The sequence below is a fragment of the Copadichromis virginalis genome, linkage group LG14 (genome assembly GCF_057382275.1).
Source record: "Copadichromis virginalis isolate Kocher_CV1m ecotype Utaka linkage group LG14, C_Virginalis_male_GT1.1, whole genome shotgun sequence".
NCBI classification, from domain to species: Eukaryota; Metazoa; Chordata; class Actinopteri; order Cichliformes; family Cichlidae; genus Copadichromis; species Copadichromis virginalis.
Genome location: NC_140631.1, coordinates 38967922 through 39089817, shown reverse-complemented (window position 1 = coordinate 39089817; position 121896 = coordinate 38967922). Strand labels below are relative to the sequence as shown.

The following is a 121896-nucleotide window of genomic DNA, read 5'->3' as shown; positions in this document are numbered from 1 at the left end:
AAAACCAAACACAAACACCTCATACCAGCTGTCAGCACGGCGGTGGAGGCGTGAGGATTTAGACGTGTTTTGAAGCTACACGACCTGGAAAGCTTCTGGTCGTTGAGTTGACCCTGAACTCCTCTGTATATCAAAGTATTCCAGAATCAAACGTGAGGCCATCTGTCCAACACCTGAAGCTTAGCCAGCACTGGGCCACGTAACATGACAGCGCTCCAAGACAGCAGCAAGGTTGTCCAGTCAAAGTCCAGATCTCAGCCTGATTGAAATGCTGAGGTGGGAGCTGAAATCAGCTGTGCATAAACAAATGCCTGCAAATGTCAATGAACTGAAGCAACGCTGTCAAGAAGAGCGGGCCACAATCACACGAGAGACTGATAAAGTCGCACAGAAACAGATGAATCATGGGGTGTTCTTCACTTTAAATATGAATGCAGAGTCCTGTGAACTGTCTTATTAAAATATATTACTTACAAAATCATGCTAACATGAAAAACACGTGACACTTCATGATCCCAAACAAATCTAATTCTCTTTTGTGGTCGTTTTAAGACCAACAACAGATCGGCCTGCACGTGTCAGCTCACGGAGCGTGTCTGTTCAGATGCTGTTTGTTGGTTTTCTGCATGTTTGCCAGTCTTTACATCTGAGCACAGCCAGCAGGCCCGAGTTCACTCAGCTGAAACATTAATGAAAGTTTACAATTATGCAACAGCCAGGACTGAATCCAAAGTGGGGCCACTGGGAGCTTCAAACTGATTCTCACGCAGCTACACGGGCTGTTTCGCACTGAAAACTCTCCTCTATTAACATGAAGATGAAAGGGGGGCTTGGGAAGCTGGCAAACACTAATTACCACTTTTAATTAAAGGAGAAAGAAAAATAGGTGGGATCTAATTTCACAATCGGGAACAGCGGGGGAGGAAAGCTGCAGGCGGCCGTCACAGCGAGACAGATTTAAGCTCATTTCTGCTCCAGGCTCCGCCAAAGAACCGCATTTTGCATAATTGAGACACGGAGCGGCTTTAGAGGTATTGGAGGTATTAGGAAATAATGTTATAAATAAAAAATCCTTATTATTTAACAGTGAGACTCAAGCCTCACACTGTGCGCTGCTGCATGGTGGCGTTGTGTTTTTGGAGGTTTTCCAAATAGTTTTTCTTGTAAACAGGAATTATGATGTTACATGATATGGCTTCAGCAAGGTGGTGCAAACTGGCACTCATGAAAGTGTGCAGAGCGATCAGCAGCTCCTGCCTGCAGTGCACCAGTTATAACTGCCACTAAATTGTTTTAATAATAAAGAAAAGTTGATGCAATTAAAATAGATTTAATTAAAGTTTAGTCAGAGATGAAAAATGTCGACTCTCGGGGCGGACAGACAGAAACTATAGAAAATGAAAATAAAAGGAAGGATTTGCTGATCTCCAAAACCCAAGAGCATCTTAGAGAGGCAGTTTTTCAGAAGTATAGGCAGGCAGAGGTTATTACTCTGTCCCTACATCACTAAATCTTCTCCTCCTGCCTGGCAGCTCCATATTCAACATCCTTTGCCCAGTATATGCTCTATCCCTCCTCTGCACATGTTCAAACTCTCTCAGCCTCGCCTCTAACTTGGTCTCCAAACTGCTGAGCTGTCCCTCTGATGGACTCATTTCTAATCTTGTCCCACCTCCTCCAGCTTCACTTCCTCTGTTTTTGACAGTGCCACCACCTGAACCACAGCAGGTCTCACTACTATCATGCAAGCCTTCTCTTTCACGCTTGCTCCTGTCCTTTATCCCAAAACACCCCTGATGCTCATCTCCACCCACTCCACCCCGCCTGCGCTCTCTAGATGAGTACAGCTTCACCAATCTGCATAAAACTGGATTTAAAAATTGTGGACCAGTTTCAGAATGTATCTGTGAACATCATCATCTACAGGACATAATACGAGGTCAGCATTAAATGTTAAAATTACCTTTTACAAATAATTCCCACATTTGAGTTTTCTATACAGCACTGGTGATGTGAAATCAAACACTCGTGCTGTGGTTTTTCCTTACAGTAAAGCCAGTTTTTCCAGTTAAAGCACCACCAATCTGCCAGTGAAACATTTAGGACAGACTCACTGGATATCAGAAGTATAGTTTAACCCTGTGTTTCCCAACCTTTTGGAGCCACGGCACATATTTCACATTAGAAAAATCACACGGCACACCAACAAAAATGTCACAAAAATCATATTGAGAAGTTTTCCCTGTACACCAGGTATAGCAGAAATGGCTCAGTTTGTCCCCTGTATACCTTATTTGCTTTCTTCTGACCATGTCATGGTCCTGAGTCCGTGACTCAGTGATTTTGTGTTTGGTGTATTTATTGTTGTTGTTGTTATTATTATTTGTGGGCTGTTTTGGGATGGTTTGTGTTTTGGGGTTTTGGATGCTGGGTTTCTGCTCCCTCTGTTGGTCCCTGGTGTTAGTGTTGCCCTGTCTCATCAGGTTAATCAGGTCCAGCTGTGTCTCCCACCTGTGTGTGATTTCCCAGTGTCCCACTGTGTATATTAGTGTGTGTCTGCCACTGTTCCTCGTCGTGTCGTCTGTATTCATCCTCTGTGATCTCCTGGAAACTCTTTGTGAATCTACTGTGTGCTCTCTCTGTCGTCCTCCCCCCGTGTTCAGGTTTGTCGTTCTATAGTTTAGTTTTCCCACTTTAGTTTATCCTTAGTTCTGTTTTTCTATCCCCACTTTGTGTTCTGCATTTACAATAAACCACATCTTAGTAAGTGCTGCCTTTGAGTCCTCTTTTGCCCCAGTCGTGACAGACCACTACTCATGCCAGGGCCTTCATCTGGGTCGGAACTTTCTCCAGGCCCCAGGTCGGATTGACTACTTTCTTTTCAAATATTTATCTATTGCTATTATGCAATGCGTCGTCTCACACCATGACTATTAATTAACCATTAATTAATGTAATTTCTTCTTCGTCTTCTTCTGTTTTACTGGCAGTTGGCAACCCCTTTAATTAGAGCAGGTAGTTGTAAAAGGATATAATTGTTCTGCCCGTTACTCTGCCAATCGCTCAGAGTACCAATCGGGTGGAACCAGATAATCTCCCAAGGAACACCTGACCATTTCTCATGACACACCTATGTACCACGGCACGGTGGTTGGGAAATACTGGTTTAACCTCTCTACATCCACCAGGTCACCAGCATCACATCTCCGACGAGGGCTGAGTTTTGTTTTAGCATGGAATCTGTTTTCCTGATAATCAGCAGTCTGTCAGTGACCTTGTGACCTCACATTATAGCTGAGATCAAAATGCAGTGGTGTGGAGTCTCACCTTACAATGCTACAATTGAAACCTTTAAATACTTAAAAATAGAGCTGTTATTATTGTTCTGCCAATAAATACAGCTCTACAAATACAAAATATACGTTTCTGTTCTAGCGCCCCCTACAGTCTCTGGTTGTGCCTCAACATTGTGTAAACAATAGGTCAGTACATGCAGCAGCTTAAAAAAAAAACGACCAGGTTTTCAGTTTTTGTAGTTTTTATTTTTTTTTTTAAGAGTTGTTTCAAAAAAATCCAAAATGACTGAGAAACAGATAAATTATGGCTCTGATACAGCGGGGAGCAAAGACTTCATTTGACCTTCATTTGGACTGTACCAAGTCTGAACCCGCCCCTCTGAACTGCTGCGAAGAGAGTCACCTCCTACAGTAAAATGAAGAATTTTACCAAAGTACGTCAAAGTAATGACGTCACAGATGAGGACCACCAACCAGAAAAACATTAAAAAAGGTAATGAAACATTTTACTGAGATTTAAAGGATCACTTCAAGCACATATTCTGTGTTTGTACACCCGCAGACAGCACAGGTAGAGACGTTTAACATTTTCTGTTTTACTGGAGTTAAAGTGGACCTATTATGCATATCCTCATTTTACTTACTCTGTACACACAGTTTTTAGCTCTAACTAAATCTCTCCTCCGATTCATTTAGGTAGCAGCTTCAAAATAAGCTTTTGTTCCTTTTATTTATTGATTTTCATTCTGTTATTTCCTGTACTGTTTTATTTCAGTTTAAAGCTCAGGACTGTTTTAAACGCTCAGTTTCAGACAGTATTTCTTTTTTTACTCTTGGCTCTGGATGACATCATAGAGAGTGGATGTTCCTAATATGGTTGTCTCAGACACAAAAGACGTTTTTTCCTTCTGTGAGAGGCAGAGGAAAGTTAGCTCAAAGGGAGGGTGACCTTTAAAGGTACTTTTGTAAAAACCCTAAAAAAAATTAACAAAAACTTTCACCACAAGGTGGCAGCATTTTCCAAACTCGTTTTAGTATGGGTGTGAATCCCCAACAGCTGACTTTTAACTAATCTAATGTTTCTACACCTATATTCTCTTTTAGTTGGTACACATAAATATGACAATAACATGAATTTTGAACAAATGCTGAGCTAAAAGCAGCTTGAATTAGATTTAAATGTTTCATGCTGCACCATCTTGTGGTTCAAAGTGGTATTGCATAAGCCTGCAGCACGGCCCTATTTAACCTTAAATTGATATCACTGCAGCACAACACACACCTGTCCTTGACATCACACCCTAAATGTTATTGACAGTTTGTTCATTTTGACAGGTTTTCAACTTGCCAGTCACAAAGTTTTACAAAACGAACCTTTAAAGCGAGGGGTGAGGGGCTGCACCGAGGCCCAGTATGACATAAAAAAAAGGATTATTCTGAACTGTGAATCAAGCTGCAGCAGTTGAAGTGAGCATATATATATATATATAGGTCCACTTTAAAACACACTTTTGCTTCAGAGTAACCACAGAACAGCTCAGCTCAGCGGTGGGGTTCAGACCAGGACACAAAGATACACGGTGGTGGTTAACACACTTCACACAGGCTTTGGATGTTTACTTCGGTGCCTTGCTTAATGACACTTCAGCAGCCACTGTCCAAATCTGTGCCCTCAAAAAGATCATTAACATGAGTTTATCATCCACGTTAAAGGGTTGGTCTTCCACTAGGACTGTGATTCTTTGTGAAAGGGTTTCATGTTTTCAAGCTTAAAAAACACTTTTGTTTATCACATGGCCAAAAAGAACAGGAGACGGGATTCTTTGCCGTCACGATTTACAGATCAGTCATGTTTACGTGCTTAATCGTCCCACAAAGGCTCACTTTAAGCCAGGAAAACCCCTGAATGCTATGTTAATACATCTGCCAATGCTGCAACTATCAGAAAATAACCTGCAACTATTTTGGTAATCGATTAACCGTGTGAGAGATTCAACCCATCACAGGTTCAGCGTTACATATTTTGGAGACAGGAAATGTCAGTATTTTTTGATATGTGCTAGTTAGTAAGGATGTTTTCTTGTCCTCTGATCACTAAAGTTTAGATAAAAAAAGATTGAAGTCAAAAATCACAACTTCTGAGCGTACAGGTTAGGAAACATATCCTCCGTGACGACTGTATCGTCACCTTTTTTAGAGAAAATCAATCGCTGCTGCTTTTGGACTTTTTTTGTTACATAGCAAACTTCTACAGATGTCAAACTGGGTAAGCGTGAAAAACATGCTTTCACTTTTTTCAATATTTGAGAAATTTACGGATTAACTGAAAAACAAAGAGAAGAATCAGCAGATTACAGCAAGCTGCATCCCTCAAATGTTGCCGTGGATCGTTGCCGTCACTCTGATAGAAAAGCAGTCCTGCATCTTTGAAACAGTTTAAGGCCAGAGGTACATTAACAGTACATAAAAACAATGAAATCATAGAGACGGTTTTGAATAAATGTTTTGGAAACGTCTGCTGCGTATTTACATTGCAAGTGTTCATTGTGTGAGCAAACAGTCGTGGCTGCTGATGGATGCTTTGGCTCTTGCAGGATCTGAACCTGAAACAGGAGTTTCTCCTTTGTTTTTAATTTTTTTTGCTAACAAGAAAAAATTTTGTTCCAAAACACTTACTCAAATATTCACATCTGAATCAAAAACAACTAATTTTCTATGGTCGATCAGCTAAAAACAATCAAATAAAAACAGTGAGTTTGTAAACAAAGGCAAAAACAGATTGTTGCTGTCATTTTTTTGTCATCTTGTAAAATATACACCTCGTATCGCGCAGTTGTCCAGGCAGGACGAAAACGACATCGTACCATCTCGCTTCTAAAAAATAGGATTAAGATATGATCTCCCGTATCGTACACAGGCGTCCTTCGTGACTGCACGTTTCAGCATCGCCACAACTCATTATTTTGTTTCTCTCTATCTTTAACGTACCGTATAAAAAAAGTTTGTTCACATGCACATTCTCTCCCTCAGCCTGAGCGTCGAGCCCGCAGACCGAAGCCCCAGAGCCGCAGATGGAGCCACTTCTCATGTTTGGTGATGGATAAACACAGAGTTTGATTTTCCTCTCGTACAGGATGTCAACAGCACAGAGGTCAAAGCAGGATTAGAGCTGACAAGATAACTTCAGGTTTAACTCTGAGTGATCAGTTAGGAAGCTCACAGAAACTTACGCAGAGCTCAGAGATCAGCATGTGCAAAACGGTCATCTACCGACCAATCCTCACCCCTGATCTCAGCCAGCATCTGCAGCTCGTTGTTTCCTGAGCAGTGTCAATAAGAAATGTGGATTCTTATGAGCAGCTGTTGCAGGAGCTTCCTTTTCTCTTTTTTGCTGTCGATTCATGTGACTTCTAAATCCGTCTTATTGCTCTATAAACCATAAAGGAGTTTTATTTTCTGCAGGTCTGCTAGGGCCCTGAGTGACGCAAAACCATCGTTCTTCACAGCTTCACTACCCCTAATGCTACCTGCACACTGGAAGCGATTTGCAGCGACATGACGTAAGCGGTGGATAACATTTCAGGACTTCAACCAATGGGAAGAGGGCGGGACCCAAATATAAACTTGAGACCAAAGAATACCTGCGATCGGCATTTGGCCTGGTAGTAAATATGTTAGAGGGTTACTGAGACACCCGGAGACTCGTAGGTTCGCTTCCAGCGAGTATGCAGTTTTAGCGAGACAGCGAGTGTTTGCTGGTAAGTCTGCAGCTTCCACACGAATCATGGACCAGTGCAGTCGCATGAAGGCTTTCAGTGCAGCTCGTGTAGCTGCTTGTGATGAATTTTATCTAATGATCACTGCAAGCACTCGTCGGTTGCTCAATGCTAATGTTTCCCTAGCGACTGTTGGTCGCCACTCAGTCTCTAGGCCTGTGTGACCGAGGCCTCACTTACATGTGGGACCCTCAAGTTTGGGTTCAGACACTGAGAGGTCGACTGACCTTTACAGTCGTGCAATCATATCTATATGAATATTTAAAGCCAGGGTTCACATCTTGAGATGATAAAACCTTCATGTGAGGCTAACAGGACTGCAGATGTTGGTGTACTGGAGGAGATCCAGCACCTGTAATGCCTCACAGCTGTAAGGGGACATAACGGGATAGCAGCAGTGCTAACAGCTGTCCAGATGTGCACCAGATGACATTGAGAAGAAGGTTTTTGATTTCTACATTTCTTTCTCCTTGAAGTTTTTGATTGTACTTCATATTCTGCACTCTGCTCCTGATTTTGAACCCTACAGCTGTGAATGATTTCCTCTCAGCGTAAAATGAAAGCTTCCAGAGAAAAACGTGTCCAAACCGGGTCCATCGACGGCTCAGGGTCCACCAGTGTTTCCTCCTGATAATTAATAATCTCCTCTAAGTCACAGCTCACACTGCAGACACGACAACGTACCACAAATCGTCTGCTCCGTGTCAGAAACTACAGAATTTAACGCTACAATCAACAGAAGTAATAACCCAACATCCCCCGCTGTGACACTCACAATCACGCGCTAAAAAAACAAACAATAAAATGAAAATCAACAAATGCACTTTTAGAAGATGATGAAACGGGTACGGCCGTATCCGCCGATGCATCACAGGAAGTTAAAACACACAGACACACACACACACTCAGTGGGCGCTGGTTGGCTGTTTGTGGTCCGGGGTGTTTACAGTTAGAAACAAACATCATTAAAAAAACAAAAACAGTCTTTGGGCTCTCGCTCCCATGCTGTGGTTGTTCATGCCGGCTGAGAGGGTGATGATGCCAGAAGTGACATCACTTCATTACAGTTAGGCCCCACCTTCCTGTCTGAGTCCAGTGGAGTGTCGAAGAAGGAGATGTTACCTTTTGCCATCCCTGTGAGTGTGGAGTTGGGGGTGGGGGATAAGGGAGGTCAAGCTTGGGGTCAAAGGTGACGGGGTGAAGGAGGAGGTAAAAACAGAAAAACAAGGAAGGAGAGAAAGAGTGAAGGCGTTCAAACGGTTGGACAAACCCAGCCAGCAGCCATCGCTGCCTTCACAGGAGGGATGACAGACACACAGAGACAGAAGGGAGGAGCCAAAGGAGAGCTAGCGGTTGTTCTTGGCCGCCTCCTTCGCCGCCAGAATGAGAGGAGTCAGACTGGAGAGTGGCTTCGCCATCTTCAGAAACTGATGCTGAGGGAGGAAGTGAGGGGCGGGGAGGAGGAGGGGACAGAGGGAGGGGAAGAGAGAAACAGAGAAAGACTTCAGTTCACTGCACAGAACATTCACCACAGGCCTGCAGCGCTGAGCAGGATCTGCAGGCTTAGCGAGACAAGTTCAGGTGTGACCCTGGGCGTGCAGCAGGACAGGTGGATCACATCACCACGCAGAGTTATGCTGCAGCTGTAACTGCTCTGGAGCAGGTGGTGTTTGAGATCAACGGGTGCAAAATCACTGCCTAAAGACCAATCAGATACCTGGAGGAGCCCTCAGGAGTTTTTGTCTTTCATTTAGCATCAATGAGAGAAAACAGATTCTTTGGTTCAACTTTATCCCTTTATTCCATTTGATTGTTCTGTAAGTATTAACATATGTACTTAACCCTAAAACAGGGATTACATATGTTGAGTAACCTGCTCGAAATCTGTTTTTAGTTGTTCTTTACTTCATTCACTGCTATCAGAAACCTGCAGGACACTTTGAAAGTCATTCTCCTCACAGTGCCGACTGTCACTGATGTCACTGCTGTCAAACTGCATCACAGATCCAGGCAGAGGAAATTCATTAATACTGACGTACATTTTAAACATGGTGCATTTTCTTAAACTGTTAAATAGAAATACTAAAATTATACAGGCTGTTTGGCTATTGAGCATCTTGAGACATTATGGGAAAGTTTGACACCATCAAAAATGGCAAACTTACCATATAGACCAGTACTAGTAGATTACTGGCACATGAAGTCCAGTATAGATACAGACACGGGTGCTTTGGACATAAAGTCACAGCAGCTGTTTCTTTTGCATGCTAACTATTTTCATCTACAGTGAGTCCCTTTAAACCAGTTTAATGCCTTTAACGCAAATACAGCACCGTCCCTGTCATCATCCGTCTTTACTTTACAGTCTAAAGCACCTCGAGGCAACTGTTGTTGTGACTTGATGGTATATAAATAAAACTGAACTGAACCTTTTTATTATGAGCAAACCTGAGTAACTGTGGAAGTCCTCTTATTTAATTGTCTCTCTCTCACTCAAATGTCTTCAAACTTGTGAGGACCAGGCTTTTAGTCCCCAAAGGTTTGGTGAATTTCCAATTTCTGGTCCCCACAAACATATGAATGCCCGCTCACACACACCTGAAACAACCTTTTAACTTTTATTTCAGACAACGAGACCTGTAACTGCACACACACACTCAGAGGATCCATTAAATTGAATTACATCTTCAACAGAGCTCCTCCTGAAACACTACAAAGACCTGCGAGATCTGACTCATCGCAGTTACACAACTCACGTTGCTCCTCACTCACACCTCCACCTCGTCTCCACACCCACTCAAACTGTCTGTCTGTGAGGCTCGGGCCTCCTCTGAAGGAGGTGAAGTGCTCAGCGTCAAGTCTAAATGGATGTTTTATGCCAAATTACAGATGAATCTGTCAGATATCTAACTTCGAGATAAGCGACGCCTGAAGGCGGAAAGCAATGCCAGTCAAATACAAAACTGCAGATCTGAATATTACTCTGATATTCAAAAGGAAACCCTCAACTTTCTATTAACTTTACATACACAAACTGGGAAAATAATAATAATAAATGTTACTTTATAGATTAAAGAGTCAAATTTCTGTTCATTCTCTGGAGGCTGCTCGTTCTTCTTATCTGATTATCTGATTTTGTTTCTTTGTTCTTTTCCGTTAGAGCTGCTGTAAAATAAGTATGAATTTAAATAGTGGAACCTGTACTTTACTGAGATATTTCTATTTTCTGCTGCTCTGTTTAAAGTGGCGGCCGTGGCTCGTCGACCAATGGGAAGGTCGGTGGTTTGAGTCTGGATCCTCCTGTGTGAGTCCTTGGGTGAGATACTGAACCCCGGAGTGAGTGTGTGTGCATGTTAGTCAAAGTGCTTAGGTAGGTGTGTGAATGATGCTCGCAGTAAAAACTCCTCAGGGCTCATTTAGAGTGTGATATAAGTCCCTGACCCTTTATTGACTGTCTGTAGTCTCACTCAGACCAGAGCAGCTCCTCTGCTGAGGTCTGATACGATGTTTTAAAGGTGGCCAATCACGGCACATTCGTTGCTACTAATTTCCAACAAAGCTGATTTGTTTTTGTGCGTCATTTCTGTTGCATCAAATCTCAGCAGTGCAGTTCGATGTCCTCCGTGTGACTGACTCACTGTTTAATGGATGTCGTTTCATTTCCTGTTTAACGTGTTCTTTCTGTCTTTCAGGTAGTTTTGGTTCTAGTTTCTCGCGTGTCTCATCGTTACAGTTATTGTGTTTTCCAATGTTTCTCATTCCTCAGTCGGTGTGTTTTAATGCTTCGCCCTTCACGGTGTTGCATATTAAATGTTTATGACTGTTTGGTGTTAAAGTTACAGGTTATATGTCCTCTGTCTAATCTCCATGAAACAAACTGTATTCAGTCACTGAGGGCTGGGATGGTTAATCAAAGGATCGATCCTGTCTGCTCCTGCCCGCCTGGCCCTGAATCCCCCCGTTTCCAGCTTTCTTTGTGCTTTTCTGCGACTCCTTCTCTAACCTATCCGGTCAGCTTTGTGCAGCTCTTTCTGTTTTCAGGAAGTTTTAATAATGAAATATTGTGTTAGTCTAACCTGGCAGAGTCCAGGATCCACACAAGGCTCATGTTGACCTTTCAGCTTTGTCGCTGTTATTCGATAAATCTGTGGATGTTTTATCAGGTAAATGTTTGAAACAATCTTGGAGGTTTAGGGGTTAAAGGATGTCGAGATCGAGTGAGCGTCGCTGCTGTCTGTTCACTGAACAGTGACACAAACCAGACATCAGAGTGTTTCCTTCCTCGGCCTGTCAGATTAATGATGCACAGATCCACACTTTAACATCACAAAACCAACTCAATAAATCATTTATGAACTTTTTTTTTTTATTTAATAGCAAATTATGTTAAATCTTACATTTTACATTTACTATCAATTTTTTTTTATTTGTATTTAAGCTCTAACTGTACATTTTTCTCCCAGAGAAACTGAAACCAAAGAGTTTCATTAAAAGCTTTTTTCTGTCAATAAACACAAACGATCGAGGAACTAAAAAGAAAACGTTCCAACACAAATTCAGAGCGATAATGAATCTGGATTTATGTTTGACATTTAACATCCAGGATTTTGTTGTTTGTTATGTTTACATAAACAAATACACTCGTTTTCATATCTTAGTGAGGACATCTCATTGACATAATGCTCTCCCAGCTGCTTACTCTAACCATCAAAAATGAATGCCTAATCCTAACCCTGACCGGTGAGTGTGTCCTCACAAGTGACTGTTGGTTCTCACAAGTATGGTAGCATGCCAATTTTCTGGCCTCAGAAAGACATATAAACATGTACACACACACACACACACACACACGCACCTGCAGCAGCTCTTTAGCCGAGCCTCTCTTCTCCACGTCCATTTCCAGACATCGGTTCAGGAAGTCTCTGAATATCGTCGACAGCTTCTCCGGGTTCTGCAGCTCCGGCGTCCCGTTGGTTGCTATGAGATACAGCGCCTAACACGTGAAACACACACAAGCAACATGTCTGTCTTCATCCCCACGAGGCAAACTCAGAGTCACAGAATGAAGGATTGGTGCCATCCAGTGGTGTCTTAAGAAATACAGAAGAAATACAGGACTGTGCAAAAGTTTCAGGCAGGTGTGGAAAAATGCTGTAAACAAAGAATGCTCTCAAAAATATAAATGATTGTTTATTGGCCACAAATATATTCTGCAGCAGGACAACGACCCCAAACACACAGCCAAAGTCATTAAGAACCATCTTCAGGGTAAAGAAGAACAAGAAGTAGTGGAAGTGATGGTACGGCCCCCACAGAGCCCACAGCACATCATCGAGTGTGTCTGTGATTACGTGAAGAGACAGAAGGATGTGAGGAAGCCTGCGTCCACAGATGATCTGTGGTTAGTTGTCCAAGATGTTTGGAACAACCTACCAGCCGAGTTCCTTCAAAAACTGACTGTCAACATTTTGTTGAATGATGAAAATAAATGATTTTTTTGAAAGCATTCTTTGTTTACACAAGTTTTCCTCACCCGCCTAAACATTTTGCAGAGTACTGTATGATCACGTGCACTGTGCTGACCTGAATACACAGAAAGATAAATCTGCCTCATTTTCCAACACCTGTATGTGTAAGGAGGCTTTTTAAAGATAAATCATAGACTTTGATACAATCTGTCTGAAAAACAGAGTCGTGATCCCAAAAGTCTTTTCTCTCATAAATCTGAGGATGTGTGTCTTCTTCTCTCTTCTCCAGGATCTGATAAGATACTGGAGAGAGCCTGGGGTGGTTACAGCTGGGCAAACTGGGCATCTAAAGTTTTGTCTACCAAAAAAAAACAAACTATTAAATTAAAATCATCTCAGCGTTCTCAAGAAAATATCACAAACTAACCTGGATCCATATCTGCGTCTGGACTTAAGTCATGCATGGAGTGGAGGGATTTCCCTCCAGTTGTGAAGTAGGGAAAGCGGCTGCTCTGACTAAGCAGTGCGCCGTAACACACAGCTGCAGCTGTTGTGCTAATTTTGAGTTGCTGAAGTGATCTTGGCCTTTGTTCCCCTTTTCAAACCTTTTTCAAAGAGCCTCCCCCTCAGAACTCACCCTGAGCGGATTCTCGTTCAGGTACGGCGGCTCTCCCTCCACCATCTCTATCGCCATGATGCCCAGAGACCAGATGTCCACTTTGGGACCGTAAGCTTTACGGGTCACGACCTCCGGAGCCATCCAGTACGGCGTGCCGACCATGGTGCTGCGCTTACTCTGCTCAGGAGTGATCTGAGCGCAGAATCCGAAGTCAGCTGAGAGCAGGAGAGCAGACAGAGTCAGTCGATGGAAAAACTGAAAAAACATTAATGGAAAGCAGTGCTCGGTAGATGATGATGATGATGATGATGATGATGATGGGAAAAGAAAACGCCTCTAGAGGAAATGTAGGTTTTAAGGTCGGGCTAAAAGCAGCACACATCCAGTAACATCCCACCACACCTGCCCCCTGGTGGTGAAACGTTCATTTAAAATTGGCAGTGGGTAATTTAAAAACAGTATCGGTAACAACTGCAAAGTAAAAACAGCGAGTTAAGAGTTGAATGTAAGTTTTTGTGGACTGACTGAGCTTGACGGAGCCGTCCATGCCCAGCAGGATGTTGTCGCTCTTGATGTCTCGATGGATGACCTGGTTTGAGTGCAGGAACTCCAACGCCTGGAGACACTGAAAAAACAGAAAACTATAAATTTAGCTTGTAAAATATATATATTAAAAGAAACACGTCAGAATAAAATGGAGAAACTGACACTGTAACTGAAGATAATCTGAGATTCACAGGAAAGAGCAAATATCCAGCTTCATATTTTTATTGCATGACCTCGAACCTTGTCGTCAACCTTAAACTGAAACAAACTGTTTAAGCTCCTCCCCCTCTTCTGACTGGCTGCTCCTGACAAACTGAAAAACCAGGGGGCGGGGCTTCACAGGCAGTTAAGTCTGAGAATATCATATTGAGATATCCACTTTCATGACATCATACAGAGCCAACAATAAAAAAAACTGTCTAAAATTGAGTGTTTATCTGGAGCCTGAACATAGACTTTGTTTTTGAACTACGCCGTGTTTAACACCATCACAGGAACAGGAAACATGGATCTCAGGGCAGTTTGTGAAACAGTCACATGATCATTTGTCTGCCCCCTCTCACAACGATTCATGCACATGTAAACAAAGTTGTTATTTTTTACTTTTAAAGGTTGAAAAGGTCCACATTTGAGGTTAGGAGGGAGGTTGGAGGGTTTGAAATCATTTTGTTGTCCAATTTAGATTTTTTACACTTGATTTGTATTATTTTCATTGGGATGCTCATTTTCATAAGTAATAACTTGGTTAGGTTTCAAAGTTAAACGCAGCTGGGTTGGGTATAGAAAAAGATGGGTTAAACTGGAAAAGTTAATAATTTGATTATTTTGTTGAAAGATAACTCCAGTGCAAATTCATTAGTGATGAACACAAACAAATTACAATTTGATGAGTAGATAATATTTATCTTTGAGACCGGGCTGATATAAAATGAGGAAAAGCAGAACAGAGTCACTTCAGGAATTTTGCTCGAGGTTAAATTTGAGCTCGTTACGTTAAATATTGTGGGAAAAACAAACAAAACAAACAAAAGAAAACATTTTTTTTCCCCCAGAAGTAGAGATGTGTTGCTTTTCTGTCACTAGGAGCTCGCGAGAGACAGCACGGAGATCTCAGAGTGAGAGCTGTTTTTACCTCTCTGCACACAGCAGCAATCTGGGCTTCATCCATGCACGTTTCTGTTACGACATCAGTCAGCGAGCCTCCGGCCAGGTACTCCATCACCACCCAGAGCTCATCACCCACCAGGTAACTATTGAAATTAAGACATTTTATTGGAAACTGAGCTTCAGAACTTGTGAAGTCTTTTTCTGCAACCATGAAAAAAGTTAAACACAAGAAACATTTTTTGTTTTTTTGCTGTTCTGCTAAGAAAAAGATGCAAATGTCAGAAAATCTGTAAACTGTTTTGGCTTGAGTAATTTGGAACTTTGGCCTTAAACCTTTTCACTGTTGAAGTTTTGTTGGCATAGATGCAAATTAATCATTTTAATAACCGCCTTTCTTGATTGTTTTCTTTTCAATCGATTAATCTATAAAACGTTGAGGTCGAGTCCTCAGCTTTCATTTTTAATAGCACAAAGTCAAAGACATTTAGATCTGGGAAGGCGGTAACCACAAACACAGCAGTTTCTTTGATACATTAAACTTAAAGTTTTAGGAATAATTATTAATATTTAATTCATTTGGTAACACGATAACTTTAAAACAAGTTTTAGCATCAGATTTACCAAATTACGGCAAACAATGTATCGATGAGAGTGAAAAGTTCTCTGCATGGTTCAGTAACAATGCTCTAACTGTTGTATCAATGACAGCAGGCCAAAAACAAGCAGGACTGATAAGCAGCACCAAACAGTGTCAGCAGGTTTAAACTGTGTTTGTTTTTGAGGAAACGCGTCACACATCTGATCACTGAGACGCAGCTAAAGGTAAATCAGTTGATTTATGTTGCTCTGTGTGTGCACTGCTGAGAAACGACTCACAAATACTTTTGTGCTCTCTGCAGTTTCCCTTATGGTCTGTGTGGAAGCGTGACTAAAATCCTCAAACAGCGCAAACCGCTCGGCTCCCTGTAAAATGTAACTGTCCTGCCTTTAATACCCAACCTGGGGCTCTCCTCCTCCCTCGTCACTGAAAACAACAGTGCTCTATGATAGCTGTCTAAAAAAGTTACGAGAAATGAACCCAAACAATGCAGCAATCAGTGGGTTTATGGATGTTTTTTTAAGTTGGCACAGATCCTCCCACACACACACACACACACACACACACACACACACACACACACAGTAAATCAGTGTCACAGAGAATGTTGTTTCCATGGGGATGGCAGCATTATCACCAGTCTCGCACATTTTTTTACTGTCTCTTGAGGCAGACAGGTAACTACGGTAACCAGACACCACGCTCACAGACACATGTCCAGTGGGTTACCATGGCAACAGCAGCCCCGAACCGGGTAACCTCTCAAGTCGTTTCAGTCTGAACATTTGTCAGCTGAGCTGGAGTTTCCGTGGTGACGCCTGCTGTGTATCATTTGTCCAGAAACATCTGGAGCCTCTGATTTGTTCTCCGCGTTTAAAGGGAACGTTTAGGAAACTCGCATGTTAATATTTGTTTGCACACAGTATGTAGGTAAGGAATCAACATGTGAGGAACAATCAGGTTTTTGGGTGGCACTCAACGGTGGGAACCTCCCCTGCCCACTACGGAGTAAATCATTCAAAATGGCTCTGAAACGACTTCTTTTATCAAGAGAAGAAAAAATGATTAAAAAGCAACTTTTTAATCCAGGAGAAGAACAGCAGTAAAAATGAAAGAGAGACGAAAACTCAAAGTGTTAGTGATGAATCTGTGTAGTTCATGCGAGGATGAAATCTACACAGATTTTGCATTGGTGAGACAGAGAGATAATGTGCTGCAGTGATTCATGCAGCAGTTACCCAGCAGACATCGACAACAGAGGTCCAGTCACACCGGCTCTTTTTACAAAACAAGAAAAGCTAAACACATCATTCCATTAAAAAAACAGAAATTAAAGCATGCATGTTTTTTGTTTTTAGTAAAAAAGCACTTGATTGGTCGCTGGACTCCATTAAGAGAAGACAGGAAATAAAAACCCAACAAAATAATCACCAGCTCAGCTGCAGCTTCTAGAAAGTCTCATCTGTCAGCTTTAATCTTTCTGAACAGGAAACAGGAAGTGCCTGAAACGCTCCATGCTTACCAGCCTGTGAGGCTCCGCTCGTACAGGGCAACACCCACCCAATAACATTTAAACATGTTAAATATGTGGTGACATGCAAACATCTCATCCTTTAGCTGCTCTGTCCCTGAGGAAACACCTCCTGGAGGTGTCCAGGAAGTTCCCTTGACAGGTGCATTTTATTGTGGAGTAGTTGCACGTCTATTATAATAGTTTTGTGTTTTCTTTTTTTCTATTTTAATTTTTTTAAATTACTTAAGTGCAATGATGAGGTTAACACTGACACCACAAACTGTTGCAAAGCTCTAAATCAGGTGTTGTGAAAATGTGAAACAATGTAAAAGATTAAAACTGGAATTTTAAACCGTGACGTTTTCCCTCAGCGTGGTGACGCGTGATGGCGTGCCTCACCTGTCCAGGTAGTTGACTATGTTTGGGTTCTTGTTTTCCCTCATCACCAGAATCTCGTTGATGATCAACTCCTTTTTCGGCTGCTGCTGCAGGTTCATCTGTTTGATGGCAACCTTTAGGGAGAAAAATAATAGAGAGAAGGAAGAATTATTATAAGGAGAAGTCTGTGTATGAGGTATAATGCAAGAGGATGACAGACAGACAGAGAAAAGGCCGCGAGGCGGGGAAGTATTTAAATCTGAAGGTAGTGAAAGGCTCGTGGCAGACATTTAAACGCGAGCACACAGACTGATCCTCAGAGAGCGAAGCTGAGGAGGATTATTCCGACAGACGAGCGAGCTGAGGGTTAAAATCAACCTGGAAGTCTCGGTAAATGAAGCCAGACTAAATCCACTAACGGGTGTTTATATCATCCCAGTGCAAACTCCATATGATCACTTCTCCCTTCCTCTTCTTCACTTCATCTCATCTGATTAAAGTCTGCACCAATCGACACGTTCTTCAAACTTCCTGCTGAGTTTTTAACGTCACGCTGTTAGTTTAGTTTAGTCTGAGACTCCGTCTGGGGAACGAATCAAGGTTTTCCTTTAAACTGGCCTTTCAGACTTCAGGGCGTTTAAGCCTCAGCAAAAGGACTACTTGTATTCTGGGACAACAGGACATCACACAGACTTGAGAGCTGGCAGGTTAAAGACCAGCTGGTGTCCAGTCTGACTGAGACGTCCTCGCTTCTCTCTTTGAGGAGTCCAGTCCTCAGATACAAGCACCAGTGCTGTCAGATCTACTGTGGAAGGCTGTTTTTAAGAGAGATGAAACAATAGAAAGAGCAGTTTTGTTGCTTGTTCACCATAAAGAAGCCAAAGTGTGTCGATCAGGGAGGTCAAACTCATTCTACACTGTGAGCCACGTACAGCTCGCTTTGATCTTAGTGGGCCGGACCAGAGAAAGTCGTCTTTCGGTCAGTGTACAGAAGTTTAACTACACATTTAATCCCTGAGATATTCTCAAATGAAAAAATGAGTATAATTTCAACACTGCATCTCGGTTTTTCTACATGATGATTTACACATTAAACATCTGCATGTATGTCTGTGTATCCTGTAAGTCCCTATATCGTTATGACTGAGCGAGAAAACACTCCATATAAAATGTTGGTAAAGCCACGAATAGTTGGAGGTGAAATCTTTTATCTCAATTCTTGTCCAAACGTGGACGTTTCGGTGGGACGTCTGAGTCGTGTTTTCCACCTTTACTGTGCACATCAAATGTCTCAGCAGCTACTTGCAAGATTTTAATAATGGTCAGTATTTCCTTTGTATCTGAAAGAACGGAGAAATGTGAAGAGGAGAAGAAAATCATGCTGAGGACAAATAAGTACCTCCTGTCCTGTGGCGACGTCGATAGCTGTGTACACCGTCCCAGACGCCCTGAAACAGACAGCAGAGATCCTCAGTTAAACATCACACAGCAGGACTGGATCAGCTCATAAAGGTCATAAATCCTTTTTTTTTAATCTTCTTTATGACGGCAGGAAAGTTTTTTCTTTGTTAAAACCGCAGCTTTCAAACATTACAGCTGAGCCTCTGCTGCCTTTTATGACCTTTAAATGTAGTCTTTAAATCACAAATGTCCATCGGCAGTTAATATTACTTTACATTTATACCTTCTGAATCTGCTTTAGTGACATTTTAAAATAATGAAGACACAGATGTTTCACCAAAGGAAGCTGAAGTGCAACAAGAGAAACAACGATGGAAAAATAGCAAATAATCGTTTTACGTTTTAAAGTGAAACATTTGGTTGTTTTGCTTTTTGTTTTGGAGCCGGCCTGGTTTCCACATCATCAGCGACTCACTGTGATGAAGTTTGGTGACTTAAAGCACAGAAGCAGCGTTTATTCAGCTGTGTGTATCTAAGTGACTTATATATCATGTTTCACCTGAGTATCGAAGGACCGTGGGGGTCTGAAAACGATGAAGCCGGGAGTCCGGTGTTCTCGCCGGCTCTAGTGAGCCTTGAATCCCGGTCAGCTATCGAGCTGATGGGTAACAGACGTCTCCGAAAATGTCGGAGCACTTTTGCAATTATATGATATTTGAAGTTTACACAGCTACATTCTCGCCTGAAAATATCTTAAGAGTTTATTTTGTGACCCAGATAGAGTCATATTAAAACTAAATAGCTGCCGCCATTGTTGGGAACTGGAATTGGCTGGGCTGCGCTATGAATTCTGGGTTGGTTGGACCACGAAGGATACGCCCGACCTGTCCTTCAAATCTGGGGAAATGAAGGATGCATTTGTCGGTGTCTTCAAATTGGGACAGCCTTCATCGCTTGGCTGTAACGTAATCGGCCTTCAAATTCGGCCTCCGAAGGATGCGGCCTCGGAATTGGGACACAGCAATGGTCACCTCCTGCTCCAGAAATCCAACATGGCGGCCGACAAAGCGTTAATATTAAGACCAATGGAGTCCAAAACCACAGGGGAACATCCATCATTTAGGTTCAGTTTGTAGTCATTCAACACCATCACGTACAGATTGTACTGTATGAATATTTATTGTGTACATGCTAAGATTCATGTTTCGAACACAGATGGCAGATTTTGGACTCACCCCTGTCCGATCTTCTCAAATCGTGTATATTTCTTCTTGGGGTCGCCCACACTGACGATCGTCCCTGAGTTAGAGGAAGGACAAAGAAAAGAGAAAAATCTTTTATCACAGCAGCTTTAAGGATCTGCAGGAAAACAAATGATAATAAATAAAAATAAAAATCAGGCCCTCACTGAGAGCTGAAATATTTTTATACGCGGATTTACAGAATCGCTGAATTTGGATGGATAGAAGAGTCGTGTGTCTTTCTATCCATCCTAGTTCTACTCTACGTTCATCACACTGAGGTCGATGCAGCATGCTGACTGGGAGGAAGAGCAGAGAGAAGAGAGGTGGAGAGCAGTAACGAGCGATGGGCGGGTCAGAGATAAAACAGGACGTGAGAAAGGTCAGAACTGTAAAGTCAGGATGGAAGAGACAGAAACAAAGAGAAGCTCTGCCTGCAGTTCAGAATTACAGGACAAAACTTTAAGTCACTCTTTTAGGAAACGATGGAAAGATAGGACAGCCAATCAGACGTGAGGATTGGACAACTGGGGGCGGGACAGAGGATATCAGGTCTGTCGATCAGAAGAGGCAGACAGACGAGCAGTATCCTGGTCTTACCAGCAGAGGGAGACCTGAGCACATCTGGACAGGCGCGTGGCATGGTTCAAGAAATATATACAGGCTCTTACTCAAACATTCAAACATTCAAACATTTCACTGCAGCGAAGAAAGCTTTAAAACTGTGCTCACTTTAAATAATAATTATTACATAATTACTTTAAAGTACTACACTTCTGAGCAGAGATGAGATGCTTTAATGTGCTGGTTTATTTAGGTAGAGCTTTTTATTTTCTCCATTAATTCTCCTTTTGTACTGGTGCACTGAATCATTTTAGTCTTTCAGATTTTAATCTGACAGATGCAGCCTATGATCAGGGTCACAGGTCAAAAAAAATCAATCAGTGCCTCCCACCTGACTCAGAATCACCTGATTTCTTTCAGATTAATGCTATTATTATGTTCAGAGTTACAGGCGTTACAGGGGGGGGGGCGATGAAATGTGTTTTAATGAATATTTATTTGGGATATTTGAGTCCTCGTAGCTTCAGGAGATAAAAACCAGTGAGTTATTATTAACCTTCCTTTTTAATAGAAAAACCTCACAGACCCTAAAAACCTTTAAATCAAGTAAAAAATAGAATAAAATCTCCTGTGTTTGACTCTTACTCTCATCTGGCTCATGTCAGCTGCCAGAGTCAGTGGAGAATATCTGCGAGTCTGCAGGAAAGTTCAAATATCCGTTCATATCTGTGGATCACTTCCTAGAAAAAACAGACCGGGATCTTTTATTGTTAGTATCCGCACAGCTCTGTGGGGTCACGCAGGGGGCGGTGGAACCAGAATATGAAGATTTGTACTTCCCATAATAACGTTTTTCACAGGAACAGCGAGCGAGCGCAGGCGGATATTTTAGTTAGCAGACTGCAGCCCTTCAAGCACAGCAAAAAGCAAAATCTTTCATGGCGATGGAAAGTCTGAGCAAATGAAGCAGAAAACAAGCTGCCCACAGACACACGTGGAAGAAAGGAGGTTTTTATGCTGCTACGCTGATGTCGTACTCATAAATGATGTTAAACGTGAAAATAAGAATCAGTTTGCTGAAATCAGCAGAGAGACGAGCCCAAAATAAACTCGAAGCCTGCTCTCTGAGGGAAGCTGCGCGTGCAGATAAAGCGATGAAATGTCCTGTCACGACTAAGAGAAGCTAAAATTAGCTCACGGACACTCTGCGCTCTGCAGCAGGTACATCAGAATATGGATGGATTATCAGGACCACAGGCCTCAGACTCAAACCTGCACACTGAGCCTGCACTTCCTAACTGCAGAGTTCACCCTGAGATTCACACCGCTCCTCTGTTAGCTTCCATATCTGACACATACAGTAAAGTATGCACAAACATTTATGTCTTAATAAAACTGCCGTCTGATCTACAGCACCGACTTTCATTGATCAACTTGTTAAAGTCCACCTCAGGCTGTTCAGGCGAGCTCACTCTGAACATGTTTAAAAAGGACCCCTCCCCTCGGCTGGAAGCATCAGACACTCTGAGCCGTATTTGTTTGGAAAATGCTGAATGTGAATCCGTAACCAGGAACCTTTTTCCTCCACAGCAGATGTCAGAGGGTGCAGTGACCTTCCCTCGCACTGCTGCTCCGTCACCATCGCTCATCGCCCTGTGACCTCTGGCTAGCAGCATTAGCATCCAGGACTGTGGCAGCTTTTCTCTCTTTATGCTTCCTCCCTGTCGACCTGCAGCCTACGTCATTATGATTTCATTCAATCAGCTTATTTCTAAAGCATTCAAACCATTTAAAAAATGTTTCTACATTTTCATAATGTAGAAACATTTTTTAATGTACACATTAAAGAACACTAAAAGGCTCTCTGCCTGACTCCAGCTCTCTGGGGATCTGCCCCTTTGTCCGAGTGGTAATCTGTCTCTGTCAGAGGTCAGCGACCTGCACACACATTAAACATATTTGAGGCTTTTAATGAAGGTGACAAAGCCTGTTAATGGCAGCTGAGCCGGTCAACATTCCTGAAAGTTACGATCCAGATATTTTACCACGTGTGATTATTCTGCAGTGCCTTAATGCCTTTAAGCATGATCAGACAAAGCTCTGCAGCCACTTTGAGTCTGAGCTTCTGTTCTTCATCTGTACGACGGCGGGATGAAGAAAATGACCTTTTTTATATTAATTTCTACAAATTGCTGAACCTCAGTTTGTGCTGGAGATAAATGTCTGAGCAAACTTTTTAGGGAACGACAGTTATGTCTAACTCACAGCACGAAGGGACAACAAACTGAGTCCAGAAACAACAATCCAGCGCTGCCGGCACAACTTTAAAGCGCTACAGAAACAGCATGCTGCTCTTTTATACAAAATCTTTGACGCCACCTCAAAGCTAGGCGGGTGACACCGACACGGAGCTTATGCCGAGTCCAAACAACAGGAAGCAGCTGAAGAGGCTCGCAGGCTCACTCGCTGTCACCACGTTTATCTGTGGGCTGTGTTTTTAAAGCTTTTCTGTTCTCAAACTCATCAAAACTAAAGAGTTTTCAACTAAACTGAAATGAAATCTCACTCTGGAAACTAACTGAAACCAGACTGAACAGAAAATTCAAATCTAAAAATAATCAATAAAAATAACTTTGCTAGCAGGTGTGAGCCATGAGCCCTCACAGCCATTACTGTGTGGAGTTACAGCTGTTGCCCAAATCTCAGCACAGCTCCGTCAGTCAGGGCTGAATCTCCACCTCAGCACAGTAACCGTTACCGGGGTCAGATTTGTCGTGTTAGCGTGCTCCGAGTGTCTGAATGAGCCTTACGTAGCTTCTCCAGGATCTCCTCGTCAGACATCTTCTTCTTCCTGGCTTTGTCCTGTGGGTGGGGCAAGGAAGGACCAGGGGCGGGGCTAGCACTGGGAGGGCTGCTGGGAGCTGCTTCTGCAGGTTGGGCGGGGGTGACGGCGGCGGCCGCGGCGGTCGGTGGAGAGATGGGTGAGGTCGCAGCATCTTTCGTGGGAGGAGGAGGGAGGGGCTCGATCACTGAGCGAGTGTAAATCTGAAAGATGAAAAAAGTCACTCCTGTTTTTATCTGTGGTGCCAAATAGACGTTTAAAGACGAAGCTGAAAGACATTAAAAGAGCTCTTTTTGTCCACAGGCCTCTGGAACAGAGACGTGGACATCAGTGAGACACAGTTTAAATAAAGGCTGATTGTCTGTAAGCCATAAAAACACTGGAGAGTGAATCTAAAGTAAAAGTAATGATTTTAACTGAGGCAAACACACAACACAGCAGTGTGTGTGTGTGTGTGTGTGTGTGTGTGTGTGAGTGTGAGTGTGTGTGAGAGAGAGAGAGAGAGAGAGAGAGATGGTGAGAGTCAGGTGCATGAGACTCATCACCGAGGAAACTGCAGTGGCGCCGTGGAAACAGCCTCTCAACCGCAAACTGTCTGAGTGAGAAGCAACAATGTGTGTGTGTGTGTGTGTGTGTGTGTGTGTGTGTGTGTAGGATGAGATGAAACAATGTTGCCTGACAACAACAGTGACAGTAAAAATCTGTCATTGTCTTTGATGCCAAAAATTGGAAGTTTACTATAGTTGTGTGGACCAACAAAATCCAGGTCCCCATGGGTTTGAAGGCATTTTTGAGACTCAAAATGTGGTTTTAGTGTCAGGGTTACAATTGGGTTATGGTTAGGTTTAGGGTAAGGGTTAGGGTTTAACATTCGTTTTTGATGATTAGGGTTGTGGTAAGCAGCTAGAGAAAACATTATGTCAATGAGATGTCCCCATAAGATATGAATACCTGACGTGTGTGTGTGTTAAGCTCGTATGTGCAGTGGCAGAAAGGCGACAGCGTTTGTGTTCTTACTGATTTGGTGTGCTCCGGTCGGGGGGCGATCACCGGCGGGGGCTCGGCCTCGTCTTCGTCCTCATCCTCAGATACGGTTGCTATGGCGGGTGTCTCGGACACGGCCTTGGAGCTCTGCGTGATGTCACAGGGAGAGAGAGGGCGGAGCCTCAGTGACATCATGGTCACATGAGCCACAAACGATACCAGACCCATCATCGCTTCCTGAATTTCCTGCCACTTCCTCTACTGCTTCACTGTCTCATCATACAGAGGAGTCCTCCGGCCCGTCTTTAGCTCTCCTCCTTCTTCTCTGATTTCAGCCTCCCGCTCTGTCTTTCCACCCTGTTTTCCCTCCTCTCATCATCACTGCTGTCTGAAAGCTCAGGTCACATCTGGCTTCTGATGCCACTACATGCCACACATCCTACCTTTCTATCCCTCTCTTCCTCTCTGTCTCTCGCTGATAGTCTGACGCTCGGCTGGTGGCCAAGCTGCAGAGACAGGGAAACGGTGAAAGGAGGAAAAGATGCTGATTCACAATGCAGAGAGAGGGAGAGAGAGAGAGCGGGAGGAAGAGGAGTGCCATCATCCTCCTCCCTCTGTCTCTTATTCTCACCTTTACATTTGGGTTTAAATGTGTCTTTCAGAAAACACACACACACTGCGACAAAAACAAAACATCCTCATTCATTCAACAAGAATTTCTCAGCTTAAAGCTCGAGTCTGTCGTCCAGCAATAACGCTGGCTCTGTATTTGAAACCAGGAAGGACACCTGTGCCATAAGATGCTCAGAAAAAAGCATTTATTCGTTTATACTATTATCTAACAAGAAAAAAGTAAAGTAGACTAGCTCAGTAAAATATATTACAATCAAAAACTGCTCAAAAGAAAAGCACTTAGTTAAATAAGATGAAATCAATAACTTTCTAAACAAAAATCTAAATAAAATATGTAAAAACCGGAATATATACAAGAAAAATAACTGAAAAATACATTTGCCTGCTTCCTGTAGGGGGCGCCACAGCGGCTCATCTGCCTGGTCCTGCATCCTCCTCTATCACACCAACCTCCTTCACTACATCCACAAACCTCTTCCTCGTTTCCTCCTGCCTGGCAGCTCCATCCTCGTCATCCTTTGTCCAGTTTATCCCAGTTTAACCCTCTGTACACACCCAAACCAGCTCAGCCTCGCTAATTTTGTCCTAATTTTAATCATGAACCTCCCAGTTAACATCTTCAACTCTCCCACAGCCGGCTCAAACACAGCTAAATAAAATATGAATAAAATCCAACATGAAACTGTGTAAAGTGTAAAAATGAGTGAAGTAGAATCAATTTTTGAATTCATTTTAAATAGCAGGGTGTAAAAGGCAGTTTCAGAAAATGACCTGTTGGCTTAGGTAACAGCTAAACTGATGGAAAACATGCAGACGCAGCTAATAATGAGAGGAAGCCTTCCTCACAGTGCTGCCTGTATGTGGCTGTGTGAGAGAATAACGCTGTGACTGAAGAGGTCTCACCGTTGTGGTGGAGGAGCTGAAGGCGTCAGCAGTTTTATCTGAAGGAAACACAACACAAACACAAAGTTGAGTGTTCAGAGCAGATTGAGCTTTTAGGCTCTGAGGCTCATTGTTTGAACTTTGTTTAATGTGAACTGAACGTTATTGTGAATGCACGTAGGCGATGGGAGCACAGCGGGGGGGTGGGTCTTACCAGTGAAGCTCATGTACTTCTGGCTGTTGGTCGTTTCTTTCGAGTCGTAGAACTTTAAAACATCGAGGACGGCCTGAGGGTTCTTCTTCTGCTCCAGCTTGGTGATGTTGGATGTCTGCAGAAGCCGAGCCCACTGCTCCGGCATCCCCTGCACACACACAGATAAAAAATATCAATATTTTATTCATTTATTTCTATGTGAACTGTATTATTGTAGTTTACCTTTGTTAATGGCAACATTAACAACACAAATAACACAGCAAAGAGCAAACTCTGTGTATGAAAAATGACGCTAACAGTGAAATACTGAAACCCTTGTTATTCTCAGAGTTTTAGCATTAAACTGGATTTGCTGCTCACAGAACATCTGCTGCCATTATAAGTTTGTATCTCTGTGAAACACCAACTAATGTGAAAAACACGGCCCACTGCACGAGAGTGTTCCCTAAACAGGCTGAAAGATTCAAGGTCATTCAGCAATTTTACAGCAGCGTTGTGGATATGAATGCAGCTTAAGCTAAACTTAGCATTAGCTGATAACGTATCGCAGCCAGTATACCAAAGCTGAGGCTTCAAAATGTGAAGTAGAAACCATCGAGTGACGTCCTGCTTTTACATACAGTCGCACACACACACACACACACACACACACACACACACACACACACACACACACACTTCTTCGAATCCTAGCAAGGAAGTCTTATCATATTTTTACTTCAGCCACAGATCTGGGTCTCATCTCCGTGTTTTCTGTCTCTTTCTCTACTCATTTGTCAGAATCAATCCATTGCACACACTCTTCCACTTCCTGTTCCATCATGTCTCATATCCACCCACCCATCCATTCATTCGTGTATTTACTGTCTAAATTATATTTAGATTACATCAATTTGAGCAGGAATGTTCATCTGCATGTAGATGTGTGGAAACCTGGAAACCACACACACACAGACACACACAGTTAACTCCCAGCTAAAAGAAGTTGGTCAGGCGGACCGAGTGAGTCAGTGAAACAAGGCGTCTTTGTCTAAAGTGATTATTTAAAAAGGTTCATTTGCCAAGCATTTGTGTCTGTTAGGAGCTGTTTCACACACACACACACACACACACACACACAATGAGCATGGGTTCAATTAAAGTCTGTAAACAGAAATAAATACCAAATACCACAAAACACACTGTGGTTGAATCTGATAATTTTCTTTGTATACACAGGAGAGGAGACACAGACACACACACAAACACACACACACTTACAGTGAACTCCCCGGTAACAGCATCAAAGCCGACATGGATGGTGTGTTCGAAGTCTGACGGCAGAGAGATCTCTGGGCGCTCCTTCCTCTTATAGGCTGAATGACAAAGGAACAAAAAACAAACACACTGATTGATTTTTTTTAAAGTGTTGTAATAAAACACAGAACAGTTTTCCACCTTAAGGACTCTGGATTATCCCAGGATTTATTTCCGTTTAGAATAAATAGACACTAAAGAGCAGCAGACCCAAAAACAAGTTCTAACTTGGCGTTGAAAGGTTGCAGAGGAGTATCTGAGATGCTGGTTGCACCATTTCGATAATGATCCCGGCTCTAACAGAAAATCCTAAATGCAGCCCTTCATGATGGGAACAAAGAGATTCAGGTTCATTAAAATTCCTGAAAAGATCTTAAATCCAGAGAGGATCACTGAAAAGAAAGAAACAGTGGGACAAAAGTTCATGCAAAACACGGGAGAGAAAATCAGGAGGAGACGGAGAGAAAAGTACAGAAACAGAGTGTTTCAGAAAACGAGCCAACACATGAGACGCCGCATGTTGGAAAGAGCGTGAAGATCTTCTGGGGAATCATAACTCCAGTGAGAATCACACGCAGCAGATTCCTGTGGATGGACTCACACTGACGCAGGACCACCAGCTTCCTGCAAAGCATCATGGGTAATCTGTGTCCAAGTGTGTGCACGTGAAACACATCAACAAAAACAGTTTTCCTCCAAAGATGAACCAGCAGCAGAAGAGTAACAATCAACCAACTCCGTCTGATAATCTTTAAAAAAATAAATGTTTTGATCCAGTTTTTACCGCCTGTTGTAGATTTGCTGCTGTCGTTGGGATCAATGTTCTGTTGCACGATTGAACATTTGCCAAACTTTAACTCATGGCCTCATATTTGACTCTGGAATATTTTGTTATACAGGGGAGCTCACGGTCGACTCGGTGACCGCCCAAATCATCATCCCCCATCACTGCAGTGGTTTTCTCAGAAATGTGTAGCTGTGCATTCAAATCTCCACTTTAGTCCCTGTTCCAAGTCTTTTAGTTTGAGTAGATGTAACTTTGCATGCCATGCCGCCGTGTTCTTATTAGAGAGAAGAGGCTTTCTCTTCCAAACATTACTCTACCCGTTTTTCTAATTGTACTGTCATGAATTTTAACCTTTAACATGCTAACTGAGACCTGTAGAGTCTGAGGTGGAGCTCTTGGAGTTTCTGCAGTTTCTCTGAGGGCTGAGGCTTCACCCACTAGTTATTTTCACAGTATTCGCTCACTCCATCTTTAAGGATTCACTAGCTTAGCTTAGCTTAGCTCGTAGCTGACTTGCTAGCAGCATGGCTCCTTCACCTCTCCCTCCTGCACTTTCCTGCTTTGTGAGTGAGATGTTTGGTTTCCTTTAGTAGTAACGATAAGTGTAATAACTGTAGCCTGTTTGCAGCTTTGGAGGCCACGATCACTGAAAAGGAGACCCGGCTTTGTCTTGAAAAACCCGTCGCTAGCCAGGCCCGGTTGCGGCAGATGACCGCCCCTTTTCTGAGCCTGGTTCTGCTGGAGCAGGGGTAGGGAACGTTAGTCCTCGAGAGCAGGTGTCCTGCAGATTTTAGATCTCACCCTGGGTCACCACACCTAAATCAAATGATTAGTTCATTACCAGGCCTCTGGAGAACTTCATACATGTTGAGGAGCTAATTTAGCATTTGAATCAGCTGTGATGGATCAAGGACACATCTAAAACCTGCAGGACACTGGCACTCGAGGCCTGGAGTTCCCTGCACGATCTGATATCGTCGTGTTGGTGTTGTTCCCAGATCATCATACTAAATGTTGTTCCAGGATCAACATTGCAAGTGACCAATCAGAATGTTGTGACGTCATACTTTTGCGACTTCGGGAAAAACCGCCGTAAAACAAAAAACTGTACTTAAGCTGCGAGAAACCGCCTCTGTCCGCCGATCAACGGACCCTGATCCTAACCCTAACCGTAACCCTTTAATAAACGGTAAGCAGAACTGATATTGTCCTTGCAACATTGGAATTTCATAAATGCACGAATGGCTTGGCACGCAAAAGAATAACGCCACAACAATGTGATTGGTCACTTGCAATGTTGAACCTGGAACAACATTTTCATGATGATCTGGGAACAACACCAACGCGACGATATCAGATCATCCGAGTTCCCTACCCCTGTGCTGGAGGTTTCTTCCTGTTAAATGGAAGTTTTTTCTTCCCACTGTCGCCAAAGCGCTTACTCGTAGGCGGTCATATGTTTATTAGGGTTTTCTTTGCATCATTGTAGGGTCTTTACCTTACATCATAAAGCACCTTGAGGCAACTGTTGGCGCTACATAAATAAAACTGAACCTTCTGTCAGTAGGGTCTGATTTTGGGGGGACTTGGGTGGGGTGTCCACTCCTGAGAACACTGTGTTGTTGTGTTTACACAGCTGAATGCTTTTATAGAGGTCCTCAAACGTGCTGATGATCAGTTATTCAGGTGCATTTTATTAGTAGCACCTGGCTGCTATTTACCCTCTAATGGAAGCAGGATGTGCTTAGTTTTTCACCTGACTGCATAGAGTCATGTGACAATGTTCTTCTTCACATTACTGCAACACGTTATCTGTAATTTTAAGAAAGCAACAAGCTGATGCTGCTCAGCTCTGTGGTGTCTGTTCATTGGACTTCTATTTTGTTTCAAACTTGTTTTATTTGCTTCGTCTACATTTGACAAATTACACATTATGGAGTTAGCTGATCCTTTACATTTTAACTCCAGCACCTGTTGGGGGTCAAAGGTCAACTTCTTTAAGGATTTTACAGGATTAAAGCTGATGAGCTGTTACTCAGTATCAGCTGTGGATCAAGAGAAAGGTCTCAGTGTCTGATGGATTCTCACAGATATTTATGACCCCTAGCTTCTATTTCAGGGATGAATATGTTAGCTTATGGGTTTAATTTGTTGTTAATATCAGTACATGTTTATTTAGTTTGCACACATGCACCCTGCGGCATCACGACTCACTTTTATCGCCTCCTCCTGTCAGGATGAATCGAATGGAGCGGTCTTTCTTCTTCTTGTCCTCCGGGTTTGGAGGGAGGGGCTTGGAGCCATGGTTGAGGGGGACGGGGTCCTTGTTGCAGGAGCCAATCATGGTGCTGGTGTTCCTCATGGGCGGAGCTGGGGGCTTGTCCTCGACCTCCCCATTATCAGACATCTTCAGATAGGCTGCAGCCGACGTTCCTGTGCACCAGAGAGGCCAAAGTCAGAAACACAAACTCTTCTTACAGACGGACTTGTTTTAAATCTGTCAGCTCTTCAATATTGATCTGACACAAACAAAAACAATATCAGCTGCTTACTAATTATGCTGTTTTTATTTTCTGTCAAAATAACAAAATCTCATATCACTGCATCTCCCGTCTCTACAGCTCAGCGCACGCTGTCGCGTTTCCCAGTAAATTGAAACTCTTTACAAGACGTTTTGTGGTTTCTCATAAAGAGAAAACAAAGAACCACGAACACTGAGATTAAATGTTTCCACCACATTGTTAGCTTCATCAGCTTTAAGCATAGCAGATCATTGATCATAAAAAACAACAAAAATGGGTGAAAAATCAGTACGAATAAAAAAGAAAACTTTAGGTCTATTTGCTCACTGAGCGAGGTTGGTCGGAAGATGACTAAAACACCGCGTGTGCTGACTCAGACTTAAATGCAGTCTTGGTAAAAAGATAACACACACACACACTCGCACGTACACACACACACACACACACACGCTCGCACGTACACACACATTTCGTTCTGTACGTACAACCTGGAGGAGGCGCCCACACAGCTGAGCGGAGAAGACGGACATTTTAATGACAAGTTTTACCACAACGCCCTCATACAAAAATACACAAAATCACACGCACAGACTACAACACAACCTGCTCGGCTAAATGCTCCACTGGGCACAGGAACCCACGAGGCCAGTCTATTTAGGTCAGAAAAACTCAGAATGAACCACGATTCATACTATAAATAGAAATAACCCACAGTAACAAGAACAAACAAACTGCTGTGTGTCTGTATCTCCCTCAGTTTTGGTGTAGCTAAGGTGAAATCAAAGCGTGTTTAAAAGGCTGTTTCAGTAGTTTAGCAGCACTGCCGCAAACACAGAGAGAAAATTGAATGTTTCAAATCTGTAGATCTTTTCTTCTCCCCCTTTGTACACTTTCTTCGGGCAATCGATCCCAGGTGTGGATTATCACAGCCACAGCGAGAGGAAGCAGTCCCAGTCCAAGTCAAACAAACTCTCCAGCGGTTTGTTTGTGGTGGGAAATTGATCCGACCCTAATCTCACCCGGTGCTGCAGGTTTGGGTGCAGCAACTTCTCTGACCAGATGCTGCACTTTAAACACTACTTCCCTGATATTCGTGCAGGCGGTAGATTTTTTACTGGCATGTACAGTGGCGTGTCTAGAAAATTTTTGTTGGGGGGGCCAGGTAGGGGCACAGATTTGGAGAAGGGTGGCAGATGTAATTGGCAGATAATGTTTAAAAATAATCCTATAAACCTAATAACCGAATGAGCTTTTAACTCTTATTAGAATGAGATTTTAACCACTACAGTGCAAAGTTTTTAGATACTGCGTTGATAAAGTACAAGAGATACAATCAGTGTTTTGTCAGTGTTTACTCAGCATTCAAGGACATCAATATTTGCATAGTATTTTTACTCACATATAGTACACATATGTTTTGGGCAAAAACATTTTTGAATATTAAAATACGAACATTTGTAACAAACAATTGACAAATTAGCCAATTCCAATGTAAAACTTTATCTGCCTGTTAAAAAAGAAGATAATCTTCTCACAAACTGGTGTTTGATTTTGAAACAGGAAAAAAGTGGGGAAACAACTGAAAAGACTAACATTTGAATAAAACCTGAAAGCAAGTAAATACTTTCTATGCTGCCTTATGGTAAACTTTGGTAATATTGATAAAGAACAACACTGGCTGACGATGAAATCCAGTCAGCTGGCATGGTGACACTGCCAGTATTAACCTGCAGGGCTGGACTGGGACAGAAAATCGGGCATTTTGACTACAGACCGGCCCACCAGGTAGTAAAACCATAAAGCCTTTGAATGAAAACAAATGCTGTTGTGACAGTGATGTACACAGTCTTGTTGGTATATGTATGATTTCTATACATTTTACATCAGATAAAAACTTTGGTTGTAAGATTTAGATAATTATTTAATAAAAGCTAGATATTTTAAATGAGAATAAGAAAGAAAAGTATTTTTTTGTGCCCCACCTTTCCCTGTTAATTCCCTACCTGGCCCCCTGGCATAACTTTGCTAGACCCGCCCCTGCACAGTTACCAGCTGTCTGTCAAGGGTAGTGTCGTGGATGAGAGGAGGAGGACCCAAACGCTGGACTCACAGGCAGGTAGGTGAAGGTGGATGTTTATTGCCGAAGGAGTGAGCAAACAGTACAGAGGGAGGAAATGGCTGGCTGACTGAATGAATGAACTAAGGACTGACTGACTGACTGACTGGACATACAGACGACATCAGACATACATCATTAACATCAATGACACGACAGAGAACTGGTGAAACCGAGGAACTTAAATACACAGGTGGATGATGACAACGATTGGAAACAGGTGAGTACAGGGCTGAACATAATCTGACTAATGACACGGGAGACAAGCTGACACGGGAAAAAACAGGAAGTGAGAACATTAATGTGGCGAACCAAACTGAACATGAACAAACTGAAATCACTGGGTCAACGACCCAGGAACCCTGACAGTACCCCCCCCCTCCAAAGGCCGGCACCCGACGGCCAAAAGAGAAAGAAAAAAAAACCAGAACAGGGTGGGCGGAGGGGGCCCAGGACGGAGGGACGGAGTCCACACCAAGACAGTTCAGGTGGGCGCCCCCGTGGCCGAGACGAGACAGTGCAGGTGGGCGTCCACGCGGCCCGTGGCCGAGACGAGACAGTTCAGGGGGCTGACCGTGCGGACGGCAACGGCGACAGCACTGGTCCGGGGGCCGACCGCGCGGAAGGCAACGGCGGTGACGTGGACACAGTTCGGGGGGCCGGCCGTGCGGAAGGCGACGGCGGCCACTCAGGCGAAGGCGGTCCGGGGGCCGGCCGCGCGGAAGGCGACGGCGGCCACTCAGGCGAAGGCGGTCCGGGGGCCGGCCGCGCGGAAGGCGACGGCGGCCACTCAGGCGAAGGCGGCCCGGGGGCCGGCCGCGCGGAAGGCGATGGCGCCCGGCCAGTGGCTCAGCCAGCGGTCTAGAAAATGGCCGTTTAGCTCCAGACCCAAACGAGGCTGGGCCAGGCGAGGCTGAAGGCTCTGAGGCTGAAGGCTCTGAGGCTGAAGGCTCTGAGGCTGCAGCAGACGAAGGCTCTGAGGCTGCAGCAGACGAAGGCTCTGAGGCTGCCGCAGACGAAGGCTCTGAGGCTGCCGCAGACGAAGGCTCTGAGGCTGCCGCAGACGAAGGCTCTGAGGCTGCAGCAGACGAAGGCTCTGAGGCTGCAGCAGACGAAGGCTCTGAGGCTGCCGCAGACGAAGGCTCTGAGGCTGCCGCAGACGAAGGCTCTGAGGCTGCAGCAGACGAAGGCTCTGAGGCTGAGGCTGAGGCCGGGCCGGGCGTGGGTGCAGCTGAGGCCGGGCCGGGCGTGGGTGCAGCTGAGGCCGGGCCGGGCGTGGGTGCAGCTGAGGCAGAGGCCGGGCCGGGCGTGGGTGCAGCTGAGGCAGAGGCCGGGCCGGGCGATGCAGGCGCGGAGGCCTCTGGCCGGAGACAGGCAGGGCCAGTAGGCGCGGAGGCCCCTGGCTGAGGAGCGGCCGGGCCAGCGGGTGCGGAAACCCCTGGCTGAGGAGCAGGAAGGCTCACAGCTGGCTCTGGGTGCTGTGGCTGCAGGTCCGGGAACTGGACGGGATGGTGGACAGGTGACTGGGAAACAGGAGGCGACTGGACTACAGGGCACTGGGCGGCAGACTGGACTACAGAAGAGTGGAGGACAGGTGGAGACTGGACCACAGGTGACTGGAGGACAGGTGGAGACTGGACTACAGGTGACTGGAGGACAGGTGGAGACTGAGCTACGGGTGACTGGAGGACAGGTGGAGACTGGACAGCAGGTGAGGGAACCGATTGGACTAAGGAGACTGACGGATAAACAGAGGCCGGTGAGGCTAATGGCTGAGCTAAAGAGTGAGCTAGTGACGGAGATAAAATTACGGCTTGGGCTCGTAAGGCTGGTGCCTGGGCAGGGGACAGTTCAGCTAGTCTAACCAGTGATACTGCGAGGGCGTGAAAAGCTGGATCAGGAGGTGGATGAAAGGGTGAAGTAGTAGGTGGACCAGTTAGCTCTTCCAAGCCTCCAGGGAGGTCAGGCTGGGTTCTGGCTGCCCTCAGCCTGGGCGCTGGGACAGGCACAGAAGGTGGCTGGACACCAGTCACCCCCACCCGAGAAACAGGAGCGGGTGTGGAGGTAGACTGGGTCGCAGCTGCCCTCCTCCTGGGAGCTGGCACTGGAGTGGGTGTAGGCTGACTGATAGGAGTGGAAATAACGACTGGGTGAGTGACACTGACAGGTCTATCGGGTTGTATTCTGGTCTTTCTGCCACCACTATTTACAGTTTTTGACTGAACAGTCTTTGGGGAGCCAGAGCAGAAAAAATCTTCCCAGTCCACATCATCCTCAAGGAGGGAAACTCCCCATGAATCAGAAAAGAGTCTGTTGTGTGTTTTAAGTGGATAATCAGATGAGGGGTGTGGAAAACAGTCACTGGAGCTCACCACCGGGAGTTGCTGAACAGAGTCCGTTTTATGGCGGCGTGTGCGCCGCTTTCCCCGGGAAGAGGAAGCGGGCCGGGTAAACGGCTGAGCCTCTGGCGCGGTAGCCTCCGCTGAGCAGAGATGGGAGGTGTAGCCGCCGTGCCGTGGCGAGGCGGAAAGGCTGGAGAGTGAAAAGGCTGGCGGGCGAGCGAGGAGCGAAGCGGCGGGAGAGCGAGCGGCCGAAGCTTGGGCTGTGACGCCCACTCTCCGCGGCGAATGCTCCGGTGCAGCTGAGGCAGCAGGTGGGGGAACGTGGCGTCTCCGAGGCCCGCCCAGAGCCAGGCGAGTCCCCTCGAAGACGTGCTCTCTCTCCGCGAAGAGCCGCTGTTTTCCCCGAAGCCCCTCCGTCCAGCGAAGGAGCGCTGCCTCCTGCCGCTCGAAAAGTTCAGGGTCCGCTGGGTCCACAACGCGGGGTCGTGTCATTCTGTCAAGGGTAGTGTCGTGGATGAGAGGAGGAGGACCCAAACGCTGGACTCACAGGCAGGTAGGTGAAGGTGGATGTTTATTGCCGAAGGAGTGAGCAAACAGTACAGAGGGAGGAAATGGCTGGCTGACTGAATGAATGAACTAAGGACTGACTGACTGACTGACTGGACATACAGACGACATCAGACATACATCATTAACATCAATGACACGACAGAGAACTGGTGAAACCGAGGAACTTAAATACACAGGTGGATGATGACAACGATTGGAAACAGGTGAGTACAGGGCTGAACATAATCTGACTAATGACACGGGAGACAAGCTGACACGGGAAAAAACAGGAAGTGAGAACATTAATGTGGCGAACCAAACTGAACATGAACAAACTGAAATCACTGGGTCAACGACCCAGGAACCCTGACACTGTCAGCTACCTAAAAAAGGATCCTGGTGTTATTTGTCTCTCAGAAACAGTTCATAACTTCCCTTCAACTCATTCATGTCACCTAAACCTGTTTCTTCATCACCTGTTCAGCTCTGATGATCCAGTAAGGACATCTCCTGGTTTCATCTTCATGTTTCCCTCTCACCACATATCCAAACCGACATCATGACCAGCAGCTTTACAGCTGTGGCTCCAGCAAACATCAGCTGATACTAGAAATTAATATTAAATAAATTCTAACAACAGTGACTTATGTATGTATGTATGTATATATATGTATATATTGTACTATTCTTAGTTAGTGTATTGTCTGTCTTGTCTTAATGTTGGTTTAAAATGGAGCACTGTAACAAAAAATAATTTCCCCCAGGGATCAATAAAGTATTCTGATTCTGATTCTGATTCATGATTGAAGTAGCAACAGGAAAGGGAGGGGGAGAGAATGAGAGAAGAAGAGGCAGCTGTGCAGCGTAAACACACAGAATAAATCCAGCTTTGTCTTTTTCCATTCTAGCTGAAGTTCGGGACAAACTGCGTCTCTTCTCAGCTCAATACCAAACGCATAATATTTTCTCTGAATGAGGGACCATTCCATTTTTAAGGAGCCGTTGGCAACTCTACTAACTAACCTTATGAATAAAATAAAGTTCACTATCAGTAACATCATAGCAACTGAACAGCTGTATAGAAACTCCTTCATGCTAGCTCGGGCAGTATGAGTTATTGCAACTGACAGTAAAAAGTCAGCACAACAAAAATAAACTCCACCTAAACTTGGTTTATATCTGACCCAGATAGACTGCAGGTCATAACTTCTTACCTGAAGTTCAGTTCACCTGACACTCGGACTGGCGGCTGCCTCGGGGCTCTCCTCCTGCCTCACCTTTCCCTCATCCACCTGCTGGCCTCTGTGGAAGCCCCGCCATAGCCACCACCAAACAACTGAGTTATTTTTACACATCGACCTGCATCTGGCCAATCCACCACCTCTCATTGTTCATGCCATTACAAAATAAAAATAAAAAATAAGTCACTGGGGATATGCCCGGTATGCCCGATGGCCAGTCCAGCTATGCTAACCTGCAACCAAATCTGCAGCTCCATACAGCAATGTTACGACTTAGATTATATCTTATAACTCATAACTCTTATGCTAGCTGCCCTCAGTAGCATACTGTCAGAAATATTCGACGGCTGCAATAATTCTTTAAGTGTTATTTTTTCCTTGGTATTCTAATTTCACCGAAGTTTACTAAACTCAACAAACTTAATATTACTTACCGGGACATTTATTCTGTCCTCATTTTCTTTCACCGAAAAATTGTTTCCTGCAGTGACGTCTTTCGTGCTTGGCTCTCCTACCTTTGCTAACGTGATGCACATAGAGCAGAAGCCGATGCTGCAATCACTTACACTCGGATATCTGAGCTTCACCGTGAAAACATAATCGTACATTTGATATTTGATTGAATTTTATTGTTTTGCCTTTGGGGTGGCACCTGGGGTGGCCAGTCTGGTTGGGGGGGGTGGCCTGTGCCCCCCCAGGCCACCCCGCTGGACACGCCATTGGGCATGTATAGTTTTCCTTTAAATTCACTAATACATGCGCTGCTGCATGCGCTGCTGCATGCGCTGCTGCAGCGACAGATCCTCGTATCAAACAGGGACAGATTTATTTCAAGGGAGGAGATAAAACACCTTGTCACAGACAGAACTGAAGTAGGGCACAAAGACCAAGTGTGAGACAAATAAAAGTTATTTATGCTCTAAACCAAGGGTGTCAAACATAAGGCCTGGGGCCCAGAATCGTCCCAGCAAAGATTTTAAAGCTATTCCTACTAAAAAAGACTCCCAACCCCCCCACTGTCATTCACACTACACCAAGGTAATTACGTGATGCACAGCTATACTACGGAAATACCTGTTTTGTTTTACAGTGGGTCCACTGTAGGAGCCATTTCGTGTTGTTAGCTTATGTGTACCACTAGGGGTCACTTTTTGTGTTTTTAATGGTGCAGCATTAAAGGTAGACGGACGTAATTAGCGTGAGGTGTTGTTGGTCAGAAAGAGCAAACGGTTTGTGATTTATGTTAATGATGTTGGATACTAAGAGAACTGTTGAACAACAAATGCAACCGATGGAAAGCAATAAAGGTTTAAACAGACACGATAAGCACAGCTGGAGTTATTGGACTATGTCTCATTCATAACAGCTGCACCACGACACCCCACTTCAAGGCTTATCCTCTACTGAGAATGAACAAAACTTTATATTTTATGATTACAGACAATCCAGGTGAGGAGCTACTGGAACTTTTCCTGCAGTTCCTGTAGTTTCACTGGTCAAACCCATGTAAGTTCAGTGTGACATCCCTGCTCTAAACACTCCGGTTCAGGCAGTTTTTTTCTACTCTTGGCTCTTCATGACATCAGAGAGACTATATAGCTTTCATATGTGTCAACTCGGCACCCAACTTAAGCCCCGCCCAACTCCTGTTGAAATCTTTTTATGAGGGGCAGCCATTGGAAGAATGTTGACTTAAAGGGGGAGGGGTTAAAACACGGTGTCTCAGACAGGGTTTTATAAGACAAGTCGTTTTTAGCAATTTTTTAAAGGTTTGGAAATAAGTTTAAATTGTTGTCCCTGCTTTCAACCAGGCTTCCTGTGCACAGGACACCAAATCTTGTAAAGCACCTCATCACAGTATCTCACAGGACAAAACCTGCAGTTCCTCTAAAGTCCACTGGAGGCTCACTCCAAATGTGAGTCAATTCCCACGTCTTCCAGGTCTTGATGCATTGTCAATCATCCAGGTAAGTAAATCTCCAAAAGTTGATTCTGAAGCCCACCGAAGGGCTGGTTCCAGTGTTAAAATGTCCAAATTTACAACAACCCACCACAAAAACATGGTACAAGTTCATTTAATTTGCTTTATGTCTCCAAGCATTTTTTAACACATATAACTTCTAATGTATTTAATTAAGCGACTGCAAAATTTTAGTTTCAGGCTCTCAAAGTAAAAAGAGGTGGGTCACAATTTAAAGCCAAAATCTCACTTTCGCTCAAAATTATTTTCTCTATAACCAACTTTAATATCATGGGATACATCATAGTTTCAACATGAAAGCACAGATTCATAGAAACAAGCTTTGGTACTCTGGATGTTTGATCTGTTTTCTGATCATTCACTGAAGAAAAGTTAAACTTTAGAAAACTAAACATGAAAGGTCTCCATCTTAGCAACATTTCGATACCAGACTTATATTTGCTGTGTGACAGCACAGAGGCTATGGCCTCTTTCACATGAACTCTGTGGACCTAATCAAACTAATCTGATAATATTATGAGCGTTATATAAGCTATTATACAGCTGTGTAGGCATCATCACGACTGCAATAAACTGTTATTCACGCGTGAGAAGAGGGCTGAGCGAAAGTGTTGAACAGCACAAAGCAAAAGACCAAAAAACAATCAATGAAAACACTCGGTGTTATCAGAATGACACTAATGAAGCAAATCACCTCAAAATGAATTTTTGTCACAGCCCACTGTTCAGGTTTTACTCACAAAAGAAAACATACGAACAGTTACGACAATAAAAACTCCCACTGAGTTTTAATCGCCTGCTGCTCTGGGAGCGACACCGCAGCATGCACATAAATCATTTTTACATTTTTTCCATCAAAGGGTAAATCTGACTGTTTCCTAAAGATTACATCAACAACTAAAATGTTCAGATTTACAAGGTCAAGTTATATTTCATAGTTATCAGAGGACAAATGGGCCTTTTTTATAAGCCATTCACAAAAATAAGACTTTGAATACAATAACAACAGAGAGATGATGAAGGTTGAGTCTTGAAATCATTGAAAACTTTCATGTTTAAATCCTAAAACTGATGGTTTGTCCTTCATGAAGCAGTTCTTACCTTAGCAGAGGCACGCAGACATGTTTACAGCATAGAGGTGATCCACAAACAAACAAACAAACAAAGAGAAAACCTTTCTGCTCGAAGAGAAACTGTTGGATCGACTGAGGGTTAAAGTCTAGCAGAGACTGAGAGGCTCTGTGAGCCTTTTGACCAATCCTGCCTCCTATAGACGGTGATGTCATTGTGTGATGTCACAAGGTGAGTCACATGAGGAAGTGGGACATACAGTAAACACACACACTAACACAGATACTCACACACATGTTTTAGAAAGGCAACAGGAAAACTTCAAACACACAACTCTTTATTGTGTCTGCTGGGTGAGAACACACACAGGCATTATCCCACACAAACACAAGAGTGTGTGTATGTTTACAGCCGCCACACACACAAACAATCGCTGTGTGTGTGTGTGTGTGGTGATGTCTTTGTTGTTGGTCTTTCTGTGAAACATAAACCCAGACACACGAGCAGACGTCTCATATTTCGGACTGTGCTGTCAGTTTCAGCACAGACCTGTTACCAAACAAAGCCACACACTGTCTGCTGCAGGGCGCACACAGACACACACACACACTAATTGATCTTCTAAAAATAAGCACAGGATGAGTGAGCAAGGTTTCAGAGGGTTTTCCAGACTCCAACTTTTCCTTGCGGGACAAAAACTCAGTTTAATGTCGAGTCTTCCCAGCGAGGTGACACACCAAAGCCCCCAAACTACAGACAAATCTGGATTTGCCCAGTCGTGATCACTCTCACCAGGAGAGGATCTTTGAAGAACAGGAAATCCTGACGTCTTATTCTGAAACAGGTGGTTGAAGCCTCCCAGGTCAGAACAGCTGGGCGGGGGTGACGGCTGCTTTCTGGGTCGAAGTGACGGAGGATTGGAGGGACTATTTGACTTTTCTGCAGCATGTGGTTCTGTGACTGAGACCATTTCTGTCCCAGCATTTTTTAACACAACTAAACTGCAAAAAGTACGCACTCATCTCCGAGCTCGTTCACTCTAATTCGGTTTCCAGAGCTCAGTGAAGCAGATCAGCGACGTGATTATCAACTGGATGATTCAACCCAGAGTTTATTACAGGAAAGACGCAGTTTAATCCTGGATCTCTGCGTGGAGAACAAGTGTAAGTTAGATGAACTAACTCCATCTTTCTTATTATATCTTTAAAAAAATCTAAAAACAAGACTTTCAAAACAGAAATAAAATGAGTATCGACAAAATCAAACAACACACAGCATTTGTTTACTCTGCACACACAACCACACCCGTGTCTGAGTGATAAGAAAATATCACTGTCAGACAACTTTTATGATATCAAGAATTACAACACACACACACACACACACACACACTCAGAGGATGATTACAGCTTGTGTCTGTTCTGTGAATCACAAACTGTCTGAGCTGTCATGTCCGACACATTGATTTCTCCAGCTGACGACTTCCTCGCTCTCTTATCTGTCTTCTCAGTGAAAACATTTCCTTTTCCTCTTCGTCGCGCTGCTTGTTACCGCCAATCGTTCGCAGTGTGAGCTGAGAGCAGCATCAACGAAACTACACTGGAGAATCGATATCTGATCGGACATCAAATCATCTAAAATACCCTCGATACGGATCGGCTTGAGGCACAGTGCCTGCTACCCGGACACGGCGGAGGAAGTGAAGGTGAAACATGTAGAAAAAACTCAAAAACGACCTTCTTGCTGTGAGGTGACTGTGACATGTCAGTCTTTTATATACAGTTTATGAGTTAAAACCTCTTCAGGGGGCAAGCGCTATCACTTCTGTGAATCTCACTCATTCATCATCGCCATCTCTTTAAAACATGTGTCTAATGAATTAATACTTCTGGTACCTTTAAAAACAAAAATCAGAAAATCCAAAGGAAAGTTTTTATCAGGTAGCATATGTACCGAGTAGGGTTGTTAAAAAAGGTGATACTCAGATTCTAATTGACAGTAAAAATCACCGTCGGGTTTGATGCTCATTTAACACTCATCCTCCAACAGCCCCTCCCCCCACTAGCGGCCGAACACATGAACAGCAGCACAACAAACGTGGTGAAGCATCGTGAAGACCCCCGGTGTTTATTATTATTTTGTTTCAGCACAACTAGCATCAGCAGTTCCATCTGTAGGTAACCTTACAATAGACGACGTTAATATTTAACAGCATAAAGACCTCATGTTTCCCAGATTGAAGCTGAGTAAAGTCTGCCAGCAGCTAACCAGAAACGGTGACAGTCTACCTCATCGACTCGATGTGATCAGCGATTATAAAGGAAATAAACAGCGGCTGAATATTATTCTGGGAATTTGCAGTCAATCATGTCATCTAACACACACAAACACAAACAGATGATGAAAACGTGTGCGTCCACACAGGGAAGCTTACATTATGGAGATATACCCACAAACACCTCAAGAGACAGCTGCCATTAAGTGTCAGTGCTTCCTGAAAGTGCCGTATCAGCACGCATACAGATAACTCCCCTCTGACTCTTTCCCGCACATCACCGAGGTTTCACTTTGCCCCCCTCCTTGTATCTTTTTTATCGCCACTGTCGGTAAAGATTTATGAGAAACGGGAACTGAATGGCTGCATTACTAAATTATTGCGCCGCCCTGTAGTAAAGTTTTTATGATGCATCCTGTGATCTGAGTGTTTTCTTGTGTTTTATTTCCTCTCACAGACCAATTTTGGGTGGACGTCACAGTTTCATTACTGCGTGTATACTGTGGTGGCACAAAAATAGGAAACGAGTAAAAGAAAACATCACGATGTCCGGGACGATCAGAAAAAGGCTTTTTGTGTTGCTAGAGGTCAGAAAAGAAATGTGAAAAAAAGGAGGCCACTTAAGGCAAAAGCAGAGGTTTAAGGATCGATTTGTTGCTAACAGCCAGGAACCAGTCGCCCCTGGCTGCCATGGTAACCATGATGTGGGTTTTTCACCTCAAGAGTTTCTGAGTGACACAAGCAGTAGATGTGAAATCATGGATCACCAAAAGCATTCGCTCCTCGCTGGCACTGCCCTGAGGACTTAATGAGGAGCTAGCATCCACGCCGCCCCCACGCCTTCAGTGTCCCTCGCAGTGAGATCATGCCCCCCCCACCTCGTGCAGCAGATATCGGAAACAACCTTTCAAAAATTGATGCAAGCATTAAAATGTACATGTTTGTTGGAGCGATTAATCTGAGGAGCTGAGGACCAAACCAACAACCTTCTGAACAGCAGATAACCCACTTAAAAGAGGGGTTACATGTATCCACTTGTGAACGACTTGTCTGTGATGTTCAGTCATATAAATGTGTACCCCGTGTCTGGAGGATGCATATGATGCAATCATGGCTTGATTTTAACAAGCTACTCTTACATTTTTGTAGCTGCTGTTTCTTTCTTTGCAGTAGGAACCGAAGCTGTGAATGTTGTCTCCTCAGTCTTGATGTCATCATAGCCATTGCTCTCATTGGAAGTCACTTCAATCACCTTTACTCATAGTCGAGAAACGCTTTACTCATCTACTGTCATTCTGCCTGTGGTTGCCTAAAGTTGCTCACTTCCTGCATGGATGCTCTTTAAACTTAATTCCGACTTTGTTGAATCTGTGCAGCAGCCTCGTGCCTGACACCATTATCAGCATTTACACGTGTGCATGCTGTGCCTATACTGATCTGCAATTTTAGGCAGGTGGTTTTCTCTCTTCTCTCTTCATTTGAAAAAATGGAGGCAGAAGAAAAAGTAAACAGAAATGCCTCCAATCACACTGATCAATCACAGTCATCACAAGCAACACCACACACCCTGTGTACATACATCTCTAGAAAAGTGCACATCAGGTTGTGGTGTAAGCTTTGGCGGAGGGTTTCAGAAGGGTTTGGAGTTACAGGTTGCCTAGTGTAAGCAGAGTTACCTCAGAGGTAAAAATTCCATTTTAGGATTTGGAATCAAATGTTCGTTTCATGTCAGGCAGGTTTTTGCCTGAACATGGGAACCAGAATGCACAAGCTCTGCTTTTTTCTGCATGTAAATAAATTGTGCATGCTAGCTTCTACATGCCGGAGGATGTTGCAGAAATGGATTAAACATTTAGCTGAACTTGCACACCCAGCAGGGGGGATCCGCCCCAGTCGTAGCCCAGCAGAGCTCAGTGCGCTTGGCAGTGGGAGGCCACGGAGCACCCCCTCCAGCTGCTCCTGGAGCTCCCGCTGTTACAACAAACACTAAACACTGCACATACCCGACAAGCTCTCGGTGTCAGATATTAGAGGAGGCGTGACATAAACAAGGAATCTAAACAAGGAGAGACAAAGGGACAGATGAGAAGACAGATGGAGGCGTTACTGCAGCCTTCTGGATAAAGAACAAAGAAGGAAAAAACACGTCTGCAAAAGTCCCGACAAACAGCAGCGTGAAGAGTCTGAACCGGTTTGAGACATCACCACAAAGAGATCAAATTCTGTCTCGTCTGCCTGCAGCTGACTCCAAAATCATGTCGTCGTGGTAATGAGACGAACCCCCAGGCCCAGACTTCAAATGTATATTTTAACATATTTTCACAGGTTTGACAGCATGCATGGACGCATGGATACATGTGCATGTATCAGTGTCTACCCCACACAGTCTGTATTCATGTTCACACACACACAGCCACACAAACGTCTGAACCACACCCATTATAATTTGGGTCTTTGAAGTTTCCAGCTCAGGAGAGTCCCTGGTTTGCACAGCACACCCTGACGCTTCTGTTCCTTCTTTATCTAAAGCAGCTTCCGTCTTTTATTTTGTGTTTTTATTATTGGACTGAGAAGCAGTTTTGCACGACTGCAAAATAATCCTTCTTATATCTTTTGTCTGATTTCTTATACTGGGCCTCAGCTCAACCTGTGACTGACTGAAGCTGTTTTAGCTCACTTCCTACTGCCTTTAAGCTAACCTTTTTAGGATTGGCTGCCCCTCCTAAACCAGATTTAAACGTGGTGCTTCCATGTAGAATATGGGCAAAACGTGCATGCGCAGTGCCTTTGTTTTCATACGCACATGGCGGAAAAAGCATGGCGGCGACGGAGAACGAGAAGGGAGAAAGCGGATCGTTGAATGAAACAGATGAACCAGAATTGGTTTGTAAAAATGGTGCAACTTCAGTGGTGTGGAAATGGTTTAGCACAACAAAGCACAGTTTTTGGTAGAGCATGCTAGCGGGCCGTCGTTATTACCGTGTGTTTTGGAAAATACGGCACACTTAAAATCAATCCTGTGATTTTCTGAAAAATGGACAGAGCCCCTTATGGGTCACCAACCAGTGGAGTCGTCCCCTGCTGGTCATTAGAAAACTTCACTTTGCCAGCCCAGAAGCTGCCTCTGTGTTTTATATACAGACATATAAAGAGTCCATCTTTTCCTGTTGTTCATATTACAATAACAAGTATTGTGTGTATTAAAGCCATTAGTCTGTGCTACACAGCTCCATTATATTAAAATACATCAATCAGCCACACTATTGAACCGGGTGACAGGTTAATTCACACACACAGACACACAGTAGACTCACTCCCACATATTCTGCTCTGACGGTAGAGAAATGCATTAAAACAACAAAAGTGGATTATTATGCTACTGAAAATAGTCCCAAGCAAGAAGCACTTTTTCTAACTGTGCAGAAAACTTCAGCATTATGAATCACGTCTGAACAGCAGAGAGCGTGTCAAGGCTTTTATGCAGAAACCTTAAAGTCTTTTGTCAGGTGGCAATCAGTGTGAGTGTGTTCGTGTGTGTTCGTCAGAGGACAGATGGTAATTTAGAAGAAGAGGACGTGGCCAAATATAAAATAAAGGAAACACGAAGAGAAAAAGAGAGGGGAGAGGAGGGGGGATAGTGGGTTTTTTTCTGCATGAACGAAGGGCACCGTGGGCCTGAGTGGGCTGGAATAAGAGATACAAAGACAAAGAAGAAGAAGAAGAAGAAGAAAGCAGATAAAAAGAGGATGCAGGTAGGGGAAGAAAAGAGAACGAAGGGAAGAGTGTGGGTGAAAGGAAGAAGTGAGTGTGTGACCAAATAACAGACTGCATCTTGGCAGGGGGCACACACACACACACACACACACACACACACACACACACACACACACACACACACACACACACACACACAGAGGCGTTTTTCCATCTCTCCAGAGGACATTGCAATGACATATATTCATATCCTGCAGACTAACTTAACTTCAAACCAAGTTTTCAACTAAAGATTTAATGATAACAGAACTTTTTACACTAAAACACAGGCAACTCCTCATAATGTGTAAAAAACCAAACGCATGTACATTTAGTGTATTTAGTTGCCTGTGTCAAGCAATGTCTGTGACACCAGGCTAGTAGATCAGGGCCTTTGTATATTTTTAGTGACGATAAAAAAGCTCATTTAATTACCATAATTACTGCTAGCTGAATCTAAAATAATTAGTAACTAAAGCTTGGCCTTAAATGCAGTGGAGTAAATGCTGAGTGCCCTGCAGGTATCGCTGCTGGAAGGACAGAAGTGGCCCGCTCAAGTCAACCTCATGTTTGACCTTTTTAAACAGTTTCCTGGATGTTTCCCTGCCGCTCGACTGTGATGTCACCTACACTGACTGACCACTGCCTGCAGCTAAAGTTTGGACAATCTGGATTTTAATCTGCCCCACACTGTGCTGAGTTTGGGTCCTCTCCTCCTGTGGTTTCTAACTTCTCTGAGTGGTGTGGGGGGATTATTCAGGCCTGGCAGAGGTATGCAGCATCGGTCTGCTCTTGTTTAGTTATTTGACTGTGGTCAGGCTGGATATTCTGGGTGCTTTAATGACGCTGGTGTTGCATGATAACCCACGGCGTATTTTTCCAAACCCTAAACAGCAAAGTAAGAGCAGAGCAAAGCCTAAATGACGGAGTACGTCAGTTTACACAGCCACGTTTAACGCAGCAGTCACAGCTGGGTGGCTGTGGTCGGGATGTGCTGCTTTGTACGTGACATGACGTACAGATTAATGTGAATCCAGGACTGAGCCACATCTCTAAAAATCCACTTTAGCTGGATTTCAAACCACTAGAATGTGGCTGAAGTTTCCATGTGGTTTTTACTAGAGATGGACCGATCCGATATTACGTATCGGTATTGGTCTGATACTGACCTAAATTACTGGATCGGATATCGGAGAGAAATAAAAAATGTAATCCGATCCATTAAATATCAAAAAAGCACCTCACAAAACACGGCGTAACTCAGCTCATAACCGTAGCACGTTGGAGCAGTGTGCTCACGTGATAGAGCAGCTGTGGCATGCGAGACTTGTTGTCTGGTTGAGCATTTGAAGCCTCGCTACCAATCCGGCATTTCATCTCCGAGAAAGTGATCCCAGAGAGAAGTGAAGCAAGTGTATAAGTTCATCTCTGAATGTTTGTAAAGCATTCCAGCGTTCAGCTTAACAACCGATATATGGAGCGACTGACTCTCTCTCCCTCCCTCTCCTGCTGCTACTTCAATCATGAAACTGATTAATGATCAGCTGATCGGCTTTTCTGTCGCGAGTCCGTCTCTCTTCTTTGTTTATTGCTCACTTCGCGTCAGAAAGAGGAAACCAGCGGCTGAACAACAGCAGCACGTTTAAGCTTGATAAGCTGTTGTTAGAATTTATTTAATATTACTTTCTACACCAGGATCTTTTTCTATGCAGCTGACGGCTGGTAACTGTGCAGGGGCGGATCTAGCAAAGTTTAGCCAGGGGGGCCGATAGGGCATTAACAGGGAAAAGGGGGCACAAAGACATACTTTTCTTTCTTATTCTCATTTAAAATATCTAGCTTTTAATAAATAATTATCTGAATCTTACACCCAAAGTTTTAATCTAATGTAAAATGTATAGAAGTCCATTACTGTATATAGTAACTGTTAAGTCTAATATACCCTAGTAAGCTGTACTACTTTTTCCTTTGGGAAGATACCATCTGTGCAGTCTGCAATTCTGTTGAAGAAAGATGTTGAATCTATTGAATTATTCTTGAAAAACAATTGATTTCTGTGCATTTTTATTCACACTGCATTAAATTAAAGTTGATTATGTCGATTAAGCATCATGAGGTGGGGGGTGGTTCCCTATTTTTTTTTTTTTTGCTGGGAGTTTGCAACCCTATTAGCTAGGTTGCTTAATATTTCCACTAAGTACTCTTTAAAATACCAGAATAGGGAGGATGGTGCAGGTTTAAGTTTATTAGATTGATCAGTGTTGCTGAACTATGAAATATTTTGGGTGCAGTGTATTTTTTGCATACAGGTATAACAGAATAGCTTTAGTGTTTTTTTTTTTAAACTTGAGTTTGAACTTATACAAAATGCAGAAAGATGTTAAAAAAAGTTTTATTGATTAAAAAACACTATATCGGATTCATATCGGTATCGGCCGATATCCAAATTTATGATATCGGTATCGGACATAAAAAAGTGGTATCGTGCCATCTCTAGTTTTTACAGACATCCAGATAAAAGGAACATGACTCCAATCTGAAAAATCTGATTTGGGACAACAGAGCAAAGCGTTCTACACGAGTGGAAGCAGCAGGGCCTTAATTCAGTCATGTGTTTTTGCTGTTATACTGAAAAATCACAGCGGGCTCTTTTAATGGGACATTTAACACGATTTAGCCAAAAAAAAAACCCACATCAAACCCCAAAACATGGGTTTAATATTTCATTCAAATGACTTTAAGTACTTTTCACACACGCACAGCAGCCATGAACCTTCCAAACTTTACCTGACATAGAGGTGTTTGCCAAATTACAAATGTCAGGTGTCACATGTGCTAATCCAAGATCTGCAAAAGGAGCAGCTACCACTTTAATTGTTGGGAGGCTGAAGTTACCACATTTGGACAAAAAGACTGTGTAAAAGAGCGCCCAGGTCTGGAAAATCAAGCCTTACACCTGTGTTCTTTATAATGACCAGCAGGGGTGACACCTCACCTGCCCCCCCCCCCCCCAAAAAAAAAGACTTTGGCTGTAGGGAGAACGACTAGCTTGAAGTTACCAGCTAATACTGGTGAGGTGCTATACGAGTACAGAAGCAGCTCTGTGGGACGTGTTGGAGCAGCTTGAAAACATGAGGCTTTGAGGAAAAAACTTAACACTCAGCAAAACCTTTGCTTCCAGGTTTCACTTCCTCTCTTCCTATATCTGCGCTGTTGTGGTGGTATTATCTGAGTGGTGACAACTACCATTCAGGAGAATACTGCCTTAAGGTCCCAATTAATGGTCACCTGGGGTATAATACTATGTTTCCCAAACCAGGTGGTGTGTGGTTGCTGGAGGTTGCTGGCAGTCACCATGGGAAATTAGTTCTGAAGACGTATATGGCACTGTAATATAAACCTTACTAACTAACAAAGCAATCAGAATAGGGCGCAGCACCCTCTTTGCAACACATAACGACCTCGAGCGACCCCCGCCCAGGAGGTTGTGGAATATGTATTTTTCCCAGTCTGTAGGACTGTGTGGGCCACAAATATCCTGCATGTCTCATAATTTGGTCGATGACTGAAACTAAATGGTCAAGAGGTCCGGTGATTCCAGTTACTGGAGGTGGAGCTTAGCAGAGAGCAACATCTGTCAATCAAAGCAGCCACGCCCCAAAAGTTACATTGTAAGCCTTAAATAAATCAGAATAGAAGACTTACAATAAAATCCTCCCACCGTGCAGATATGAAGGGGGAAACTATCGACAGAGGCCGAAGCTGTTCTGTGCATCAGTGTGCAGGCGTCTTTATTTCTATTGTAAAGACGTAATAAGCTGATCGATTTGGAGCCAGCCTCAAGTGGCCATTAGAGGAACTGCGGTTTTTAAAGTTGCTGCTCAGTCCCGGGCAGATTATGCAAAAAGTTCATGTGAGAAAGCAGATTTTGGGATCATTACCTTACATTATCAATATTTCAGTGGTGACTCTTCCCCCATGCTGCCTGCCTTCACACATCCACACACACAGGATGTGATTAACTATCCACCTGACTCTGTGTGTGTGTGAGGAGTACATAGATTATTCAGGTTATTATAAGCAAGGCATTACATCCCAAAACCCCACCCTCCCTCCCTCTCCCCGCACACACACACACACACACACACACACACACACACACACACACACACACACACACACACTGTGGCCTCAGTTGGCCCTGAAGCAATATGCTGAGGCGGGGCTGCACAGATGGCGGTATGGAGCAGGGTGTGTGTGTGTGTGTGTGTGTGTGTGTGTGTGTGTGTGTGTGTGTGTGTGTGTGTGTGTGTGTGTGAGGGAGGATCTGTGCTGACTTAAAAAACATCCATAATCAATTTGGTCTTTTACCCACTGAGATCGTTCAGATGGTCTCTCCTCGCTCCCCCCGCCTCTGATCGTTTATATTTCAGTGATTCAGGGACTGATGGAGGTGCTGCTCAGGAGGTGAGGCGGGCCGTCCACTAATCACAGACCGTTCGATCCCCACACGTCCAAAAGTCCCTCCTGCATGTCCGCTCACTGCTACACTCATTCTCATTCGTCAAATACTGCAGAGGCTGCAGCTTTTCTTGTGTTTTAAAATAAACACACTCTTTGTCAGCCTTTAAAATCAAAATGAAGTGAAAAATCTACAATACCAAAAAAAAAAAAAACTGAGGAAGAATCAGACTCAGAAGAAAGGAGGAGGGGGAGGAGGAGGAGGAGCCCAGTAATCACCTCAGAGAGTTGACTGGCTGGAAAATGACCAGCTAAACAAGTATCAACCAGCCCTTCAAAGACTCTGGAGGTTTGGAGGTTGACTGACACGAGAAAAGATCAGCTCAGGCTTTACTGGACAAACTGGGTCGTGATCGTGGTCTCGCCTGCACTCACTGTCAGACCGAACCAGCGTCACAGCCTCTCTGCTTTTTCTCTGTCACGTAACTCTGACCTTTATCAGAGAAGTCTTTCAAAATAAAACAATTCAACTCATGATCGTGACATTTTCTGGTAGACAGTTATTTTACAGACACATATTTATAACATCCTGAATATCCACTTGTTTTTATTTGTTTATCACTGCAAAAAAAACCATTTTATAATTCATGCCTTAAAGGTTTCTGTTACACTCAGCTGTAATCATCCGATTTAGTTCAACACATAAAAAAGAAAACTCCAACTGTCTGTTTCATCTCCCGTGTGTTTCTGTTCTTGTAGTTTTTATTTTGTTTTCAGCTTTACTTGGTTTTCACGGAGCACCGGTCCTGTCACTTTGAGTTCAGATTAAATGGTTCACTATGACTCCTGAGATGAATCTGAGTTTCATATAAGGTCGGGAGGAAAATGATCTAATCAAAGACAAAAATCTAGCCTCAGATTCATGTGCTGCACTTCTTTACGCTTTTAAAATCACACGGTGTAACAGAGCAGAAGAGAATCAATCTCAAGCCTTTTGCTTTGTAAAGCAAAGGACCAAACCACACAGCGACACATTAATGACTAACCTGGTGTTGTGGATAGATGATCTAAGATGTTCTCTTGACTGCTGTTTGGTCCATTTTCAGTCTGTTTTTACTCCCATATGACGGCATTTTTCTGCACATCGGGGACCCTCAAAAATGAACTTTCACTTTTAGTGTTTGTTTAACTTAAGGAAAGGCCTGTGTGGACCTGGAAATTAATGACAGCAGACCTACCAAAAGAAAACAAAGGTGAACATTTTCATGATATAACAGTAAAAATAATAAGTCTGATATGCCAGAAGTTTCTGATTTTCTGAATACAGTATACTTTTTAACTCCTCAGAAAAAAACATCACTTTGTGTTTTTTCTGCACTGATATATGTCTGCATTTTTCTTACTATTTTAGTTTAACAAAAATGAAAGTAATTGGTATAAAAGAATAAAAACTTGGGCTTTCTGTAACAGTCAGTAACATAGTAACAGTCTGAGCTCGTGTTTGTACACTGAAATAAAAGTTATCTCAAGGCTCTGAGTCAAACTGAGGGTTTCTGTATGTGTGTGTGTGTGTGTGTGTGTGTGTGTGACTTTATTGGGTTTTGTAGGGTGTGTTTTGGCATGCCACATAAAGCGTCTTTGGAGTCCTTGTTGTTGGGGATTATTCTTTAGCTGAATGTCCTCGATCGTTAGCCACACACACACACACACACACACACACACACACACACACACACACACACACACACACACACACACACACACACACAGCTCTACATAATCAATACTGACATGGATTACAAGGTCACATTAAGACCCCCAGCAGGGAGACCTGCTATCTCTGACCTTAACACCACACATGTAAATAAACTGTGGAAGGAAAGCTGAACGAGACTGAACTTGAGGATTTTGGTTTCTGTGGTTCCACTTTCTCCCCTGTGTGTTTCCTCTCGCTCTGCAGCACCTCTGCTTCAGTAAAACTGACATTAGTAGATGAATCAATACCATTCGACACGTAGAAGAGGAGGTTTGATGACAGTGTTCAAAGTTTTTGGGAGGTTCACTGTTTGTTTAATAAAGAATCTCCAGCTCATGTACCTGTTAGAGCTGCAGGCAGGTCACAGCAACAGTATTAAAACAATATCATTGAAATCTGCACTCCTGTTTCTCACTAACTGGAAACAGCAGAGAAACAAACATTATTTAAACTGTTGATTTTGACTCACACAAAGGTGTTTTGACCAGGTGTTTCAATCAGCTGTCTGATCTTGAATAACCTCAACCATTTATTTTTACTGGATTATATGTTGTATATATAAATATATTCTGGTAATATTGCTGCACAGCCTTCATACTGGCTTCACATAAAGACCTCAGCAAACCAAGCTGCCAGCTATTTAGTCAGATTAAAATAATCAAGATTTAATCTTTTGTGGTCACGCTTTGAGTTTGACACGAGTCCAAAACGGTTGTTAAAGTGTAAACTGTAGGAAAATATATGTGTTCCCGTCTTTGTTCTGCAGATACCTGTAGCTGTGAGTCACCATCTGATGGATCAACCGTCTGAGGTCAGTTTGGTTTTATGGGAAAAGTGGGCGGCTGGAGGAGGAACAAACAGGAAGTAACTACCACACCGTCAGAGGCCTTAAAGATAAAGCTAAGAAACAGGAGTCTGCAGCCATGGATTTGAGAAAAATGCACTTTTTAGTCTTCGTTGGCGCTGGCTGTGAATGCATTACCAGCAATCAATACTGATGAAGCAGTATTGATTGCTGTCACAGAAGAACGTGGAGGTAAAATCGGTTTACAGTTAACACAAAGCAGAAGAAAGAGGATGAGGAGCACGACAGAAGTCCGACTCCGTCTGACATCATAGCAGAGGTGTGAATCAGAGAGGCCGTCGCTGGTCAGTGTCGACTCACCGGCTGCGACTGAATGGCCGTTCAAAGCAAACTCTGTGAGCTTTACAAGCTGGAAGAGCTGGAAAACTACAAGACACGAGGGAAGAGACGGGACAGAGGGACATGTGCGTGAATGTGACTGACTGATGACGGCGGTGATGCTGGCCGGTGAGTTGCTTAATGAGAAATCTGAACTGTCTGGGTCTGAACTCCTCAAATATGATTTGTGAAGGAGGTAACTTTGCAATCAGAGTAGCTCCAGCAGAGCGAGAGCCTTTCAGGTCAGTGTCAGTCCCAATGAAACTTTCATTCACATCATATCAATAATTTAACCTTGTGCAGATACTTCAGCATTAGGTTACAGCGCATCAGATACATGCTTCAGTTACATCTCTTTCTTTCAGCTGTGACTATTTGCCAAGCATTTTGAGATGAATAAATACCCGAGTGTTTAATCATCTGCCTCAGCAGTGAGCTGCACATCCTGTGGTAGAACTCTTTGACTGCCTCGGCGAGCAGCAGAGAAAACGCGTCAGCCAAGAGTTCGTCCACGGCAACATGAACATATTATTTATAATTGTCACCAGTGGTATTGTTTTCATTTTTTTAAAAACTGGTGTTGGTGTCAAAAGGGTGGAACCAGCAGTCTACCATTAAATCTTTGGGCCCAAAGTCAAACACACTGACACCAGTGGAGACAAACTGAACTACGATTGGCGGACGCAGCCCACAGATCCTGCCTGCTGTGATTTTCCTCCAATGGAAATGACCACAACTTCTGTTAGCAGCACTGCGTAATAATCAGTTCTGATTCATGTAGAAATGCAGGCTGACTCTGTGCACAGCACCACGTTGGCGGAAATGAAATAGAAGATGTGAAGTGACACAGCTGACTAATAATACAGCAACAGAATGAGGAGAGAGGAAGAAGAGGGCAACGACCGGGCTGAAGCTCCGAGAGCCAAAGTGAAGACAGCCTCAAAACGCTGGCGTAAAGCATCGGATGCATTCCCAGGGTGCACTGCAGCACCTTCAGTGGAAAGTCCATCCTCTAATGACGAGGCTTAATGCACACACACTATAAATTCAGTCAATACCTCAGATACACACTGCACCTTTTACTGTACCGTGACTGATATTAGTGCACACACTGGAAAACATGATGTGAGGCATGAACATGATGGATACATCACACACACACACACACACACACACACACACACACACACACACACACACCCTGCAGTGGAGATAAATCAGTCGTGACGTCCAGTAGATTAGAGTCCAAAGAAGGCAGCTTCTGCTGGTCAATACAAAGCTGTGTGTGTGTGTGTGTGTGTGTGTGCGTGTGTGTGTGTTTCACAGTGGGTGGAGAGTGTATTCATTCCTATTTATAAACAGACAGCAAATGTTTTCTCTCCATTCTCTTACTGTTTGCTTTTTTCACAGAATAAACTCAATGACACAGCGAGTCGTCTCCCTCTATGTCCCTCGCAGGCTCTCTTACTTTGCAGCTCACATCTTTCTCTGCTTCGCACGGCTTCATCAAACATGTCAACACCACAAACAAAAAATCCCAGTAAAGGTTCACTCTGACTTTCAAGTCAAAAAACGTTATTAAAGTGTCAGGAAACTGTGGACAAACAGAATCGTGCTGTAAAGTGTATTTTATTTATACGGGACACTAAAATCTTTTTTTTAGTTATAACTGTTGTTGCAGATTATAGTATGTCTGTAAACTTTAATTTTCACTTTAATACTGTAATTTTACAGGATCAAACGTGAAAGAATAGCAGAAGCATGGACGACAGCCTCAGTTTCTCCCTCTTTGTCACGCTTTTCTTGTCTACTTTTTCCTCACTTCAGTCGTCGCTGCGTTAAATCTGCCTGGAAAGTTTTCTGCTTGAAGCTACTTATCATGTGAATGTGTGTGTGTGTGTGTGTGTGTGTGTGAGCGTGTTTTCATATCTTTGTAGGGACCAAAATCCTGGTCCCCACAAGTTTGAAGGCATTTTTGAGACTCAAAACGTGCTTTTAGTGTCAGGGTTATGGTTAAGGGTAAGGGTTAGGGAACGAATTGTGTTAATTAGATGTCCCCAAGACATGAATACCTGACATGTGTGTGTGTGTGTGTGTGTGTGTGTGTGTGTGTGTGTGTGTGTGTGTGTGTAAGACAGAAGAAATCATTGTGAAGAAAGATTTTTAAAAGGACTGGATGAAAAGAAGATTGAGGGAGGAATGTGTCCAGCCTGAAGGATCCAACAAAGAGCATGAAAAGAGAGGAGCAAGACAAAAAAAGGAGTACAAAACAGGGAGGGGGGGGAGTAAGAGAGACACTACAGAGGGGGAAGGGGGAAGTGGGGGTCAGAGGAAAATAAAGAGGGGAGGATCAAACAGGAGAGAGATCCGAGCAGAAAACTGGGAGAATTTACACAAAACCATTTCTCAGTGGAAAAACTCGGAGAGTTTACGCTCTGCTCCCTCACGGTGTGATGAACTGCTTTCGCCCTCTTCATCTTTCCACTGCTATCGGCTTTCTTCTTCTACCATCCATCACCCTGTTTTCATCTTATTTTTTTCATCTGAAACAAGAAATTAATGAAGTGCTGCCAGAAATGTAACGAGCCCTTTCCCCAAACATGAATTTTGGTCACATTTGAAACATATTTCTCTTGATTTGCTGCTTTGTTTGGTTTTAAAAAATGTAAACCAATCTAATGTCTGGGTTTTGGACACCACCTCGCCACCACATTTAGACCAAATTCTGACACATTACTAAACAATTAAGTTAAGCCGGTCTTCACTGATCCTCACAAGGAAATTCATTCAGTACATTTAATCCTCCCTCAGTCTGAGGAGCAGCGGGAGGCCACAGAGGAGCGTACGGGGTTAAACTCCAGCGCTAAGTGAATGCCTTTGTGATGGGAGAATCAAACCTAGCTTTGTTTTAGCACGCATTTAATGGCGGGAAAAATAACCTCTCAAAGGAAACCTGTGCATGAATGGTGCTCCTTTGACCGGATTTAATCCCAGGACTTTTTCACTGAGTCACCACACTGAGGGACCAATCCAGGAAAAGTACGGCTGCAGCCCTTCAGTCAGTGTCCAAACCAAGTTGAGACCTTATTATGTCAGCGATATGTTCACAAAGAGCAATGAGCATCACTCAGCCCAAAGCAGGACTCTACAAGACTAGCTTTGCATAATCAACAGTTCAAAATAAACCCCATTTATTTCATTCTGCGCCTTGATGCAGCTGCTTAGTTCAGTTGTTTTAGCTCCTCCCCCTTTAAGTTTAGCTGCCCCTCAAAAATAAAAACCAAATTAGGGATGTCCGCTCTCACTGACGTCATACAGATCCAAACAGAGCAGCCAAATGTACGTTTACAGGAACATCTGCCACTCCAACAGTACAAATGTGACAGAAAATAGAGAAAACACAGCAGGTCCCGTTTAAAACAAGACAACACTAAAATACCCAGGAGCCCTGCACTTCACAGAGTACAGTTCGTATCAGGACAGATTCAGGAAGATTTTACTCTGTTACCCTTTCAGCCACCCCTTTTTTGTAAGCCTATAGTTCAAATACTCACACAGAGCTTGCACACACACACAGAATGATGCAGTGCATAAAAAATGCATGGCAAACCCGCCGACTCGCTCTCATCAGCGCAGTAGCCCCACCCTATTACCATCCCCCCTTTTCTCCACCTAAACACAGCACACACACAGGTGTGCTGATGGGGGGCAGGGGGTCTGTCTCCATCCCTGACATACCAGCTGTGTAACTCCGCCCCTGCCAATGCAATAAATAATGAAGGGTGCAGTGCACGCTGGGAGCCGTCAGACCAGAAATGCAGAATCCCGTTACAGCCAACTCACATAACGTGAAGTCCTCTGGTTTCCCTCAGTGAACCACAACTGCAAACACTGATGCACTGCTCAAACATCTTCTTTGTGAAAAATGACCTACCTCATGAACATCGTGCCTGCAGGCTAACCTGCACCAGAATGGGAGTTACTACGGAAACAGTTTCTGTTTCAAATGATAATGTCCGGCTTTATGTTTGAATTTAGCCAGAAGTGCTGCAGAGGTGGACCGACACCCGACCTGGACGGCCCCTGGTGTGCTCTCACTCGCTCTCTCTCAGCTGCTGCTGTCTCACTAGTATACACAGGCAGGCTTCAAACATGTGACCCTAAAGGTATGCAAACAGGTAGCGCTGGCTAAAGATGCAGAACTGCATCCACTCAGGGAACAGAAGACACGGTAGTGCTAACTCTCACATATCAGATGGAGTGGGGCTCGGGTGGAGCGAAGGGAGCAGATAGATTAAATAAATCGACCTGACTCAGAGTAAAAACCTCTGACAGCTGTTTGGAGCTCAGGACTCCTGAACATGTGAAACTAATGATTTAACATGCGACAGCTCACCTGTCTCAGCTGTGGAAAGCAGACTGTGACTTTCTATTAACACCCGACTGATTCTCTCTCTCAGCTTCAGGAATAATTGATCGAATAATTGACGGAGCCACTGCTGCTGTGTCACGTGCAAACTCGCTCGATCTGGAGACGCGTATGGATCCCGAGAAGCTGCAGGGATTTAATAATTTCAAAAAGCTGGATCCAAGAAACGGCTTCTGCTCCTGTTAACACTTCTTCATGCCAGGGTTAGGCTCCATTCACCGCCACTGATAACCTCTTGCACACAGATCCGTGCTCTAAGCGCTGTATCCGTGTATCCCGAATTATCCAAAGAGTCGCATATATGCCTCCACCTGTTTGCTTAAATTTCACATTCTTACTCTTTACTGCATCTTCACAGTGAGCTGAAATGGTGAAACAAAAGCTATGACAGCAGGTAATTCATTCAGCATCCGACACAAGTGTGTGTGTGTGTGCACAGAGATTAGCTGCACACACTCCCTGAGTCTGGTTGTGTGTTCTCTGTTTGCTCCGTCAGTAGGAATTGTGTTTAGGGTGTGGACCGTGTGCGAGGCTGTGTTTCACAGACAATCTGGCAGCCTGGTTAATGGAAAAGCATACAAAACTTACAGATGCTTCTACTCTAGTGATTCATAATAAAGTGTAAGAGTCACACACGTTATCGGGAAAAACAGCAAACCAGGATACCACCTGGGGAAACAGGAATGTCGGCAGTAATTCTAATTGGTGCTGAAACATGGAAAAACCTGATGTTAAGACTGAAAAAAATCTGTTTCAATCTCTACCTTGAAAAAACAAAGCATTTACACGGCCAAATCACAACAGCAATCACCTCAAAGTTCTTTATGAGAGTCTACAACGGCACAGAGAAAACCACAACAATCAAACACCTCTGTGTGCAAACACTTGGTGACAGTGGGAAGTAAAAACTCCCTTTTAACAGGAAGAAACGTCTCTGAGAATATATCTGTGGCCCAAGGTGACAACAGTAAAATGAGCTGCTTGTGTCTAAAATATGAACGCTGTAGTGATTTAAAGAACAAAGATTGGACACAAGAGGAGAGAAAGCTGCTAAAACAGAGAGTGATGCTTTAGAAGCGAAAACTGCAGCCACATCACTGCTGGAGGAAAAGGACAAAACACATCTGAGCCAAGAACAGGATGATATGAGACCTACAGTCAAATATGCTTCCTCGAGTGCGTAAATCCATCCTGTTGTGAAGCATTAAAGGGGTGGAAATCCATCCAATCCCCGCTTAAAATCAACCAGGAATTACTAATATCTATGAGAAGAACTGATAATCACACTGGCATCAATAAAATCCTACCAGCAGAGTTCAAACCAGCCACGCTTACCTGTTAACGTGATGTGTGGCTCGCTCCTGTCACAGAAAGGCAGAGACTCCTGCAGCCTGCACACAAACAGAGAGAGCGCCGTTAACGCTGGCCATCACACGTCGTCCTTTTAAATGAGCCACAACTTATTAACTGTCATTTCACTCATCCCACCTGCTCAGAATGCAGAGTTAAATCTGTCAATGACCGCCACGCGGCTCATAATCCTCTTACTAACAACGCTGTCAGACTTTGACAGAGCTCATCATCAGGGTGCAAAAGGCCAGCAGCGGCAGTACTTCTGGCTTATTAGTGTTTTATGACGCTAAATTCAATCTCATCTCCACAGTCCTGAAGTCAACAGAGCGGAAAGAGAAGGAAATGACTGCGACAGCACTTTAATGCCACCAAGGAACATGAATGACGTGAAACGAGACGAAATTAGAGCAAAAGATTTTCAGCAGTTTGGTGGGAAATGATGAGCAATCTGTTGAAAAGCAGAAGAACCTTGAGTTTATGAAGAAGTGTAACGATGTAGTTCAATATTAACTGTGTTTTCAGCCCTTTCACTTTACACCAGAAAAGCCTTCAGACCTTAAATGTGGGAATATTTCAGACGAGTATGCGTCTAAGTGTTTGTGCTCATTTTCAGCTCCATATTTGTATTCTTGGGACTCCATCTGAGAAGATTTCTTGTATCTTATTCTGGGCCTTGGTTCAGCCCCTCAGTTCAGACTTTGCAGTACTGTGGCAGAGTTTACAGTGATGCCCTGACTGTTACTGGGATACATCAAAGATAGCAGACATCAGGTTATACTGGGCGCTGCTCATTAAATTCACTGCATTCTTCCTTTTATTCTGGCTTTATAGTGTCTAAGGTTGGAAATCAGCCTATATCTCATGAAACACTGAATCCAGTTGGCAGCACAGGTCAGCTGATCGCAGCCGGAAGATCAAAAAGGATAATGTGATTTATTTCTAGTAATTTTTCCCCCATGCTGCACCGCTACACCTGCCAAACTTTAACCCCCCCTCAGACGTGTCATTGCCCCATGCCAGGGGTTAACGTGGGTCAGAACGGCCACTGGGCTTGCACTAAGTTGACATAAGCCATGCACAGGTGTGGACAGGTGCTTCTCTTTCCTTTTGCTCCATCTTTCAGCAGATGGAGTCCACATGGCATCACACAAACACACAGTGCAGGCTTTTAGAGAACAGGACGCCATTTGTGTGCACGCAGGAAGGACAAACAAAAGGAGGTCAGCCCTGCAGCTGTTCACACATTCACACCTTACTGTGAGAAAACACACACAGGCCTGCACACACACACACACACACACACACACACACACACACACACACACACACACACACACACACACACAGTGTAATGGAATGGCAGCAGTCAGAAGGTCACACCCATGCAGCTCTAGATTACAGTTTATTAAGCTGTTTCTAATCTCTGATTAATGCAACATGCAGCCACCTGCATACGTGGCTGTGCCACCTGGACGGCGTAAGCTGTTGCTAATCATGCACGTACATCCCCTCACTAAGCTACAGGTACAGGTGAGCTGGAGTTTGCTCACACTAACATGCAGCTTATTGTCCGATGGTTTTATCTGGGCTCACTTATAGCAGCAGGTTCAAACCAGGTGACTGACCAGAGAGCTGGAGGGACATAAAACAGAGGACATGCAGTGGCCTGGTGTGAATTTGAGCAGCAGTAATATAAAAGCAGGAAAGAGCTGACTGAAAGCCACTCATCAGGTTTGTTTATATAGACCATTTTCATTTTCTCTAATCACACTATAGCACGTCGGTGTCCAGTGTATCCCAGTACATCCTCTGATTAGTGTATTCAGGGAGGATTCATCCACAGACTCAGCACCCTAGATTGTGTATTTGTAACCTGGATCACAGGTTGATGTGTTCCAAATGAACATATTAGACCAAAAAATTGGATGGCAGCAAATCATTGGCTGCCCAGTGATTGCACTGAATATTTTCTACTTTCAGAGACTGACCACAAGTAGTTGCAGTGACCAGCGACCTCCAGTATCAAGCGCAAGGTGACTGCACAGGTGACTCGGCATGAGGCGAGCTGTCTCCAAACACTCACAGCCTGACTCAGACTGGCTGTAATCACAGGTTTACAAACTGCCATGTCATTTATAAATGCACAATCCCAACACGTTACAACCCGAATCAGCTGATGAGCCCAACTCGTCTGTGACACGTCTCTTTGAAATAGGAGGCTTGACTCAAACGGTTGTTGTTCTCGTTATGTTCCTAGGTAAGAGCAAAGCTCTCATCTCTCATGTCCCTATATAATTTTTCAAAACTGTCGTCCTGCGGGCACTATGTCACTATTTGTGGAGGAATTTCTGTTCAATACCTCTGAGTCTAGCCCGATAAATTAACTTTTGCTGTTCATTCACGGCTGAAGCAACAACAACACGAAGCTCAGCCTGAAAATCCACCGAGTTGCTCTCTAAACTTCTGCCCGTCTGTCCGCGTCCGTCAGATGAAACAAACACATACGAGTCAGATGACTCGTGCATGAAATGTGTTTGGCAGAAAAATGTGAGAGTAGTTCTGTTTCGTGGCCGCACGCCTAATTATTCCCGCTGAGCATGATGACATGTGCTGACAGACAGCTAATGGAGATGCTCACAGGAAAATATGTCAGAACTTCAGGCTAGCTTCACCAGGGTTAATTTTTTCTTTATCTTTAGTTTAGTTTAGTTTTAGTCTTTTAATTATTATTATACGGGGATTAGTTGTCAGAAGACGACGATAGACATTACAATACAAAAACACTTTGTGAAGGCAGTCATGCAGGAATAATTCACTTTTTTAGTCCAGCTTTTTTCCTTCTACAGTTTACTAAAATATGTTACTTTAGCTGACTGTAATAAAAGCCATAAAAAACAGCATTCATTCACCCAAAGAAACTTTAAACTGCTCTAGGTTAATATTCATGTCTAACCTCAGAATTTACCACCTAATGGGCAGTTTTTCCCACATCTTTATTATAAAAGAAACACAAAGGTAATGCATGCTTCTGAATAGGGCTGCCACGATTACGTCGACGACTGATTTAATAGTTGACGTGTCGTTTGAAGCTTTGTAAGATCCTGAAAGACGCAGGAATAAGTAGTAGGATTTGAGAATGTAATAACGGACTGAAACAGAAGAGGGCAGCGCTGCATGCACAAGGATGCCAGCTGCCGTTAAACCCCGAAGAAGAAGAAGCTGTGTCCGGTATCGTAGCTGTGTCCAAATTCGAGGACTCCAACAAACGCGGCCAACAATGTGTCCACCTTTTCCCCAGATTTGAAGGACGGGTCGGGTGTATCCTTCGTGGCCCAACCTATCCCAGAATTCATAGCGCAGCCCAGCCCATTCCAGTTTCCAACAATGGCGGAAGCTACTTAGTTTTAATATTACTCTTTCTGGGTCACAAAATAAACTTTTAAGATATTTTCAGTCGAGAGCATAGCTGTGTAAACTTGAAATATGTGCTTGATTTATCAAGACATCACATATTTGTAAAAGTGCTCCAACGTTTTCAGAGATGAGCTGACCGGGAGTTCAAGGCTCACTAGAGCCGGCAAGAACATCGGACTCCCGGCACATCATTTTCAGATCCCCGCAGCCTTTCGCTACTCAGGTTAAACGTGATATATAAGCCACTTAGATAACTTAAAAATGTTAATTTGGCTTTTTTCAGTATTTTATTTGTTCCTGAGTAAATCGGTTTGGCTGAGATTGTCTTTATGTTTTAGTTAGCACATACCGTAAACACTTCAAGCTGTAAGCTAATGATAGTTATATAAGAGCAGATGCATGCTGGTGCTATAAGCTGTATGTTTTACGTCCAGTGGATGCATGATCTGATTAGTCGACTAATCGCAAAAATAATCGGTGACTAGTCGACTATCAAAATAGTCATTTGTGGCAGCCCTATTTCTGAATGTGGTACTCAAATACGAACGGCTTTGTGAAAGCAAGACAGCGACGTGATCATTACTGGTAAAAAACAGATCTTTATAAACTAAAACAGAAGTGCTGCTCATTAAAAAACATACAATGTTCAGCTTCAGATATTAAGGCATTTAACTGTCACTGTAATTGCTGCTTTAACAGCATATACTTTAAACTTTTCATTTAGCATCTGGTGAAGAGCCTGTGCTTAGTCTTATCAGGATTTAATAAACACTTAAGTCTAACCTGTACCTGTAGATTCTGAGTTAGTGCACTTCTAAGTATAAAACTGTGACTTCAGCATAGCAATGCACAGGTCTCAGTGGTCCCAGGTCATGTGCACGGTGAATAGGACAGGGCTAAGTACTGACCCCTGTGGAATACCTTTCGTTTATAAAATTGTCAGAGAGTAACTGAAATAAGCACAGACTTCTGTTAGGAAGGTAAAGTGAATGCTTTGCCTTCATAACACATGTGCTTTTTCCACTTCCAATGGCAAATTAATCACCAAGAAAAATCCTAGAAATTGGAAAAGTGAAAATCTAATGACAGCACTGAAATTTACAGCTCTAACCAGGAAATTTAAGAGCCCACTTGTGATAAGCTGGGAGTGACAGACCCGTCTCACTATTTCCTAAATCTTGTGCCTCACCAAAGGAAGCCTTCTGTGTATGTGGGAAAGAAAACAGGCTGGAGGGAAAGAGATAGGGTGCATGTGGAGGGCAAGCTGACACACTTGACTGGCCATATTTAAAATTTGTAGAGTGTGTTGGCGAGAGAAGAGGGTGTTGTTCCTGCGTTTCTGTTGAAACAGAGGTGAGAACTCAGTTTGAAACGTCCCCCTGGGGAAGGGACAAGATGAGTGAGAGGGAGAGAAAATGAGTGAGCTGGCTCTTGGCCTGAGAGCGATAAGAAGAAATAAACCAGAGTAAATAAGACTCAGTAACAGGCACAGATAAAGCATAAAAACAGCCTCCCTGACCGCAGGCAGCACGGGGAGCTTTCTTAATTTCATACTTACAGCTAATAAGTGATATTCTCCCAAGAATATTGGATAATATTCTGGAAAAAAATGTCTCCTGTACCCAAAGTGCCAATTGGTGCCATGAGCGTATGAGCCAATCATGCTGAGGCATGTGTGCGGTGGAGGTTTTTATAATTTCAGTTGCTCGTTGGTAGAAAAACCCACTTGTTATAAAGATGTAGCTAATGTACTGAGCGTGAAAGTGAAGCTGTGGGACTGCTGGCTGAGCTGTGGGTATGATGGAGAGACTAAGAACATGAGTGCAAGCTGTAGAGCGTCCTCTGAACGGTGGCTTGTCTCAGACACTCAGGTGGGGAGCTATAGGAGACCCCGGAGCAGAGTCAGGACACACTGGAGAGATTTTGTCTCTTAGGTGGATCGGGAACCCCTCATATCTCTCAGGAGACATCCCCAATGAGATCCCTGAACCAACTGAGCTGCTTCGTCTGAACGTGGAGGAGCAGCAGCTCGAATAACCGAGCTCCTCACCGTATCTCTGAGCCCAGACACTCTTAACAAGAAGCTCACATCCACCACTTTTTTCCGGTCACTACCCACAGCTCGTGGATCTATGTGAGGGTAGAGCCACAGAGGTTTAAAAGTTCACGTATCCTTACATGATATTCTCTGTAGAAATTAAAGATGAAACTTCTCCTGCTCTCATTTGAAATAAGCTCTTATTGTACTTTAAATGTGAAAACAAGGAGAACATCCCTCAGGCAAAAATAGCAGAGAAGATATAACTACAGGATGAGAGCAAGAAAGAAACTTCCTCTATTTGACAGGAGGAGAGATGGAGGGGTATTTATAGCTAATAACATTATAGTTGCTTCACTGGTTACTTCAGATAGACTGAAGGAGAGGAGAGAATGAGGGAAAAAGAGGGTGAAGAGGACGAAAGGAATACACGAGGACATGGTGTACAGAGAAAAGCGTGAAGAAAGAGAAAAAATGAAGATGCAGAGGAGATAAATAAAAGCTGAAGAAGATATGAAGAGTATGGGAGAAGGAAAGAGCTGGTGGGAGAGGACTTTGTGTATTTGGAACAGTTTTGGCTGGGTGGTATCTGCAGGAATGATATCATGATGACGGCATTTTGAAATATCAGGACGATTTCATGATTGGAACTCCCCCTGCTTCCAACTCAGGAACAGTTTGCTGTTAAAGTCTCTGCAGAGGCTGACCGACGTCTGCAAACTTCCACCGTGCTGCAACGGGCGAACATTTCCAGTACCGATTGCAGATTATTCCGTCTATAAAATGTCATAAAACACTTCTCCGAGCTCAGTGTTTTATCTTCCGGCTGCCTACTGCGTCAAACTAAACGATAAAACGTGGAGAGCGAGTTTAATAATATTTGTTCAATTTTATCGCACGTTAAGGACGCGGTAAACCCAAAAAGTTGGCAGAACCTGTGATAAAACATCAAGGAAACTGACTGTCAGTCGTTTTAAGCTTTTAATAATTTTAAGTAAAGAAAATACTGGAAACATACAAAGAAAAGCTGTTGGTGTAGCAGGTTCGAAAAACCTCCAACCTGCTGTAGCGTTACTCTCCTCCATGCTACGTTAGCCTCCCGCTAACAGAGAACATCATAAAACAGATCAGCACATGGATCAGGAGACATGATGTCACATCTGTGTCTTTGGTCTTGGTGTCTTTAGATTAATTTATTAATATTAGTTTTAAGAGATGAGGTCAAATCATTTTCTTTGACTAAATTATTTTTATTATTAAAAATTCTTGGACATGCTTTGACTGTGGACTTATGGACCCCTGTAGGTGTAACACCTTTATTCAGTTGTAAGTGTGAACTGAGCCTGAAGTTTATACAGGGAGTGCAGAATTATTAGGCAAGTTGTATTTTTGAGGAATAATTTTATTATTGAACAACAACCATGTTCTCAATGAACCCAAAAAACTCATTAATATCAAAGCTGAATGTTTTTGGAAGTAGTTTTTAGTTTGTTTTTAGTTTTAGCTATTTTAGGGGGATATCTGTGTGTGCAGGTGACTATTACTGTGCATAATTATTAGGCAACTTAACAAAAAACAAATATATACCCATTTCAATTATTTATTTTTACCAGTGAAACCAATATAACATCTCCACATTCACAAATATACATTTCTGACATTCAAAAACAAAACAAAAACAAATCAGCGACCAATATAGCCACCTTTCTTTGCAAGGACACTCAAAAGCCTGCCATCCATGGATTCTGTCAGTGTTTTGATCTGTTCACCATCAACATTGCGTGCAGCAGCAACCACAGCCTCCCAGACACTGTTCAGAGAGGTGTACTGTTTTCCCTCCTTGTAAATCTCACATTTGATGATGGACCACAGGTTCTCAATGGGGTTCAGATCAGGTGAACAAGGAGGTCATGTCATTAGTTTTTCTTCTTTTATACCCTTTCTTGCCAGCCACGCTGTGGAGTACTTGGACGCGTGTGATGGAGCATTGTCCTGCATGAAAATCATGTTGTTCTTGAAGGATGCAGACTTCTTCCTGTACCACTGCTTGAAGAAGGTGTCTTCCAGAAACTGGCAGTAGGACTGGGAGTTGAGCTTGACTCCATCCTCAACCCGAAAAGGCCCCACAAGCTCATCTTTGATGATACCAGCCCAAACCAGTACTCCACCTCCACCTTGCTGGCGTCTGAGTCGGACTGGAGCTCTCTGCCCTTTACCAATCCAGCCACGGGCCCATCCATCTGGCCCATCAAGACTCACTCTCATGTCATCAGTCCATAAAACCTTAGAAAAACCAGTCTTGAGATATTTCTTGGCCCAGTCTTGACGTTTCAGCTTGTGTGTCTTGTTCAGTGGTGGTCGTCTTTCAGCCTTTCTTACCTTGGCCATGTCTCTGAGTATTGCACACCTTGTGCTTTTGGGCACTCCAGTGATGTTGCAGCTCTGAAATATGGCCAAACTGGTGGCAAGTGGCATCTTGGCAGCTGCACGCTTGACTTTTCTCAGTTCATGGGCAGTTATTTTGTGCCTTGGTTTTTCCACACGCTTCTTGCGACCCTGTTGACTATTTTGAATGAAACGCTTGATTGTTCGATGATCACGCTTCAGAAGCTTTGCAGTTTTGAGACTGCTGCATCCCTCTGCAAGATATCTCACTATTTTTGACTTTTCTGAGCCTGTCAAGTCCTTCTTTTGACCCATTTTGCCAAAGGAAAGGACGTTGACTAATAATTATGCACACCTGATATAGGGTGTTGATGTCATTAGACCACACCCCTTCTCATTACAGAGATGCACATCACCTAATATGCTTAATTGGTAGTAGGCTTTCGAGCCTATACAGCTTGGAGTAAGACAACATGCATGAAGAGGATGATGTGGACAAAATACTCATTTGCCTAATAATTCTGCACTCCCTGTATGAGCTTGTGCAGACGTGCTGCACAGCCCTCTCAGCCGAGGTCACCTCTCAGGCACGTCACAAACAACCATCGCATTCATCTCCTAGCAATCCAACAAAACACGTGATCACATGACGATGTAATCCACAGTCACACCGTGGTCTCTCCTGGGGGGTGTAAGGCTACAGGGTGTGAATGCAATACCTCAACAGGGAACTATTCACACACACGTATGGACACACACACACACACACACACACACACACACACACACACACACACACACGGAGTCTCTGCATTGCTCTTCTATCTGTTTATGGTTCTTTTGTCTCTCTCACTCAGTGTGTTGCTGCAAGGTGTGGTTGGTCACAATGAGTGGGTGGTTCCTCTACCATATGGTCCCTGGACACACACATGATTACACGCACACACACACACACAAACATAGAACATGAGCTCTAAAGAAGTGGTGATTCGGCCTTGACTGTATCTTCACTTGCAGAAGTCCTTCGTGGTATTTTCGTGTTCACGTCTGTTTGTTGTCTGTTTCAGACACGAAACTGTGAATGATGTGTATTAAATTATTATAATGATTTTATCTGTTAATCTTTAGTACCACAAAAAAGCCTTTATTTAAAAGACCAGCTAAAATAAAATAACTGTTTTACATGGTCATTCCACTCACAGATGCACATTTATTGGACTTTTCACAGTTTTTTTTTTTACATTCTATTATGTCTTTTTACAGTGTTTATTATTTTATGTATAAACCATTTTAAATTTGACTTTATTTCTTTGATGTTTTGTCTTTTTGATGTATTTCAAATGACTTATTATTACATATTATTTAATTTTTGCTTTGATCTTGTTGTGCCCTGTTATCATCTTGCTGTGAAGCTCTCTTGTGAGAAAAGTATCAAGCACAGTCTGACTGACGGGTAAACGGTCTACGATTTGGATCCAGAAGCCTGAGGGACTGATAAGGACAGGAGGGATATTTGGGGTTTTAAGCTGTGGTTCAGATAAAGAAGCACTTGTGATGTGAAACACTACTTCTGAACACAAGTGCCAAAGAGCTTATGGTCTTCAAGGACACATAAAGAAGTGGTCATGTGACAGCACGTGCTAACATGCTGTATTATGTTAGAGCAGCAGGTTGCTCCTGAGCTGTCTTCAAAAACAGGCTCAGCGTAAAACAGCAGGTCTCCGTCTTAGCGCAGGAAACTCAGTGCTGGCAGCAAATAAATGAAATCACTGATGTTGCTCCTGAATGGCTCCACCTGCGACAGCTTCTGCCTCTCCTGGGGTGAGGGCTCTGATCAGGCCGTGTGGCGACTCCAGGTTTAATGAAACTGATCTGAAGCAGTGGAATATTTCAACATTATAATTACATCCACAATATTAAAGCCATCTTTTGATCCTGAACCATACTATTAACGGCTTAGAGGTGCACCATCACCCTTCCTTTCATCTGCCTCCACAAGTGGATAAAATACTTAAGAAAAAAAAGAATCGAGCGAGGCTCACAGCTTTCATCTGGATTCAGCCAGTCAGCCTGTTACGTGGAGAGAAAAGGAGCGTGCATGTAGTTTTGTGCTGTCGGGGTTCGTCTAGACGGCGTGCTCAGCAGCTCCAGCAGCCTTCCAGGCAGACAGGCTATCCATTATTCAGCTGCTGGCAGGCTTCTGGTGCTCCACAGCCAGTATTACTATTTATGCTGGTACAGTTTGTGAGTTAGTGTCTCAGAAAAATACTGTATGCAAGTTAACAAGTAATTAACTTCAGTTCTGACTGTAGAAAATCTGCCTGAATTCATATCTGCAGCTAATTGTGTTCCATCAATAGCTCAGAAGTCATTTAAATCGTGCTCTATCTCCTCCCGGGCTTTTCGATTCATCACACCAGCCAGGTAATGCTAGCAACACTGCTGAGTCTGCACAAATCTGACAGTTAAAGATGGAGATTAACACTTATTCACAGTTTCACAATCACACAACCAGAAACCGGGTCAAAGGTAGCCTGTTTTTGTCCACCCAGCAGCCGGGGCTGGGTGATGCATCCATGTTTTAAAACACCCCACAGAAAATTAAAGTTGTAGGTCTTCTTTGTGAATGAGTTTATTTCCAGTTTATCTCACAATAACATGTTAGTCTGGATCCAAAACAACAAATTACAACACAAACTAACCAACCAGACGGCTGGAAAATAAGTAAAATTACAGTTATTGTCAATAGAGTCTGAACTTGAACTTCCTACCTTCACCTTAGTGGGTTTGGGTTAACCAAAATTGCCCACAGGCGTGAATGTGACAGCGGATGGTTGTCTGTCTATGTGGCCATGTCCACACTAATATGTTTTCATTTGAAAACGCATCGTTTTCTCTGCGTTTTGGCCTCTCGTCCACACTGAGACGGCGTTTTGGGTCAAGGAAAACGCAGCGTTTTGAAAACACTTACATTTTAAAACGCAGTTTTCGTGTCGCAATGTGGACAGCGAACGCGGAGACTTTTTGAAAACGATGACACATTTTAGTCATGTGATGCAGTCATGTGACCAATTAAGCCAAGATAGTGGAGGGCATTACACAGCAGTTGTTTTGTTTGCTCTCAGTTTTGACAGCCCTATTAAAGATTCATATCAGTCTGTACATGCTCCAGATAGCTTTTCTTCAAATTCTTTAATTCTCACTCAACTTTGTACTTCTGTGTTACTCGCAGCAACAACTCCACCTCACTGTTAGCCCATTTAAAAAACTTTTCCTCGACATTTTGCCGCGACGTTTCAAAGAGCCGGAAAGTAAATAAGCAGCAGACAGAAATGAGGCAGGCTGAATCTCCTTGCGTTTCACGCATGCGCAGGACTGGAACGTAAGCGTTTTCGGCCGTTTCAATGTGGACACACAACTCTGTGAAAACAACTGAAAACACTAGTGTGGACGTGGAGCGTTTTCAGACGAAAACACAGTTTTCAAATCTATCCGGGCTAATGTGGACGGAGCCTGTGTGTTAGCCCTGTGACAGACTGCTGACCTGTCCAGGGTGTACCCTGCCTCTCGCTCTAAGACAGCTGGGATAGCTGGAGCATGAATTGGATAAGCGGAAGAGAGTGAATGGATGGACCTATGGTTACGAGCTATGGCTAGCAACTAAAAACGTGGCTGGGCTCTCCATTAGAGAGAGTAAAGAGCTCAGTCTTTGCCTCCTCGATACTTATTAGGTCAGGCGTTTTTGGCATGTCTAACTGGGAGGAGGCCCCAGGGCTAGATTCAGGGCAGCCTGGAGATATTACATACAGGGCTGGACTGGGACAAAAAATCGGCCCGGGCATTTTGACTAGAGACCGGCCCACCAGGTATTATAAGAAAAGCCATAAAGCCTTTGAATGAAAACAAATGCTGTTGTGACAGTGATGTATGCTGTCCTGTTGGTATATGTATAATTTCTATACATTTTACATCAGATGAAAAGTCCATCACCTGTTCAGCTCTGATGATTCAGTAAGGACATCTCCTGGTTTCATCTTCATGTTTCCCTCTCACCAGATAACCAAACCGACATCATGACCAGCAGCTTTACAGCTGTGGCTCCAGCAAACATCAGCTGATACTAGAAATTAATATTAAATAAATTCTAACAACAGCTAATAAATCTTAAACGTGCTGCTGTTGTTTAGCGCGACATCAACTGGTTTCCTCTTTCTGGCACAAAGTGGGAGATAAACAAACAAGAGAGAAAAGCCGATCAGCTGATCATTGATCAGTTTCATGATTGAAGTAGCAACAGGAGAGGGAGGGGAGAGAATGAGAGAAGAAGAGGCAGCTGTGCAGCGTAAACACACAGAATAAATCCAGCTTTGTGTCTTTTTCCATCCTAGCTGAAGTACAGGACAAACTGTGTTCCTTCTCAGCTCAATATTTTCTCTGAATACCAGACGATTCTGTTTTTTACAGGTCAGTTGGCAACTCTACTAACTAACCTTATGAATAAAATAAAGTTCACTATCAGTAACATCATAACACCCACCCAGCTGTATAGAAACTCCATCATGCTGGCTAGCAGTACGAGTTATTGTAACAACGAAAATAAACTGCACCTAAACTTGGTTTATATCTGACCCAGATAGACTGCAGCTCATAACTTCTTACCTGAAGTTCAGTTCACCTGACACTCGGACTGGCGGCCGCCTCGGGTCTCTCCTCCTCCTGCCTCACCTTTCCCTCATCCACCTGCTGGCCTTTGTGGAAGCTCCGCCATAGCCACCACCAAACAACTGAGTTATTTTTACACATCAGCCAGCATCTGACCAATCCACCACCTTTCATTGTTTATACCGTTTCAAAAACAACAACAACAAAAAAACATCGGCCCGTAAAAACGAAAAATCACGTATGCCCGATGACTAAGGATGGGTACCGGTGTGGCACCGGTTCTGACATAAACGGTAGTAACCAGACCGAAAAGCAGCGCACATTTCGATGCTTTATTTCGGTGCTTTTTTTTCCTGAGCTGTGATACACTTCTAGCCAATCATTTTACGTTTCCGAGGATAGTAGGCAGGGCCAGGTACGTACGTTCTTTTATGCAGAGCTACAGATTAAAAATGCCCAAGGCGAAGCGGTCAAAGTCTGGCTGTACTTCACAGCAAAAGATGCAAACTCAGCAGCAACAAGTGCTTTAAGCTGATACTGTGATACTGTCAAAGGAGGTAACACCAAGAATCCGATGAAACACCTGGCGACGCATAGCGGGTTTTTTTTAAAAGCCGAGAAATGCGCCGTATTTGATGGCAGCAGCAGCCGTTCTTCTCTGCGTGAGTAGCTTAATGTTGTTCGTGTGTAATTTACGTTGAGTAGGCTAACCATGTTATTACATTAATGCATGTAAGGTGAACTAGCAAACATCATCATAGCTACATGCGGCTGTCTTCTTGTTTGATGGCAGATACTCCCTTCACCCTGGCCAAAAAGGCTAAAATGACCAAAGAAAAAGAGGGAAACAGCTGAACATGAGAGGTTTAGGACAAAGTTTGTGTTTTTTCCATTGTTTAAGCACTGCTTCCAGCCAAGCGTGATACCATATATGCCCCATAGCTGCAGAAAAGGCTAACATTGTTATCTTTTTACAAAAAACCAGCTGAATATGAGAGGTTTTTGGACCAATTTTGTGTTCTCCATTCTTTAAGCACCGGTTTGAGCACCGTTTGAGCACCGGCACCGTTTCAAAAGTACCGATTTGGCACCGGTATCAGATAAAACCTAAACGATACCCATCCCTACCGATGACATCTGAACTTGGGAACGCCTTGGTGTCCCCCCAGAAGAGCCAGATGAGGAACCGTGGGAGAGGGAGGTGTGCTGAGACTGCAGCCACAGCAACACAGATGCGGATAAACACCAGAAGTTGGATGGAAGTCACCTTACTCTATTTTTCAAGTTTACCCTCTTATATTGGCTTATCTGCAACTCAACGAGGAGTACAGCTGTTCATATCTGCCTCATTTAATACTTTATACTGGATTTTTAAAGTACTTTCCAAGTAACACTTCTGCAACGGCAAGAACAGAAACTAATGGGCTGATAATGTTCGGCTTCTGGCCTCGATTTAGTTGCGCTATTATCATTATGTGTTTTATTCGGTTTAAACTTTAATTCTTGTGAATGTGTGATGTGCTTTCAAGTGTTTTGTGTCTAAAAATACAGTAAAGGTTTAATAGTTAAGACGAAGACTCCTGTAGTGATTAACGACACCCGGTCAGTGTGCTCGTTCAGGGTTGCTGTGACTGTGCGGTGTACGGGTCACAAACAAGTGTTCTTGTGGGAAAACCAGTGACATAATGAGTTTATTTATGTATGGGAATTTTGCTTAAACAATAACTAAACTCATTGTTTCATCTGCAGTTTAAAGTAATACTGAGTATTTTTTATCTCTTCTTTGATACAAAGCAGTCAGAATATATTACTGGGTCAAAAAACTGATGCTTTCCTGACTTATTTGATCATGATATCGAACTGAAAATGAATAAATGACTTCATGTGAGAATCATGTGCTTTACACCTTTCTGTGTGGTTTGTTTCTGGTAGAATAAGAGACTTGCATTGTAGGTCATCAGGTCTAATTCACTCAGAGTCAAACAAACCATCTCTGGGGTTAAAAATAACTTCAATGACAGGTGAGACAGAGCCTAAAGACACACACACACACACACACACACACACACACACACACACACACACACACACACACACACACGGTCCTCAGTCTCCTGAAGAGGCCGAGCCCAAAGCCACAGGAGCCAAATGGGTCATTAAGTCCTCCCAGCTTTCCTCGCTCCCGTCAGGCTGCCGAGGTGTCAAAGCCACAACCGGGTGGCCTCCTGCTTCACATGGGGCCATTAAAACATTTCAGACACACCCCTAATTTCCATGGCAACCACTGCCTCGCCATCACCCCTTCAACAACAATGTCGTGTTCATCACAGCTTTCTTCCACTGGTAGAAGAGCACTTTCACACCACTACACTCGATCTACGCTGACTCGTATTTGGCTCTCCGGCTCAGTTATCGGCCTCACCTTTTCTTCACACAAGGAAACCAGAGAGAGCAAAGTGACAACCCCGCTAACATCAACTAACACCAAGCTCAGCTACGTGACATTTGTGTCGATGGTCACAGAGACAAATTAGGACATCACAAAGTCGTAAAATGTCTCACCTTTTTATGACTAAGAGGCACAACACCTGGCTCCCTAATCAACCGTTTTTTCCGTCAAGAAGGAGGCGTTTGCTATGAAATGAGACAGCATGACATTCGTTTACGATCACTTCAATGATACATCAGTCCAGGAGCTCAGAGAATCACAAATGATACAGAGGGTGCTAATGCAACCAGTGTACTAAATCTGGTAATTACATTACAGTTGCATTTATGTCATGCTGGGTGGGAACATCAAACAAGCACACTTCTTTCATCCTGCGCTACAATCAGCTGATTTCAGTTTGTGTGTGGGAGGAGTTAAATGGTGGAGCGAAGTAGAACTTGTCAGCGTCTCCATCCCAGCAGCCAGCCTGTTACCTGATCTTCGACAGGTAACAGACTGATGGGCAGTCAGGCTTGCAGCCTCCATGTTTCTACAGTAGAATCACCATGACGACCACTTTAAAGAGCCTTTGGTCTGGTTTTGATGCTTTGTGTAGACATTGAAATAAATACCGGATGTGTACTCTCGCTAGGACATTAGCACAGGGATTATTGGTGTGTGGGACTGTAGCTTATGGTTTATGTCATTAACTGGTAATTATGTAACAATGTGTTTCAGGTCATTTTACAAAGTAACAAGAAAACAAATGTAACAAACTGGTTTTGTTCTGGGCAATTAAGCAACGTACTGCATTACTTTTAGGAAAAATAATTACTTTTCATGGATACTTTGACTAAAAAAGTAATCCCCCCCCCCCTCCCCAAAAAAAAGTAACTGGTTGCAACTGCTGGGAAAACTGGGACTTGGGCAAAGGGACCGTGGTGACGTCACTGTTTTTGTGCCACGCATCCATAACGGCACATATCATGTTTTGTGCATGCTAAATACGATACCTACAGTTTTTAAAAATCCAAAAACACTGAGGTGAAACTTTAGCTTTAGCACTGAAGGGCAGAAAGTTGTTTGTCCATCCTTTTAATTCAAAGTTGCCTCAAATGTCAAATAAAAGTTACAGCACCCTCGTCCGCCTCTAATCAATAATATGCAGCAACCAAGAGCCACAAATCCTCTCTTCCAAAATCATAAATGGCGAGAGAACCCCCCCAGAAACAGGAGCAGTGCTCTGATTTCTGCTGAGCCACCTAGAAACAGGAACTTCAAGCAGAACACAGTGAACATGCTGAAATCTAGAAGGATGTTTCGCTTCATTAAAGGCAGAGCAGCTGATGTATAAGCACAGTTAGGTAGCACTATCAACTTGTGAAAACTTGCCTATAATCTTCCCCAAATATTCTTGATTCCCCAAACGAGAGCAGAAAAAGACATTTCAGAGAGAAGAGAGCAGCATGTGTCACTCTGTTCCTTGATGTGCATTTCAGAAATGACAAAGTAGAATTTCCTGTATTCATTCATTTCTTTGTCATCAGTTTTCCAGTAGAGACAGACTGATAATATGTGAACTGGGAGGAAACTGGTGCAGAGGCACTCATAAAAACAGTGTTGTTATTTTTTTCAAGGTTCAGTAGGAAAGAAATTTGAACTACTGGGATGAATAACTAGAAACATACAAGCTCATTTTCATCAAAACGCGACATCCTCATAGTTATTTCTTATAAGCCTTCATGTTTTTTCTTCTCATAAATGTAAGTCTTTTCTGCGCATGAAAGTTCAGTAAGCCGGTGATTCTGAATTTCCATGGATGTGAATGCGAGCGTGAGTGATCGTCTGTGTCTCTGTGTTAGACCTGTCGTGGGCGTACCTTGCCTTTAGCCCTATGACAGCTGGGACAGGCTCCAGCACCCTAACGACCATGTTAATAAAATCCATGGATGGAAATTTGATAGTTTTTTCTCATGAATTTACAACTTTAATCTAGAGATTTTTTTTCCTCAGAATTTAATAGCCTCACTGAGCCACTTAATGTTTTATTTTATTTTTTAAAAAGAATTTTTAAACCGTCAGTGACCCAAATACACCATCATGCCCTAGCTACAACCTTTTTCCCTTTCGGCTGCTCCCTTAAGCGGAATTTACGGTTCAGCAGGGAGACCACATTTGCAATCCACTGAACCATAGGTTCTCTGCAGGTAAACAGGGATGGCCCATCTACCTGCATAGAGCTCAGTGGTCAGAGGGAGGCAGTGAACAAAAATATGTAATAAAGCTGGTCTGGTACCCACTCTTGCTTGTGCTATTGTTGTTTTATGTGTAATTTGTTCATGCAGAAGTAAAGCTATGGAAAAAAATCTAAGGTTTGACAAGAGTGATGTGATCATACTGTGCCTGCACAGCGAAGGAAAAAACACAAAAATGTAACCGTTAAAAATCCATAGAACATATCAATACAGTGATCAATAGAGATTCAATCATCTGAAGTCCAAAGTTTAAATGACTTTTGTAGATTAAAGTATGCCTGAGATCAAGCCCCCCCCCCCCCCACCAAAAAAAGCATCATGCTGCACATTTTCATAACATTTGTTCTATGAAAATTTGGCAGCACAAATTATAACAGAAGAAGAAGAAACAAAACTAACAGCATATACCGTGCTTAATGTTTTCCACTGGTTCACTCAGTTACTATCATCTCCAGCTACAACATTAAAGGGATGTACACATTAATAAGTCAATAATTGTGATCCCACCACACATATAAGATTCCACATAATGTGTATGTCTTCTTTAGTACATGTACTTGAATGCCCAACTGTGTAATTTTGACTTAAGTAAAAACGAAATACTTCTATCACTTCTTTCTAAATCAGTTATTACGTACTAAACAACCTTCAGAGAAACTTTTCATCTGTGTTTGGACTCACTGCTGCACATAAGTGTGAAATCTTTTGTGTTTTCTGCCAGATTTGTCTCCTGCATTTATTTCTGATGATATATTCTGATTTCCCGTGGTCCCCCGTGTGCCTTGCTCTTGGTCTCCACATGTGCCACCCCGTGGAAAAAAACCCTGGAAACGCCCCTGCCGGTGTAATAAAATAATAATCATACCACCCACTCCTCAGACTGTTACAAGCTCTGATCTTTGTGCGGGTTTTATGGGCCTGCAGGTTCCGGGCCGTTAATATAGAGGTGCAGTGGACAGAATAAGGAGATAACAGTGCGCTCCCAGCCTACAGTAATCATTAACCCCTTCTATTCTCACGCAAATGAGCTCCCAGCGCACCATGCCCGACTGAGAATGGAGATGCAGGGCTAATTCAGAGATAAAGTCCAAAGGTTCACTCACCACTTGTCCGGTCGTAAATGTAAATCCCACAGTGCCTGCGTGGTAATTTCCGACACCGGGACACCACGTCTCCTGTAGTGGGAAAACTCCGCTACCCTGTCGGCTCAGCCCTGCTGTGCTCCGTCTCCCTCCTGGCTGCTTTTTTAACAGTAAACTTGCCGAACCCAGCCTATTGTTAGCGAGGCGCAGAGAAGGCTGCTGCACAGAAACGCCCGCCTCCTCCAGCGCCATTGGACCCCGTTCAGCCTCTCTCTCCTCCGATTGGCTGAGCCAGATGTCCCCTAGGATCCAGGGCGGGTCGCAGCGCCCCGGTTCTGAGCGCGCCGTGGTGCATTCACAACACTAAAAAATAGTGAGAAATTTTACTTTTCGTTGGGTACTGGCTCCCGGCGTTGCTTTCATGTTTGACACTGACAGTAGATCGTGAAAGCGGAAAGAATAAGGAATTTATGAAACCATGAATAAGACCTGATTATCAAGACACAGATATGGGAGCAGTCTGTGCCAGTCAGCTAAAAATGCAAGTCAAATCGTTTTATCTACGAAGCATATTTAAACACAAGTAACGGAAAGATTTTTACTTTAACATGATATAATTTTGATAAATGTTTTATTGTATTAAACTAGATTATTTGTACATGTAACATGTAACAGTTAGCTAACTGTTACATGTTACATGTTACATAGCTATTTAAGATGTCTTATGTTATCTGAAATAAATCTGTTAAATAAAAAAATACCATCTGACTCATTTTAAATTAAAAGTAAGTTTAATGTTTTTAATGTTTCTTTTAACAATGAAAACAGTTAACAGAAAATAGCTGTTAAAACAAATAAATCAATTATTTGATGATACAGACTTACTGGGATAAACGACATGGTAAACAACGAACATGTTTGGGAAATTAACTTAATGAAGAGGGGAAAATAAAAGAAACCTATGAAACAATAAATATAACAAATAGATTATATCTCCAGAACTTTCATTTGCATGTATGACATTATTAGATTAAAAATATATAATTTTGTAATCAAAAATTTTCAAAGTAAATAATTAAACAGGTTATTCTACGTACTGTTGCCTCATTAAGTGGGTCCAGTGTAAAAATTGGGGAGCCTAAGAAAAGTTGTAACGCTTTATAAAAATATGCTGTGTCTGTAATAACTGGACGAACATCTATAACTGCTCCTTCTCATTTAAAACCCGAGATAGAAAAAAGCCTAAATTTAAGAAGGTGTTGAGCCGTTTTAAGAATCTGAAGATAAAATTATATTATTTTATCTTTCGTCCTCTGGTAAACTCAAATTAAACATGTGGAGAAACACTTTTTCTGGTTTTACTTTATGGGGAAAAAACAGAAGAAAAAAGAATTTACAATAAATTTGATGTCAGTTCCATCCAATCACATATCATGTCAGGTTAAACGAGCCATGAAAAGAAGAATGGGATGGCGTCATCTAGTGGCGAGAGGCTGTTCAAGCCTCACGGTGGAAATGAGGAACGCATATAAACTCGAACGGCTGTTTTCTAGTTCTGAAAAAACAAAACCCAAGAAAGTTTGGAAAGATTTGGAAAGCGGTGGGGGCAAAATTTTGCTCAGGTCCTTGCTGAAGAAAATTTTTCTAAAATTTCCTACAATTATAAACAATACACTCACTATATACACGACTCTCACAATAAACATTGCCTGTCTTATGAAAAATAATTCCTAATTTTCCCAATTTGTTTGGACAATGATTAGAAAAACATAAAATAAGATAATAAGTCACACTGACAGAAAACTGAAAGTAAGAAAATATCTCTTTATTATCTTTATGTCTGTAGACATGTTGCTTTCAGTGGTTTCAGTGGTTCGTTTCCTCCCACACACACAAACAATTTCACACACATCAAAATGGGTTTTTTTTTGCATATTGTGTGTCTATGTGTGTGTAAGCTTAAATTTTGTCCAGATATTCACAAGTAATACAGGCTGAATTTTAATGACTTTAGTAGTACTCTGACGGTGATATTTTCTATGGTGGTTCATGGTTTCCTGAGGACTGACAGCTGAGCGTAAAACAAAAGAATTTAATGGATTTAAATAAAATAAGACAAATGCACTACAGATAGTTTACATGATATTCCAAATAGAGTCTAAAACTACAAGGAAGCAACCGTACTCCAAGTCAAAGGAACATGAGGAGCTGGCACTGAAAAATGTGGGTGTCTGGGCTCAGCTTTAAAAATATGGTGAGGAGCTTGGTCATTACTGACCTCATAGCTCAGGTGTTTCAGACATCTTCTACCTGGAGGAGACCCATGACACTTTGTTTTTCAGCAGCCCTGGGAACACCTTTGTGTCTCCCAGAAGAAGATGAAGATGGCTGTGGAGACATCCCTACTACCCCCAAACCTGGACGTGTATATGTCGTGGCTATGATGTGACACAGTTTAAGCCTACACTCTGTGCATTCAGATCCACAAACTAAAACACACGATGAAATATATAAGTGAGGCTTTCAAAGTTCTTCTTATCTGATGTGTATTACATCACTGTAGAACAAACCATAAAACTGTAAAATGTACTTTCAAAACTATCCAGTGGGCTGGGTTGGACACAAAGGCCCGGTTTAGTCCCCCAGATCACACATTTGATACTTCTGAACCTGCGCAACAAACTTTGTGAGAGCTGTAAAGTATAAAAGCCGCTTGATAGACAGAGCACTTGTATTGAGCCAAATGCTTCAAAGTGTTCCTTGATGATGTGATAAAGAACTGGCTTTCCTCCTCCAACCTCAAACAGGAAGCGCATGAAGCGAGCAGTGTCAGTGTTTATGTTACACTGACCAGGAGACCTCTGAACAGGATGGCTGCAGTCGCACAGCTCTGCTTCTCCCTGCTGTTCACTCTCATCAGCAACATTCATGCAGACGAATTTATCGTGATAATCGAGGAAGAAGGAACACCGTGCACGGGATGATAACTTGCTAACTGAGATTTGCCGAGTCAATGCGGTTAACTTTTTTTTTTTTTTTTTGCCTGTCCCATTTGGTTCTTTAGCCATCAGAATTGTTGTCTGAAGACCAACAAGGATACCCAATGGATTTACTTTGCCAAATGGATCTTTGTGGCATTGCCGTATTGGTCCATTTGGTCGATCTTTGTTTTTATTATTTATTATATTTTATTTTCAGATGTTACAAACGGGACAGACATCAGTGAGGGATAGGAAAGGGAGAAAGAAAGAGGAAGGAAAGGAAAAACAGAAGGGGAGAGGGACAGTGAGAAAGGGGGGGAGAAAAAAAATAAAAATCTCCTGGATCACCTGTTGAGAGAAGAATAGAAAACAAAAAAAACAAAAAAAACAAAGCAACATACTAAACACAACACCATCGCATTAATCTAGCTAAGTGTAAACAGCAGTAAATACTAAATATTCAATGTTGTTGTGCAGCACGCAGGACAGATGTGCTTCGAAGTAGCAGCCAAGAAAGGTGTAATTTGGGTCTACGAGCAGTGAACACCTGTGTGCATACCTGTGTGGATCAGCGCGCTTGTATTCCAAAGGTTTCTCCATGTAACGATCTGCTAGGGAGTGTGTGTGTGTGTGTGGGGGGGCACAGCCCCGTCCTCCAGGGTATGAAGCAGGTATGGAGGAGATCAAAACTCCAGACATCTAGAGGCCCCCAGAACACAAGAGACCATGGAAAACCAACAGCGGGGCAGCTGCGCCACTGTCCCAGCAAGAGCTGAGGAGAGTCCCAGATGAGGGTTCACTCAGCAGCCGCGGAGCAGAAGCCAGGGGGAGTTGCAGTGACGCGCCCATGAGCTCCGCCGGCAGCCAGCTGTGCCTGAGTGACCGAGCCCCAGGCCGAGAGGCCGGGGGCACCCCACCTCCGAAGTGGCCCGAGCGAGCCCCAGGTTCCAGGCCCCGATAAGCGGCCGCCAAGGAGTGAGCCGGTGTGTACCTGGACGCCCACCCCCAGACACAAAGAACCACCAACGCACCGACACCTGAGGGAGTCCGCCACCGGCAGGGGAAGTGGTGGTGGGTGGAGATAGGCCTCCAAACCTTGGAGGGCCTGAGGTGTCCCCAGAGAGGTGGTGTCTGATACCCAACCTGACATATAGACACAGACATACAGGCACACACAGACACAAACATCCATTCCCCCCCTCATGCTCTCATATGCACTCAGGTTAACGTCATTTTAACGAGACTAACGCTGACAGCACTGGTATGAAAACAGCCTGCAGAGCATCCGCACTTCTGAAACTCTCTAATCTTTAAATGTGTGTGCTGTGACGTTATTTTGCAGGCTCAGACATACTTTTCAAATTCGACTTACACCCTAAAACATTTTTTTCATGGTTTGGTTATTAAATGTGAATGTTTACCTCTTCACCAAAGACAGACAGGTCATTGTTCAGTTGTTTTACTGATGCGACACACTTGAGATCAAAGTTGGACCATATGCATCTACCGCAGATCGGTATCTGTCAATAGTCAGAAGATGCTTTTGACAGAACTATAATAGGCCCAGTCATGCTTATTTAATTTATTTAACTATCATTTCACAAGAAAATATGTCTCTTGATATTAGAAATCTCTTTGGCAAGCATGGCTATCTCGTCTTAGTCAACATGTACTGATATGCATGAATTTGAAACAATATGAAATGAAACTGAGCTCAAACCACTGAAACTATCATCTCAGATAATGAAGAGAAGTTACTCAGAATCTATAACACAAGATAAAAGCGGTGTGTTTGTCTGTATGAGAGTATGAAAACACGCACGCACGCTGCTTACAGATATGCTGCTTAAAGGAGATTTTTAATTTCAAGAGTCAGATTTCCTGTCAAATGAAGGTGAGAAGGCTCCACCTCATCAGCTCGACTCCCGTCTGTTTTGGCTGCTCTGCTCCATAATTCACTCTTTATTTGCTCAGATTGGTTCTCCACACTCTGAATTCCTCTAACAGAGCATTGTGGCTTAAAACTCAGATTTTGTTCTATTAACAAATATTTTTGCTGGTTTCACTTTATGGGAAATAATACACTGAGGGGAAAAGAAAACATAAAAATATTATTATTGTAAATTAAAGGAGGCGAATACTGAAGTGGCGCCACCACGTGGTAGAGTGAGTTGGTTGCTGGAGATAGGGTAAAAATAAAGCCAGCAGAAAACAGCAAATACATGAAGAAACATATAAACAGCTTTTACTGACCTGAAAAGTCAAAACAGGAAGAAGTCTTAAATTGGATGAGATTGTACCTTTAATAGGGTTTCTGAGTAGAGCGGACTTTGACTTTTAAGTTGGTGCCTCTGAATGAATGCAGCAATTAAAAAAAAATAAGTCAGTGAATAATCTGATTATTTTCCACAAGAAACGCAAATGTCACAGAAGTTTGATTTCCTACATAAAGTTTAGTAAAGTGAGTAAAAGGGACATGAAACTGACGCCAAAAGCTGAATAGGAAACGGAGAGATCCTCAGACCCTCTTTAGTGTGGTTCGTAATTTCCACCACCAGGGGGAGCCAGCGAGTAGAGGATGAGAGTTTTTCATTGGACACTGAGCTCAAGTCTTACCTGAAAAGAAAATGTCTGTTGGATTACAGGCAAGAGTGTGTGTGTGCTGAGATGTTTTATTTTGTAATTTACAGAAAAAACTTGAAGGGAAACAGTTCCAGTGCTGATCCTGACCCACATCTCTGCTGTTATATGTCATCAGTTCATTGTTAAGATCACGTAAGTTAGCAAAGAAACTGAATCAGTGTTTGTTTCCTCAAACATCCAGGTGTAGGTAAAAAAAAAGCAATTTATACAAATTAAAAAGTCAAAGTATTTTAAGAATAACATTTTATTTTAAATTGCTACTCAAGAACATTAATGGAAATTATGATCCGTCAGAAAGGATGAAATAATAATAAAACTATAACAGTGAAATTTTAAATTCAAAACTCATCTCTTGGTCGGCTGTAAACTCAGTTTTGATGTCAGAACTGGGAGGAGAGTACGTGGTGGGTACAAAATATCATCCTAAAATAGTCCTGAAAAAGTTGATTAATAAGGCATCAGTCAGTCACTTTGTTATACGTCAAAGTAATGCAGTGTGAGGTTGGCTTTTCATTACAATACAGCGGCATCACAGCCCACTTTGATCTTAAGTGGGTCGGACCAGTGAAACTTTTTTTTCTGTCTGTGTGAAGAAGGTTAATTACACATTTAATCCCTGATAGATCTTAATAAAAGAAGAAGAAGTGCCGCTTGAAACTTTGTTTTCCTGCATAATAAAGAAATGCTGCTGGAGTAAAGGAAAGCAATGTTTCTTGGTCCACTCATGCCTATTTTAAATTGTGTTCTTTTTTCTGTATTTCTTTTATTTCTTTATCTTTTTTATCTTCAAATAGCTGTTCAGCACTTTGTTTGAAAGCACTTTATAAATAAAGTTATTATTTTATTTACCTGCATGGTTAAAGGACAGTCGCCAGCTTTTGGAGTTTTACCAGCTCTGATGGAGTTAAAATTACTAGCTTGTGCTTTTTTTTGTATAAAGCAGCAAAAACAGCCTCTTGATTTTTTAGTAGATGAGTCTTGTTTGCTCCATATTAGCAGGACTGTCTGTAATGCATCTAATTTTGCTTTTCAGTGTCATAAAGCTGTTGAATTTGACTTAGAATAGAATAGAATAGAATAGAATAGAATTAAACTTTATTGTCATTGCACATGCACAGGTACAGGGCAATGAAATGCAGTTTGCATCCATCCAGAAGTGCTTTAGCCATGATATAGATATATTACAATATATATTAGCAATAATATAGATATGTAAGTATATTACAGAAATGGGTCTATTACGGTATGTTATAATGTACACGGTATGAAGTATGTTATGAATGTGCTATAACTATAAGTATGTACAGGCTATGAACAGGACATAAATATGAAAAACTATACAGAAATCTGAGATATACAGCTATACAGAAATGTGAACTATGCAGGTTATAAACAGTTGTAGAATTAAAAATTATCGTATTTACAGAATGATTATTTACACAGAACTATACAGTAGTGCAGTTAAGATAAGTGAGATATGTGGATAATTTCTACAGAGGCTATATAAAGTGCTAGTGGTTGTGAGTGGTGGTTCAGTCCATGTTATTATTGTGTGTTTGAGGGTACAGTTGTCCATTGTGTGTGTGTGTGTATGTTCAGTCCATGAGTTTAACGTGGGTCAGATGTCAGGAGGCAGAGTTCAGGAGTCTGACAGCTGTGGGGAAGAAGCTGTTCCGGTACCTGGTGGTCTTAGTCCGGAGGCTCCTGTGGCGCCTCCCAGAGGGCAGGAGGGTGAAGAGTCCATGTGATGGGTGACTGGGGTCTTTGATGATTTTCCCAGCCCTTTTCAGACACCGCTTCCTGTAGATGTCTTTTATGGCAGGAAGTGGTGCTCCGGCGATGCGCTGGGCAGTTTTCACGACCCTCTGCAACGCCTTCCGGTCCGAGGCAGAGCAGTTCCCGTACCAGACTGTTATACAGTTGGTCAGGATGCTCTCGATGGTGCAACGATAGAAGTTCCCCAGGATGTCTGAGGACAGGTGGTTCTTCCTCAGAGTCCTCAAGAAGAAGAGGCGCTGGTGAGCCTTCTTGACCAGCTTGGAGCAGTTGGTCGTCCAGATGAGATCCTCAGAGATGTGGACTCCCAGGAACTTGAAGCTGCTCACACGCTCCACAGCCATCCCCTTAATGTGGATGGGTGGATGTGGGTCAGCATTCCTCCTGTAGTCCACGATGAGCTCCTTGGTCTTCTCAGTGTTAAGCAGCAGGTTGTTTGTGTCGCACCACTCAGCCAGACGATCCACCTCCTCCCTGTAGGCGTCATTGTCACTGATGAGGCCAATCACCGTGGTGTCATCTGCAAACTTAATGATGGTGTTGGAACCATCAGCAGGTCTGCAGTCGTGGGTGAAGAGGGAGTAGAGGAAAGGGCTCATCACACAGCCTTGTGGTACACCGGTGTTCATTGTGATGGTAGATGAGCAGCGGTTATCCAGCCGGACATGTTGGGGGCGGTTGGTCAGGAAGTCCAGTAACCATTTGCAGATGAGGGAACTGATACCCAGGTCTGTCAGTTTCCTGATGAGTTGTGAGGGGTGGATTGTATTGAATGCTGAACTGAAGTCTATAAACAGCATTCTGGCGTAGGTGTTGTTGTTGTCCAGGTGTGAGAGGACAGAGTGCAGTGCGATGGAGACTGCATCCTCTGTGCTCCTGTTCTGGCGGTATGCGAATTGGTGGGGGTCCAGGGTGGGGGGGGAGACAGGATTTGAAGTGTGCTAGGACCAGCTGCTCTAAGCACTTTGTGATGATGGGGGTGAGTGCTACTGGGCGGTAGTCATTGAGGCAAGATGGGTTGGAGTTTTTGGGTATCGGGACGATGGAGGTGGATATGAAGCAGGCCGGTACCACAGCGTGGGCCAAGGACAGGTTGAATATGTCTGTCAGCACTCCTGCAAGCTCCCCAGAACACGCTCTGAGAACACGCCCGGGGATGCCATCAGGACCTGCAGCCTTGTGGACATTGATCCTGCTCAGCACCGCTCCTACATCGGTGGGGGAGAGAGTCAGAGGTTGGTGGTCTGGCGTCACGTCTGCTTTGGTTGTGATTGTGGGGTTCCCTCGCTCAAAACGAGCATAAAAGTTGTTGAGCTCGTTGAGGAAGGAGACATCAGAGGATGCGGGGGAGGGTTTGGTGGTCCTGTAGTCTGTAATGGTCTGGAGTCCTTGCCACATGCGTCGGGGGTTGGAGTTGGAGAAGTGTTCTTCTACCTTCTTTTTGTAATGGTGCTTGGCTTTTTTTTTTTTTTGGCTTGAAATAGTCTTTCAGCGCAGCAGCATCTTCTACCAATGATGGTGGTCTGAAGTTCAGAGCAATCGATTGTGCGAGAGAATTTGTAAGTTTGTCAAATGTTGACTTACTAATTTTGGTCCTGAAGCCAGTCATTTCATCAGGTTTGGGCTGCCGACACCTTTTGTTTGTCGACCTTCTAGCGTTAACAGCTCCCAGTGTTTCTGTGCTTGTTGCAATATGTTTTGCATTTAGATGGTACCTTCAGGTTGAAGTGCTTCGGTGGTAATGCAAACTCCTTTTTGCACAGTTTGCACAAAACCACGCTTTTATCAAGGCTTCTGTCGGGTAGTCTTTTGAAATGAAATTTCAAAAGTCCGAGATCAGTCTGCGCTTTCTTCTGACTCTTTGTAGCTCCGATGTGTGCATCAGTGGTATACGAGGAAATCGTGCATTGACAAAAGTTCCCCTTTACTTGGAATGCAAAGTGCAATTAAATGCGTTTTTTTTTTTCAAATTAATTAATCACAATTAACGCGCTAAATTCCCACCTCTACTAAATCTCCTTCACTGTACAACATGATCAAAGTGCTTGATAGCTGTACACCAACATATCTTTAATGAGAAGAGTGATTTACCTGAACAGCAACTAAAACACAAAACCTGTGAGTGCTCCACCTCTGCCTGTCTGAAGCATGCATTCATTCAAAGTTTGGAGACAGATGAAATAGAACAGATAATCACGATGCCTTGAGTTACACAGCATGATTTCAAGGCTAGAAACACCCAGAATAACAGAGTTTCTGTTGCTGTTTGAAGCCTTCTATTAAAAACCGTGTTTCATCACTTCTTCCTCTCAGCAGCTTTAGTGAAGTGACACTTTAGCCTGTCACTAATCTCTCATGCAATGAAAAACACAGATGCCTGTGCTGTCACTCACTATGGAAAGCTGGCATAAGCTTTCTCATTATTAATTAGCATAGATCATCACTAGGTGTCATACTGTACCCATGTTTTTATCCCAATTACTGCAATGAAGAGAATTTAATTATTTTATGTTTTGAAATAAAATGTGCTTGAGCTCAGAATCGTTCAATTGTCACAGCTCTGGTTCCTTTTGACTCAGTGTTTTTGACTTCTTGTGTTTTAGTGTTACTTTGTATCATAGTTCATACTCTGGTTCATTTGTAGTCTTAGTTATTCTGTTTTGAGTTTCTTATATTCCCTGTTTAGCTTCTTGATTATCAGATTCCCTCTTGTGTCCTTGGCCTCTGTGTCTCTCTGTGTGTCCGTGTTTATGTATGTTGTGAGTTCTTGTGTCTTGCTTCCCTCCTCATGTTTCCTGTCTTATCGTGAAGGTCTATAGCTGTGCCCCAATTCAGGTGCCGCACTGTATGCGGCCTTCGCGGACTACGTGGGGCAGGAACTCTGAAGAGCCAGAAGGGCAGAAGTGTGAGGCTTGTGAAATGGGACGTCTAGCCTCCGTCACGCTGCTCAGGTTGCCTAGCAACCATGATACTAACCACTGGAAATGTTTCACACAGAATTGTTTGACAGAAGGAGAAAAAATGTTTTTTGTTCATTTGTTGTTTTATGAGATGTTTTGATTTGTTGAGTGTCTGAGGCTGAGACCACAGGACTGTAAAAACATGATTGTTGGGCTTCATTTCTGTACTGAACAGTCATTTAAGATTAGCTAGTAAATAACAATCAGCTAATGTTGTTCATGAGACTAAAGTCATAACACTTTGGTAATGTAAACACAATATGGCCAATATTATATTTATTATTATATTAATTATGATTCATTACAGCAGTGAGTTCAACTTGTTGCTGCCTTTCATGGTGTGTAACTTGAAGGCCCTGAGTACTTTCTCCCACACTGAAAACACTGGGATGATCACATTATTTGAACATTACCTAATAAGACTGATTCAGCACAGACAGTTATGTCAAACTTTCCTAGCAGTCCTTCACAAACAGGGAACAGTCTGTCTATTCTCTCCATCTGTCAGCTGCTGCTGGCTCTTCCTCCTCCTCTTCCTCACACACTGCTGAGTTTGTCCTGGTGGATCATCAGGGCTGCAAAGCCTCACAGATGATGTGCAGCAGTGGCTCCCTCAGTCTGTCCTCACTCTGGACACTTGCAGTTGTCACACATGGAAATCAAATGTGTGATAAGCTGCAGGATTCAAACACAAGTGTAACTTATAAACACATGTTCATACTTTTATTCCACAATCAGAGAGAAAGAAAAAGAGAGAGAGTGCAGGACAGACAGACAGGTGACAGTCTCAGGTGTAGACACTGCTACAAACAGGAGGATTTAGTGTTTGTGTTATTACGAGTGCTGAACAAGAAGAGTTCCCAGATGGTGCAGTGGACACATGTGTGACTCTTTCTTTCAGCTTAACGAGTGAACCGTCTGTTATGAAATGGCTGTGTGCAGGCAGGAAAAGGACCCAAAGTGCAGACTCCGGAGACAAACGTGAACTCAAACAGCTTTAATGCTGAACTCAAAGTAACAAACTTCCAAAATACAAACAATAAACGCAGGCAGGCAGAACACACAGCATGAATGAGGGTAGATAAGGGAGATTGCGACACAGATCAAAGAGAACACAGGGCTAATATACACAGCAATCAGGGATTGAGAGACAGGAGGGAAACACAGCTGGGACAAATCAGGGCTGACGAGACAAAGGAAGCAAAACCAGACGCATTAACATGAGACACAGACTTTTAAAGTAAAACAGGAAACATAACACAGAGACATAAACCATAATACAGAACTCTAACAAAGAAACCAAAGACTATAAATGATAAATAATATCAAAATCAATTTCAATAATATAATAAACTCAAAACTCTGGGTCAACAACCCAGGCACCGTAACCGTCAGCTCGTTCAAACACACGTCAAAGTCCGTTTGGCTCGACAACACCGAGCAGAGGCAGCAATATAACATAGCTAACATTAAAAGTGCAGTGAATCCTGCTTGTGCCGTGATATTCAGGACTGCAAACCGAGCAGCATCACTGACTTTCAGCTTGTTGTGTTTGTGGATATATGACTGACTTTAACTATCCATAAAATCATCACATTCTCTGTAAAATTAAGGTCGACTATTAAACAGCGTATATTTTAAAGTAAAGGCTTTAAAACCAAGTTAGTACAAACATCACTAATGTCACATAACTTTGCCGACATGTGGCCAACAGTAATGTTTTAATGTTCTTCATTATTAAACATTCGCACATAAATAACTGACATAATATTCAGTACTTACTTTTAAAGGATAACTCTTCAGCCGCCCGCCGTTTTTTTCTGACAGAAATATCCACACCCAACGCCGCGCTATGTATTTTGGGACAGGTTGGGTCACAAAGTCTTATGCCGGACACAGCCTTCAAATTTGGGGAAATGAACTGTGCATTGGAGTACACTTCGAATTGGGACACCCTTCGTTGCATCGCTGTGACGTAATCGGGCTACAAATGTAAGTATACGTAAGTATAGTGTCGCATTCTCCCTCATCGCTGTGCGTTTCCCCTGTGTGCCTCTTCATATGTTTAGTTTATATATGTCCCAGTAAAGTTTTGCATTATTGCCCTTTCAGCAAATAAAGCTGTATTTTTGAGCTTCCCGTTTCTGCGAGTCTGCATTTTGTGTTCTTTCTTGCCTGCATTACAGCCGTCTATGACATTAATATCATATCTATTAGAGGTGGGAATCACCATACATCCTACGATACGATATTATCACAATACTTAGTGCACGATACGATATTATTGCAATTTTTTAAAAATATTTTGCAATATTCAGATTCTGTACATAAAGGTAAACTTTATCAATATTCATTTTATGTAATAACAAAGTCTCACACTCAGTCTTTCTCTCATTTCAGTCAGTTTTATTGTTGACAAACTGAACGGTTTGTATTACAGTCTAGTCCAACTTAACTGAATGCAACCATCTGGTACAATTATAGCTATTCTAAACTATGCAATTTGTGAAAACTATGCAGCCCCTTCAGCAACTGAAGAATCTGAAAGTAAATTAAAACGAAATATAATTTTACATTAAATAAAAAAGTTTTAAACTTAATTAAAATAAAACATGTTTATTGCTGCCAAAAAAAAGTTAAACACATTTGGACAGTGAAGGAATGTCAGGGTTCTTGCTCAGAAAAAGGATCAACATGCTCTGAAGTCAGAGTCCACAAAAACTTTTTTGTAACAAAGTATCGATTTCTGCTGTCCCTGTATCGATACATTATTAGCAAACAAAATATCACGATACTACACAGTATCGATTTTTTCCCCCACCCCTAATATCTATAAAGTGCAAAGAAGATACTTACTCCAGTGTATAAACTTCACCTTAGACATGCATTCAAAAACACAATCTTGACTGTTAAAACTGCTGCTGTTAGACATTTACATGAGGCAGATATATAGTGATCGAGTATGTATCTCGAGGCGCGATCGTGGCTCAAGAATTGGGAGTTCGCCTTGTAACCGGAAGGTTGCCGGTTCGAGCCCGGGGCCCTGTTTCAGGAAGCCGGTTTAGTGGAAAAACTGAGTAAGTATACCCTGAGTTAACGAAAACTCTGGGTTTTCAGTTTCACAAAGCGAGTTCAGATGAAGCCTCAGTGAGTCACTATGACGACACACTCCGTGAAGCTAACCTGCCCCCTAGCAGGTTTACTACAACTAACCCTGACTGTCTCCGCCCCTTTGTCGGAAACCTGACAGTAGGATGTGTCGGACATGGCGTGCCCCGTCCTTGAAGAGCCAGTAGATCGTGAAGCCCAAATTCTCCGCAGAGCTCTCCGCCGGGAGAGAGTGATTAGAGCGCGTTTGGACATTTTATCATTTCCTGATGATTTCCTGTGTGAACGTTACCGTTGTTCAGCACAATCTATAATTTATTTGAATAACATCCTCAGGCCATATATTACGCATGTGACACATCGCGGACATGCTCTCAGTTCATTACATATTATTTGTATTGCACTTCGGTTTTTTGCAAACGGGAGCTTTCTGTATAATATTGGTGACGCTGAGCACGTTTCCAAGGCTACCGTCTGTCGGGCAGTCAGGAATGTTACAGTTGCACTGAAACGTCTCCTGTACTCGTTTGTGGTGTTCCCCGGTCACAGACCCACAAGATTTATCAAAGAGGGATGCCACAAAATTGCAGGTATCAGGATGAACAAAACTTAATTCATGATGTGGTGATACTTGAACTACTACTTAAATTTTACATTTATTTTCACGGTTCCCAGGCGTGATTGGCTGTACAGATGGCACTCACATTCCAATCATTGCTCCTTCAGTAAATGAAGGAGACTATGTGAACAGGAAGTCTTTCCACAGCATTGATGTACAGGTACATAGTTCCCTGTAGCATTTCAAACTAACAAATTATTTCATCATAGTAATGGATGCTAATTTGTGTTCTCTGCACTGTGAAGATCATATGTGATGCTGCCAACATTATCACAAATGTGGAAGCCAAGTGGCCAGGCTCTGTTCATGACTCACAAATATTCCGTGAATGTACACTGAGCACAAAATTTGGACATGGTGATTTGAGAATACTTTAAAATATATAAAGACCAATTGCTTCAGGGACATTTGAACTGAAGTGTATCCTTCTGTCTTAGGAGAGTTCACTGGCTACTTGCTTGGTGATAGGGGGTATCCATGTTTACCCTATTTGCTTACCCCTTACCCTGACCCTGAACCGGGCCCACAGCAGCGATATAATCTGGCTCATTGCAGGACAAGAGCCAGAATTGAAATGACTATCGGAATGCTTAAGGCCCGGTTCCAGTGCCTGCAAAGACTCAGGGTCACCCCAGAAAGGGCATGTGACATTATTGTGGCATGTGTGATTCTTCACAACATTGCCACAATTAGAGGAGAACACTGTCCTTCTGAACCAGACATCAGCAGTGATCCAAACCATGAACATCCTGACCCTCCCACGGACATACAAGATGGAAGCGCAGTCAGAGACACCATATGTCACAATCATTTCTTTTGACCCATCACCTCAACATGTTGAAAGAAGAATAAACAGATTTTTTGTTCAACTGGCTTTATTGGTCACCTGTGTTTCCTGTACACAAAGTATTAAAAGATGTAAACCTCATAATGTGTCTCTGTTGCTTCCTCCTCTGTAACAGCTGTCAATGTTTCTTCATTATTTTCCTGTAGTAAAGAAATAAACAACATTGCTGTTCTACTGTAAACTCATATAATCTGTGGAGTATTACTCACAACTGCATGTTGGTCTGGCTCAACAGGAGGCTGCACCAGATGCAGTACACCATCACCATCAACTGATAGAATATGAGGTTTATACAGGTCACTTATAACTTACAAGGGACCAAATGGCAATTAACAAACATACCAATCACCTTACACTTCATTGTCATTATGCTCTCAAAGACAACCAAGACTGAGGGAAGGCAAAATCAGTAGGAAAATAACTTCACTACAAAATAATCCATTATGGTAAAGAGTTTATCAAATGAATGAGCAGCACTGCAAAGATGACTGTGAAGAAAGGATGTATGCACATCATGTATTATTTAGAATTTACCCCCTATGTAGGCACTTGTGTCTTGCGGGGTTATTGACTCAGAGGATGTCCCCGCAGAGATGCCTTCGGCCACAGGGCGCCCACTGTTTTGGCTGAGGGCCAACTGCTCAGCCTCTGTGAGTGGTGGTGGTGGAGGACCCCCACCTGTTTTTCGGGCCTCCGCTTTTTTTCTGTTGGCTATAACGGGTCACATTTGAGCATACAGAGTAAGCAAATATGTACTTGTAATGTGCTCAGATAATTTCAATAAGTGCTTACAGAAAGAAAATTAATGTAGCCTCTAACTGCAATTGATTTACATGGGACAAACAGACCAAGCACTATGGCTCATAATACAATTACACCTTACCTGTTTGGACTATATTTTTATATTTCATTTTTACTTGCTGCCAGGCACGTTTGGGGCCTGTTGGGTTGCACCTGCGCTCACATCACGTCACAAAATAAAATGTATAAAATAACAAATAAAATAACATATGATAAAATAACGTGTTAAATGGGTGGAAATCCCTAGATCAATGTTTATATTAACACTCACGCATTGACTCTGTCGGCTATGTTTTGCCATGCATGCTCCCTTTCTTTTGCAGCTGTGGCTGTGTTACTTTTTTCCGCGGAATTTGCATGTTATCGGCATATGCTGCCATCAGAATTTCGGCCTCAAGCGCTGTGAAATACATTGACCGCGCCTTCTTTCCCTCCGTCTCCATGGTGACTCGCTTAATCTGTGCTCCGCTTATCAGGGCTTTATGTATCCTCGTCCGCGCGCTTCACTTGGGGTTGACGCAACTCCGTGTTGATTGAACTAATTGTTATCAGCCTTTCTGAAACCGAATATTCCGAGTTGGACAGTTCAGGGTTACTCAACCCTGCGTATCGTTTTTCACTCTGAGTTTTCTAAACCGGCTTCCTGAAACAGGGCCCTGGCTCCGACAGGCTTGGTTGTTATGTCCTTGGGCAAGACACTTCACAGGTTGCCTGCTGGTGTTGGTCAGAGGGCCTGGTGGCGCCAGTATCCGGCAGCCATCACCAGTGTGTGGATGACTGAATGTGTAAAACGCTTTGTGTCCTTAGGGACTAGTAAAGCGCTACACAAATACAGGCCATTTACTACTGATTTGAGAAGTGTGGATGCTCTGCAATCTGTTTTCATGTTAAAGTTGTTTTTTCTTTGACTTTATAATCTGATACTCTCTCTCACACACACGTGGCTTTTATCTGTTTCGTACACTTTCCCACACGCAGTTCTTTATTATCTCTGAAAACATGTTTACTTCAGTGGTTTGATGTCCGTTTCCTCCCACATATCCTCCACATCTGTCCATCAATCATTTCTCTGCAACAAATGACCTTAATTTTGTGTAGATTTGGTATAAATCCCTACACATACTAAAAAACATTTTAACATTTTAGCCTTTTTCCTGAAAGGGTAAAAAGCATGTAGCAGCATGCTGGGGTCAAGACTCTTGCAAAAGAGATTTTATCTCTAGAGTCATAATTTTCTGGTTCAGTGAAAGTTAAACAGTTATACATACATACATATATATATGTATATATATGCCCTTGTGAAGTGGCTGTTTGGTATCTCCAATGACCAAACAGCCACTTCACAAGCGCATGGCACAACATAGAAGAGCCACCTCCACAGGACAAGACTCAGCAGTCCATCCGCATCTTAAGGATAAAGGAAACTCTTTTGAGGATGCAAATGTTCACATTTTGGACAGAGAGGACAGATGGTTTGAAAGAGGAGTGAAAGAAGCCATCTATGTCCACTGTGAGCGACCATCTTTGAACAGAAGCGGTGGTTTACGACACCAACTCTCTGCCATCTATAATCCAGTTTTGAGTTCCCTCCCCAGACGCCTTAACGCCCACTCACATCCTGGGCCATCTGACCTCAGGAATTCGCATGATAAGGTGGGGCCAGGTTTCACAACGAGCTCACCCGAAACTCTGGCTGATTGGGACCCACACCCAGTTTCACACCTTGGCTCAGGCGATTAGAGGATCATCAGGAGGTCCTTTTGTCCCTCTGTGGGGGGAAACTCCCACTAGGTTTAAATCTGGGACTCTCCACCATTTGACCTTAGAACTGAAGAAGCTTCTCGGATGAGAGGTGAAACGTCTTCAAGCAACTTAAAGAAGTCCAGACGCTTTTCCTTGCAGGCTTCTTTGACTAAGATGACCTGGATGACTGAGAGCCTTCACAGACTTTGTTGTTGTTTCTCTGGGCTCAATTTCAGCCTCAGGAGCATCTCTCAGAAGAAAAGCGTTTTGCAAATAATAAGATAAAAAGATTGTTGAACCAGGTGGTATTCTCTGGAGTTTAAGACCAAACTCAAACAGTGAATTGACATTAGACTGGAATTCATAAGATGAATAGAAATGCTCCTGAAGCTAAAGGATTCATTCATGTGTGTGTGTGTGTGTGTGTGTATATATATATATATATATACACACACATATATGTCACGGTTCTGGGTCCGTTGGACCCAGTATTTTGAGTTTATTGTGTTTTGATTTAAGTTTTCATCAGGGATTGTGTTCTTGTTCTCTTGTCGTGTTATGGTGATGATTATGATTTCTATTATTAGAGTTCCATGTTTCTGTTTATCTGGGTTTACGATGTGAGTTTAGTTTCATATGTCATTTCCTGTCTGTCTCTCAGTGTCAGGTCTGCGTCTTGGTGTGGTGTTCTCATTTCCTGTTTTATTGTGAAGGTCTGGGTCTCATGTGAGTGTGTTCAGTTTTACCTTTGTCTCGTCTTGTTGATTATTCCCAGCTGTGTCCACCACCTGTGTGTAATTCCCCTGTGGTTCTCTGTGTATTTAAGTCATGTCTTCCGTCATTGTTGTTGCTGGTCCGTCTGTGTATTCCACCCTGCCTGATCTGTGTATCTACCATGTCTCACCCGTGTGTTCTCCCTGCTGTCCATCATCATTCTCCTCTGGTCGTTCTCGTTAAGGTTTGTGCTCTGTAGTTTAGTTTATCCCAGTATAGTTTAGTTCTAGCTCCATTTTGCCGTTTGTATTTACTTTCATGTTCAATAAACCACCTTTACGACTGCCTGCATTTGGATCCTCCTTCATTTCCTCCACACGGCTCACCTCACTCGCCGTGACTGTGTGTGTGTGTGTGTGTGTGTACATATACACACACACACACATACACACACATATATATATATATATATATATATTTTTTTTTTTTTTTTCATTCCACAATTCATTATTTAAGAACAGAATTCTTTATTTTGATGCACATGGCTCTTGCGGTCCTCCATAGAGAAAATGAGTCCAGTATTATAGAATGAAACCAAAAACACCCGCTGCTGCCTTTTGACGGTGCAAAACGTTTCGTCTATATTTTTGTGTTTGTTGGGGAGAAGACTTACAAACATACTGTACAGCACTTCAGAGTCACACTGCTAGTGATCAAAGATTTATGTAAAATTGACAAGCTGAATGAATTTTGTACTGTACAGGAGACACGGCACCAGATTGATTTGACAATGGTCTACAGCCAATCAGGATACAGAACACAATGCGTTGTTAACCCCCCCCCCCCCCCCCCCCCCCCCCCAAAAAAAAATAACATGCAAAACTGCACACAAAAAAATCAGCGAAAGGTAAACCGCATTATAGCGAGGGACTACTGTACACAGGACAGAGACAATACGAAGTGGATTGTGCAGTAGGTATTAAATACCAGGTTCAAGTTATGGTCGGGATATTGTAGACACGACAGGACACTGTGTGGCTGCTGCGACCTAGCGCCCCGCCATATTTCTGTCTTTTTTGTGAAAAAAACTATTAATAGTTTAGAAAGGACTTTTACATATTCATAAATATTCAATGCTGTTTGGTAAAGCTGACATAATCTCACTTGTAATGGTTCAGATTGGACACTGTGACTGGCCGGTTCTGTGCTCCAGACCACATGTTTGATACCCCTGGACCCATGCAACGAAGTATAAAAAAAACTATGTGTCCACACTTTGGCCTGTGAAGAGTGAAAGCAGATATACGGCGTGATATCGAGCTAAATGCTTCAAAGTGTTCCTTGATGATGTGATAAAGAAGTGACGTTCCTCCTCCAACCACAAACAGGAAGCTCATGAAGCGAGCAGTGTCAGTGCTTGTACGACACTCACCAGGAGACCTCTGAGCAGGATGGCTGCAGTCGCACAGCTCTGCTTCTCCCTGCTGTTCACTCTCATCAGCAACATTCATGCAGAAGAATTTATCGCCATAAGAGAAGAAGGAGGCTCTTTACAGTTCAAGCTCCCAGATCAAAACAGCTCCTGCATCACCTCCAGACGTGTTGGTGAAGATACTCTGGTCCTGTGGAACATCTCTGACCCCTGGAACAGAAACTTCACAGTACATGAAGACCTGACAGGACGACTCTCATTTCCTGAGACATTTCATGGTTCTCCTTCATTTACTCTCAACAACCTGACCCACTCAGACTCTGGACTGTACCAAGATGTGTGCTGGACTCAGGGCAACATGACATATGAGAGAAACATCAGCCTGACTGTGTGCAAGACAGTAAGGGGGGAAGAATCTATCGCAAGTCTTGAAGACACTGTAGACGTACAATGTAAAGGAGCAGGTGAGAATCTGACGGTGCGTTGGATCAGACATGACAGTAAGTGGCAACAAGCCGAGCCGAGTAGTTTTGAAGACAGAACAATTTTGAAGGTGAATAAAGTCCAAGAAAGTTTCCTGGAGGCAAAAAACGCATCTCTTCTTCATGTCTTCAATGGACAACAAACTGTTTACATCTGCCTGTTGATGAACCAACAGCAGTGTGTGAGCACTTACTCTGTACGTTTGACCAAACAAACAAAGCTACGTTATGCTTCAGAGGGAGACACAGCTGTGCTGGAGTGTCCCTTCATGGACCCCATTCATGACCAGCCCCCAGTTTGGATGAAGGTAGCAATTTCCCTGGATACTGATCAAGAAGTTGGTCGAAACTTCTCGCTGGTACTTCCATCACTAATGTTAAATGATTCAGGTATCTACAGTTGTGTAGGTGAAAAAGTAAAACATGCGTACTGGCTTTTGGTGTGCCCTAAATTTGGTCCACCTGTAGTAAAGGTTTTCTCAGAGGGAGATGAAGTCACTATGAGATGTAAAGCTGGATTTCTATCCGTTTGGTTCATTAAGTCGATTCAAACAGAAGGTAAAATTGTGTACGATGATGAGTTCTGCAGTGACAATAGAATCACTTGTTCCCGTGACAGCCTGATAATCTCTAATGTCTCACTGGAAGATGCAGGAGAGTATGTGTGTACAGGTTTGAAGTCAGAGGGTGAGTGTGTGTCAGGAGAAAAAACAGTTCTGATCTACAGAGAGCCCTTTGGGGTTTACTCGACCTTCTACAAAGTCAGGTGGATACTGCTCAGCGGTCTGCAGGTGATGCTTTGTGTTGTTGTGGTCTGTGTGATACAGAAAACCAGGAGAGGAGAGCAGCTTTCAGCGCAGACACACACTTAATATGCTCATCAGCATTTATTATTATCATTCATGTATCTCTCAGAGTATCATTTTGAATATTCTTCTGTTTCTATCAGTGATCAGTTCGATCTATAAGAAATGTTAGAAACCAGTAAATGTATTCGTTCTTCACTCTGATGTGAATCATTATCATCTCTCTTGGAAAATGTATTTTGTTATTGTGTTTAAGAGCAGATTCATTGCAGCGCCATGTTTATCTGCACTATATTGTTTTCATTGTTGTGAATAAACATGATTGTCTGATACAGCAAACACTTCATAATATGGACTTTACTGCTTTGATTGTGTTTTTATATTCTCCATTTTTGTTAGGAATCATTTCTGAAATAAAAATATCTAAATATAATTTAACAGGCTGAATGTTGATGCTCTTCTGTCAATGACTCCACGATGATTTTTAATTTTAATAAACACACAATCCACATATTTCAGTGCAGGATGTAGAGCAGAGTATATCAGTCAACTGGATCAGAGCTCCTAAACTTTGACTTCAAATGAATAATCAGCGTTTTGAACTTAACATGCAGCCAACACACTTTAACATGTAGAGTGAAACATATTATGGAAAAATGGAAGACGAGAGAAGCTGCACATGGTTATCATTTATTATTTTTATTCTATTTTTGTTTGTGGCAGAGTTTAAAGTTTAGGGTTTTTTTTTAATATTTCATTTTGATGAATTAAAAATGTTTTAATGAAAAACTATGAATTTAAAAGTCATGATATTAACAGCATGATGATGACAACAACTGCCATTACGATTATTACAGTTAATATTATTACTATTATTGCGTAGCACGTAGTATTCAATAATGTAATTTTATTTGATGAACATTAAAACTAAAAGTTACAATTTTACAAATAAATATTAATATGATGAGAAACATTAAGTGACAATGTGTGGTCCAGCTGCTCTGCACAGCGTCCAAGCAGGGGTTTCTTTTATTTACAACAACGGTCCCCAACCCCTAGGCCATGGACTGGCACCGGTCCGTAAATCATTTGGAACCAGACCGCGAGAGTTGAGGTCGGGTGTGAAATTGATGCTTTTCAGGGGTTTGAATAACTCTTCTTTTTTTGGCAGCAGTACTGGTTTTATTTTGTTGTATTTATCCTCGACACCTTAAAGGCCGGTCCTTGAGAATATTGTAGGTCCGTGGCACAAAAAAGGTTGGGGACGCTGGTTTACAGGACTGACGGGACTCCAGGAAACACAAACAAAGTCAGTGTTTAAGTGGAGACTCATCAACAGACCCGGGCTATCTTTCCATCATCTGGATTCACGTACCCTAACGTTTGTTATCAGGATAAACTGTCACACAGAGTTTGTTATCAGTTCTCTAACACAGGGTCTTCCCTGCACGCTTACATGAAAGGGGCGGAGTTTGGCAGGATTGAGAAAAAGATGCCTGCCAGCAGATTCGGATACAACACAACCCACAATGCACTGTTTGCACAAATTTGAGACTACAGCAGCGATAATGTGCAGAATCTGCAGTGGCGGTACGCTGGACCTGACGTCCCTAAAGGGACCCCACATGACTCCACTCACTCACCTCTGGCAAGCAGAGTGTGTGATTCAGTTGAAACAGCCCTCATGTCAGCTCTGCTGGGCACACTGGGCTGTCAGGTGTCCTTGTCCCTTTTTGCCTGGGCTCCAACAGACTTGAGAATCACCCCTGCAGGTTACATAGGAAATATATTAAACCTTTTCTGCTTCAGCAGAGGATCTTTGTCTCGCTGTTTATCACTACTACTGTAACTCGTGTTTTCTGAGAGGTTGCCATCAGTCTGTGAGCTGTACATCTGGACTGCACAGCAGTGGAAAGATCTCGTCCACTATCACTGAAGTAGTTCTGTGTTATCTTAACTGAAACACCTCTTCTGTTTCAAAATACATTTCTAATAAAATCATTTTTAACATTCATGAATGCAGATTATGACTGTAAAAGGAGAAACAACATTAGTGTTCCCATGTTCTTGTTATGGTGCGACTGGATGGCCTTTGAACCCTGGGGCACATACTACGAAGTGATTTCAGCATGCCCAGGTTTTCTTTCCATCATCTGGATTCACTTACACTAACAGTCGTGATCAGGATAACCGCTGGTTAGCAAAGTTAATTCAGGGTTTCTCATGCACCTTCACAAGGAAAGGGAGGTGTTGGCAGCATCTGACTAATCACAAAAAGGGAAATTCACAGATAATATGACTTGTCTTGATGCCTAAAATGTTTTTATGCTTGATTCAATTTAGCTGTTAAGTGTCTTTTACTCTGCTGGTGCCGGTTAGGTTCCAGATTAGAGATCAGCAGGTATGAAATCACGACGTACTGACCAATCAATTCTCCAGAAAATAGTGTCACTATTCCTGGAAGATCCCTTTGACTTCTGTTGGGGGAAGAGAGGGTCTAAAGTTTCATTTTTGTCTAATGTCTTTGTGTTTCACTAATGAGCATCAGTAAGAAAAAAACGTGTTCTTAGATGCAACTTTTCTCCTTTGATGTTTTTTTTCTGTTGTCAGCAAACAACCACACGATCTGCGTTAATTCACTAACGGAGATTTGCCGCGTGGCGTTAACGTCATTTTAATGAGATTAACGCTGACAGCACTAGTTTTAATATTTAATATATTTAAGGATTTAATTTTGAAATCTTTTTTTCATTTATGTATTTATTTTATTGTTATTTCACTTTCTTTGTCTGTTTATGTTTTTTTTACTTTTATCTCAGTTTTTGTGATGGAAAGCACTTTGTTCAACCATGTTGGTTTTAACGTACTCTATAAATAAAGTTGGATTGGATTGGACTAATATGATGAAAGCAAGCCCAAGCCTGAAATCGACTCCTGATCTTTGATCCGTCCTCACCTGGTCGTGAACGCGATGGTCAGCCAGGTATCCAGTTTACCTTTGAGTGTCAGATTTAGGCAGATTTGATTGCTTCCGTTTCATAATGACAGATTTAAGTGAACTCCTCTGTCTCCATTCCCAGACTTCTACTTTTGAATAAACTTTCCTTTAACTTGCTCCGAGTGCTCTTTTGTCTGCATGGTGTAACTGTAGCCTGGCATGCTGAATAACCAGTGAGTGGACCTTCCAGAAATATGTGATTTTGGCTGTTGAAGTAGGTCAGTCACCTTTGAATGGCTGAATATTTATGGAGTCATAAGTTGACGTTCGTTTGTGGAAGTGTTTTCACTCTGATAATAAAGAGGATTTATTTATTTCATTGACCAATAATAAAAAGACTGTTATTATATTTTTAACATTATATGATTATATTCACAGTCATGCTTTGAGGAAGACTGCACTGTTTGTCCAAGAATAATCAAACTGCCATGAAATACATTCACTAATTTACTATTTGGAACTAACACACTATTAGTACATCTCAGAGACACCTTCTTTCTCACATGAAGAGTAACAGATCACATCTCTCACTGTGTCCGACCAAACAACTGCTGTGGAAAGTCAGTTATTAGCATTTTTTTAACTACACCCGTAAATTAACATTTGACTGAATGCTGATAAGTGAATACTGAGAAGTTAGGAGGAAATGTTTTCAAATTTTCCTCCAGAGAATCTGATTAAAATGTTTTTTTGCACTCAGCGAGCAAGAATCAGTTTGATCAATGACCTTTTTTTCAGCCAGAAACCTTTAAGGTCACACATCTGCTGTAATATTATAATTTGCTGTTCTTTTTTTAATACACCTTTGTAGAGAAGAAAAACATCTAGATTTCCTGATGCCAGATGTTTTTCTTTCCAAGCTCCTTACTGAGCTATAATGTACTGAGTGAGTCATAGTGAACTTTCTCAAATGTGCATTGTATATATTTAATTTTTTTATTATTCAGATGGAATTTTTGTAATACTAAGGTTCCACATGTCACTGTTGTAGTGGGGCATCAGTGGGACACCGATAGTACATGTGTGGGGTTTCCCAGCCAGAACTGCATGGACTCCACACTGATAAGGCTCATTCTCCGTAGCTCCTCCCCCTTTACTAAATTATAAGTTTGGTGTATTTTGCTTTACTAAGTATTAGTTCTTAGGGCTAAATGCCCCCAATGTGCTGATGAAGGGATGCAGGGATCAAGAGTATGGAGGGTCAGGAGTGACAAAATTAATTAATTAATACACCATAAATAATTAATTAAATGTGGCAGTAATTAATAGATGCCCATTAATTTCATTTTCCATTTTTAATTAATTATACAAAACATTTAATTCATTATTTAATTATGTATTTTTTTTATTCATTTTGGCACTCCTGACCCTGCAGCTGTGTTCTTGATTTATTTTTATCTGTCAGCATCACCCATCAAACTCAGGGGGCGGGGTTAACGCTGTTTGAGTCAAAACCATTGCTTTGGGCTGGTGGCCATTCCTTCAGTGGGCGTTTCTCAACAACAACAACTATGAACATGCAGAAAATAACTGAACTGTGATTTGAAGTACTCTGTTTGTGTGTCACCAAATAAACTTTTAATATTTTTTTAGCCGAGGATGTAGCGGTTTGTTAAGATAGAGCCTCTTTGAAGAAGTGCTGATTTTGTGGATTTCCAGGATGTCTGTCTCACAGCAAAGCGTGTGATAGACCCAGTACACAACTGTCATAACCCCAGCTGGCTGTACACCGGCTTCATTTACTAGGGTTATATCTACTCGTTTCAGTCGCCATTTCTGAATTATAACTAATATTAAAAAGGAGGAGAGAGATTAAATAAATCAGATTAACACCTGATCTTTGTGTTTTCTGTCCAATAATCAGTGTGACCTGTGTATACACTTTTTTAAAAGAGATAATATTGGTGTTCCCGCCATATAGTAACTCTCAGGTTTAACTGTACCAGGCTTGTTCGACACTGTGAAACCTATACAGACTTCACGATGTTCGACTAATATTTTCATTGTGGACATTAATCATGAGGCTAAACAGGCAGTCCAGATGCTTTCTCAGAGTCCTGTACACCACGGAGCAAAGTCAGCATATCCAGGATATCTTTCCGTTAGTTGATTTAAACCAGCAGCGCAGTTACATGAAAGTGTTGGCAGCATCAAACTAATCGAATTCACATGTCGATATTCTTTTACAGACAATAATCCTTATTACTGCCAACTATTCCAGAGACATGAAAATCTACAGTATAAAGAAAATAACAATATAGCAGTCAAACACAACACTGTTGTAAAAGAGGTGAATGCTTCAGTTTGTCGCAGATCAAAGTGGAATGTGATTGGTTGAACAGGTGTTCCTGCATGTTCTGTGATATTGGCATTTCCATCAGTGTAAAAGACTCAGCAGCAGATTAAAATCAAGTATAAAAACATTTATACATTTAATAAATCACCAAATTAATTCACACATGTTGCTGTGCCACTGTTTGCTCTTCATTCAGTGATTTTCGCACAGCAGGCTTTACAACTGCTGTTCATTTAAAACATATTCCCCCATCATTCCCCCATTTTAAACGCTTTAAAACATGCTGTAAATAAAGACTGAGTGAAAACGTCCTGCTGATTTATAATCCAAAAATCAAACCAGCTCCGACAGTTTGAGTTTGTTATTCTCTCAGCTGCAGATTCGTTTTTACCAACATGAGAAAGTTAAATAAAGTTGTGTCTGTGACTTTGTTACTGATACTCATCCGGGAAACTTAAAGACTGTAAAGGCAGACCCGCTATTTTCATCATCAACACGTTTCCGTTTGCAATACCCTGCTGGAAAACTCTCTACACAGCTGATGAACGACCACTTTTTAGTTTCAGAGACATGAGGAGTATTTCCCAAAGTCTGACCTGCGTCGATCCAGCCGTAGTTAGCGTGGTTACTGCATAGGTTGATCTGATTTCCTCGTGTTGGTGTTGTTCCCAGATCATCATACTAAATGTTGTTCCAGGATCAACATTGCAAGTGACCAATCAGAATGTTGTGACGTCATACTTTTGCGACGTCGGGAAAAAACGGCGTAAAACAAAAAACTGTACTAAAGCTGCGTGAAACCGCCTCTGTCCACCGATCAACGGACCCTGACCCTAACCCTAACCGTAACCCTTTAATAAACAGTAAGCAGAATTGATATTGTCCTTGCAACATTGGAATTTCATAAATGCACGAATGGCTTGGCGCGCAAAAGAATAACGTCACAACAATGTGATTGGTCACTTGCAATGTTGAACCTGGAACAACATTTTCATGATGGTCTGGGAACAACACCAACACGAGGAAATCAGATCATCCTACTGCATAAGCTTACTGTGAATTAAACAGCTGGCACTGCAATAACTTACCAGCTGTTCTGTTATCACTAAAAGTTGTGAAATGTTGTATCACCAAAATATCATTCTCAGTCAGTTGTTATTCATTATGTGTTTACAGCGCCCTCTGTGGTTGCTCCAAGTAATGCACTTCAGAAACGGCTTTATTTAGAAAAAACTTTATTGAACAGGAAGTCAGCTCAGTCAAGAAAAGCGAGTGAGCAAAAGAAGTGAAACATATCGGCACGCAGTTTATGGTGTCCTGTCGGAGAAAATACTGTCTGCATCTTCTGTTTGTGGTTGTATCGCTGGTATGTACTTAAAGTATAAGTTGTAACTTTGTTTTTGTGCAATATGTTGCCCACCAATGCAGTATTTGGCTGTAAAGCTAATCCTTTTGTTAAGCTAGTTACCCGCGATTTTGGAGGTTGTCTGGGATAGCATCGATAGTACAAGTTCACATAATTAGACATTAATTAGACAATTAGACATATGCTATGTAGTAGCAGGGTGGTATATAAATGCATATTATGCTGCACATATGTATGTCATGACTGTATTTTTTATCTTGTTTTCATCTGCATCTAAAAGACAAAGGTCACTCTTTCGAGGATCCCAACGTTAGCATAGATGTGGCTGTCCACTTCCTCCCCTTTGTTAGGGTGGGAGCAGTGCCTCTCACTATTGGGCCCTGGGAGTACGTGAGCCTCACTTTTGCACATTTAAACTCCTCTACCAGACTAGGGATGGGCAATGGCAGTATCCCATCGCTATAGAGTCCGACACTGCTGAGGCATTTGGGAAGTTTGAGCCACTTCTTAACGTAGGAGCTCAATAGCCTCTCTAGTCGATTGGCAAGATTGAGTGAGATCTTGTACATTGTCAAAGGCGATCGTGGCTCAAGAGTTGGGCGTTCGTTTTGTAATCGGAAGGTTGCCGGTTCGAGCCCCGGCTCTGACAGTCTCGGTCGTTGTGTCCTTGGGCAAGAGACTTTACCGGTTGCCTACTGGTGGCGCCAGTGTCCAGCAGACTCGCCTCTGTCAGTGTGGCTACATGTAGCTTGCCATCACCAGTGTGTGAATGGGTGGATTATTGTGTATAGTGTAAAGTGTTTTGGGGTCCTTAGGACTATAAAGCGTTATACAAATACAGAACATTTACCATTACATTAGTCTGGGTAATAATAGCTTCAGTTTCCCTGGGAGTGCAGTGTTGTTAATCCGCCTTAGGTCATCAGCCAGGTTCTGCCTTAGTTCTAGTTGCCACGTATCCTTGAGGTCTGCATTGTAGCACCGTCGCAGGCTCTTTATTGGCTTCTCTAAGACTGTTGGAATTTGTTCTCCACTGATATAGAGTTGCTCGGCTGTCAGTTTTCCTTTAATGATGGAGATGCTGCGAGATTTACTTGGCTTAAACTCCATTCTTGCCCATTCTATGTTTTCCTGGAGCTTCTGTAGCAGTCACCTAGTACAATGGCGTAGATTTGGTTTTGGCATTAGTGGGGACGGATGATTCAACCACCGAACCCTACCCTGTTTCTTTTTTTTTCCTTTCTGTCTTTGCTTTTTGATAATAAAAAAAAGGAGAAATATACTTGCCTGCATATGCTATTCTACATGCTTTTAAATTATTTAAAATTACAACTCATAGTTTTATATGTGAATTATGTAATGTTAAATTACTATTAAACAAATTACTAAGTATTTTAGGCTTTAGTTTACTTCAGCCATATTCCATATACACTCTAAAAAGTAATTCAGAGGCTTGGTAAATATCACTATAAATATAAGCTAGATGAGCCTGATAAAATCTATGAATATCCTTTTAGTAATTATTTGAGTTTGGTAAGTTGAAATAAATTTCTCAAATTTTAACGTTTGTGTTAAAATAAGGTATTTATTTACATTTATCTCAGACAAAAAATTCAGTATGTGGTTCACAGAATACCTTTGCATGTACTTTACATTTTAGTTTAAAATTGAATCAAAATATTTGAGAAATAGTTATCTATACTCATCAGTATCTCGTACTAAAATCATTAATTATTCAAATCAATATTATTTATTGTCAGCAACCACAACTGAAAAGTGCAAGTAAAACACAATAACGTCGAGAAAAACACAACTACATATTAGTTTGTTTGTTTTTTAGACTTAGACTACCAGTGAAATACAATAACATTCATATTTGAAAGTTAGGGGGTGATCGTCGCTCAAGAGTTGGCAGTTTGTCTTGTAATCGGAAGGTTGCCAGTTCGAGTTCATCCAAGAACAGCTGTATAAGATCTCTGTAGGCTCCTCTTGTTCATGTGAATCTTTTATCTTTATTTCTTAATTTCCACTTGTGTTATTTCAGTTTCAGTGTCTGAGGCAGGAGGGGAAAAAAGGAGGGCGAGAAAATATATTAAAAGGATAGAGTACAAATACACATGCAGAATGTGTCACTACCAGTTACTGCACCTGTAAGAAAAATTAAAGATACAACACCTGGAACACAAAAATTAGAAAATGCACAGATACATAAACCCACAATCCTTTTGTAGCCTGAGAGGGAGAGGAAGAGAGTGTGTCTTTGACATGAAATGTACTTGAAATCGTTGCCCAGAAGCCACAGGGAGAGAGAGATGGAACCAGGACCACCGGACCATCCGCAGTCCCGAAGAGTACTGAAGACCTGAGAGCGCACAAAACAGTGACATCGGCGCATGCATCCCAGAAGGAGAAGGAAGGAGGCCCCAGATAGGGTCCCCACGATGCCGCTAAAGGCCAGCCACCCTGGTACAAGAAGTAAGAATGAGGTCCCAGGGCCCCAGGCACCCAAGAACCGCTTGTCACCCCCCCTTTCCCACAGGGGCCAAGTCTCAGCATGTGCTAGATCCAGACAAAAGATGGACAAAAAAAAGCCCATCTTACTTCACCAGAACATGATCTAACCTTGTTGTTTCATGCAGGTCATTTAAATGAGACGCATGTGTGAAAAATATCCGTTCAGTACAAACACCGGAAATTTAAAGAAAAGTTACACTTTGGGTCAAATTTACTAACATCTGCAGCAAAAAGTGTTTAATGTTAAAAAGCTGCTGGATTTACTGAAGAGGCACAGTGTCAGTTTTGTAACTGAAAGTTGTGAACAGGAATATTTTTGCAGCTAAATTTATGGCTTAGCCTGTGAGTTTGTAGTTACACTTATATGTGTCAAATAAATGTGAATAAGAAGTCTTTGGCACACAATTTATTGCTTTTCAAAAATGTCCGACTGCGACGGCTCGTGATCTGAAGGTAAATAATGTTTTGTGCTCTTCAGCTCATTGTGCCGGTCACCTGTTCACATGCATTTAGTGTTTATAGGGTGGAACAGTTTGTAATAACGCCACGCTCCTCTTGATGAATCTGCACCTGAGTCCTAATTCTCAGACCCTTTGCTCAGCAATTTCTACCCAAAGAGTTATTTGTGATATAAACAGCATGTTGATTTTTCTTCAGCCTCCTCATTTTTCTTGTTTGGAATTAAGCAAAGGGCATTATTACTGCAAACTGATTATATCGAGCCTTAAACACACTTGACTTTATATAAATGTGCGTTTTTCATGCAAAGCAACAACTCAACAAGAAGCAGTTTTTATTCCAGCAGTGTGATCTTCAGAGTTCAACAGTGAGCTTAGAAACTGTTAAAACTCCAAATATGACAGCAGGTTTTGGCATGAATAGGAAAATACAGTTAGAATGAACATTTGCATGATCTGTGTCACTTTATTTACTGTGTTAATGGTTATCATGAATGAAGGCCCGCTGCAGTGAAATATGGAACAGCATTTTCTCATCTTCTGTTAAATTATATTTTGATATTATTTTATTTCAGAAATGATTCCTAACAAAAATGGAGAATATAAAAACACAATCAAAGCAGTAAAGTCCATATTATGATATTATATATTCATTTCTACAATAATATTTTTGTTTTCACGTTGTCTGTGAAGGTTCTCAGTCATCCAGGTCATCGCAGTCAAAGGAGCTTGCAAAGAAAAGCATCTGGACTTCTTTAAGTTGCTTGAAGACGTTTCACCTCTCATCCGAGAAGCTTCTTCAGTTCTAAGGTCAAATGGTGGAGAGTCCCAGATATAAACCTAGTGGGAGTTTCCCCCCACAGAGGGACAAAAGGACCCCCTGATGATCCTCTAATCGCCTGAGCCAAGGTGTGAAACTGGGTGTGGGTCCCAATCAGCCAGAGTTTCGGGTGTGTTCATTGTGAAACCTGGCCCCACCTTATCATGCGAATTCCTGAGGTCAGATGGCCCAGGATGTGAGTGGGCGTTAAGGCGTCTGGGGAGGGATCTCAAAACTGGATTATAGATGGCAGAGAGTTGGTGTCGTAAACCACCGCCTCTGTTCAAAGATGGTCGCTCACAGTGGACATAGATGGCTTCTTTCACTCCTCTTTCAAACCATCTGTCCTCTCTGTCCAAAATGTGAACATTGGCATCCTCAAAGAGTGTCCTTTATCCTTAAGATGCAGATGGACTGCTGAGTCTTGTTCTGTGGAGGTGGCTCTTCTGTGTTGTGCCATGCGCTTGTGAAGTGGCTGTTTGGTCTCTCCAATGTAGAGGTCTGGGCATTCCTCGCTGCACTGTACAGCATACACCACATTGTTAAGTTTGTATTTTGGAGTTTTGTCTTTCGGGTGAACCAGTTTCTGTCTGAGCGTGTTGCTGGGTCTGAAATGGGATGGGGAACCAGGATGTCATGCTTGGAGAAAACTCTCCTGAGTTTCTATGATACACCGGCTACATAGGGGATGACAATGTTGTTGCGTCTGTCCTTCTTATCCTCCCTCGCTGGTGTCTGGTCTTCTTTTCTGTGCCTCTTTGCTGACTTTAAGAACGCCATTAGAGGATCATCAGGGGGTCCTTTTATCCCTCTGTGGGGTCCACTAGCCATCTCCCACTAGGCTTATATCTGGGACTCTCCACCATTTGACCTTAGAACTGAAGAAGCTTCTCGGATGAGAGGTGAAACGTCTTCAAGCAACTTAAAGAAGTCCAGTTTTTTTCATGTTGTTACTTTTATGTATAATAATAATAATAATAATAAATGGTGATAAGGATTTCTTCTTCTTCTTCTTCTTCTAAATGCTGATGAGCATATTAAGTGTGTGTCTGAGCTGAAAGCTGCTCTCCTCTCCTGGTTTTCTGTATCACACAGACCACAACAACACAAAGCATCACCTGCAGACCGCTGAGCAGTATCCACCTGACTCTGTAGAAGGTCGAGTAAACCCCAAAGGGCTCTCTGTGGATCAGAACAAATTTTTTGTCCTGACACACACTCATCATCTGAATTTATCTTTGCACACCAATACTCTCCTGCATGTTTCAGTGAGACATTAGAGAATATCAGTCTGTCTTTAGAAAGAGTTGTCCTGCCAAGTTGTTTAATAAGCCAATCAGAATGAATATCAAAGTGCACAATCTTTCCTTTTGTTTGTATCGGCTTCATGATCCACCTCATGAATAATAGACTTTTTGCTGAACATCTGACAGTGACATCATCTCCCTCTGAGAAGACCTCTACTTCAGGAGGACCAAATTTGGGGCACACCAAAAGTTTGTACCGTTGTATCATTGTTTGACCTTCACAGCTGTAAAGCGACCTGAAACCTCCAGTCCATAAATCGTCCCCAAGCATCTTTTCATATTTGATCCATTGGACTGTCAGATTCTCACCTGCTCCCTCACATCGTACGTCCACTGTTGCTTCAAGAGTTTTAATATAACTTGTTTCCTTACTTACTGTCCTGCACACAGTCAGGCTGATGTTTCTCTCATATGTCACTTTGCCCTGAGTCCAGCACACATCTTGGTACAGTCCAGAGTCCGAGTGGGTCAGCTTATGGAGAGTAAATGAAGAAGAACCATTTAATGCTGAATGAAAGACTCGTCCTGTCACATCTTCATGTAATGTGGGGACTTGCTTCCCAAAGTGAGAAATGTACCACCAACATGTTGGAGGTTATCCAGAAGTCACCCTCACCTAGGAGCTTGAATTCAAAAGAGCTTCCTTCCTTGATTATGACCATGAGTTCTTCTGCATGAATGTTGCTGATGAGAGTGAACAGCAGGGAGAAGCAGAGCTGTGCGACTGCAGCCATCCTGCTCAGAGGTCTCCTGGTGAGTGTCGTACAAGCACTGACACTGCTCGCTTCATGAGCTTCCTGTTTGTGGTTGGAGGAGGAACGCCACTTCTTTATTACATCATCAAGGAACACTGAAGCATTTAGATAAGATAAGATAAGATAAAACTTTATTAATCCCTCGGGTGGGTTCCTCTGGGAAATTCGGTTTCCAAAAGCACAGCACTGACAGAAGTTACAGAGTTTTTAGGTGTATAGATTGAAGTTCTCTGGTGACCTGTAATCGTTTTTCTTTGGCACCAAAGGCTATTAGCTCCGTTTTGTTTTTGTTTAGCTGGAGAAAATTGTGGCACAACCAGTCATTAATTTCCTCAATGCATTTACCAAGAGCCTGTACAGGGCCTTGGTCTCCTGGTGACATTGTGACATATATTTGTCATCTGCATAGCTGTGATAGTTCATTTTGTTGTTCTTTATAATCTGTGCCAGTGGGAGCATGTAAATGTCAAACAGAAGGGGTCCCAAGATGGAACCTTGGGGAACTCCACATGTGATACTTGTCTGCTCAGATGTGAAGTTACCTATTGATACAAAGTATTTCCTGTTTTCTAAGTATGTTTTGAACCAGTTTAGTACAGTTCCTGAGAGACCTGTCCAGTTCTCCAGTCGTTTGAGTAATATATTGTGGTCAACAGTATCAAATGCTGCACTGAGATCCAGTAAAACTAAGACTGACATTTTTCCACTGTCTGTATTCAGACATATGTCATTAAACACTTTAGTCAGAACGGTTTCAGTGCTGTGGTTCTGTCTAAAACCTGACTGGAAGGCATCGTAGCAATTATTCTGTTTTAAGAAGTAATTGAGCTGTTGAGAAACTGCTTTTTCAATGATCTTATTTAAAAATGGGAGATTTGAGATCGGCCTGTAGTTCTTCATTTGTATCTTGTCAAGATTGTCCTTTTTTCATATAGGTTTAATTACAGCAGTTTTTAGTGGTTCTGGAAACACAAATGACATTAAAGAAAAGTTGAAGATCTGTAACAGGTCTGACTCTAAAGTCTTTGAGACCTTTTTGAAAAACAGGACATCTAAACAGCAGGAGGAGGAGTTCAGTTGACCTAAGATGTCCTCCAGGTCTTTGCTGTTAATCGGGTGAAACTGTTTGATGGTGTTTAAACAGTTTTTCGGTGGACACAGTACATATCCTGAATCTGCTGTTGATGTACCAATTGCTTGTTTAATCTTTTGGATTTTGTCTGTGAAGAATTTGGCAAAGTCATTGCAGGTCATGGTCAAATGAAGTTCAGCTGCCACTGACACAGGAGGGTTTGTTAGCCTGTCAACTGTAGAAAATAAGACCCGAGCATTATGGCTGTTTTTGGTGATGATGTCAGAGAAGTAGGACCTCCTTGCACTCCTCAGTTGTAAATTATAATTGTGAAGTTTCTCTTTATAGATGTCATAATGAACCCGAGTTTTTAGGACATCCTAATAATAATGAATTGCAGTAATCCAGCAGAAGTAATAAAGCTATGCGCGTGAGCAGTCGCGCACTGCTGACACGGTCTCCCCACACAGAAAATCTGCGCTGCGCACAAAAAAAATCAAGCCTGAATTGGAATAAAAGTAAATACATGTAGTTATTTTATTTCGCTGATTTACAGTGCGCGGAGACTGTGTTAGCAGTGCACGATTGCTCAAGTGCTCAGAGGGAACAGTGACTGACACAATATCTGAAATGACACAAAAAGGCAAAAAAATAGAAAAAGTATAAAAAGTGGATAATAATCAGTACTTGACGATAGTACATTTACTGCACATAGCTTGAAGGACTGTGCTGAATCAACTCCGTTCACTGAGCAACACAAAGGCCTACCACACCCGGTGCACGGCATTGGTGCATGGGGGTTGTAGTGCAAGATATAATAAAAGAATAGAGTCCAAATAGAAATGCACAATCACCAACTGCTGCACCTGTAAGAAAAAACAAACATACAACAGCTGGAACACAAAAATCTGAAAATGCACAGATACATAAATCAACAATCTTCTCCTGCAGCAGTCAAACAGTCTCGTTATCACACCTGCATGAAGCACTGTGTAAATGACCGCATCTACCACGTGCACGCGGTACTTCTCCTGCATTGATTGTTTGTGTGTGATAACAGTCTGAACCACTGCAGTGGCTCGTGCACCGCTGAGTTCACGGTGTGACATATGTATGCAAAATGTTTACTGAAGTTAGTGAAACAGTGTTTGTAAGGACTATAAGGTCCATAATTACTGAGGCAGTTAGGCAGTTTTGCAATCTTGGCTCAACACACACACACACACACACACACACACACACACACACACACACACACACACACACACACACACACACACACTCCATTTTTATCTGTATCTAGCATTTCCGAGCAGCATGTCTTCATTATCTGTGTGTTGTGTCTGCAAACACTCTGGTTTCAGTGGTTTCAGATCCATTTCTCTCTCACGTTGGTACAAATTAGTAAACACTTTTTATATTTTCTTTCTTCTCTGGTTGAATGAGACGTTGACAGATCGTTTTTTTCTTTCTATCGCGTTTGTTTTTCTTTACTTGAAGAGATCAAATTATTGGTGGGGACATGTCCCCTCTGTCCATGCCAAATCTACGCCCTTGGCCTAGTACATGGTTTTGTTGTTGTAATGATGGTCATGTCATCCATGTAGGCCCTAATGGGAGGAAGACTAAGGCAGTTAGGCAGTTTGGCAATCTTGGCTCAATACACACACACACACACACACACACACACACACACACACACACACACACACACACACACACCATTTTTATCTGTATCTAGCATCTCCGAGCAGCATGTCTTCATTATCTGTGTGTCTGCAAACACTCTGGTTTCAGTGGTTTCAGCTCCATTTCTCTCTCACGTTGGTACAAATTAGTAAACACTTTTTATATTTCACTGTTTTTACACAAGTAAGCAGCACATATTTATCAAGATCAATAAGCTGCTCGCAAACAAGAGTTGTAGTCAAAGGTAATGTAGTAATAATTAAACATTTTAGTATTATTTTTTGACTCCATGTTCTGAGTGTTACATTTTGCCAACTTGTCTATTGGCGATAAAAAGTTAAAGTTAGACTGAAAGTGGGTTTAAGTTTCCAGTGTTCTTCATGTCATGATGTTGCAGTGCACTCACATAGAGGCTGTGGATGCTCCAACAGCACAACTGTGGTTTGTCACTGATATGTGAGACTTGAGTTTGTGCAGCTGAAAGCAGATGAAGAGGTAATTAAAAAAAAATAAAACAAATTTATATTTTTATATGTATATATATTTGTGTGTGTGTGTGTATATATATAAATTTGTTTGTGTGCTGCAGCAGGCCCTGTTGATGAGGTCCGCATGGTTCCATCATTTAGATCCAGGCAGACTTTGAGGTCATAAGTCATGATGTGAGCTGTTAACTTTTGGATTAGTTTGTGTGTCATTGCACTGAACATCTCAAGAACTTCAATGTTCTTTTATTTATTTTCAGTGTTGGGGAGTAACGGAATACATGTACCGAAGTTACGTATTAAAATACAAAATATGAGTAACTGTATACAGTTACCATTTAAAATGGTGGTATTCAGAATACAGTTACTTTTTTGAAATAAAGGGATTACACGGCGGTCTTTTCCTGTTTCATATGTTCGGCTATGCCCTCTCTGTTTTTGGCAATTCCATACCGACAGAAACCCCCCAAAAAAACACGCATTAAGAGGCTCTAATGGCGGTGTCTCAATCGCGCGGCCCATGTCACCCTACTTGCAGCCCACATAATGACGTGGAGAAATTCTTTTTTTCAATTATTGTTCAAAAATTATTTAATATAAAAGCAACAGGCAGACTGTTCCAGGCATAGCCCTAAAGAATGTAGCCTCAGCTGTAAGTAAGCTATTAAGAGTCGACTGTACACTGTGTTTGTGTTTTCCTCCGAAACAATAAGTTCCGTTGGAGCAGCCTTTCAACGCCTCTCTCTGTCCCTCGCTAGCAAAGTTGACCCAGACAACAAAGTAAAGCTAGTTTTGGGCGACAAGCCCGACACGAACCCGGTGTATTAGCCAGAGGTCCCTTTACTACGGTTCGGAGCCGCGGACCTGTTTTATATACCTGCGGAATAGTTTTCTATACGAGATCGCTGCTAAAAGTGCAGCTTTACCTAATGTCCACCTACTGTTACTCATTTTTTATTAAGATTTAAAAATCTAGTTGGTATTGGTATGGCAAGAACCTACAGTAATAGTAACAAATCACACAGCAATAGTACATTCATGTAGTTGTAAATAGCGTGATAATATATTAAGTAATCCAAAGTATTCAGAATATGTTACTCTCATTGAGTAACGTAATGGATTATGTTACAAAATACATTTTGGGGCATGTATTCTGTAATCCAAGGGCGTAGATTTGGGTTTGGCATTGGTGGGGATGGATGATTCCACCACCGAACACTGCCCTGTTTCTTTTTCCCCCCTTTTTGTCTTTGCTAAAGACAAAAAAAAGATTAAAAAAGGGAGAAATATACTTGCCTACATGAACCACCAAGTCATCATCCAATTTCACCTGTGATCTTGTATTACCATTACTCTCTGAGCTTTGTGTTGGTTCTTCTGTCACCTGATAAATAGGACATACATGACAATAAGAATAAAATGTGTAGCTACTTCAGTGTTTCTGTCACTTTGTGCAGATCTTGACTCATCAGTAATGTTTGCAGGCTGAGTGCATTTTTAAAACAATTTGTGCAAACTGCACTTTAAGGTGGAATATTTGCAAAATCATGACTAACTCATGATATTTTGTCTCAAAAATTAACCCTATGAATATGTCAGTACCATTAGGATGAAATTATTGTGTCACCAACATTTTAACGTTAGACATATAATTTTAACAGCTTCTATAAATTAATATCCTGGCTTGCTTGAGGCTGCCGTTTTCTCTGACAGTTTCAATCAAAATTAGAAATGCTACTCTGAGACTGTTAGAACTAATAGTGCTGCATGTCTTGTGTTTTAGTGTTACTTTGTATCATAGTTCATACTCTGGTTCATTTGTAGTCTTAGTTATTCTGTTTTGAGTTTCTTATATTCCCTGTTTAGCGTCTTGATTATCAGATTCCCTCTTGTGTCCTTGGCCTCTGTGTCTCTCTGTGTGTCTGTGTTTATATATGTTGTGAGTTATTGTGTCTTGCTTCCCTCCTCATGTTTCATTCTCTTCCCCCCTGCCTGTTATGTTTCTCATGTCTCCTCTTGTTCCCTCGCTCCCTCTAATCTACCTTTCCTCCACTTCTCTGTCAAACTCATGTGTCAGTCTTGCGTTCCTTATGTGTCTTCTGTTCCCTTGTCATTGTACTTTGTGTTTGCCGCTGTCTCTCTAAGTATAGTGTCGCATTCTCCCTCATGGCTGTGCGTTTCCTCCGTGTGCCTCTTCGTATGTTTAGTTTATATATGTCCCAGTAAAGTTTTGCATTATTTGCCTTTCAGTGTTTTTGAGTTTCCCGTCTCCGTCTGCATTTTGGGTGCCTGCATTACAGCTGTCTATAACATTAATATCAAACCTCTTTAGTGCAAACAAGATACTTACTTCAGTGTATAAACTACACCTTGGACATCCATTCAAAAACACAATCATGACTGTTATAACTGTATGACTCTGATACAGGATATTGGACTGGATTATCAAAGTTAAAGAGGTAATTGCAGGCTAGCCAACAAGCTACCAGGCTAACAGCTGAGAAAGCTAACAGCTGACCGAGGAAACAGCTGACTGAACCTGCTACCAGTGGAACCAGATACAATGGGGCTGAAGAAGACTCCATCAGCTGAGGACATTAAAAGGTCTCTTTACTTCTTAATGGAGGAAATTTCCACTATCAGGTTGCAGCAGAAAAATATCCTTGAAATTGTGGAGGTAAAGCTCCTTCACATCCAAAATGCAGAAAAATTACTAGACTACCAGGATCACATCACATTGTGCAACTCTCATAGACAACATTTTTACAAATGACATTAAAAATAAGACTGTAAGTGGACTCCTGATTAAAGACATAAGTGACCATCTTCCAATTTTTACCATCTATGATAGGAATTACAAGATCAATAAAGTGGACAGTAAAAAACAGTACAGACAAGCAAGAACAGAAGAAAGAGTGAATGCATTGAAAAAAAGATTTAATGAAACAGAACTAGGGTGAAATATATCAGAAACAAGACGTTCATAGTGCGTATAATGAATTCCTTAGAATGTTTACATTATTGTATAATACCAACTGTCCAATAAAGCAATATAGTAGGAAACATAAATAACAGTTTCACAGTGAATATGCAGATTTGAACAGATGGGTTTTGAGTTGGGATTTACACTGGAGGAGAGAACCAATGTTTCTTATATATGGGGGTAGAGAGCTCCACAGTCTGGGAGCAGAGCAGCTGAAAGCTCTGCTTCCCATGGTGGTGAGGCAGAAAGAAGGTACAGCAAGCTGGATAGAAGAAGAAGATCGAAGTGAACGGGCAGAACAGGTACTGCTTAACAGGTCAGAAAGGTAAGGAGGAGCGAGGTTACGAATGGCCTTGAAGGTGAGCAGAAGAAGTTTGAATATTATCCGGAATTTCACAGGGAGTCAGTGAAGTTCCTGAAGAACAGGGGTGATGTGCTGGTAGGAGGGGTTCTGGTGATAATGCGGGCAGAAGAGTTCGGAACCAGTTGAAGCTTATGGAGGGATTTTTGGGGGAGACCATGCAAAAGAGAATTGCAGTAGTCAATACGGGAGGTAACAAGACTGTGGGCAAGAATGGACGTAGACTGGGTGGAAAGAGAAGAGCGTAATCTGTTAATGTTACGTAGATGGAAGTAGGCAGAACGGGTGAGATTATTGATGTGAAATTTATAGGATAGTGAACTGTCTAGGATGACACCAAGGCTCTTAACCTGAGGAGAAGGGAAAACTGTGGAGTTATCGATAGTGAGAGAGAAATGGTTCACCTTCAAAAGGTTGGATTTGGTACCAATAAGAAGAATTTCACTTTTATCCTCGTTGAGCTTGAAAAAAATTAGAGATAAACCAGGATTTTAACTCGGATAGACATTCTGAAAGGGAGGAAGGTGGGACGGAGGAATCAGGTCTGCAAGAGAGATATAACTGGGTGTTATCAGCAAAACAGTGAAACTGAAGATCAAATTTGCGGGAAATGGTACCTAGAGGGAGGATGTATATTATGAAGAGAAGAGGGCCAAAAACTGAGCCTTGGGGTACACCAGAGGTGACGGGGAATAGACGAGAGCGGAATGATCTTAGTTGAATAAACTGGGAGCGGTCAAGGAGATATGATTGAAACCAGGCGAGGGGTGTGTCAGAGAAGCCGAGAGAGGAAAGTCTGCTTAGAAGTACAGAGTGAGAGATGGTGTCGAAGGCTGAGCTCCGATCCAAAAGGATGAGAATGTTGAGAAGACCAGAGTCAGCTCTGACTAAAAGATCATTAGTGACTTTAAGTAAAGCAGTTTCTGTACTGTGACATGAGCAAAAACCAGATTGAAATCTCTCATAGGTCTTATTGTTAACCAGGTGTAAATAAAGTTGAGCTGCAACCACTTTTTCAAGTATTTTAGAGATGAAAGGTAGATTAGAAATCGGACGGAGGTTGTTAAAGTTGCTAGGATCTAAGGAGGGTTTTTTCAGTACTGGAGTGGCTGAAGCAATCTTGAGTGAACGATGCCGGTGGTGAGTGAAGAGTGAATGATAGCAAAGATGAGTGGGAGTAAGGAAGAGAGGCAGGATTTCACAAGCCCTGTAGGCATGGGAACGAGATGACATGTGGCAGGTTTTGCTTTACATATGAACTCGGAAATATCGGATAAATCGGGAAGATGAAAAGTGGAAAACGGCTCAAAAAGGAGAAAAGGTTCTGGAGAGGGCGTAGACACAACATTTGATCTGAGTTGCTGGTGGATGTTATTCATTTTCGTAGTCCAGAACAGCATCAAGGAGTTGCAGGTTTCAGAGGAATAGAAGTGTGGTGGTAAAGCGTTGGGGGGTTGAATTAGTTTGTTGGGAACTGAAAACAGAGTCCTTGCATTACCCTAATAAGACCTGATAATACCAGAGTAGAAACTTTGTTTGGCCTTGCTGATGGAGTCTTTTAAGTACATGGTATTTATAGATTTCTGCGTCAACAGTTAAAGCAGATTTCTTATATTTACGCTCTAGCTGCCGAGCTTTGGCCTTCAAAACTCGGAGGTCAGAGGTAAACTAGGCAGCAGAGCGAGCAAAGGAAACAGAGTGGGTTTCTACAGGAGCCAGAGAATCAAGGACACATCTGGGGAGAGAGATGAAAGATGGGTTAGTAGATTAGCAAAGTCACTGAGGAAGACAGGGTTAGGTTTGGGGGGGGGGGCAGTATACAGTAGCTATGATGGTGGGAATGGGTCCAGTCAGCTCACATGCAAGGCACTCAAGGGAACTAAAGGTATCAACATTAACTGGCAGGACTTTCAAGTGCTGGCGAAAGAAGATCGCGAGACCACCCCCACGACCTGTGCCTAGGTTTAGAAAGGTAAACAAACCCCAGAGGAGTAGATTCATTTAGCTGAGAAAAGTCATCAGGTTGTTGCCAGGCTTCAGTTTAGCAGAAAAAGTCAAATTTACGGTCAGATAGGAGCTCTTGGATGAGAGGCCCCTTTATTTGTCAGTGAGCGAATGTTTAGAAGATCGAAACTGAGTGGAGTATTTTCTTTTTTGCTAATCGCGGTCGGCGCCCTGGGCAGGTGGGCTAGAGATCGGTGGTTGACAACCCGATCAGGGTTCCTGCGAGGGCGGCAAGTAACAGACCAAAACGATTTAGTTCCATTGGAGTTATGGAAAATCCTGCGGGACCCGCGATGGATGTATCTCCGGCGAGGCTGGAAAGTGATGTCTGGGTGGTAGTGGAGCTCTGCCGGCGACAGGAGTGACAGCTGCCCACGAAGGCGCAGGAGCTCAGCGGCTGTATAGCGGAGCAGTCCAGCCATAGGATGGTAGACGAGTGTCAGGAGAATCCATAATAGTGCCGACCAGCTCAGGAACATCTTGGACCACATCTTCGATTATGTGGAGGGAAAAGAGCCGAGCCAGCCGGAGCGACGAACAGGTAGACTAAAATAGCTCAAACAGTTAAGCTAGTGCAGCTCACTGAGAAGAAGACATAAGAGCACATTCAGCTGAAACAGCAGATGTTGAGGACAAGCGTTGCAAATCAATCCCTGGCAGAGATCGATCTGGTCCTGAGTGTGAATGTCCCTGTTCATTCAAATCTGAATCCAAATAATCTAAATAATCAAAAATGTAGCGAGTAGCTCAGCCAGGCGCACCAGCGTTCACTCAAGCCGGAACCCAATTGATATTGATATGATAGTGGTTAAAAGATATAGTAAGGCTATTACAAAACCGTTTACGTACATCTGTAATTAATCGTTTCAAACTGGTCGATTTCCAGACAGAATGAAAATAGCAAAAGTTATACCTCTATACAAATCTGGCAACAAACACCATTTCATAAACTACACGCCGGTGTCTATTTACTACCTCAATTCTCAGAAATTCTTGAAAAACTGTTTAACAACCAAAAGTGTCCAAAGTATTAAAAATGGTTCTCTTTGCTGACGATACAAACATCTTCTGCTCTGGTGATGATCTGCAGAATTTATTGGATGATATGACTAATGAAATAAGTAAAGTGAAGTTCTGGCTTGATAAAAACAAATTATCATTAAATTTGAATAAAACTAAAATTGTGTTATTTGGAAATAGTACTTTAAATACAATGCTAAGATTAAACTAAATGGTGTTGATACCCTAACCCTTTAATCGAAAGGAGCCAGCTGAGGTGGTTCGGGCATCTGACAAGGATGCCTCCTGGGCGCCTCCTAGGTGAGGTGTTCCGGGCATGTCCCACCGGGAGGAGGCCCCGGGGCAGACCCAGGACACGCTGGAGAGATTATATCTCTCGGCTGGCCTGGGAACGCTTTGGTGTTCCTCCGGATAAGCTGGAGGAGGTGGCTGGGGAGAGGGAGGTCTGGGCCTCTCTGCTTAGGCTGCTGCCCCCGCGACCCGGCCTCGGATAAAGCGGATGAAGATGGATGGATGGTGTTGATATTGAAAGAGTCAGTGAAAATAAATTTCTGGGGGTAATAATAGATGAAAAACTGGAGTGCTCACGTAAGATATATTCATTCCAAAGTATCACGAAGCATTGCAGTACTAAACAAGGCAAAGCAGGTATCACACGGGACATCACTTCATATTCTCTACTGTTCACTGGTTTCACCATACTTAAGCTTTTGTGCAGAGGTCTGGGGGAACAACTATTAAACCACATTACTTTCACTTTTTACTCTTCAACAAAAAAGCAGTTCGAATCATCCACAATGCAGGTTATAGGGAACATACAAACTCACTATTTTTGCAGTCTGAAATATTGAAATTTGCTGATCTAGTGAAATTCCAAACAGCACAAATTCTATTCAAAGCAAAAAATAAGGAACTGCCAGATTATATTCAGAGTATGTTTTTTTAAAGGAGTAAGTTATAATTTAAGGGTTTTTGTAACTTCAAAACAGGGAAGGTACGTGCAACAGGAAAAAGCTTTTGTGTTTCTGTGCATGGAGTGAAGCTGTGGAACAGCTTAAATATGAAATTGAAGCAATATCCAAACAAAACAGTTCAAAAAGAGTTATAAAGATATGATCTTCTTGAGATATAAAGAAAAGGGAAAATGTTGAAATTAAGTGAATGTCGCTATTTAGAAAATTTCCTGATGTGATATTATATCAGAAATCTGTTCACTATTTTTATTACAGATTATATTAGTAAGGAAGCTGACTAAATATTGACGGATAACTTATGGCAAAGGGGTGGGATTAAATAAATGTGTACTTCTTCTTGTCACGGTGAGTGAGAAGAGCCGTGTGGAAGAAATGAAGGAGGATCCAAGCGCAGGCAGTTGTGAAGGTGGTTTATTGAATAAATGGCAAAGGAAGACAAAC

At 42.5% G+C, this 121896-nt stretch overlaps 1 protein-coding gene and 1 long non-coding RNA gene across 4 annotated transcripts; one reads left to right on the top strand and one right to left on the bottom strand.

Annotated features, from left to right (window-relative positions):
* Positions 1 to 5447: 5447 nt before the first annotated feature.
* On the bottom strand, positions 5448 to 77643 carry pak1 (p21 protein (Cdc42/Rac)-activated kinase 1). 3 transcript variants are annotated; one of them, XM_085430863.1, is made up of 17 exons: positions 77463 to 77565; positions 59160 to 59215; positions 30360 to 30578; positions 27323 to 27417; positions 26063 to 26210; positions 25870 to 25907; positions 24777 to 24839; positions 24367 to 24480; positions 23318 to 23552; positions 19938 to 20001; positions 18701 to 18749; positions 17323 to 17435; positions 14838 to 14955; positions 13685 to 13784; positions 13178 to 13374; positions 11928 to 12065; positions 5448 to 8505 (listed from the first exon to the last, which is right to left on the bottom strand). In XM_085430863.1, the coding sequence occupies exons 3-17, from the start codon at positions 30550 to 30552 to the stop codon at positions 8419 to 8421; spliced, it is 1752 nt and encodes a 583-aa protein (XP_085286989.1). In that variant the 5' UTR covers positions 30553 to 30578; positions 59160 to 59215; positions 77463 to 77565; the 3' UTR covers positions 5448 to 8418. The 3 variants fall into 3 exon arrangements, with proteins under 3 accessions (XP_085286989.1, XP_085286988.1, XP_085286990.1); XM_085430862.1 differs by lacking the exon at positions 59160 to 59215 and having other exon boundaries at positions 77463 to 77643; XM_085430864.1 differs by lacking the exon at positions 24777 to 24839.
* A 13323-nt stretch (positions 77644 to 90966) lies between these two features.
* LOC146694605 (uncharacterized) lies at positions 90967 to 92401 on the top strand. Its single transcript, XR_014923891.1, has 2 exons — positions 90967 to 91885; positions 91966 to 92401. It is a non-coding gene; the product is annotated as an uncharacterized LOC146694605 (long non-coding RNA).
* Positions 92402 to 121896: the final 29495 nt, after the last annotated feature.

Bases quoted from the DNA above. Each gene is read 5' to 3' on its own strand.
- pak1 (XM_085430862.1), bottom strand. From the start codon at position 30,552: ATGTCTGATAATGGGGAGGTCGAGGACAAGCCCCCAGCTCCGCCCATG. The intron at 24,840-25,869 runs GTGAGACCTCTT...CTGTCTCTGCAG, and splicing joins TCAGCTCCTCCACCACAACG to CTTGGCCACCAGCCGAGCGT. The intron at 14,956-17,322 runs GTGAGGCACGCC...TAATTTCAATAG, and splicing joins ATAGTCAACTACCTGGACAG to TTACCTGGTGGGTGATGAGC.